This window comes from Lasioglossum baleicum, unplaced genomic scaffold (assembly GCF_051020765.1).
Source record: "Lasioglossum baleicum unplaced genomic scaffold, iyLasBale1 scaffold0027, whole genome shotgun sequence".
NCBI lineage: Eukaryota > Metazoa > Arthropoda > Insecta > Hymenoptera > Halictidae > Lasioglossum > Lasioglossum baleicum.
The window spans coordinates 317,638-461,816 of NW_027469087.1; the positions used below are offsets into that span (position 1 = coordinate 317,638).

The following is a 144,179-nucleotide window of genomic DNA, read 5'->3' on the forward strand; positions in this document are numbered from 1 at the left end:
GAGGCGAACTGGCAAGCATCTCGCAGCGGCCCACCGAACACGTGCTTGACTTTATCAGTCGCGTAAAAGACTTACGCACCGCGATCCTCGATTGCCACCGCGACGGGACCAACGTCGACGATATCGACACCCTCACTATAGACAGTTTCATTCGCGGCCTCATCCCCACATTACGCGCAGAGGTCCGGCCGTTCCGAAACGAGCCGTTACGAATCGTTTTCGACGAGGCCATTTCCGCCTATAAACAATACGAACTCGATAAACTCCGATACCAAGAACCCCTTCGCGACGATTATCGCCGCGCACATTTTTCAGAGGCACGTTCCTCTACGCCCAATCGCCGCGATTATTATTCCCCCGAGCCTCGACGTCGCACCCCCGAGAATCGCGACCAATATCATCCCCCTCCTCGCGAACTTCGCGAATCTCACAAACCTCGCAATCGTACGCCTGAACGTCGCGACTACTACGGCTACCCTCCCCGCGACGAATACGATTCGCGTAGTCCTACTTTTGAGCGACGAACGACGTCGGGTTTTGACCGACCCACGCCCGCGTACCGCGAACCCTGGCGTACCGCGGATCCTTCATATTCTGTAAACGCGTCTCGACCCCTCCCGCCACCGCGCAGATACGAACCCCCGCAGAACAGACAGCGAGCCGAAATCTCTCTCACAAATCAACCAGTCGTGCGCGATAACGTCTCTATTCCGTTCTCAAACCCGCGCGAGCACACGGTTGAGGCCCGTACCGTAGCGTGCGTCACCGTCGATGTAAATGGTCCAAGTGCCGGACACATTTCTCGCCTAGATATTAAGCCGAACGTAGTTTTAGGTGACTGCCGAGTCACAAACAATCGCGGAAAGGCCAGCCCACGGTGCAGCGTTGCACTGACCGAAGCGGCGACCTCCTCCCTACCGGTACTGAAGGTAGAAGAGATTGAAGCCCACCCTTTCTATTCCCACCCCAAACCCATTTCTGATTCCGGATCAGTTTCGGAACAGTTTACTAATTTCACATCTCGCACGAGCCGGTCGTGCGAGTCGATCGACATCGATCAGCTCGCGCCAAACCCAAAATCCGAATCCGCTTCGGATTGTTTTATTTCTATTTCAAATTCAAAATCCGAATCCGCTTCGGATTATTCTATTGCTAACTCAAACTCAAAATCCGAATCCGCTTCGGATCATTCTAATTCTAATTCAAATTCAAAATCCGAATCCGCTTCGGATTACTCTAATCCTAATTCAAACTCAATAGCCGAATCGGTTTCGGATCATTCTATTTCAAACTCAAATCCAAAGTCCGAATCGGCTCCGGATAATTCTATTTCTAATTCAAATCCACAGTCCGAAACTGTTTCGGACCATCTCGCTACATCTCGTACAACTCGACCGTACGAGTCGATCAAAAATGATCACCTCGCGCCAATTCCAGAACTCAAAACAAAGAGAGTTCATTTCTCCCCACAAGATGCTACTCCGAGTATGGCAGAACTCTGCGAAACAATCCCACTGACTCATCTCAATCCAGATGAGATTGAAAAGGTAAAATCTTTACCACGAGACAACCACGATCTCTCCTATCTCCAGAAAGATCGACGTGGAAACGCCCACGCATGCGAACGCGAAATCCTCGCCACTAGCGATACCGTTTCTCGTGTTCACCAATACCAAGCCCCGCCAACCCACGAGGAAATCATAAACGACAAAATCACAGAAATACCAAATGCTGCTTCGACACAAATTCCAGACTATGCGCATAGAATTTCCTCTTGGATTGCGCGGAGGAAGTCAAAGAAGCGTCGCGACAAATTAAACAGGCTATCCAAGGAAAATGTACAGCCTGGAAATATAAACGATCGACATTCGCGCGTCCCAGTAGTTCGCAACAGACGCCGAGGATACCTGTTGTCAACTACCAACGGAACCTGCTTCAGTCTACGCTCCGTGGGAACACCGTACATCACGCCGCCCGCCCAAATCGCCCAAACCCAACCAAGCTCAACGACCTCCCGTAGCCTCATACTGCCCGGCGAGATCCGAAACGATGGCCGTAGCATTGGAACCGCATACGGTGACTCCTCCAATTCACCTGCACTCCGGACAGACCTGTCCCTTCCAAAAAGGAAACTGCCTCGACACGCAGGATGGCCCTACGTTTTGGGACACAACACGCCAAATCTCTGCAGAGCATATCATGGCTGTGCTATTTCAGCCGAGAAGGCAGCCCAGTACACGAGCCGATTCGACGAGTTCCCTGGTTACAAGGGGACCATATTCTCCGATTCCAATGGAACGAAGATGTGCAGGGCGTGCAGCCTCCACCTTCGTGGAACCCTGTAAACTACAAAAAATGCCCATACCGGCTGGCAATAGCCATGACCAGGGTCGTATTCTGGGACAGCCAGCACCTACTCCTGAAGAGAAAGCCGTCAGGTTCAGCTCTCCCTTTGACTTGCACCAGTGCTACCGGGGAACTGTCTACTCCGACACCAAAGGCCGGGACGTCTGCCAGCGTTGCAGCCCACACATACAAGGGACCGGAGAGGCGTTCCACATCCACTCCATTCAGTGGATCAGGTGGATGAGAAACACTTGCGCGAATTGCAAGGGCCCGCTGTTTCGTACGCAACCCCCGTTGGACTGCGGCGAATGCGGGGAACGGCTGAGCATCGTTGTGGCCGAAACGATCTTCAGGAACAGTCCACACGTTGAGGAGCTCCGGCAATATCTGCTACCACCGAGAGCCAACAGTCCAGCGCCCTAATGCCACTTCGTCGTCTGGTAGGGCATCGCGCCCGAAGAGCCCCCCCCGGAAAGTCGCCATCCCGAGGAGGAAGGTGTGACGTCGTCCGACGTTGGATTTGGAGTTTCCCCAGCTGACCCCACCCCCCCCATACTCGACAATCGTCAGCAGCATCCGCGTTTCGCCACATTCCCGCCGGAAAACTTCGCGCCCCCAAGGGGTAAGGTGTAACGTCGTACCGACGTCTTGCGTCGGCTTCCTTCATACGAGCAAATTCTCGCCGTATATACATATATATACATATCCCCGTGAGCGTGAACATAGGGAATCGGAAAAGACGCAATAGCCACCGGTACAAGCGGACGCCAGCATGGCAACCGCGAGTACAGGTGTACGTACATCTAAACCGTCGCCTCGTTCAAACAGCGAAAAGTATACATCGACGACAACATATTCGTCCGTACCTCGTACGATTTAGACAAAGGACTTCACGGTTCACCGAATCCCTATGGTCCGCGCTCTCATTATAAATAAGACGAAATCGCGCGAATCGCACTCTTCTAGTTCAAATTCTCTTCTAGTTCAGACCCGCTTCCAGTTCAGACTCTCTTCTAGTTCACTCTCTTCCAGTTTCGGAATTCTACTAATTCAGTTCTCTCGCGTCTTCAATCGAATTCAGTTCGACTCAGTCTTTTCTCGCGTTTTCGGACTCTATTTCAGATCGTTCACGATATTCAGGTCGTATTGCTCCTTACCATTTACACTATTTCTTTATATATCATTTGGTTCTAAATTGTTATTCGAGTCTGCTCGTAGATTATTATTACGTATTTACAGATATTATTCTGGTTTATTGGTTGTACGAGGTTACTCGTAAACCGTCACCGTTATTTTGTTGTACGAGCTTACTCGCATTATCATTTCAAATTTGTAATTACTATTTTCGTGCTATCTTGTTTATGCGATCTTGCTCGCTTTATTATTCACATTTCAATTGTTAATTTTGTGTTATTTGGCTTATACGAGCTTGCTCGCATTACTATTCGTATTGCAATTGCTATTTTTTTTGTTAATTTGGCGCTATCTTTGTTTGAACGAGCTTGCTCGCATTACTATTCGTATTGCAACTGCTATTTTTGTTAATTTGGCGTTATTTTTGTTTGAACGAGCTTGCTCGCATTACTATTCGTATTGCAATTGCTATTTTTGTTAATTTGGCGCTATTTTTGTTTGAACGAGCTTGCTCGCATTACTATTCGTATTGCAATTGCTATTTTTGTTAATTTGGCGCTATTTTTGTTTGAACGAGCTTGCTCGCATTATAATTCATATTACAATTGCTATTTCTGCGCTATTTTGTTCATACGAGCTCGCTCGCTTTATAATTCTTATCACAACTGCTATTTCTGCGCTATTTTGTTGCACGAGCTTGCTCGCATTATAATTCAAAGCTACAATTATTATTTCGTGCTATTCTGTTGTACGAGCTTGCTCGCACTACAATTCAAGTTCGTAATTCTTATTTTTGTGCTCTTTTGTTTTGTACGAGCTCGCTCGCAAACTACTGAATTTTACCCTGTGCTATATATTTCGTTCGAGCTTGCTCGCAAGCCGTCATTATATTTTGTTTCACGAGTTCTGCTCGCAAATCGTCACTTTGTATCCATTTCGGTTCATTATACTTTATTTGTTTAAACCTATTACTTCGCAGCTTTATTCAGCAACATCCCGCTCCTCGATATCTTCCACTTCTAAAGTGTCGTTCCCAGTGACCGGTTAAAGTGATCGCGAAAGTGAGTGTGCGCGTGGTGTTTCATCGGGTTGTTCGACTCCGACCTGTTCCGCAAATTCCTTGTACTTCCTACGTCCGTTCTTCTAACCCTAAAATTGGTGTATCAATCGTGTACGTCTGAGCCCAGAGGGTGCTCGGTACCGAGAGAACACTAATTTCCCTTCGGTCGAAATCTCCTGTCACAAATCGAGCAAACCCACGCGTTCGGACGAGTTGCACACACCCGCATAGTGACACTTCGACCACTGGGAACCATCTCTACTACCGCGACGCGTGTTAGTTCTACGCGGTGTTCACGACGGACGACGCCCGTCTCGGTTCGCATTTTATTCCCCTCTTCGCCTTTTCAACAACGACGAACGCCGGTATCGGGTCCCTGATCAGACGTGGACGTTACGCGCCACGTGGATCTAAGATCGTCTTAAATAAATTGGTCGGTTACGTCCCCGCCCCGTCTGGGCGTCGTTTCGTCGGATCATATCCGACCCGGGACGTAACATATCATATTTTTAAGTTTTATGCGGGTCGACCAGGGGGGCGGGCGGTGGGAGGGGAAAGACGCGAGCCGGAACTCGCCTCTGTCCCCTCCTTGTCGCGTGCGGAAAAAAATACAATGCAGCGTGTACGAGTATTTGCACATGTATAAAAATCGGATGGCGCGGTAACAAAAATTCTAAATTATACAGCACAAGTTGCAGCAATGCATGCGCATAAGTTAAATTACCTTCATACCGCCGTTTCCGCAAACTGTATGTTCATAACTGGCACTGGGAGGATCGCAGTGCCACCACTGCGAGGAGGCCCAGGACTCTGCGCGACATACGCTGGAAGAATGTCCAGCGTGGTCGGCGCCGCGCAGAGACCTAAGGGGCGTTTTTGGGATGGACCTCTCGTTGCCGGTCGTGGTCGACCACATGATCGGCAGCGAGAGGTCAAGAGCAGCGTTTGCCTCCTTCTGCGAGATTGTGATAACGCAGAAGGAGGCTGCGGAGAGGGAGAGGGAAGCCGACCCCCTCTCCGCCAGGAGGCTAGCATCGACGGGGCAACCCCGACGAGGCCGACGGCCCCCTGTAAGCGGCCGCAGACGTAATGGCGGCGGTGGGACTACTTAGTACTTCCACCGCCGCCAAGGGGGGCTGGCCGTTAAGGCGCCCCCGAGGTGGGCAGGTCGCGGGGGGCGAGGTGGAGCAATAATCCCCACCCCCCTCTACAAAGATGCGACCTGCCGGTCGACCCCCCTCCTTTTATTTTATGATATTTCATTTTATTCTATATTATAAATCTTATCTTTATCTTTTATTCCCCTTTATTTTGCCCCCCCTTCTTATGTTTGTTGTTTTTTGTCCATTGTATTTATTTACTTATTATTATTTATTTATTTATTGACTTTTATTTTATCTATTTTATCTATACACGTTTTCATTTATTGATTTTATATTTTATTTCATCTTATTTTTAAGTTTTATGAGGGTCGACCAGGGGGGTGGGACGGGGGGAGGGGACAGACGCGAGCCGGAACTCGCCTCTGTCCCCTCCTTGTCGCGTGCGGAAAAAAATACAATGCAGCGTGTACGAGTATTTGCACATGTATAAAAATCGGATGGCGCGGTAACAAAAATTCTAAATTATACAGCACAAGTTGCAGCAATGCATGCGCATAAGTTAAATTACCTTCATACCGCCGTTTCCTCAAACTGTGTGTTCATAACTGGCACTGGGAGGATCGCAGTGCCACCACTGCGAGGAGGCCCACGACTCTGCGCGGCATACGCTGGAAGAATGTCCAGCGTGGTCGGCGCCGCGCAGAGACCTAAGGTGCGTTTTTGGGATGGACCTCCCGTTGCCGGTCGTGGTCGACCACATGATCGGCAGCGAGAGGTCAAGAGCAGCGTTTGCCACCTTCTGCGCGATTGTGATAACGCAGAAGGAGGCTGCGGAGAGGGAGAGGGAAGCCGACCCCCTCTCCGCCAGGAGGCTAGCATCGACGGGGCAACCCCGACGAGGCCGACGGCCCCCTGTAAGCGGCCGCAGACGTAATGGTGACGGTGGGACGACTTAGTACTTCCACCGCCGGCAAGGGGGGCTGGCCGTTAAGGCGCCCCCGGGGTGGGCATGTCGCGGGGGGCGAGGTGGAGCAATAATCCCCTCCCCCCACTACAAAGTTGCGACCTGCCGGTCGACCCCCCTCCTTTTATTTTATGATATTTCATTTTATTCTATATTATAAATTTTATCTTTATCTTTTATTCCCCTTTATTTTGCCCCCCCTTCTTATGTTTGTTGTTTTTTGTCCATTGTATTTATTTACTTATTATTATTTATTTATTTATTGGCTTTTATTTTATCTATTTTATCTATACACGTTTTCATTTATTGATTTTATATTTTATTTTATCATATTTTTAAGTTTTATGCGGGTCGACCAGGGGGGTGGGACGGGGGGAGGGGACAGACGCGAGCCGGAACACGCCTCTGTCCCCTCCTTGTCGCGTGCGGAAAAAAATACAATGCAGCGTGTACGAGTATTTGCACATGTATAAAAATCGGATGGCGCGGTAACAAAAATTCTAAATTATACAGCACAAGTTGCAGCAATGCATGCGCATAAGTTAAATTACCTTCATACCGCCGTTTCCTCAAACTGTGTGTTCATAACTGGCACTGGGAGGATCGCAGTGCCACCACTGCGAGGAGGCCCAGGACTCTGCGCGGCATACGCTGGAAGAATGTCCAGCTTGGTCGGCGCCGCGCAGAGACCTAAGGGGCGTTTTTGGGATGGACCTCTCGTTGCCGGTCATGGTCGACCACATGATCGGCAGCGAGAGGTCAAGAGCAGCGTTTGCCCCCTTCTGCGAAATTGTGATAACGCAGAAGGAGGCAGCGGAGAGGGAGAGGGAAGCCGACCCCCTCTCCGCCAGGAGGCTAGCATCGACGGGGCAACCCCGACGAGGCCGACGGCCCCCTGTATGCGGCCGCAGACGTAATGGCGGCGGTGGGACTACTTAGTACTTCCACCGCCGCCAAGGGGGGCTGGCCGTTAAGGCGCCCCCAAGGTGGGCAGGTCGCGGGGGGCGAGGTGGAGCAATAATCCCCTCCCCCCTCTACAAAGATGCGACCTGCCGGTCGACCCCCTCCTTTTATTTTATGATATTTCATTTTATTCTATATTATAAATTTTATCTTTATCTTTTATTCCCCTTTATTTTGCCCCCCCTTCTTATGTTTGTTGTTTTTTGTCCATTGTATTTATTTACTTATTATCATTTATTTATTTATTGACTTTTATTTTATCTATTTTATCTATACACGTTTTCATTTATTGATTTTATATTTTATTTTATCATATTTTTAAGTTTTATGCGGGTCGACCAGGGGGGCGGGACGGTGGGAGAGGACAGACGGGAGCCGGAACTCGCCTCTGTCCCCTCCTTGTCGCGTGCGGAAAAAAATACAATGCAGCGTGTACGAGTATTTGCACATGTATAAAAATCGGATGGCGCGGTAACAAAAATTCTAAATTATACAGCACAAGTTGCAGCAATGCATGCGCATAAGTTAAATTACCTTCATACCGCCGTTTCATCAAACTGTGTGTTCATAACTGGCACTGGGAGGATCGCAGTGCCACCACTGCGAGGAGGCCCAGGACTCTGCGCGGCATACGCTGGAAGAATGTCCAGCTTGGTCGGCGCCGCGCAGAGACCTAAGGGGCGTTTTTGGGATGGACCTCTCGTTGCCGGTCGTGGTCGACCACATGATCGGCAGCGAGAGGTGAAGAGCAGCGTTTGCCTCCTTCTGCGAAATTGTGATAACGCAGAAGGATGCAGCGGAGAGGGAGAGGGAAGCCGACCCCCTCTCCGCCAGGAGGCTAGCATCGACGGGGCAACCCCGACGAGGCCGACGGTCCCATGTAAGCGGCCGCAGACGTAATGGCGGCGGTGGGACTACTTAGTACTTCCACCGCCGCCAAGGGGGGCTGGCCGTTAAGGCGCCCCCGAGGTGGGCAGGTCGCGGGGGGCGAGGTGGAGCAATAATCCCCTCCCCCCTCTACAAAGATGCGACCTGCCGATCGACCCCCCTCCTTTTATTTTATGATATTTCATTTTATTCTATATTATAAATTTTATCTTTATCTTTTATTCCCCTTTATTTTGCCCCCCCTTCTTATGTTTGTTGTTTTTTGTCCATTGTATTTATTTACTTATTATTATTTATTTATTTATTGGCTTTTATTTTATCTATTTTATCTATACACGTTTTCATTTATTGATTTTATATTTTATTTTATCATATTTTTAAGTTTTATGCGGGTCGACCAGGGGGGTGGGACGGGGGGAGGGGACAGACGCGAGCCGGAACACGCCTCTGTCCCCTCCTTGTCGCGTGCGGAAAAAAATACAATGCAGCGTGTACGAGTATTTGCACATGTATAAAAATCGGATGGCGCGGTAACAAAAATTCTAAATTATACAGCACAAGTTGCAGCAATGCATGCGCATAAGTTAAATTACCTTCATACCGCCGTTTCCTCAAACTGTGTGTTCATAACTGGCACTGGGAGGATCGCAGTGCCACCACTGCGAGGAGGCCCAGGACTCTGCGCGGCATACGCTGGAAGAATGTCCAGCTTGGTCGGCGCCGCGCAGAGACCTAAGGGGCGTTTTTGGGATGGACCTCTCGTTGCCGGTCGTGGTCGACCACATGATCGGCAGCGAGAGGTCAAGAGCAGCGTTTGCCCCCTTCTGCGAAATTGTGATAACGCAGAAGGAGGCAGCGGAGAGGGAGAGGGAAGCCGACCCCCTCTCCGCCAGGAGGCTAGCATCGACGGGGCAACCCCGACGAGGCCGACGGCCCCCTGTATGCGGCCGCAGACGTAATGGCGGCGGTGGGACTACTTAGTACTTCCACCGCCGCCAAGGGGGGCTGGCCGTTAAGGCGCCCCCAAGGTGGGCAGGTCGCGGGGGGCGAGGTGGAGCAATAATCCCCTCCCCCCTCTACAAAGATGCGACCTGCCGGTCGACCCCCCTCCTTTTATTTTATGATATTTCATTTTATTCTATATTATAAATTTTATCTTTATCTTTTATTCCCCTTTATTTTGCCCCCCCTTCTTATGTTTGTTGTTTTTTGTCCATTGTATTTATTTACTTATTATTATTTATTTATTTATTGACTTTTATTTTATCTATTTTATCTATACACGTTTTCATTTATTGATTTTATATTTTATTTTATCATATTTTTAAGTTTTATGCGGGTCGACCAGGGGGGCGGGACGGTGGGAGGGGACAGACGGGAGCCGGAACTCGCCTCTGTCCCCTCCTTGTCGCGTGCGGAAAAAAATACAATGCAGCGTGTACGAGTATTTGCACATGTATAAAAATCGGATGGCGCGGTAACAAAAATTCTAAATTATACAGCACAAGTTGCAGCAATGCATGCGCATAAGTTAAATTACCTTCATACCGCCGTTTCATCAAACTGTGTGTTCATAACTGGCACTGGGAGGATCGCAGTGCCACCACTGCGAGGAGGCCCAGGACTCTGCGCGGCATACGCTGGAAGAATGTCCAGCGTTGTCGGCGCCGCGCAGAGACCTAAGGGGCGTTTTTGGGATGGACCTCTCGTTGCCGGTCGTGGTCGACCACATGATCGGCAGCGAGAGGTCAAGAGCAGCGTTTGCCTCCTTCTGCGAGATTGTGATAACGCAGAAGGAGGCTGCGGAGAGGGAGAGGGAAGCCGACCCCCTCTCCGCCAGGAGGCTAGCATCGACGGGGCAACCCCGACGAGGCCGACGGCCCCCTGTAAGCGGCCGCAGACGTAATGGCGGCGGTGGGACTACTAAGTACTTCCACCGCCGCCAAGGGGGGCTGGCCGTTAAGGCGCCCCCGAGGTGGGCAGGTCGCGGGGGGCGAGGTGGAGCAATAATCCCCTCCCCCCTCTACAAAGATGCGACCTGCCGGTCGACCCCCCTCCTTTTATTTTATGATATTTCATTTTATTCTATATTATAAATTTTATCTTTATCTTTTATTCCCCTTTATTTTGCCCCCCCTTCTCATGTTTGTTGTTTTTTGTCCATTGTATTTATTTACTTATTATTATTTATTTATTTATTGACTTTTATTTTATCTATTTTATCTATACACGTTTTCATTTATTGATTTTATATTTTATTTTATCATATTTTTAAGTTTTATGCGGGTCGACCAGGGGGGCGGGACGGTGGGAGGGGAAAGACGCGAGCCGGAACTCGCCTCTGTCCCCTCCTTGTCGCGTGCGGAAAAAAATACAATGCAGCGTGTACGAGTATTTGCACATGTATAAAAATCGGATGACGCGGTAACAAAAATTCTAAATTATACAGCACAAGTTGCAGCAATGCATGCGCATAAGTTAAATTACCTTCATACCGCCGTTTCCTCAAACTGTATGTTCATAACTGGCACTGGGAGGATCGCAGTGCCACCACTGCGAGGAGGCCCAGGACTCTGCGCGACATACGCTGGAAGAATGTCCAGCGTGGTCGGCGCCGCGCAGAGACCTAAGGGGCGTTTTTGGGATGGACCTCTCGTTGCCGGTCGTGGTCGACCACATGATCGGCAGCGAGAGGTCAAGAGCAGCGTTTGCCCCCTTCTGCGAAATTGTGATAACGCAGAAGGAGGCAGCGGAGAGGGAGAGGGAAGCCGACCCCCTCTCCGCCAGGAGGCTAGCATCGACGGGGCAACCCCGACGAGGCCGACGGCCCCCTGTATGCGGCCGCAGACGTAATGGCGGCGGTGGGACTACTTAGTACTTCCACCGCCGCCAAGGGGGGCTGGCCGTTAAGGCGCCCCCAAGGTGGGCAGGTCGCGGGGGGCGAGGTGGAGCAATAATCCCCTCCCCCCTCTACAAAGATGCGACCTGCCGGTCGACCCCCCTCCTTTTATTTTATGATATTTCATTTTATTCTATATTATAAATTTTATCTTTATCTTTTATTCCCCTTTATTTTGCCCCCCCTTCTTATGTTTGTTGTTTTTTGTCCATTGTATTTATTTACTTATTATTATTTATTTATTTATTGACTTTTATTTTATCTATTTTATCTATACACGTTTTCATTTATTGATTTTATATTTTATTTTATCATATTTTTAAGTTTTATGCGGGTCGACCAGGGGGGCGGGACGGTGGGAGGGGACAGACGCGAGCCGGAACTCGCCTCTGTCCCCTCCTTGTCGCGTGCGGAAAAAAATACAATGCAGCGTGTACGAGTATTTGCACATGTATAAAAATCGGATGGCGCGGTAACAAAAATTCTAAATTATACAGCACAAGTTGCAGCAATGCATGCGCATAAGTTAAATTACCTTCATACCGCCGTTTCATCAAACTGTGTGTTCATAACTGGCACTGGGAGGATCGCAGTGCCACCACTGCGAGGAGGCCCAGGACTCTGCGCGGCATACGCTGGAAGAATGTCCAGCGTTGTCGGCGCCGCGCAGAGACCTAAGGGGCGTTTTTGGGATGGACCTCTCGTTGCCGGTCGTGGTCGACCACATGATCGGCAGCGAGAGGTCAAGAGCAGCGTTTGCCTCCTTCTGCGAGATTGTGATAACGCAGAAGGAGGCTGCGGAGAGGGAGAGGGAAGCCGACCCCCTCTCCGCCAGGAGGCTAGCATCGACGGGGCAACCCCGACGAGGCCGACGGCCCCCTGTAAGCGGCCGCAGACGTAATGGCGGCGGTGGGACTACTAAGTACTTCCACCGCCGCCAAGGGGGGCTGGCCGTTAAGGCGCCCCCGAGGTGGGCAGGTCGCGGGGGGCGAGGTGGAGCAATAATCCCCTCCCCCCTCTACAAAGATGCGACCTGCCGGTCGACCCCCCTCCTTTTATTTTATGATATTTCATTTTATTCTATATTATAAATTTTATCTTTATCTTTTATTCCCCTTTATTTTGCCCCCCCTTCTCATGTTTGTTGTTTTTTGTCCATTGTATTTATTTACTTATTATTATTTATTTATTTATTGACTTTTATTTTATCTATTTTATCTATACACGTTTTCATTTATTGATTTTATATTTTACTTTATCATATTTTTAAGTTTTATGAGGGTCGACCAGGGGGGTGGGACGGGGGGAGGGGACAGACGTGAGCCGGAACTCGCCTCTGTCCCCTCCTTGTCGCGTGCGGAAAAAAATACAATGCAGCGTGTACGAGTATTTGCACATGTATAAAAATCGGATGGCGCGGTAACAAAAATTCTAAATTATACAGCACAAGTTGCAGCAATGCATGCGCATAAGTTAAATTACCTTCATACCGCCGTTTCATCAAACTGTGTGTTCATAACTGGCACTGGGAGGATCGCAGTGCCACCACTGCGAGGAGGCCCAGGACTCTGCGCGGCATACGCTGGAAGAATGTCCAGCGTTGTCGGCGCCGCGCAGAGACCTAAGGGGCGTTTTTGGGATGGACCTCTCGTTGCCGGTCGTGGTCGACCACATGATCGGCAGCGAGAGGTCAAGAGCAGCGTTTGCCTCCTTCTGCGAGATTGTGATAACGCAGAAGGAGGCTGCGGAGAGGGAGAGGGAAGCCGACCCCCTCTCCGCCAGGAGGCTAGCATCGACGGGGCAACCCCGACGAGGCCGACGGCCCCCTGTAAGCGGCCGCAGACGTAATGGCGGCGGTGGGACTACTAAGTACTTCCACCGCCGCCAAGGGGGGCTGGCCGTTAAGGCGCCCCCGAGGTGGGCAGGTCGCGGGGGGCGAGGTGGAGCAATAATCCCCTCCCCCCTCTACAAAGATGCGACCTGCCGGTCGACCCCCCTCCTTTTATTTTATGATATTTCATTTTATTCTATATTATAAATTTTATCTTTATCTTTTATTCCCCTTTATTTTGCCCCCCCTTCTCATGTTTGTTGTTTTTTGTCCATTGTATTTATTTACTTATTATTATTTATTTATTTATTGACTTTTATTTTATCTATTTTATCTATACACGTTTTCATTTATTGATTTTATATTTTATTTTATCATATTTTTAAGTTTTATGAGGGTCGACCAGGGGGGTGGGACGGGGGAAGGGGACAGACGCGAGCCGGAACTCGCCTCTGTCCCCTCCTTGTCGCGTGCGGAAAAAAATACAATGCAGCGTGTACGAGTATTTGCACATGTATAAAAATCGGATGGCGCGGTAACAAAAATTCTAAATTATACAGCACAAGTTGCAGCAATGCATGCGCATAAGTTAAATTACCTTCATACCGCCGTTTCCTCAAACTGTGTGTTCATAACTGGCACTGGGAGGATCGCAGTGCCACCACTGCGAGGAGGCCCAGGGCTCTGCGCGGCATACGCTGGAAGAATGTCCAGCGTGGTCGGCGCCGCGCAGAGACCTAAGGGGCGTTTTTGGGATGGACCTCCCGTTGCCGGTCGTGGTCGACCACATGATCGGCAGCGAGAGGTCAAGAGCAGCGTTTGCCACCTTCTGCGAGATTGTGATAACGCAGAAGGAGGCTGCGGAGAGGGAGAGGGAAGCCGACCCCCTCTCCGCCAGGAGGCTAGCATCGACGGGGCAACCCCGACGAGGCCGACGGCCCCCTGTAAGCGGCCGCAGACGTAATGGTGGCGGTGGGACGACTTAGTACTTCCACCGCCGGCAAGGGGGGCTGGCCGTTAAGGCGCCCCCGGGGTGGGCATGTCGCGGGGGGCGAGGTGGAGCAATAATCCCCTCCCCCCACTACAAAGTTGCGACCTGCCGGTCGACCCCCCTCCTTTTATTTTATGATATTTCATTTTATTCTATATTATAAATTTTATCTTTATCTTTTATTCCCCTTTATTTTGCCCCCCCCTTCTCATGTTTGTTGTTTTTTGTCCATTGTATTTATTTACTTATTATTATTTATTTATTTATTGACTTTTATTTTATCTATTTTATCTATACACGTTTTCATTTATTGATTTTATATTTTATTTTATCATATTTTTAAGTTTTATGAGGGTCGACCAGGGGGGTGGGACGGGGGAGGGGACAGACGCGAGCCGGAACTCGCCTCTGTCCCCTCCTTGTCGCGTGCGGAAAAAAATACAATGCAGCGTGTACGAGTATTTGCACATGTATAAAAATCGGATGGCGCGGTAACAAAAATTCTAAATTATACAGCACAAGTTGCAGCAATGCATGCGCATAAGTTAAATTACCTTCATACCGCCGTTTCCTCAAACTGTGTGTTCATAACTGGCACTGGGAGGATCGCAGTGCCACCACTGCGAGGAGGCCCAGGACTCTGCGCGGCATACGCTGGAAGAATGTCCAGCTTGGTCGGCGCCGCGCAGAGACCTAAGGGGCGTTTTTGGGATGGACCTCTCGTTGCCGGTCGTGGTCGACCACATGATCGGCAGCGAGAGGTCAAGAGCAGCGTTTGCCCCCTTCTGCGAAATTGTGATAACGCAGAAGGAGGCAGCGGAGAGGGAGAGGGAAGCCGACCCCCTCTCCGCCAGGAGGCTAGCATCGACGGGGCAACCCCGACGAGGCCGACGGCCCCCTGTATGCGGCCGCAGACGTAATGGCGGCGGTGGGACTACTTAGTACTTCCACCGCCGCCAAGGGGGGCTGGCCGTTAAGGCGCCCCCGGGGTGGGCATGTCGCGGGGGGCGAGGTGGAGCAATAATCCCCTCCCCCCACTACAAAGTTGCGACCTGCCGGTCGACCCCCCTCCTTTTATTTTATGATATTTCATTTTATTCTATATTATAAATTTTATCTTTATCTTTTATTCCCCTTTATTTTGCCCCCCCTTCTTATGTTTGTTGTTTTTTGTCCATTGTATTTATTTACTTATTATTAGTTATTTATTTATTGGCTTTTATTTTATCTATTTTATCTATACACGTTTTCATTTATTGATTTTATATTTTATTTTATCATATTTTTAAGTTTTATGCGGGACGACCAGGGGGGTGGGACGGGGGGAGGGGACAGACGCGAGCCGGAACACGCCTCTGTCCCCTCCTTGTCGCGTGCGGAAAAAAATACAATGCCGCGTGTACGAGTATTTGCACATGTATAAAAATCGGATGGCGCGGTAACAAAAATTCTAAATTATACAGCACAAGTTGCAGCAATGCATGCGCATAAGTTAAATTACCTTCATACCGCCGTTTCCTCAAACTGTGTGTTCATAACTGGCACTGGGAGGATCGCAGTGCCACCACTGCGAGGAGGCCCAGGACTCTGCGCGGCATACGCTGGAAGAATGTCCAGCTTGGTCGGCGCCGCGCAGAGACCTAAGGGGCGTTTTTGGGATGGACCTCTCGTTGCCGGTCGTGGTCGACCACATGATCGGCAGCGAGAGGTCAAGAGCAGCGTTTGCCCCCTTCTGCGAAATTGTGATAACGCAGAAGGAGGCTGCGGAGAGGGAGAGGGAAGCCGACCCCCTCTCCGCCAGGAGGCTAGCATCGACGGGGCAACCCCGACGAGGCCGACGGCCCCCTGTAAGCGGCCGCAGACGTAATGGCGGCGGTGGGACTACTAAGTACTTCCACCGCCGCCAAGGGGGGCTGGCCGTTAAGGCGCCCCCGAGGTGGGCAGGTCGCGGGGGGCGAGGTGGAGCAATAATCCCCTCCCCCCTCTACAAAGATGCGACCTGCCGGTCGACCCCCCTCCTTTTATTTTATGATATTTCATTTTATTCTATATTATAAATTTTATCTTTATCTTTTATTCCCCTTTATTTTGCCCCCCCTTCTCATGTTTGTTGTTTTTTGTCCATTGTATTTATTTACTTATTATTATTTATTTATTTATTGACTTTTATTTTATCTATTTTATCTATACACGTTTTCATTTATTGATTTTATATTTTATTTTATCATATTTTTAAGTTTTATGAGGGTCGACCAGGGGGGTGGGACGGGGGGAGGGGACAGACGCGAGCCGGAACTCGCCTCTGTCCCCTCCTTGTCGCGTGCGGAAAAAAATACAATGCAGCGTGTACGAGTATTTGCACATGTATAAAAATCGGATGGCGCGGTAACAAAAATTCTAAATTATACAGCACAAGTTGCAGCAATGCATGCGCATAAGTTAAATTACCTTCATACCGCCGTTTCCTCGAACTGTGTGTTCATAACTGGCACTGGGAGGATCGCAGTGCCACCACTGCGAGGAGGCCCAGGACTCTGCGCGGCATACGCTGGAAGAATGTCCAGCGTGGTCGGCGCCGCGCAGAGACCTAAGGGGCGTTATTGGGATGGACCTCTCGTTGCCGGTCGTGGTGGACCACATGATCGGCAGCGAGAGGTCAAGAGCAGCGTTTGCCTCCTTCTGCGAGATTGTGATAACGCAGAAGGAGGCTGCGGAGAGGGAGGGGGAAGCCGACCCCCTCTCCGCCAGGAGGCTAGCATCGACGGGGCAACCCCGACGAGGCCGACGGCCCCCTGTAAGAGGCCGCAGACGTAATGGCGACGGTGGGACTACTTAGTACTTCCACCGCCGCCAAGGGGGCTGGCCGTTAAGGCGCCCCCGAGGTGGGCAGGTCGCGGGGGGCGAGGTGGAGCAATAATCCCCTCCCCCCTCTACAAAGATGCGACCAGCCGGTCGACCCCCCTCCTTTTATTTTATGATATTTCATTTTATTCTATATTATAAATTTTATCTTTATCTTTTATTCCCCTTTATTTTGCCCCCCCTTCTCATGTTTGTTGTTTTTTGTCCATTGTATTTATTTACTTATTATTATTTATTTATTTATTGACTTTTATTTTATCTATTTTATCTATACACGTTTTCATTTATTGATTTTATATTTTATTTTATCATATTTTAAAGTTTTATGCTGGTCGACCAGGGTGGTGGGACGGGGGGAGGGGACAGACGCGAGCCGGAACTCGCCTCTGTCCCCTCCTTGTCGCGTGCGGAAAAAAATACAATGCAGCGTGTACGAGTATTTGCACATGTATAAAAATCGGATGGCGCGGTAACAAAAATTCTAAATTATACAGCACAAGTTGCAGCAATGCATGCGCATAAGTTAAATTACCTTCATACCGCCGTTTCCTCGAACTGTGTGTTCATAACTGGCACTGGGAGGATCGCAGTGCCACCACTGCGAGGAGGCCCAGGACTCTGCGCGGCATACGCTGGAAGAATGTCCAGCGTGGTCGGCGCCGCGCAGAGACCTAAGGGGCGCTTTTGGGATGGACCTCTCGTTGCCGGTCGTGGTCGACCACATGATCGGCAGCGAGAGGTCAAGAGCAGCGTTTGCCTCCTTCTGCGAGATTGTGATAACGCAGAAGGAGGCTGCGGAGAGGGAGAGAGAAGCCGACCCCCTCTCCGCCAGGAGGCTAGCATCGACGGGGCAACCCCGACGAGGCCGACGGCCCCCTGTAAGAGGCCGCAGACGTAATGGCGACGGTGGGACTACTTAGTACTTCCACCGCCGCCAAGGGGGGCTGGCCGTTAAGGCGCCCCCGAGGTGGGCAGGTCGCGGGGGGCGAGGTGGAGCAATAATCCCCTCCCCCCTCTACAAAGATGCGACCTGCCGGTCGACCCCCCTCCTTTTATTTTATGATATTTCATTTTATTCTATATTATAAATTTTATCTTTATCTTTTATTCCCCTTTATTTTGCCCCCCCTTCTTATGTTTGTTGTTTTTTGTCCATTGTATTTATTTACTTATTTATTGACTTTTATTTTATCTATTTTATCTATACACGTTTTCATGTATTGATTTTATATTTTATTTTATCATATTTTTAAGTTTTATGCGGGTCGACCAGGGTGGTGGGACGGGGGGAGGGGACAGACGCGAGCCGGACACTCCTCTGTCCCCTCCTTGTCGCGTGCGGAAAAAAATACAATGCAGCGTGTACGAGTATTTGCACATGTATAAAAATCGGATGGCGCGGTAACAAAAATTCTAAATTATACAGCACAAGTTGCAGCAATGCATGCGCATAAGTTAAATTACCTTCATACCGCCGTTTCCTCGAACTGTGTGTTCATAACTGGCACTGGGAGGATCGCAGTGCCACCACTGCGAGGAGGCCCAGGACTCTGCGCGGCATACGCTGGAAGAATGTCCAGCGTGGTCGGCGCCGCGCAGAGACCTAAGGGGCGCTTTTGGGATGGACCTCTCGTTGCCGGTCGTGGTCGACCACATGATCGGCAGCGAGAGGTCAAGAGCAGCGTTTGCCTCCTTCTGCGAGATTGTGAAAACGCAGAAGGAGGCTGCGGAGAGGGAGAGGGAAGCCGACCCCCTCTCCGCCAGGAGGCTCGCATCGACGGGGCAACCCCGACGAGGCCGACGGCCCCCTGTAAGCGGCCGCAGACGTAATGGCGGCGGTGGGACTACTTAGTACTTCCACCGCCGCCAAGGGGGGCTGGCCGTTAAGGCGCCCCCGAGGTGGGCAGGTCGCGGGGGGCGAGGTGGAGCAATAATCCCCTCCCCCCTCTACAAAGATGCGACCTGCCGGTGGACCCCCCTCCTTTTATTTTATGATATTTCATTTTAATCTATATTATAAATTTTATCTTTATCTTTTATTCCCCTTTATTTTGCCCCCCCTTCTTATGTTTGTTGTTTTTTGTCCATTGTATTTATTTACTTATTATTATTTATTTATTTATTTATTGACTTTTATTTTATCTATTTTATCTATACACGTTTTCATTTGTTGATTTTATATTTTATTTTATCATATTTTTAAGTTTTATGCGGGTTGACCAGGGGGGTGGGACGGGGGGAGGGGACAGACGCGAGCCGGAACTCGCTTCTGTCCCCTCCTTGTCGCGTGCGGAAAAAATACAATGCAGCGTGTACGAGTATTTGCACATGTATAAAAATCGGATGGCGCGGTAACAAAAATTCTAAATTATACAGCACAAGTTGCAGCAATGCATGCGCATAAGTTAAATTACCTTCATACCGCCGTTTCCTCAAACTGTGTGTTCATGACTGGCACTGGGAGGATCGCAGTGCCACCACTGCGAGGAGGCCCAGGACTCTGCGCGGCATTCGCTGGAAGAATGTCCAGCGTGGTCGGCGCCGCGCAGAGACCTAAGGGGCGCTTTTGGGATGGACCTCTCGTTGCCGGTCGTGGTCGACCACATGATCGGCAGCGAGAGGTCAAGAGCAGCGTTTGCCTCCTTCTGCGAGATTGTGATAACGCAGAAGGAGGCTGCGGAGAGGGAGAGAGAAGCCGACCCCCCCACCGCCAGGAGGCTAGCATCGACGGGGCAACCCCGACGAGGCCGACGGCCCCCTGTAAGAGGCCGCAGACGTAATGGCGACGGTGGGACTACTTAGTACTTCCACCGCCGCCAAGGGGGGCTGGCCGTTAAGGCGCCCCCGAGTTGGGCAGGTCGCGGGGGGCGAGGTGGAGCAATAATCCCCTCCCCCCTCTACAAAGATGCGACCTGCCGGTCGACCCCCCTCCTTTTATTTTATGATATTTCATTTTATTCTATATTATAAATTTTATCTTTATCTTTTATTCCCCTTTATTTTGCCCCCCTTCTTATGTTTGTTGTTTTTTGTCCATTGTATTTATTTACTTATTTATTGACTTTTATTTTATCTATTTTATCTATACACGTTTTCATTTATTGATTTTATATTTTATTTTATCATATTTTTAAGTTTTATGCGGGCCGACCAGGGTGGTGGGACGGGGGGAGGGGACAGACGCGAGCCGGAACTCGCCTCTGTCCCCTCCTTGTCGCGTGCGGAAAAAAATACAATGCAGCGTGTACGAGTATTTGCACATGTATAAAAATCGGATGGCACGATAACAAAAATTCTAAATCATACAGCACAAGTTGCAGCAATGCATGCGCATAAGTTAAATTACCTTCATACCGCCGTTTCCTCGAACTGTGTGTTCATAACTGGCACTGGGAGGATCGCAGTGCCACCACTGCGAGGAGGCCCAGGACTCTGCGCGGCATACGCTGGAAGAATGTCCAGCGTGGTCGGCGCCGCGCAGAGACCTAAGGGGCGTTATTGGGATGGACCTCTCGTTGCCGGTCGTGGTGGACCACATGATCGGCAGCGAGAGGTCAAGAGCAGCGTTTGCCTCCTTCTGCGAGATTGTGATAACGCAGAAGGAGGCTGCGGAGAGGGAGAGAGAAGCCGACCCCCTCTCCGCCAGGAGGCTAGCATCGACGGGGCAACCCCGACGAGGCCGACGGCCCCCTGTAAGAGGCCGCAGACGTAATGGCGACGGTGGGACTACTTAGTACTTCCACCGCCGCCAAGGGGGGCTGGCCGTTAAGGCGCCCCCGAGGTGGGCAGGTCGCGGGGGGCGAGGTGGAGCAATAATCCCCTCCCCCCTCTACAAAGATGCGACCTGCCGGTCGACCCCCCTCCTTATATTTTATGATATTTCATTTTATTCTATATTATAAATTTTATCTTTATCTTTTATTCCCCTTTATTTTGCCCCCCCTTCTTATGTTTGTTGTTTTTTGTCCATTGTATTTATTTACTTATTTATTGACTTTTATTTTATCTATTTTATCTATACACGTTTTCATTTATTGATATTATATTTTATTTTATCATATTTTTAAGTTTTATGCCGGTCGACCAGGGTGGTGGGACGGGGGGAGGGGACAGACGCGAGCCGGAACTCGCCTCTGTCCCCTCCTTGTCGCGTGCGGAAAAAAATACAATGCAGCGTGTACGAGTATTTGCACATGTATAAAAATCGGATGGCGCGGTAACAAAAATTCTAAATTATACAGCACAAGTTGCAGCAATGCATGCGCATAAGTTAAATTACCTTCATACCGCCGTTTCCTCGAACTGTGTGTTCATAACTGGCACTGGGAGGATCGCAGTGCCACCACTGCGAGGAGGCCCAGGACTCTGCGCGGCATACGCTGGAAGAATGTCCAGCGTGGTCGGCGCCGCGCAGAGACCTAAGGGGCGTTATTGGGGTGGACCTCTCGTTGCCGGTCGTGGTGGACCACATGATCGGCAGCGAGAGGTCAAGAGCAGCGTTTGCCTCCTTCTGCGAGATTGTGATAACGCAGAAGGAGGCTGCGGAGAGGGAGGGGGAAGCCGACCCCCTCTCCGCCAGGAGGCTAGCATCGACGGGGCAACCCCGACGAGGCCGACGGCCCCCTGTAAGAGGCCGCAGACGTAATGGCGACGGTGGGACTACTTAGTACTTCCACCGCCGCCAAGGGGGCTGGCCGTTAAGGCGCCCCCGAGGTGGGCAGGTCGCGGGGGGCGAGGTGGAGCAATAATCCCCTCCCCCCTCTACAAAGATGCGACCTGCCGGTCGACCCCCCTCCTTATATTTTATGATATTTCATTTTATTCTATATTATAAATTTTATCTTTATCTCTTATTCCCCTTTATTTTGCCCCCCCTTCTTATGTTTGTTGTTTTTTGTCCATTGTATTTATTTACTTATTTATTGACTTTTATTTTATCTATTTTATCTATACACGTTTTCATTTATTGATATTATATTTTATTTTATCATATTTTTAAGTTTTATGCGGGTCGACCAGGGTGGTGGGACGGGGGGAGGGGACAGACGCGAGCCGGAACTCGCCTCTGTCCCCTCCTTGTCGCGTGCGGAAAAAAATACAATGCAGCGTGTACGAGTATTTGCACATGTATAAAAATCGGATGGCGCGGTAACAAAAATTCTAAATTATACAGCACAAGTTGCAGCAATGCATGCGCATAAGTTAAATTACCTTCATACCGCCGTTTCCTCGAACTGTGTGTTCATAACTGGCACTGGGAGGATCGCAGTGCCACCACTGCGAGGAGGCCCAGGACTCTGCGCGGCATACGCTGGAAGAATGTCCAGCGTGGTCGGCGCCGCGCAGAGACCTAAGGGGCGTTATTGGGATGGACCTCTCGTTGCCGGTCGTGGTGGACCACATGATCGGCAGCGAGAGGTCAAGAGCAGCGTTTGCCTCCTTCTGCGAGATTGTGATAACGCAGAAGGAGGCTGCGGAGAGGGAGGGGGAAGCCGACCCCCTCTCCGCCAGGAGGCTAGCATCGACGGGGCAACCCCGACGAGGCCGACGGCCCCCTGTAAGAGGCCGCAGACGTAATGGCGACGGTGGGACTACTTAGTACTTCCACCGCCGCCAAGGGGGCTGGCCGTTAAGGCGCCCCCGAGGTGGGCAGGTCGCGGGGGGCGAGGTGGAGCAATAATCCCCTCCCCCCTCTACAAAGATGCGACCTGCCGGTCGACCCCTCTCCTTATATTTTATGATATTTCATTTTATTCTATATTATAAATTTTATCTTTATCTTTTATTCCCCTTTATTTTGCCCCCCCTTCTTATGTTTGTTGTTTTTTGTCCATTGTATTTATTTACTTATTATTATTTATTTATTTATTGACTTTTATTTTATCTATTTTATCTATACACGTTTTCATTTATTGATATTGTAACGTCGTACCGACGTCTTGCGTCGGCCTCCTTCATACGAGCAAATTCTCGCCGTATATACATATATATACATATCCCCGTGAGCGTGAACATAGGGAATCGGAAAAGACGCTATAGCCACCGGTACAAGCGGACGCCAGCATGGCAACCGCGAGTACAGGTGTACGTACATCTAAACCGTCGCCTCGTTCAAACAGCGAAAAGTATACATCGACGACAACATATTCGTCCGTACCTCGTACGATTTAGACAAAGGACTTCACGGTTCACCGAATCCCTATGGTCCGCGCTCTCATTATAAATAAGACGAAATCGCGCGAATCGCTCTCTTCTAGTTCAAACTCTCTTCTAGTTCAGACCCGCTTCCAGTTCAGACTCTCTTCTAGTTCACTCTCTTCCAGTTTCGGAATTCTACTAATTCAGTTCTCTCGCGTCTTCAATCGAATTCAGTTCGACTCAGTCTTTTCTCGCGTTTTCGGACTCTATTTCAGATCGTTCACGATATTCAGGTCGTATTGCTCCTTACCATTTACACTATTTCTTTATATATCATTTGGTTCTAAATTGTTATTCGAGTCTGCTCGTAGATTATTATTACGTATTTACAGATATTATTCTGGTTTATTGGTCGTACGAGGTTACTCGTAAACCGTCACCGTTATTTTGTTGTACGAGCTTACTCGCATTATCATTTCAAATTTATAATTACTATTTTCGTGCTATCTTGTTTATGCGATTTTGCTCGCTTTATTATTCACATTTCAATTGTTAATTTTGTGTTATTTGGCTTATACGAGCTTGCTCGCATTACTATTCGTATTGCAATTGCTATTTTTGTTAATTTGGCGCTATTTTGTTCACACGAGCTCGCTCGCTTTATAATTCTTATCACAATTGCTATTTCTGCGCTATTTTGTTCACACGAGCTCGCTCGCTTTATAATTCTTATCACAATTGCTATTTCTGCGCTACTTTGTTCACACGAGCTCGCTCGCTTTATAATTCTTATTACAATTGCTATTTCTGCGCTATTTTGTTGCACGAGTTCTGCTCGCAAATCATTACTTTGTATCTATTCTGGTTCATTATACTTTGTTTGTTTAGACCTATTACTTCGCAGCTTTATTCAGCAACATCCTGCTCCTCGATATCTTCCACTTCTAAAGTGTCGTTCCCAGTGACCGGTTAAAGTGATCGCGAGTGTGTGCGTGTGTGCGTGTGTGCGTGTGCGTCTCCGGGTTGTTCAATCCCGATCGGTCCGTCGATCGATTCCTCACATTCCTCACATTCGTTCCTATAACCCCTAAAATTGGTGTATCAATCGTGTACGTCTGAGCCCAGAGGGTGCTCGGTACCGAGAGAACACTAATTTCCCTTCGGTCGAGAATCCTGTCACGAATCGAACAACCCACGCGTTCGGACGAGTCACACACAACACGCCCACATAGTGACACTTTGATCGCAGGGAGCTGTCACCGTCATCGCGCAGTTCGTCGCTCCGTCGCGACATCCCCGCCGGACGACGTCCATTCATTTCCCTCTTCGCCCCTTTTCAACAACGACGAACGCCGGTATCGGGTCCCTGATCAGACGTGGACGTTACGCGCCACGTGGATCTAAGATCGTCTTAAATAAATTGGTCCGGTTACGTCCCCGCCCCGTCTGGGCGTCGTTTCGTCGGATCATATCCGACCCGGGACGTAACAGGAGGTTATTTTTGGCGCAGTCGGTAGGACACGACGATCGCCGAATAAAGCCGGTTGTTCGTTGCTGAAAATCTAATCGAAATTCCTTTTCTTTCCCGCTCTTTGGCGGCCCTGTATCGCCTAACCCTTTCTCTTCACGATGGATTCCGCTGCATCAAAATTGAGTTCGAACGTGCCCTCACCCCTCTCCTCCTCGGACCTGTTCGCGTTCCAATTGGAACTCGCCAGGAAAGAAGCCATCCTTCAAGAACGCGTCGCCGCCCTTGAAACCGCGGCGAGCCTACGCGAGTCAGAACAACGCGCGCGTGAAAATGAACTCCTAGCAATGCGTCGCGACCTTCATGAGATGCGTTTGAACCACCTTGACTCGAACGCTGCACGCTTCCGCCCCCGCTACGATTCAACCCCCTTTACCGAAGCTCCTCGCCCAGACCCTGTGAATTTCACTGTTAAGCAAGCAGTAGAATTCATACCCACCTTCGATGGCAGTAATATGACCGTCCTACAATTCATCCGAGCGTGCAAACGCGCACGCGAGGTCATACCCGCGTACGCAGAACACACGCTGACCAAACTCGTCTGCAACAAGCTCCGCAGTCGCGCCTACGCGGCCGTGGAGGACGAAGATTGCTCCACTATTTCAGACCTCTGCAGCCGTCTTAAAGACGTGCTGAGTCCCCATCGTTTCGTTGACCAGTACCGAGGCGAACTGGCAAGCATCTCGCAGCGGCCCACCGAACACGTGCTTGACTTTATCAGTCGCGTAAAAGACTTACGCACCGCGATCCTCGATTGCCACCGCGACGGGACCAACGTCGACGATATCGACACCCTCACTATAGACAGTTTCATTCGCGGCCTCATCCCCACATTACGCGCAGAGGTCCGGCCGTTCCGAAACGAGCCGTTACGAATCGTTTTCGACGAGGCCATTTCCGCCTATAAACAATACGAACTCGATAAACTCCGATACCAAGAACCCCTTCGCGACGATTATCGCCGCGCACATTTTTCAGAGGCACGTTCCTCTACGCCCAATCGCCGCGATTATTATTCCCCCGAGCCTCGACGTCGCACCCCCGAGAATCGCGACCAATATGATTCCCCTCCTCGCGAATTTCGCGAATCTCACAAACCCCGCAATCGTACGCCTTTACGTCGCGACTGCTACGGTTACCCTCCCCGCGACGGATACGATTCGCGTAGCCCTACTCTTGAGCGACGAACGACGTCGGGTTTTGACCGACCCACGCCCGCTTACCGCGAACCCTGGCGTACCGCGGATCCTTCATATTCTGTAAACGCGTCTCGACCCCTCCCGCCTCCGCGCCGATACGAACCCCCGCAGAACAGACAGCGAGCCGAAATCTCTCTCACAAATCAACCAGTCGTGCGCGATAACGTCTCTATTCCGTTCTCAAATCCGCGCGAGCACACGGTTGAGGCCCGTACCGTAGCGTGCGTCACCGTCGATGTAAATGGTCCAAGTGCCGGACACATTTCTCGCCTAGATATTAAGCCGAACGTAGTTTTAGGTGACTGCCGAGTCACAAACAATCGCGGAAAGGCCAGCCCACGGTGCAGCGTTGCACTGACCGAAGCGGCGACCTCCTCCCTACCGGTACTGAAGGTAGAAGAGATCGAAGCCCACCCTTTCAATTCCCACCCCAAACCCATTTCTGATTCCGGATCAGTTTCGGAACAGTTTACTAATTTCACATCTCGCACGAGCCGGTCGTGCGAGTCGATCGACATCGATCAGCTCGCGCCAAACCCAAAATCCGAATCCGCTTCGGATTGTTTTATTTCTATTTCAAATTCAAAATCCGAATCCGCTTCGGATTATTTTATTGCTAACTCAAACTCAAAATCCGAATCCGCTTCGGATCATTCTAATTCTAATTCAAATTCAAAATCCGAATCCGCTTCGGATTATTCTAATTCTAATTCAAACTCAACATCCGAATCGGTTTCGGATCATTCTATTTCAAACTCGAATCCAAAGTCCGAATCGGCTTCGGATAATTCTATTTCTAATTCAAATCCACAGTCCGAAACTGTTTCGGACCATCTCGCTACATCTCGTACGACTCGACCGTACGAGTCGATCAAAAATGATCACCTCGCGCCAATTCCAGACCTCGAAGCAAAGAGAGTTCATTTCTCCCCACAAGATGCTACTCCGAGTGTGACAGAACACTACGAAACGATCCCACTGACTCACCTCAATCCAGATGAGATTGAAAAGGTAAAATCTTTACCACGAGACAACCACGATCTCTCCTATCTCCAGAAAGATCGACGTGGAAGCGCCCACGCATGCGAACGCGAAATCCTCGCCATTAGCGATACCGTTACGCGTATTCATCAATACCACCCTCCGCCAACCCACGAGGAAATCATACACGACAAAATCAGACAAATTCCAGACTGCGCGCATATAATTTCCTCTTGGATTGCGCGGAGGAAGTCAAAGAAGCGTCGCGACAAATTAAACAGGCTGTCCAAAGAAAATGTACAGCCTGGAAATATAGACGATCGACATTCGCGCGTCCCAGTAGTTCGCAACAGACGCCGAGGATACCTGTTGTCAACTACCAACGGAACCTGCTTCAGTCTACGCTCCGTGGGAACACCGTACATCACGCCGCCCGCCCAAATCACCCAAACCCAACCAAGCTCAACGACCTCCCGTAGCCTCATACTGCCCGGCGAGATCCGAAACGATGGCCGTAGCATTGGAACCGCATACGGTGACTCCTCCAATTCACCTGCACTCCGGACAAGCCTGTCCCTTCCAAAAAGGAAACTGCCTCGACACGCAGGATGGCCCTACGTTTTGAGACACAACACGCCAAATCTCTGCAGAGCATATCATGGCTGTGCTATTTCAGCCGAGAAGGCAGCCCAGTACACGAGCCGATTCGACGAGTTCCCTGGTTACAAGGGGACCATATCCTCCGATTCCAATGGAACGAAGATGTGCAGGGCGTGCAGCCTCCACCTTCGTGGAACCCTGTAAACTACAAAAATGCCCATACCGGCTGGCAATAGCCATGACCAAGGTCGTATTCTGGGACAGCCAGCACCTACTCCTGAAGAGAAAGCCGTCAGGTTCAGCTCTCCCTTTGACTGGCACCAGTGCTACCGGGGAACTGTCTACTCCGACACCAAAGGCCGGGACGTCTGCCAGCGTTGCAGCCCACACATACAAGGGACCGGAGAGGCGTTCCACATCCACTCCATTCAGTGGATCAGGTGGATGAGAAACACTTGCGCGAATTGCAAGGGCCCGCTGTTTCGTACGCAACCCCCGTTGGACTGCGGCGAATGCGGGGAACGGCTGAGCATCGTTGTGGCCGAAACGATCTTCAGGAACAGTCCACACGTTGAGGAGCTCCGGCAATATCTGCTACCACCGAGAGCCAACAGTCCAGCGCCCTAATGCCACTTCGTCGTCTGGTAGGGCATCGCGCCCGAAGAGCCCCCCCCGGAAAGTCGCCATCCCGAGAAGGAAGGTGTGACGTCGTCCGACGTTGGATTTGGAGTTTCCCCAGCTGACCCCACCCCCCCCATACTCGACAATCGCCAGCAGCATCCGCGTTTCGCCACATTCCCGCCGGAAAAATTCGCGCCCCCAAGGGGTAAGGTGTAACGTCGTACCGACGTCTTGCGTCGGCCTCCTTCATACGAGCAAATTCTCGCCGTATATACATATATATACATATCCCCGTGAGCGTGAACATAGGGAATCGGAAAAGACGCAATAGCCACCGGTACAAGCGGACGCCAGCATGGCAACCGCGAGTACAGGTGTACGTACATCTAAACCGTCGCCTCGTTCAAACAGCGAAAAGTATACATCGACGACAACATATTCGTCCGTACCTCGTACGATTTAGACAAAGGACTTCACGGTTCACCGAATCCCTATGGTCCGCGCTCTCATTATAAATAAGACGAAATCGCGCGAATCGCTCTCTTCTAGTTCAAACTCTCTTCTAGTTCAGACCCGCTTCCAGTTCAGACTCTCTTCTAGTTCACTCTCTTCCAGTTTCGGAATTCTACTAATTCAGTTCTCTCGCGTCTTCAATCGAATTCAGTTCGACTCAGTCTTTTCTCGCGTTTTCGGACTCTATTTCAGATCGTTCACGATATTCAGGTCGTATTGCTCCTTACCATTTACACTATTTCTTTATATATCATTTGGTTCTAAATTGTTATTCGAGTCTGCTCGTAGATTATTATTACGTATTTACAGATATTATTCTGGTTTATTGGTCGTACGAGGTTACTCGTAAACCGTCACCGTTATTTTGTTGTACGAGCTTACTCGCATTATCATTTCAAATTTATAATTACTATTTTCGTGCTATCTTGTTTATGCGATTTTGCTCGCTTTATTATTCACATTTCAATTGTTAATTTTGTGTTATTTGGCTTATACGAGCTTGCTCGCATTACTATTCGTATTGCAATTGCTATTTTTGTTAATTTGGCGCTATTTTGTTCACACGAGCTCGCTCGCTTTATAATTCTTATCACAATTGCTATTTCTGCGCTATTTTGTTCACACGAGCTCGCTCGCTTTATAATTCTTATCACAATTGCTATTTCTGAGCTACTTTGTTCACACGAGCTCGCTCGCTTTATAATTCTTATTACAATTGCTATTTCTGCGCTATTTTGTTGCACGAGTTCTGCTCGCAAATCATTACTTTGTATCTATTCTGGTTCATTATACTTTGTTTGTTTAGACCTATTACTTCGCAGCTTTATTCAGCAACATCCTGCTCCTCGATATCTTCCACTTCTAAAGTGTCGTTCCCAGTGACCGGTTAAAGTGATCGCGAGTGTGTGCGTGTGTGCGTGTGCGTCTCCGGGTTGTTCAATCCCGATCGGTCCGTCGATCGATTCCTCACATTCCTCACATTCGTTCCTATAACCCCTAAAATTGGTGTATCAATCGTGTACGTCTGAGCCCAGAGGGTGCTCGGTACCGAGAGAACACTAATTTCCCTTCGGTCGAGAATCCTGTCACGAATCGAACAACCCACGCGTTCGGACGAGTCACACACAACACGCCCACATAGTGACACTCTGATCGCAGGGAGCTGTCACCGTCATCGCGCAGTTCGTCGCTCCGTCGCGACATCCTCGCCGGACGACGTCCATTCATTTCCCTCTTCGCCCCTTTTCAACAACGACGAACGCCGGTATCGGGTCCCTGATCAGACGTGGACGTTACGCGCCACGTGGATCTAAGATCGTCTTAAATAAATTGGTCCGGTTACGTCCCCGCCCCGTCTGGGCGTCGTTTCGTCGGATCATATCCGACCCGGGACGTAACAATATTATATTTTATTTTATCATATTTTAAAGTTTTATGCTGGTCGACCAGGGTGGTGGGACGGGGGGAGGGGACAGACGCGAGCCGGAACTCGCCTCTGTCCCCTCCTTGTCGCGTGCGGAAAAAAATACAATGCAGCGTGTACGAGTATTTGCACATGTATAAAAATCGGATGGCGCGGTAACAAAAATTCTAAATTATACAGCACAAGTTGCAGCAATGCATGCGCATAAGTTAAATTACCTTCATACCGCCGTTTCCTCGAACTGTGTGTTCATAACTGGCACTGGGAGGATCGCAGTGCCACCACTGCGAGGAGGCCCAGGACTCTGCGCGGCATACGCTGGAATAATGTCCAGCGTGGTCGGCGCCGCGCAGAGACCTAAGGGGCGCTTTTGGGATGGACCTCTCGTTGCCGGTCGTGGTCGACCACATGATCGGCAGCGAGAGGTCAAGAGCAGCGTTTGCCTCCTTCTGCGAGATTGTGATAACGCAGAAGGAGGCTGCGGAGAGGGAGGGGGAAGCCGACCCCCTCTCCGCCAGGAGGCTAGCATCGACGGGGCAACCCCGACGAGGCCGACGGCCCCCTGTAAGAGGCCGCAGACGTAATGGCGACGGTGGGACTACTTAGTACTTCCACCGCCGACAAGGGGGGCTGGCCGTTAAGGCGCCCCCGAGGTGGGCAGGTCGCGGGGGGCGAGGTGGAGCAATAATCCCCTCCCCCCTCTACAAAGATGCGACCTGCCGGTCGACCCCCCCCTTTTATTTTATGATATTTCATTTTATTCTATATTATAAATTTTATCTTTATCTTTTATTCCCCTTTATTTTGCCCCCCTTCTTATGTTTGTTGTTTTTTGTCCATTGTATTTATTTACTTATTATTATTTATTTATTTATTGACTTTTATTTTATCTATTTTATCTATACACGTTTTCATTTATTGATTTTATATTTTATTTTATCATATTTTTAAGTTTTCTGCGGGTCGACCAGGGTGGTGGGACTGGGGGAGGGGACAGACGCGAGCCGGAACTCGCCTCTGTCCCCTCCTTGTCGCGTGCGGAAAAAAATACAATGCAGCGTGTACGAGTATTTGCACATGTATAAAAATCGGATGGCGCGGTAACAAAAATTCTAAATTATACAGCACAAGTTGCAGCAATGCATGCGCATAAGTTAAATTACCTTCATACCGCCGTTTCCTCGAACTGTGTGTTCATAACTGGCACTGGGAGGATCGCAGTGCCACCACTGCGAGGAGGCCCAGGACTCTGCGCGGCATACGCTGGAAGAATGTCCAGCGTGGTCGGCGCCGCGCAGAGACCTAAGGGGCGTTATTGGGATGGACCTCTCGTTGCCGGTCGTGGTGGACCACATGATCAGCAGCGAGAGGTCAAGAGCAGCGTTTGCCTCCTTCTGCGAGATTGTGATAACGCAGAAGGAGGCTGTGGAGAGGGAGGGGGAAGCCGACCCCCTCTCCGCCAGGAGGCTAGCATCGATGGGGCAACCCCGACGAAGCCGACGGCCCCCTGTAAGAGGCCGCAGACGTAATGGCGACGGTGGGACTACTTAGTACTTCCACCGCCGACAAGGGGGGCTGGTCGTTAAGGCGCCCCCGAGGTGGGCAGGTCGCGGGGGGCGAGGTGGAGCAATAATCCCCTCCCCCCTCTACAAAGATGCGACCTGCCGGTCGACCCCCCCCCTTTTATTTTATGATATATCATTTTATTCTGTATTATAAATTTTATCTTTATCTTTTATTCCCCTTTATTTTGCCCCCCCTTCTTATGTTTGTTGTTTTTTGTCCATTGTATTTATTTACTTATTGTTATTTATTTATTTATTGACTTTTATTTTATCTATTTTATCTATACACGTTTTCATTTATTGATTTTATATTTTATTTTATCATATTTTTAAGTTTTATGCGGGTCGACCAGGGTGGTGGGACGGGGGGAGGGGACAGACGCGAGCCGGAACTCGCCTCTGTCCCCTCCTTGTCGCGTGCGGAAAAAAATACAATGCAGCGTGTACGAGTATTTGCACATGTACAAAAATCGGATGGCGCGGTAACAAAAATTCTAAATTATACAGCACAAGTTGCAGCAATGCATGCGCATAAGTTAAATTACCTTCATACCGCCGTTTCCTCAAACTGTGTGTTCATAACTGGCACTGGGAGGATCGCAGTGCCACCACTGCGAGGAGGCCCAGGACTCTGCGCGGCATACGCTGGAAGAATGTCCAGCGTGGTCGGCGCCGCGCAGAGACCTAAGGGGCGTTATTGGGATGGACCTCTCGTTGCCGGTCGTGGTGGACCACATGATCGGCAGCGAGAGGTCAAGAGCAGCGTTTGCCTCCTTCTGCGAGATTGTGATAACGCAGAAGGAGGCTGCGGAGAGGGAGGGGGAAGCCGACCCCCTCTCCGCCAGGAGGCTAGCATCGACGGGGCAACCCCGACGAGGCCGACGGCCCCCTGTAAGAGGCCGCAGACGTAATGGCGACGGTGGGACTACTTAGTACTTCCACCGCCGACAAGGGGGGCTGGCCGTTAAGGCGCCCCCGAGGTGGGCAGGTCGCGGGGGGCGAGGTGGAGCAATAATCCCCTCCCCCCTCTACAAAGATGCGACCTGCCGGTCGACCCCCCCCTTTTATTTTATGATATTTCATTTTATTCTATATTATAAATTTTATCTTTATCTTTTATTCCCCTTTATTTTGCCCCCCCTTCTTATGTTTGTTGTTTTTTGTCCATTGTATTTATTTACTTATTGTTATTTATTTATTTATTGACTTTTATTTTATCTATTTTATCTATACACGTTTTCATTTATTGATTTTATATTTTATTTTATCATATTTTTAAGTTTTATGCGGGTCGACCAGGGTGGTGGGACGTGGGGAGGGGACAGACGCGAGCCGGAACTCGCCTCTGTCCCCTCCTTGTCGCGTGCGGAAAAAAATACAATGCAGCGTGTACGAGTATTTGCACATGTATAAAAATCGGATGGCGCGGTAACAAAAATTCTAAATTATACAGCACAAGTTGCAGCAATGCATGCGCATAAGTTAAATTACCTTCATACCGCCGTTTCCTCGAACTGTGTGTTCATAACTGGCACTGGGAGGATCGCAGTGCCACCACTGCGAGGAGGCCCAGGACTCTGCGCGGCATACGCTGGAAGAATGTCCAGCGTGGTCGGCGCCGCGCAGAGACCTAAGGGGCGTTATTGGGATGGACCTCTCGTTGCCGGTCGTGGTGGACCACATGATCAGCAGCGAGAGGTCAAGAGCAGCGTTTGCCTCCTTCTGCGAGATTGTGATAACGCAGAAGGAGGCTGTGGAGAGGGAGGGGGAAGCCGACCCCCTCTCCGCCAGGAGGCTAGCATCGATGGGGCAACCCCGACGAAGCCGACGGCCCCCTGTAAGAGGCCGCAGACGTAATGGCGACGGTGGGACTACTTAGTACTTCCACCGCCGACAAGGGGGGCTGGCCGTTAAGGCGCCCCCGAGGTGGGCAGGTCGCGGGGGGCGAGGTGGAGCAATAATCCCCTCCCCCCTCTACAAAGATGCGACCTGCCGGTCGACCCCCCCCCTTTTATTTTATGATATATCATTTTATTCTGTATTATAAATTTTATCTTTATCTTTTATTCCCCTTTATTTTGCCCCCCCTTCTTATGTTTGTTGTTTTTTGTCCATTGTATTTATTTACTTATTGTTATTTATTTATTTATTGACTTTTATTTTATCTATTTTATCTATACACGTTTTCATTTATTGATTTTATATTTTATTTTATCATATTTTTAAGTTTTATGCGGGTCGACCAGGGTGGTGGGACGGGGGGAGGGGACAGACGCGAGCCGGAACTCGCCTCTGTCCCCTCCTTGTCGCGTGCGGAAAAAAATACAATGCAGCGTGTACGAGTATTTGCACATGTACAAAAATCGGATGGCGCGGTAACAAAAATTCTAAATTATACAGCACAAGTTGCAGCAATGCATGCGCATAAGTTAAATTACCTTCATACCGCCGTTTCCTCAAACTGTGTGTTCATAACTGGCACTGGGAGGATCGCAGTGCCACCACTGCGAGGAGGCCCAGGACTCTGCGCGGCATACGCTGGAAGAATGTCCAGCGTGGTCGGCGCCGCGCAGAGACCTAAGGGGCGTTATTGGGATGGACCTCTCGTTGCCGGTCGTGGTGGACCACATGATCGGCAGCGAGAGGTCAAGAGCAGCGTATGCCTCCTTCTGCGAGATTGTGATAACGCAGAAGGAGGCTGCGGAGAGGGAGGGGGAAGCCGACCCCCTCTCCGCCAGGAGGCTAGCATCGACGGGGCAACCCCGACGAGGCCGACGGCCCCCTGTAAGAGGCCGCAGACGTAATGGCGACGGTGGGACTACTTAGTACTTCCACCGCCGACAAGGGGGGCTGGCCGTTAAGGCGCCCCCGAGGTGGGCAGGTCGCGGGGGGCGAGGTGGAGCAATAATCCCCTCCCCCCTCTACAAAGATGCGACCTGCCGGTCGACCCCCCCCTTTTATTTTATGATATTTCATTTTATTCTATATTATAAATTTTATCTTTATCTTTTATTCCCCTTTATTTTGCCCCCCCTTCTTATATTTGTTGTTTTTTGTCCATTGTATTTATTTACTTATTGTTATTTATTTATTTATTGACTTTTATTTTATCTATTTTATCTATACACGTTTTCATTTATTGATTTTATATTTTATTTTATCATATTTTTAAGTTTTATGCGGGTCGACCAGGGTGGTGGGACGTGGGGAGGGGACAGACGCGAGCCGGAACTCGCCTCTGTCCCCTCCTTGTCGCGTGCGGAAAAAAATACAATGCAGCGTGTACGAGTATTTGCACATGTATAAAAATCGGATGGCGCGGTAACAAAAATTCTAAATTATACAGCACAAGTTGCAGCAATGCATGCGCATAAGTTAAATTACCTTCATACCGCCGTTTCCTCGAACTGTGTCTTCATAACTGGCACTGGGAGGATCGCAGTGCCACCACTGCGAGGAGGCCCAGGACTCTGCGCGGCATACGCTGGAAGAATGTCCAGCGTGGTCGGCGCCGCGCAGAGACCTAAGGGGCGCTTTTGGGATGGACCTCTCGTTGCCGGTCGTGGTCGACCACATGATCGGCAGCGAGAGGTCAAGAGCAGCGTTTGCCTCCTTCTGCGAGATTGTGATAACGCAGAAGGAGGCTGCGGAGAGGGAGAGAGAAGCCGACCCCCTCTCCGCCAGGAGGCTAGCATCGACGGGGCAACCCCGACGAGGCCGACGGCCCCCTGTAAGAGGCCGCAGACGTAATGGCGACGGTGGGACTACTTAGTACTTCCACCGCCGCCAAGGGGGCTGGCCGTTAAGGCGCCCCCGAGGTGGGCAGGTCGCGGGGGGCGAGGTGGAGCAATAATCCCTTCCCCCCTCTACAAAGATGCGACCTGCCGGTCGACCCCCCTCCTTATATTTTATGATATTTCATTTTATTCTATATTATAAATTTTATCTTTATCTTTTATTCCCCTTTATTTTGCCCCCCCTTCTTATGTTTGTTGTTTTTTGTCCATTGTATTTATTTACTTATTTATTGACTTTTATTTTATCTATTTTATCTATACACGTTTTCATTTATTGATATTATATTTTATTTTATCATATTTTTAAGTTTTATGCGGGTCGACCAGGGTGGTGGGACGGGGGGAGGGGACAGACGCGAGCCGGAACTCGCCTCTGTCCCCTCCTTGTCGCGTGCGGAAAAAAAATACAATGCAGCGTGTACGAGTATTTGCACATGTATAAAAATCGGATGGCGCGGTAACAAAAATTCTAAATTATACAGCACAAGTTGCAGCAATGCATGCGCATAAGTTAAATTACCTTCATACCGCCGTTTCCTCGAACTGTGTGTTCATAACTGGCACTGGGAGGATCGCAGTGCCACCACTGCGAGGAGGCCCAGGACTCTGCGCGGCATACGCTGGAAGAATGTCTAGCGTGGTCGGCGCCGCGCAGAGACCTAAGGGGCGTTATTGGGATGGACCTCTCGTTGCCGGTCGTGGTGGACCACATGATCGGCAGCGAGAGGTCAAGAGCAGCGTTTGCCTCCTTCTGCGAGATTGTGATAACGCAGAAGGAGGCTGCGGAGAGGGAGGGGGTAGCCGACCCCCACTCCGCCAGGAGGCTAGCATCGACGGGGCAACCCCGACGAGGCCGACGGCCCCCTGTAAGAGGCCGCAGACGTAATGGCGACGGTGGGACTACTTAGTACTTCCACCGCCGCCAAGGGGGCTGGCCGTTAAGGCGCCCCCGAGGTGGGCAGGTCGCGGGGGGCGAGGTGGAGCAATAATCCCCTCCCCCCTCTACAAAGATGCGACCTGCCGGTCGACCCCCCTCCTTATATTTTATGATATTTCATTTTATTCTATGTTATAAATTTTATCTTTATCTTTTATTCCCCTTTATTTTGCCCCCCTTCTTATGTTTGTTGTTTTTTGTCCATTGTATTTATTTACTTATTATTATTTATTTATTTATTGACTTTTATTTTATCTATTTTATCTATACACGTTTTCATTTATTGATTTTATATTTTATTTTATCATATTTTAAAGTTTTATGCTGGTCGACCAGGGTGGTGGGACGGGGGGAGGGGACAGACGCGAGCCGGAACTCGCCTCTGTCCCCTCCTTGTCGCGTGCGGAAAAAAATACAATGCAGCGTGTACGAGTATTTGCACATGTATAAAAATCGGATGGCGCAGTAACAAAAATTCTAAATTATACAGCACAAGTTGCAGCAATGCATGCACATAAGTTAAATTACCTTCATACCGCCGTTTCCTCGAACTGTGTGTTCATAACTGGCACTGGGAGGATCGCAGTGCCACCACTGCGAGGAGGCCCAGGACTCTGCGCGGCATACGCTGGAAGAATGTCCAGCGTGGTCGGCGCCGCGCAGAGACCTAAGGGGCGTTATTGGGATGGACCTCTCGTTGCCGGTCGTGGTGGACCACATGATCGGCAGCGAGAGGTCAAGAGCAGCGTTTGCCTCCTTCTGCGAGATTGTGATAACGCAGAAGGAGGCTGCGGAGAGGGAGGGGGAAGCCGACCCCCTCTCCGCCAGGAGGCTAGCATCGACGGGGCAACCCCGACGAGGCCGATGGCCCCCTGTAAGAGGCCGCAGACGTAATGGCGACGGTGGGACTACTTAGTACTTCCACCGCCGCCAAGGGGGCTGGCCGTTAAGGCGCCCCCGAGGTGGGCAGGTCGCGGGGGGCGAGGTGGAGCAATAATCCCCTCCCCCCTCTACAAAGATGCGACCTGCCGGTCGACCCCCCTCCTTATATTTTATGATATTTCATTTTATTCTATATTATAAATTTTATCTTTATCTTTTATTCCCCTTTATTTTGCCCCCCCTTCTTATGTTTGTTGTTTTTTGTCCATTGTATTTATTTACTTATTATTATTTATTTATTTATTGACTTTTATTTTATCTATTTTATCTATACACGTTTTCATTTATTGATATTATATTTTATTTTATCATATTTTAAAGTTTTATGCTGGTCGACCAGGGTGGTGGGACGGGGGGAGGGGACAGACGCGAGCCGGAACTCGCCTCTGTCCCCTCCTTGTCGCGTGCGGAAAAAAATACAATGCAGCGTGTACGAGTATTTGCACATGTATAAAAATCGGATGGCGCGGTAACAAAAATTCTAAATTATACAGCACAAGTTGCAGCAATGCATGCGCATAAGTTAAATTACCTTCATACCGCCGTTTCCTCGAACTGTGTGTTCATAACTGGCACTGGGAGGATCGCAGTGCCACCACTGCGAGGAGGCCCAGGACTCTGCGCGGCATACGCTGGAAGAATGTCCAGCGTGGTCGGCGCCGCGCAGAGACCTAAGGGGCGTTATTGGGATGGACCTCTCGTTGCCGGTCGTGGTGGACCACATGATCAGCAGCGAGAGGTCAAGAGCAGCGTTTGCCTCCTTCTGCGAGATTGTGATAACGCAGAAGGAGGCTGTGGAGAGGGAGGGGGAAGCCGACCCCCTCTCCGCCAGGAGGCTAGCATCGATGGGGCAACCCCGACGAGGCCGACGGCCCCCTGTAAGAGGCCGCAGACGTAATGGCGACGGTGGGACTACTTAGTACTTCCACCGCCGACAAGGGGGGCTGGCCGTTAAGGCGCCCCCGAGGTGGGCAGGTCGCGGGGGGCGAGGTGGAGCAATAATCCCCTCCCCCCTCTACAAAGATGCGACCTGCCGGTCGACCCCCCCCCTTTTATTTTATGATATATCATTTTATTCTGTATTATAAATTTTATCTTTATCTTTTATTCCCCTTTATTTTGCCCCCCCTTCTTATGTTTGTTGTTTTTTGTCCATTGTATTTATTTACTTATTGTTATTTATTTATTTATTGACTTTTATTTTATCTATTTTATCTATACACGTTTTCATTTATTGATTTTATATTTTATTTTATCATATTTTTAAGTTTTATGCGGGTCGACCAGGGTGGTGGGACGGGGGGAGGGGACAGACGCGAGCCGGAACTCGCCTCTGTCCCCTCCTTGTCGCGTGCGGAAAAAAATACAATGCAGCGTGTACGAGTATTTGCACATGTACAAAAATCGGATGGCGCGGTAACAAAAATTCTAAATTATACAGCACAAGTTGCAGCAATGCATGCGCATAAGTTAAATTACCTTCATACCGCCGTTTCCTCAAACTGTGTGTTCATAACTGGCACTGGGAGGATCGCAGTGCCACCACTGCGAGGAGGCCCAGGACTCTGCGCGGCATACGCTGGAAGAATGTCCAGCGTGGTCGGCGCCGCGCAGAGACCTAAGGGGCGTTATTGGGATGGACCTCTCGTTGCCGGTCGTGGTGGACCACATGATCGGCAGCGAGAGGTCAAGAGCAGCGTTTGCCTCCTTCTGCGAGATTGTGATAACGCAGAAGGAGGCTGCGGAGAGGGAGGGGGAAGCCGACCCCCTCTCCGCCAGGAGGCTAGCATCGACGGGGCAACCCCGACGAGGCCGACGGCCCCCTGTAAGAGGCCGCAGACGTAATGGCGACGGTGGGACTACTTAGTACTTCCACCGCCGACAAGGGGGGCTGGCCGTTAAGGCGCCCCCGAGGTGGGCAGGTCGCGGGGGGCGAGGTGGAGCAATAATCCCCTCCCCCCTCTACAAAGATGCGACCTGCCGGTCGACCCCCCCCTTTTATTTTATGATATTTCATTTTATTCTATATTATAAATTTTATCTTTATCTTTTATTCCCCTTTATTTTGCCCCCCCTTCTTATGTTTGTTGTTTTTTGTCCATTGTATTTATTTACTTATTGTTATTTATTTATTTATTGACTTTTATTTTATCTATTTTATCTATACACGTTTTCATTTATTGATTTTATATTTTATTTTATCATATTTTAAAGTTTTATGCGGGTCGACCAGGGTGGTGGGACGGGGGGAGGGGACAGACGCGAGCCGGAACTCGCCTCTGTCCCCTCCTTGTCGCGTGCGGAAAAAAATACAATGCAGCGTGTACGAGTATTTGCACATGTATAAAAATCGGATGGCGCAGTAACAAAAATTCTAAATTATACAGCACAAGTTGCAGCAATGCATGCGCATAAGTTAAATTACCTTCATACCGCCGTTTCCTCGAACTGTGTGTTCATAACTGGCACTGGGAGGATCGCAGTGCCACCACTGCGAGGAGGCCCAGGACTCTGCGCGGCATACGCTGGAAGAATGTCCAGCGTGGTCGGCGCCGCGCAGAGACCTAAGGGGCGTTATTGGGATGGACCTCTCGTTGCCGGTCGTGGTGGACCACATGATCGGCAGCGAGAGGTCAAGAGCAGCGTTTGCCTCCTTCTGCGAGATTGTGATAACGCAGAAGGAGGCTGCGGAGAGGGAGGGGGAAGCCGACCCCCTCTCCGCCAGGAGGCTAGCATCGACGGGGCAACCCCGACGAGGCCGATGGCCCCCTGTAAGAGGCCGCAGACGTAATGGCGACGGTGGGACTACTTAGTACTTCCACCGCCGCCAAGGGGGCTGGCCGTTAAGGCGCCCCCGAGGTGGGCAGGTCGCGGGGGGCGAGGTGGAGCAATAATCCCCTCCCCCCTCTACAAAGATGCGACCTGCCGGTCGACCCCCCTCCTTATATTTTATGATATTTCATTTTATTCTATATTATAAATTTTATCTTTATCTTTTATTCCCCTTTATTTTGCCCCCCCTTCTTATGTTTGTTGTTTTTTGTCCATTGTATTTATTTACTTATTATTATTTATTTATTTATTGACTTTTATTTTATCTATTTTATCTATACACGTTTTCATTTATTGATATTATATTTTATTTTATCATATTTTTAAGTTTTATGCTGGTCGACCAGGGTGGTGGGACGGGGGGAGGGGACAGACGCGAGCCGGAACTCGCCTCTGTCCCCTCCTTGTCGCGTGCGGAAAAAAATACAATGCAGCGTGTACGAGTATTTGCACATGTATAAAAATCGGATGGCGCGGTAACAAAAATTCTAAATTATACAGCACAAGTTGCAGCAATGCATGCGCATAAGTTAAATTACCTTCATACCGCCGTTTCCTCGAACTGTGTGTTCATAACTGGCACTGGGAGGATCGCAGTGCCACCACTGCGAGGAGGCCCAGGACTCTGCGCGGCATACGCTGGAAGAATGTCCAGCGTGGTCGGCGCCGCGCAGAGACCTAAGGGGCGTTATTGGGGTGGACCTCTCGTTGCCGGTCGTGGTGGACCACATGATCGGCAGCGAGAGGTCAAGAGCAGCGTTTGCCTCCTTCTGCGAGATTGTGATAACGCAGAAGGAGGCTGCGGAGAGGGAGGGGGAAGCCGACCCCCTCTCCGCCAGGAGGCTAGCATCGACGGGGCAACCCCGACGAGGCCGACGGCCCCCTGTAAGAGGCCGCAGACGTAATGGCGACGGTGGGACTACTTAGTACTTCCACCGCCGCCAAGGGGGCTGGCCGTTAAGGCACCCCCGAGGTGGGCAGGTCGCGGGGGGCGAGGTGGAGCAATAATCCCCTCCCCCCTCTACAAAGATGCGACCTGCCGGTCGACCCCCCTCCTTATATTTTATGATATTTCATTTTATTCTATATTATAAATTTTATCTTTATCTTTTATTCCCCTTTATTTTGCCCCCCCTTCTTATGTTTGTTGTTTTTTGTCCATTGTATTTATTTACTTATTTATTGACTTTTATTTTATCTATTTTATCTATACACGTTTTCATTTATTGATATTATATTTTATTTTATCATATTTTTAAGTTTTATGCGGGTCGACCAGGGTGGTGGGACGGGGGGAGGGGACAGACGCGAGCCGGAACTCGCCTCTGTCCCCTCCTTGTCGCGTGCGGAAAAAAATACAATGCAGCGTGTACGAGTATTTGCACATGTATAAAAATCGGATGGCGCAGTAACAAAAATTCTAAATTATACAGCACAAGTTGCAGCAATGCATGCGCATAAGTTAAATTACCTTCATACCGCCGTTTCCTCGAACTGTGTGTTCATAACTGGCACTGGGAGGATCGCAGTGCCACCACTGCGAGGAGGCCCAGGACTCTGCGCGGCATACGCTGGAAGAATGTCCAGCGTGGTCGGCGCCGCGCAGAGACCTAAGAGGCGTTATTGGGATGGACCTCTCGTTGCCGGTCGTGGTGGACCACATGATCGGCAGCGAGAGGTCAAGAGCAGCGTTTGCCTCCTTCTGCGAGATTGTGATAACGCCTCTCCGCCAGGAGGCTAGCATCGACGGGGCAACCCCGACGAGGCCGACGGCCCCCTGTAAGAGGCCGCAGACGTAATGGCGACGGTGGGACTACTTAGTACTTCCACCGCCGCCAAGGGGGCTGGCCGTTAAGGCGCCCCCGAGGTGGGCAGGTCGCGGGGGGCGAGGTGGAGCAATAATCCCCTCCCCCCTCTACAAAGATGCGACCTGCCGGTCGACCCCCCTCCTTATATTTTATGATATTTCATTTTATTCTATATTATAAATTTTATCTTTATCTTTTATTCCCCTTTATTTTGCCCCCCCTTCTTATGTTTGTTGTTTTTTGTCCATTGTATTTATTTACTTATTTATTGACTTTTATTTTATCTATTTTATCTATACATGTTTTCATTTATTGATTTTATATTTTATTTTATCATATTTTTAAGTTTTATGCGGGTCGACCAGGGTGGTGGGACGGGGGGAGGGGACAGACGCGAGCCGGAACTCGCCTCTGTCCCCTCCTTGTCGCGTGCGGAAAAAAATACAATGCAGCGTGTACGAGTATTTGCACATGTATAAAAATCGGATGGCGCGGTAACAAAAATTCTAAATTATACAGCACAAGTTGCAGCAATGCATGCGCATAAGTTAAATTACCTTCATACCGCCGTTTCCTCGAACTGTGTGTTCATAACTGGAACTGGGAGGATCGCAGTGCCACCACTGCGAGGAGGCCCAGGACTCTGCGCGGCATACGCTGGAAGAATGTCCAGCGTGGTCGGCGCCGCGCAGAGACCTAAGGGGCGCTTTTGGGATGGACCTCTCGTTGCCGGTCGTGGTCGACCACATGATCGGCAGCGAGAGGTCAAGAGCAGCGTTTGCCTCCTTCTGCGAGATTGTGATAACGCAGAAGGAGGCTGCGGAGAGGGAGAGGGAAGCCGACCCCCTCTCCGCCAGGAGGCTAGCATCGACGGGGCAACCCCGACGAGGCCGACGGCCCCCTGTAAGCGGCCGCAGACGTAATGGCGGCGGTGGGACTACTTAGTACTTCCACCGCCGCCAAGGGGGGCTGGCCGTTAAGGCGCCCCCGAGGTGGGCAGGTCGCGGGGGGCGAGGTGGAGCAATAATCCCCTCCCCCCTCTACAAAGATGCGACCTGCCGGTCGACCCCCCTCCTTTTATTTTATGATATTTCATTTTATTCTATATTATAAATTTTATCTTTATCTTTTATTCCCCTTTATTTTGCCCCCCCTTCTTATGTTTGTTGTTTTTTGTCCATTGTATTTATTTACTTATTATTATTTATTTATTTATTGACTTTTATTTTATCTATTTTATCTATACGCGTTTTCATTTATTGATTTTATATTTTGTTTTATCATATTTTTAAGTTTTAGGCGGGTCGACCAGGGGGGTGGGACGGGGGGAGGGGACAGATGCGAGCCGGAACTCGCCTCTGTCCCCTCCTTGTCGCGTGCGGAAAAAAATACAATGCAGCGTGTACGAGTATTTGCACATGTATAAAAATCGGATGGCGCGGTAACAAAAATTCTAAATTATACAGCACAAGTTGCAGCAATGCATGCGCATAAGTTAAATTACCTTCATACCGCCGTTTCCTCGAACTGTGTGTTCATAACTGGAACTGGGAGGATCGCAGTGCCACCACTGCGAGGAGGCCCAGGACTCTGCGCGGCATACGCTGGAAGAATGTCCAGCGTGGTCGGCGCCGCGCAGAGACCTAAGGGGCGCTTTTGGGATGGACCTCTCGTTGCCGGTCGTGGTCGACCACATGATCGGCAGCGAGAGGTCAAGAGCAGCGTTTGCCTCCTTCTGCGAGATTGTGATAACGCAGAAGGAGGCTGCGGAGAGGGAGGGGGAAGCCGACCCCCTCTCCGCCAGGAGGCTAGCATCGACGGGGCAACCCCGACGAGGCCGACGGCCCCCTGTAAGAGGCCGCAGACGTAATGGCGACGGTGGGACTACTTAGTACTTCCACCGCCGCCAAGGGGGGCTGGCCGTTAAGGCGCCCCCGAGGTGGGCAGGTCGCGGGGGGCGAGGTGGAGCAATAATCCCCTCCCCCCTCTACAAAGATGCGACCTGCCGGTCGACCCCCCTCCTTTTATTTTATGATATTTCATTTTATTCTATATTATAAATTTTATCTTTATCTTTTATTCCCCTTTATTTTGCCCCCCCTTCTTATGTTTGTTGTTTTTTGTCCATTGTATTTATTTACTTATTTATTGACTTTTATTTTATCTATTTTATCTATACACGTTTTCATTTATTGATTTTATATTTTATTTTATCATATTTTTAAGTTTTATGCGGGTCGACCAGGGTGGTGGGACGGGGGGAGGGGACAGACGCGAGCCGGAACTCGCCTCTGTCCCCTCCTTTTCGCGTGCGGAAAAAAATACAATGCAGCGTGTACGAGTATTTGCACATGTATAAAAATCGGATGGCGCGGTAACAAAAATTCTAAATTATACAGCACAAGTTGCAGCAATGCATGCGCATAAGTTAAATTACCTTCATACCGCCGTTTCCTCGAACTGTGTGTTCATAACTGGCACTGGGAGGATCGCAGTGCCACCACTGCGAGGAGGCCCAGGACTCTGCGCGGCATACGCTGGAAGAATGTCCAGCGTGGTCGGCGCCGCGCAGAGACCTAAGGGGCGTTATTGGGATGGACCTCTCGTTGCCGGTCGTGGTCGACCACATGATCGGCAGCGAGAGGTCAAGAGCAGCGTTTGCCTCCTTCTGCGAGATTGTGATAACGCAGAAGGAGGCTGCGGAGAGGGAGGGGGAAGCCGACCCCCTCTCCGCCAGGAGGCTAGCATCGACGGGGCAACCCCGACGAGGCCGACGGCCCCCTGTAAGAGGCCGCAGACGTAATGGCGACGGTGGGACTACTTAGTACTTCCACCGCCGCCAAGGGGGGCTGGCCGTTAAGGCGCCCCCGAGGTGGGCAGGTCGCGGGGGGCGAGGTGGAGCAATAATCCCCTCCCCCCTCTACAAAGATGCGACCTGCCGGTCGACCCCCCTCCTTTTATTTTATGATATTTCATTTTATTCTATATTATAAATTTTATCTTTATCTTTTATTCCCCTTTATCTTGCCCCCCCTTCTTATGTTTGTTGTTTTTTGTCCATTGTATTTATTTACTTATTTATTGACTTTTATTTTATCTATTTTATCTATACATGTTTTCATTTATTGATTTTATATTTTATTTTATCATATTTTTAAGTTTTATGCGGGTCGACCAGGGTGGTGGGACGGGGGGAGGGGACAGACGCGAGCCGGAACTCGCCTCTGTCCCCTCCTTGTCGCGTGCGGAAAAAAATACAATGCAGCGTGTACGAGTATTTGCACATGTATAAAAATCGGATGGCGCGGTAACAAAAATTCTAAATTATACAGCACAAGTTGCAGCAATGCATGCGCATAAGTTAAATTACCTTCATACCGCCGTTTCCTCGAACTGTGTGTTCATAACTGGAACTGGGAGGATCGCAGTGCCACCACTGCGAGGAGGCCCAGGACTCTGCGCGGCATACGCTGGAAGAATGTCCAGCGTGGTCGGCGCCGCGCAGAGACCTAAGGGGCGCTTTTGGGATGGACCTCTCGTTGCCGGTCGTGGTCGACCACATGATCGGCAGCGAGAGGTCAAGAGCAGCGTTTGCCTCCTTCTGCGAGATTGTGATAACGCAGAAGGAGGCTGCGGAGAGGGAGAGGGAAGCCGACCCCCTCTCCGCCAGGAGGCTAGCATCGACGGGGCAACCCCGACAAGGCCGACGGCCCCCTGTAAGCGGCCGCAGACGTAATGGCGACGGTGGGACTACTTAGTACTTCCACCGCCGCCAAGGGGGCTGGCCGTTAAGGCGCCCCCGAGGTGGGCAGGTCGCGGGGGGCGAGGTGGAGCAATAATCCCCACCCCCCTCTACAAAGATGCGACCTGCCGGTCGACCCCCCTCCTTATATTTTATGATATTTCATTTTATTCTATATTATAAATTTTATCTTTATCTTTTATTCCCCTTTATTTTGCCCCCCCTTCTTATGTTTGTTGTTTTTTGTCCATTGTATTTATTTACTTATTATTATTTATTTATTTATTGACTTTTATTTTATCTATTTTATCTATACACGTTTTCATTTATTGATATTATATTTTATTTTATCATATTTTAAAGTTTTATGCTGGTCGACCAGGGTGGTGGGACGGGGGGAGGGGACAGACGCGAGCCGGAACTCGCCTCTGTCCCCTCCTTGTCGCGTGCGGAAAAAAATACAATGCAGCGTGTACGAGTATTTGCACATGTATAAAAATCGGATGGCGCGGTAACAAAAATTCTAAATTATACAGCACAAGTTGCAGCAATGCATGCGCATAAGTTAAATTACCTTCATACCGCCGTTTCCTCGAACTGTGTGTTCATAACTGGCACTGGGAGGATCGCAGTGCCACCACTGCGAGGAGGCCCAGGACTCTGCGCGGCATACGCTGGAAGAATGTCCAGCGTGGTCGGCGCCGCGCAGAGACCTAAGGGGCGTTATTGGGGTGGACCTCTCGTTGCCGGTCGTGGTGGACCACATGATCGGCAGCGAGAGGTCAAGAGCAGCGTTTGCCTCCTTCTGCGAGATTGTGATAACGCAGAAGGAGGCTGCGGAGAGGGAGGGGGAAGCCGACCCCCTCTCCGCCAGGAGGCTAGCATCGACGGGGCAACCCCGACGAGGCCGACGGCCCCCTGTAAGAGGCCGCAGACGTAATGGCGACGGTGGGACTACTTAGTACTTCCACCGCCGCCAAGGGGGCTGGCCGTTAAGGCACCCCCGAGGTGGGCAGGTCGCGGGGGGCGAGGTGGAGCAATAATCCCCTCCCCCCTCTACAAAGATGCGACCTGCCGGTCGACCCCCCTCCTTATATTTTATGATATTTCATTTTATTCTATATTATAAATTTTATCTTTATCTTTTATTCCCCTTTATTTTGCCCCCCCTTCTTATGTTTGTTGTTTTTTGTCCATTGTATTTATTTACTTATTTATTGACTTTTATTTTATCTATTTTATCTATACACGTTTTCATTTATTGATATTATATTTTATTTTATCATATTTTTAAGTTTTATGCGGGTCGACCAGGGTGGTGGGACGGGGGGAGGGGACAGACGCGAGCCGGAACTCGCCTCTGTCCCCTCCTTGTCGCGTGCGGAAAAAAATACAATGCAGCGTGTACGAGTATTTGCACATGTATAAAAATCGGATGGCGCAGTAACAAAAATTCTAAATTATACAGCACAAGTTGCAGCAATGCATGCGCATAAGTTAAATTACCTTCATACCGCCGTTTCCTCGAACTGTGTGTTCATAACTGGCACTGGGAGGATCGCAGTGCCACCACTGCGAGGAGGCCCAGGACTCTGCGCGGCATACGCTGGAAGAATGTCCAGCGTGGTCGGCGCCGCGCAGAGACCTAAGGGGCGTTATTGGGATGGACCTCTCGTTGCCGGTCGTGGTGGACCACATGATCGGCAGCGAGAGGTCAAGAGCAGCGTTTGCCTCCTTCTGCGAGATTGTGATAACGCAGAAGGAGGCTGCGGAGAGGGAGGGGGAAGCCGACCCCCTCTCCGCCAGGAGGCTAGCATCGACGGGGCAACCCCGACGAGGCCGATGGCCCCCTGTAAGAGGCCGCAGACGTAATGGCGACGGTGGGACTACTTAGTACTTCCACCGCCGCCAAGGGGGCTGGCCGTTAAGGCGCCCCCGAGGTGGGCAGGTCGCGGGGGGCGAGGTGGAGCAATAATCCCCTCCCCCCTCTACAAAGATGCGACCTGCCGGTCGACCCCCCTCCTTATATTTTATGATATTTCATTTTATTCTATATTATAAATTTTATCTTTATCTTTTATTCCCCTTTATTTTGCCCCCCCTTCTTATGTTTGTTGTTTTTTGTCCATTGTATTTATTTACTTATTTATTGACTTTTATTTTATCTATTTTATCTATACACGTTTTCATTTATTGATATTATATTTTATTTTATCATATTTTTAAGTTTTATGCGGGTCGACCAGGGTGGTGGGACGGGGGGAGGGGACAGACGCGAGCCGGAACTCGCCTCTGTCCCCTCCTTGTCGCGTGCGGAAAAAAATACAATGCAGCGTGTACGAGTATTTGCACATGTATAAAAATCGGATGGCGCAGTAACAAAAATTCTAAATTATACAGCACAAGTTGCAGCAATGCATGCGCATAAGTTAAATTACCTTCATACCGCCGTTTCCTCGAACTGTGTGTTCATAACTGGCACTGGGAGGATCGCAGTGCCACCACTGCGAGGAGGCCCAGGACTCTGCGCGGCATACGCTGGAAGAATGTCCAGCGTGGTCGGCGCCGCGCAGAGACCTAAGGGGCGTTATTGGGATGGACCTCTCGTTGCCGGTCGTGGTGGACCACATGATCGGCAGCGAGAGGTCAAGAGCAGCGTTTGCCTCCTTCTGCGAGATTGTGATAACGCAGAAGGAGGCTGCGGAGAGGGAGGGGGAAGCCGACCCCCTCTCCGCCAGGAGGCTAGCATCGACGGGGCAACCCCGACGAGGCCGACGGCCCCCTGTAAGAGGCCGCAGACGTAATGGCGACGGTGGGACTACTTAGTACTTCCACCGCCGCCAAGGGGGCTGGCCGTTAAGGCGCCCCCGAGGTGGGCAGGTCGCGGGGGGCGAGGTGGAGCAATAATCCCCTCCCCCCTCTACAAAGATGCGACCTGCCGGTCGACCCCCCTCCTTATATTTTATGATATTTCATTTTATTCTATATTATAAATTTTATCTTTATCTTTTATTCCCCTTTATTTTGCCCCCCCTTCTTATGTTTGTTGTTTTTTGTCCATTGTATTTATTTACTTATTATTATTTATTTATTTATTGACTTTTATTTTATCTATTTTATCTATACACGTTTTCATTTATTGATATTATATTTTATTTTATCATATTTTAAAGTTTTATGCTGGTCGACCAGGGTGGTGGGACGGGGGGAGGGGACAGACGCGAGCCGGAACTCGCCTCTGTCCCCTCCTTGTCGCGTGCGGAAAAAAATACAATGCAGCGTGTACGAGTATTTGCACATGTATAAAAATCGGATGGCGCGGTAACAAAAATTCTAAATTATACAGCACAAGTTGCAGCAATGCATGCGCATAAGTTAAATTACCTTCATACCGCCGTTTCCTCGAACTGTGTGTTCATAACTGGCACTGGGAGGATCGCAGTGCCACCACTGCGAGGAGGCCCAGGACTCTGCGCGGCATACGCTGGAAGAATGTCCAGCGTGGTCGGCGCCGCGCAGAGACCTAAGGGGCGTTATTGGGGTGGACCTCTCGTTGCCGGTCGTGGTGGACCACATGATCGGCAGCGAGAGGTCAAGAGCAGCGTTTGCCTCCTTCTGCGAGATTGTGATAACGCAGAAGGAGGCTGCGGAGAGGGAGGGGGAAGCCGACCCCCTCTCCGCCAGGAGGCTAGCATCGACGGGGCAACCCCGACGAGGCCGACGGCCCCCTGTAAGAGGCCGCAGACGTAATGGCGACGGTGGGACTACTTAGTACTTCCACCGCCGCCAAGGGGGCTGGCCGTTAAGGCACCCCCGAGGTGGGCAGGTCGCTAGGGGCGAGGTGGAGCAATAATCCCCTCCCCCCTCTACAAAGATGCGACCTGCCGATCGACCCCCCTCCTTATATTTTATGATATTTCATTTTATTCTATATTATAAATTTTATCTTTATCTTTTATTCCCCTTTATTTTGCCCCCCCTTCTTATGTTTGTTGTTTTTTGTCCATTGTATTTATTTACTTATTTATTGACTTTTATTTTATCTATTTTATCTATACACGTTTTCATTTATTGATATTATATTTTATTTTATCATATTTTTAAGTTTTATGCGGGTCGACCAGGGTGGTGGGACGGGGGGAGGGGACAGACGCGAGCCGGAACTCGCCTCTGTCCCCTCCTTGTCGCGTGCGGAAAAAAATACAATGCAGCGTGTACGAGTATTTGCACATGTATAAAAATCGGATGGCGCAGTAACAAAAATTCTAAATTATACAGCACAAGTTGCAGCAATGCATGCGCATAAGTTAAATTACCTTCATACCGCCGTTTCCTCGAACTGTGTGTTCATAACTGGCACTGGGAGGATCGCAGTGCCACCACTGCGAGGAGGCCCAGGACTCTGCGCGGCATACGCTGGAAGAATGTCCAGCGTGGTCGGCGCCGCGCAGAGACCTAAGGGGCGTTATTGGGATGGACCTCTCGTTGCCGGTCGTGGTGGACCACATGATCGGCAGCGAGAGGTCAAGAGCAGCGTTTGCCTCCTTCTACGAGATTGTGATAACGCAGAAGGAGGCTGCGGAGAGGGAGGGGGAAGCCGACCCCCTCTCCGCCAGGAGGCTAGCATCGACGGGGCAACCCCGACGAGGCCGACGGCCCCCTGTAAGAGGCCGCAGACGTAATGGCGACGGTGGGACTACTTAGTACTTCCACCGCCGCCAAGGGGGCTGGCCGTTAAGGCGCCCCCGAGGTGGGCAGGTCGCGGGGGGCGAGGTGGAGCAATAATCCCCTCCCCCCTCTACAAAGATGCGACCTGCCGGTCGACCCCCCTCCTTATATTTTATGATATTTCATTTTATTCTATATTATAAATTTTATCTTTATCTTTTATTCCCCTTTATTTTGCCCCCCCTTCTTATGTTTGTTGTTTTTTGTCCATTGTATTTATTTACTTATTTATTGACTTTTATTTTATCTATTTTATCTATACATGTTTTCATTTATTGATTTTATATTTTATTTTATCATATTTTTAAGTTTTATGCGGGTCGACCAGGGTGGTGGGACGGGGGGAGGGGACAGACGCGAGCCGGAACTCGCCTCTGTCCCCTCCTTGTCGCGTGCGGAAAAAAATACAATGCAGCGTGTACGAGTATTTGCACATGTATAAAAATCGGATGGCGCGGTAACAAAAATTCTAAATTATACAGCACAAGTTGCAGCAATGCATGCGCATAAGTTAAATTACCTTCATACCGCCGTTTCCTCGAACTGTGTGTTCATAACTGGCACTGGGAGGATCGCAGTGCCACCACTGCGAGGAGGCCCAGGACTCTGCGCGGCATACGCTGGAAGAATGTCCAGCGTGGTCGGCGCCGCGCAGAGACCTAAGGGGCGTTATTGGGATGGACCTCTCGTTGCCGGTCGTGGTGGACCACATGATCGGCAGCGAGAGGTCAAGAGCAGCGTTTGCCTCCTTCTGCGAGATTGTGATAACGCAGAAGGAGGCTGCGGAGAGGGAGGGGGAAGCCGACCCCCTCTCCGCCAGGAGGCTAGCATCGACGGGGCAACCCCGACGAGGCCGATGGCCCCCTGTAAGAGGCCGCAGACGTAATGGCGACGGTGGGACTACTTAGTACTTCCACCGCCGCCAAGGGGGCTGGCCGTTAAGGCGCCCCCGAGGTGGGCAGGTCGCGGGGGGCGAGGTGGAGCAATAATCCCCTCCCCCCTCTACAAAGATGCGACCTGCCGGTCGACCCCCCTCCTTATATTTTATGATATTTCATTTTATTCTATATTATAAATTTTATCTTTATCTTTTATTCCCCTTTATTTTGCCCCCCCTTCTTATGTTTGTTGTTTTTTGTCCATTGTATTTATTTACTTATTTATTGACTTTTATTTTATCTATTTTATCTATACACGTTTTCATTTATTGATTTTATATTTTATTTTATCATATTTTTAAGTTTTATGCGGGTCGACCAGGGTGGTGGGACGGGGGGAGGGGACAGACGCGAGCCGGAACTCGCCTCTGTCCCCTCCTTGTCGCGTGCGGAAAAAAATACAATGCAGCGTGTACGAGTATTTGCACATGTATAAAAATCGGATGGCGCAGTAACAAAAATTCTAAATTATACAGCACAAGTTGCAGCAAAGCATGCGCATAAGTTAAATTACCTTCATACCGCCGTTTCCTCGAACTGTGTGTTCATAACTGGCACTGGGAGGATCGCAGTGCCACCACTGCGAGGAGGCCCAGGACTCTGCGCGGCATACGCTGGAAGAATGTCCAGCGTGGTCGGCGCCGCGCAGAGACCTAAGGGGCGTTATTGGGATGGACCTCTCGTTGCCGGTCGTGGTGGACCACATGATCGGCAGCGAGAGGTCAAGAGCAGCGTTTGCCTCCTTCTGCGAGATTGTGATAACGCAGAAGGAGGCTGCGGAGAGGGAGGGGGAAGCCGACCCCCTCTCCGCCAGGAGGCTAGCATCGACGGGGCAACCCCGACGAGGCCGACGGCCCCCTGTAAGAGGCCGCAGACGTAATGGCGACGGTGGGACTACTTAGTACTTCCACCGCCGCCAAGGGGGCTGGCCGTTAAGGCGCCCCCGAGGTGGGCAGGTCGCGGGGGGCGAGGTGGAGCAATAATCCCCTCCCCCCTCTACAAAGATGCGACCTGCCGGTCGACCCCCCTCCTTATATTTTATGATATTTCATTTTATTCTATATTATAAATTTTATCTTTATCTTTTATTCCCCTTTATTTTGCCCCCCCTTCTTATGTTTGTTGTTTTTTGTCCATTGTATTTATTTACTTATTTATTGACTTTTATTTTATCTATTTTATCTATACATGTTTTCATTTATTGATTTTATATTTTATTTTATCATATTTTTAAGTTTTATGCGGGTCGACCAGGGTGGTGGGACGGGGGGAGGGGACAGACGCGAGCCGGAACTCGCCTCTGTCCCCTCCTTGTCGCGTGCGGAAAAAAATACAATGCAGCGTGTACGAGTATTTGCACATGTATAAAAATCGGATGGCGCGGTAACAAAAATTCTAAATTATACAGCACAAGTTGCAGCAATGCATGCGCATAAGTTAAATTACCTTCATACCGCCGTTTCCTCGAACTGTGTGTTCATAACTGGCACTGGGAGGATCGCAGTGCCACCACTGCGAGGAGGCCCAGGACTCTGCGCGGCATACGCTGGAAGAATGTCCAGCGTGGTCGGCGCCGCGCAGAGACCTAAGGGGCGTTATTGGGGTGGACCTCTCGTTGCCGGTCGTGGTGGACCACATGATCGGCAGCGAGAGGTCAAGAGCAGCGTTTGCCTCCTTCTGCGAGATTGTGATAACGCAGAAGGAGGCTGCGGAGAGGGAGGGGGAAGCCGACCCCCTCTCCGCCAGGAGGCTAGCATCGACGGGGCAACCCCGACGAGGCCGACGGCCCCCTGTAAGAGGCCGCAGACGTAATGGCGACGGTGGGACTACTTAGTACTTCCACCGCCGCCAAGGGGGCTGGCCGTTAAGGCACCCCCGAGGTGGGCAGGTCGCGGGGGGCGAGGTGGAGCAATAATCCCCTCCCCCCTCTACAAAGATGCGACCTGCCGGTCGACCCCCCTCCTTATATTTTATGATATTTCATTTTATTCTATATTATAAATTTTATCTTTATCTTTTATTCCCCTTTATTTTGCCCCCCCTTCTTATGTTTGTTGTTTTTTGTCCATTGTATTTATTTACTTATTTATTGACTTTTATTTTATCTATTTTATCTATACACGTTTTCATTTATTGATTTTATATTTTATTTTATCATATTTTTAAGTTTTATGCGGGTCGACCAGGGTGGTGGGACGGGGGGAGGGGACAGACGCGAGCCGGAACTCGCCTCTGTCCCCTCCTTGTCGCGTGCGGAAAAAAATACAATGCAGCGTGTACGAGTATTTGCACATGTATAAAAATCGGATGGCGCAGTAACAAAAATTCTAAATTATACAGCACAAGTTGCAGCAATGCATGCGCATAAGTTAAATTACCTTCATACCGCCGTTTCCTCGAACTGTGTGTTCATAACTGGCACTGGGAGGATCGCAGTGCCACCACTGCGAGGAGGCCCAGGACTCTGCGCGGCATACGCTGGAAGAATGTCCAGCGTGGTCGGCGCCGCGCAGAGACCTAAGGGGCGTTATTGGGATGGACCTCTCGTTGCCGGTCGTGGTGGACCACATGATCTGCAGCGAGAGGTCAAGAGCAGCGTTTGCCTCCTTCTGCGAGATTGTGATAACGCAGAAGGAGGCTGCGGAGAGGGAGGGGGAAGCCGACCCCCTCTCCGCCAGGAGGCTAGCATCGACGGGGCAACCCCGACGAGGCCGACGGCCCCCTGTAAGAGGCCGCAGACGTAATGGCGACGGTGGGACTACTTAGTACTTCCACCGCCGCCAAGGGGGCTGGCCGTTAAGGCGCCCCCGAGGTGGGCAGGTCGCGGGGGGCGAGGTGGAGCAATAATCCCCTCCCCCCTCTACAAAGATGCGACCTGCCGGTCGACCCCCCTCCTTATATTTTATGATATTTCATTTTATTCTATATTATAAATTTTATCTTTATCTTTTATTCCCCTTTATTTTGCCCCCCCTTCTTATGTTTGTTGTTTTTTGTCCATTGTATTTATTTACTTATTTATTGACTTTTATTTTATCTATTTTATCTATACATGTTTTCATTTATTGATTTTATATTTTATTTTATCATATTTTTAAGTTTTATGCGGGTCGACCAGGGTGGTGGGACGGGGGGAGGGGACAGACGCGAGCCGGAACTCGCCTCTGTCCCCTCCTTGTCGCGTGCGGAAAAAAATACAATGCAGCGTGTACGAGTATTTGCACATGTATAAAAATCGGATGGCGCGGTAACAAAAATTCTAAATTATACAGCACAAGTTGCAGCAATGCATGCGCATAAGTTAAATTACCTTCATACCGCCGTTTCCTCGAACTGTGTGTTCATAACTGGAACTGGGAGGATCGCAGTGCCACCACTGCGAGGAGGCCCAGGACTCTGCGCGGCATACGCTGGAAGAATGTCCAGCGTGGTCGGCGCCGCGCAGAGACCTAAGGGGCGCTTTTGGGATGGACCTCTCGTTGCCGGTCGTGGTCGACCACATGATCGGCAGCGAGAGGTCAAGAGCAGCGTTTGCCTCCTTCTGCGAGATTGTGATAACGCAGAAGGAGGCTGCGGAGAGGGAGAGGGAAGCCGACCCCCTCTCCGCCAGGAGGCTAGCATCGACGGGGCAACCCCGACGAGGCCGACGGCCCCCTGTAAGCGGCCGCAGACGTAATGGCGGCGGTGGGACTACTTAGTACTTCCACCGCCGCCAAGGGGGGCTGGCCGTTAAGGCGCCCCCGAGGTGGGCAGGTCGCGGGGGGCGAGGTGGAGCAATAATCCCCTCCCCCCTCTACAAAGATGCGACCTGCCGGTCGACCCCCCTCCTTTTATTTTATGATATTTCATTTTATTCTATATTATAAATTTTATCTTTATCTTTTATTCCCCTTTATTTTGCCCCCCCTTCTTATGTTTGTTGTTTTTTGTCCATTGTATTTATTTACTTATTATTATTTATTTATTTATTGACTTTTATTTTATCTATTTTATCTATACGCGTTTTCATTTATTGATTTTATATTTTGTTTTATCATATTTTTAAGTTTTAGGCGGGTCGACCAGGGGGGTGGGACGGGGGGAGGGGACAGATGCGAGCCGGAACTCGCCTCTGTCCCCTCCTTGTCGCGTGCGGAAAAAAATACAATGCAGCGTGTACGAGTATTTGCACATGTATAAAAATCGGATGGCGCGGTAACAAAAATTCTAAATTATACAGCACAAGTTGCAGCAATGCATGCGCATAAGTTAAATTACCTTCATACCGCCGTTTCCTCGAACTGTGTGTTCATAACTGGAACTGGGAGGATCGCAGTGCCACCACTGCGAGGAGGCCCAGGACTCTGCGCGGCATACGCTGGAAGAATGTCCAGCGTGGTCGGCGCCGCGCAGAGACCTAAGGGGCGCTTTTGGGATGGACCTCTCGTTGCCGGTCGTGGTCGACCACATGATCGGCAGCGAGAGGTCAAGAGCAGCGTTTGCCTCCTTCTGCGAGATTGTGATAACGCAGAAGGAGGCTGCGGAGAGGGAGGGGGAAGCCGACCCCCTCTCCGCCAGGAGGCTAGCATCGACGGGGCAACCCCGACGAGGCCGACGGCCCCCTGTAAGAGGCCGCAGACGTAATGGCGACGGTGGGACTACTTAGTACTTCCACCGCCGCCAAGGGGGGCTGGCCGTTAAGGCGCCACCGAGGTGGGCAGGTCGCGGGGGGCGAGGTGGAGCAATAATCCCCTCCCCCCTCTACAAAGATGCGACCTGCCGGTCGACCCCCCTCCTTTTATTTTATGATATTTCATTTTATTCTATATTATAAATTTTATCTTTATCTTTTATTCCCCTTTATTTTGCCCCCCCTTCTTATGTTTGTTGTTTTTTGTCCATTGTATTTATTTACTTATTTATTGACTTTTATTTTATCTATTTTATCTATACACGTTTTCATTTATTGATTTTATATTTTATTTTATCATATTTTTAAGTTTTATGCGGGTCGACCAGGGTGGTGGGACGGGGGGAGGGGACAGACGCGAGCCGGAACTCGCCTCTGTCCCCTCCTTTTCGCGTGCGGAAAAAAATACAATGCAGCGTGTACGAGTATTTGCACATGTATAAAAATCGGATGGCGCGGTAACAAAAATTCTAAATTATACAGCACAAGTTGCAGCAATGCATGCGCATAAGTTAAATTACCTTCATACCGCCGTTTCCTCGAAATGTGTGTTCATAACTGGCACTGGGAGGATCGCAGTGCCACCACTGCGAGGAGGCCCAGGACTCTGCGCGGCATACGCTGGAAGAATGTCCAGCGTGGTCGGCGCCGCGCAGAGACCTAAAGGGCGTTATTGGGGTGGACCTCTCGTTGCCGGTCGTGGTGGACCACATGATCGGCAGCGAGAGGTCAAGAGCAGCGTTTGCCTCCTTCTGCGAGATTGTGATAACGCAGAAGGAGGCTGCGGAGAGGGAGGGGGAAGCCGACCCCCTCTCCGCCAGGAGGCTAGCATCGACGGGGCAACCCCGACGAGGCCGACGGCCCCCTGTAAGAGGCCGCAGACGTAATGGCGACGGTGGGACTACTTAGTACTTCCACCGCCGCCAAGGGGGCTGGCCGTTAAGGCACCCCCGAGGTGGGCAGGTCGCGGGGGGCGAGGTGGAGCAATAATCCCCTCCCCCCTCTACAAAGATGCGACCTGCCGGTCGACCCCCCTCCTTTTATTTTATGATATTTCATTTTATTCTATATTATAAATTTTATCTTTATCTTTTATTCCCCTTTATCTTGCCCCCCCTTCTTATGTTTGTTGTTTTTTGTCCATTGTATTTATTTACTTATTTATTGACTTTTATTTTATCTATTTTATCTATACATGTTTTCATTTATTGATTTTATATTTTATTTTATCATATTTTTAAGTTTTATGCGGGTCGACCAGGGTGGTGGGACGGGGGGAGGGGACAGACGCGAGCCGGAACTCGCCTCTGTCCCCTCCTTGTCGCGTGCGGAAAAAAATACAATGCAGCGTGTACGAGTATTTGCACATGTATAAAAATCGGATGGCGCGGTAACAAAAATTCTAAATTATACAGCACAAGTTGCAGCAATGCATGCGCATAAGTTAAATTACCTTCATACCGCCGTTTCCTCGAACTGTGTGTTCATAACTGGAACTGGGAGGATCGCAGTGCCACCACTGCGAGGAGGCCCAGGACTCTGCGCGGCATACGCTGGAAGAATGTCCAGCGTGGTCGGCGCCGCGCAGAGACCTAAGGGGCGCTTTTGGGATGGACCTCTCGTTGCCGGTCGTGGTCGACCACATGATCGGCAGCGAGAGGTCAAGAGCAGCGTTTGCCTCCTTCTGCGAGATTGTGATAACGCAGAAGGAGGCTGCGGAGAGGGAGAGGGAAGCCGACCCCCTCTCCGCCAGGAGGCTAGCATCGACGGGGCAACCCCGACGAGGCCGACGGCCCCCTGTAAGCGGCCGCAGACGTAATGGCGGCGGTGGGACTACTTAGTACTTCCACCGCCGCCAAGGGGGGCTGGCCGTTAAGGCGCCCCCGAGGTGGGCAGGTCGCGGGGGGCGAGGTGGAGCAATAATCCCCTCCCCCCTCTACAAAGATGCGACCTGCCGGTCGACCCCCCTCCTTTTATTTTATGATATTTCATTTTATTCTATATTATAAATTTTATCTTTATCTTTTATTCCCCTTTATTTTGCCCCCCTTCTTATGTTTGTTGTTTTTTGTCCATTATATTTATTTACTTATTATTATTTGTTTATTTATTGACTTTTATTTTATCTATTTTATCTATACGCGTCTTCATTTATTGATTTTATATTTTATTTTATCATATTTTTAAGTTTTATGCGGGTCGACCAGGGGGGTGGGACGGGGGGAGGGGACAGATGCGAGCCGGAACTCGCCTCTGTCCCCTCCTTGTCGCGTGCGGAAAAAAATACAATGCAGCGTGTACGAGTATTTGCACATGTATAAAAATCGGATGGCGCGGTAACAAAAATTCTAAATTATACAGCACAAGTTGCAGCAATGCATGCGCATAAGTTAAATTACCTTCATACCGCCGTTTCCTCAAACTGTGTGTTCATGACTGGCACTGGGAGGATCGCAGTGCCACCACTGCGAGGAGGCCCAGGACTCTGCGCGGCATACGCTGGAAGAATGTCCAACGTGGTCGGCGCCGCGCAGAGACCTAAGGGGCGCTTTTGGGATGGACCTCTCGTTGCCGGTCGTGGTCGACCACATGATCGGCAGCGAGAGGTCAAGAGCAGCGTTTGCCTCCTTCTGCGAGATTGTGATAACGCAGAAGGAGGCTGCGGAGAGGGAGGGGGAAGCCGACCCCCTCTCCGCCAGGAGGCTAGCATCGACGGGGCAACCCCGACGAGGCCGACGGCCCCCTGTAAGAGGCCGCAGACGTAATGGCGACGGTGGGACTACTTAGTACTTCCACCGCCGCCAAGGGGGGCTGGCCGTTAAGGCGCCCCCGAGGTGGGCAGGTCGCGGGGGGCGAGGTGGAGCAATAATCCCCTCGCCCCTCTACAAAGATGCGACCTGCCGGTCGACCCCCCTCCTTTTATTTTATGATATTTCATTTTATTCTATATTATAAATTTTATCTTTATCTTTTATTCCCCTTTATTTTGCCCCCCCCTTCTTATGTTTGTTGTTTTTTGTCCATTGTATTTATTTACTTATTATTATTTGTTTATTTATTGACTTTTATTTTATCTATTTTATCTATACGCGTTTTCATTTATTGATTTTATATTTTATTTTATCATATTATTAAGTTTTATGCGGGTCGACCAGGTGGGTGGGACGGGGGGAGGGGACAGATGCGAGCCGGAACTCGCCTCTGTCCCCTCCTTGTCGCGTGCGGAAAAGAATACAATGCAGCGTGTACGAGTATTTGCACATGTATAAAAATCGGATGGCGCGGTAACAAAAATTCTAAATTATACAGCACAAGTTGCAGCAATGCATGCGCATAAGTTAAATTACCTTCATACCGCCGTTTCCTCAAACTGTGTGTTCATGACTGGCACTGGGAGGATCGCAGTGCCACCACTGCGAGGAGGCCCAGGACTCTGCGCGGCATACGCTGGAAGAATGTCCAGCGTGGTCGGCGCCGCGCAGAGACCTAAGGGGCGCTTTTGGGATGGACCTCTCGTTGCCGGTCGTGGTCGACCACATGATCGGCAGCGAGAGGTCAAGAGGAGCGTTTGCCTCCTTCTGCGAGATTGTGATAACGCAGAAGGAGGCTGCGGAGAGGGAGAGAGAAGCCGACCCCCTCTCCGCCAGGAGGCTAGCATCGGCGGGGCAACCCCGACGAGGCCGACGGCCCCCTGTAAGAGGCCGCAGACGTAATGGCGACGGTGGGACTACTTAGTACTTCCACCGCCGCCAAGGGGGGCTGGCCGTTAAGGCGCCCCCGAGGTGGGCAGGTCGCGGGGGGCGAGGTGGAGCAATAATCCCCTCCCCCCTCTACAAAGATGCGACCTGCCGGTCGACCCCCCTCCTTTTATTTTATGATATTTCATTTTATTCTATATTATAAATTTTATCTTTATCTTTTATTCCCCTTTATTTTGCCCCCCCTTCTTATGTTTGTTGTTTTTTGTCCATTGTATTTATTTACTTATTTATTGACTTTTATTTTATCTATTTTATCTATACATGTTTTCATTTATTGATTTTATATTTTATTTTATCATATTTTTAAGTTTTATGCGGGTCGACCAGGGTGGTGGGACGGGGGGAGGGGACAGACGCGAGCCGGAACTCGCCTCTGTCCCCTCCTTGTCGCGTGCGGAAAAAATACAATGCAGCGTGTACGAGTATTTGCACATGTATAAAAATCGGATGTGCGCGGTAACAAAAATTCTAAATTATACAGCACAAGTTGCAGCAATGCATGCGCATAAGTTAAATTACCTTCATACCGCCGTTTCCTCGAACTGTGTGTTCATAACTGGCACTGGGAGGATCGCAGTGCCACCACTGCGAGGAGGCCCAGGACTCTGCGCGGCATACGCTGGAAGAATGTCCAGCGTGGTCGGCGCCGCGCAGAGACCTAAGGGGCGTTATTGGGATGGACCTCTCGTTGCCGGTCGTGGTCGACCACATGATCGGCAGCGAGAGGTCAAGAGCAGCGTTTGCCTCCTTCTGCGAGATTGTGATAACGCAGAAGGAGGCTGCGGAGAGGGAGGGGGAAGCCGACCCCCTCTCCGCCAGGAGGCTAGCATCGACGGGGCAACCCCGACGAGGCCGACGGCCCCCTGTAAGAGGCCGCAGACGTAATGGCGACGGTGGGACTACTTAGTACTTCCACCGCCGCCAAGGGGGGCTGGCCGTTAAGGCGCCCCCGAGGTGGGCAGGTCGCGGTGGGAGAGGTGGAGCAATAATCTCCTCCCCCCTCTACAAAGATGCGACCTGCCGGTCGACCCCCCTCCTTTTATTTTATGATATTTCATTTTATTCTATATTATAAATTTTATCTTTATCTTTTATTCCCCTTTATTTTGCCCCCCCTTCTTATGTTTGTTGTTTTTTGTCCATTGTATTTATTTACTTATTATTATTTGTTTATTTATTGACTTTTATTTTATCTATTTTATCTATACGCGTCTTCATTTATTGATTTTATATTTTATTTTATCATATTTTTAAGTTTTATGCGGGTCGACCAGGGGGGTGGGACGGGGGGAGGGGGCAGAAGCGAGCCGGAACTCGCCTCTGTCCCCTCCTTGTCGCGTGCGGAAAAAAATACAATGCAGCGTGTACGAGTATTTGCACATGTATAAAAATCGGATGGCGCGGTAACAAAAATTCTAAATTATACAGCACAAGTTGCAGCAATGCATGCGCATAAGTTAAATTACCTTCATACCGCCGTTTCCTCAAACTGTGTGTTCATGACTGGCACTGGGAGGATCGCAGTGCCACCACTGCGAGGAGGCCCAGGACTCTGCGCGGCATACGCTGGAAGAATGTCCAGCGTGGTCGGCGCCGCGCAGAGACCTAATGGGCGCTTTTGGGATGGACCTCTCGTTGCCGGTCGTGGTCGACCACATGATCGGCAGCGAGAGGTCAAGAGCAGCGTTTGCCTCCTTCTGCGAGATTGTGATAACGCAGAAGGAGGCTGCGGAGAGGGAGAGAGAAGCCGACCCCCTCTCCGCCAGGAGGCTAGCATCGACGGGGCAACCCCGACGAGGCCGACGGCCCCCTGTAAGAGGCCGCAGACGTAATGGCGACGGTGGGACTACTTAGTACTTCCACCGCCGCCAAGGGGGGCTGGCCGTTAAGGCGCCCCCGAGGTGGGCAGGTCGCGGTGGGAGAGGTGGAGCAATAATCTCCTCCCCCCTCTACAAAGATGCGACCTGCCGGTCGAACCCCCTCCTTTTATTTTATGATATTTCATTTTATTCTATATTATAAATTTTATCTTTATCTTTTATTCCCCTTTATTTTGCCCCCCCTTCTTATGTTTGTTGTTTTTTGTCCATTGTATTTATTTACTTATTTATTGACTTTTATTTTATCTATTTTATCTATACACGTTTTCATTTATTGATTTTATATTTTATTTTATCATATTTTTAAGTTTTATGCGGGTCGACCAGGGTGGTGGGACGGGGGGAGGGGACAGACGCGAGCCGGAACTCGCCTCTGTCCCCTCCTTGTCGCGTGCGGAAAAAAATACAATGCAGCGTGTACGAGTATTTGCACATGTATAAAAATCGGATGGCGCGGTAACAAAAATTCTAAATTATACAGCACAAGTTGCAGCAATGCATGCGCATAAGTTAAATTACCTTCATACCGCCGTTTCCTCAAACTGTGTGTTCATGACTGGCACTGGGAGGATCGCAGTGCCACCACTGCGAGGAGGCCCAGGACTCTGCGCGGCATACGCTGGAAGAATGTCCAGCGTGGTCGGCGCCGCGCAGAGACCTAAGGGGCGCTTTTGGGATGGACCTCTCGTTGCCGGTCGTGGTCGACCACATGATCGGCAGCGAGAGGTCAAGAGCAGCGTTTGCCTCCTTCTGCGAGATTGTGATAACGCAGAAGGAGGCTGCGGAGAGGGAGAGGGAAGCCGACCCCCTCTCCGCCAGGAGGCTAGCATCGACGGGGCAACCCCGACGAGGCCGACGGCCCCCTGTAAGCGGCCGCAGACGTAATGGCGGCGGTGGGACTACTTAGTACTTCCACCGCCGCCAAGGGGGGCTGGCCGTTAAGGCGCCCCCGAGGTGGGCAGGTCGCGGGGGGCGAGGTGGAGCAATAATCCCCTCCCCCCTCTACAAAGATGCGACCTGCCGGTCGACCCCCCTCCTTTTATTTTATGATATTTCATTTTAATCTATATTATAAATTTTATCTTTATCTTTTATTCCCCCTTATTTTGCCCCCCCTTCTTATGTTTGTTGTTTTTTGTCCATTGTATTTATTTACTTATTATTATTTGTTTATTTATTGACTTTTATTTTATCTATTTTATCTATACGCGTTTTCATTTATTGATTTTATATTTTATTTTATCATATTTTTAAGTTTTATGCGGGTCGACCAAGGGGGTGGGACGGGGGGAGGGGGCAGAAGCGAGCCGGAACTCGCCTCTGTCCCCTCCTTGTCGCGTGCGGAAAAAAATACAATGCAGCGTGTACGAGTATTTGCACATGTATAAAAATCGGATGGCGCGGTAACAAAAATTCTAAATTATACAGCACAAGTTGCAGCAATGCATGCGCATAAGTTAAATTACCTTCATACCGCCGTTTCCTCAAACTGTGTGTTCATGACTGGCACTGGGAGGATCGCAGTGCCACCACTGCGAGGAGGCCCAGGACTCTGCGCGGCATACGCTGGAAGAATGTCCAGCGTGGTCGGCGCCGCGCAGAGACCTAAGGGGCGCTTTTGGGATGGACCTATCGTTGCCGGTCGTGGTCGACCACATGATCGGCAGCGAGAGGTCAAGAGCAGCGTTTGCCTCCTTCTGCGAGATTGTGATAACGCAGAAGGAGGCTGCGGAGAGGGAGAGAGAAGCCGACCCCCTCTCCGCCAGGAGGCTAGCATCGACGGGGCAACCCCGACGAGGCCGACGGCCCCCTGTAAGAGGCCGCAGACGTAATGGCGACGGTGGGACTACTTAGTACTTCCACCGCCGCCAAGGGGGGCTGGCCGTTAAGGCGCCCCCGAGGTGGGCAGGTCGCGGTGGGCGAGGTGGAGCAATAATCTCCTCCCCCCTCTACAAAGATGCGACCTGCCGGTCGACCCCCCTCCTTTTATTTTATGATATTTCATTTTATTCTATATTATAAATTTTATCGTTATCTTTTATTCCCCTTTATTTTGCCCCCCCTTCTTATGTTTGTTGTTTTTTGTCCATTGTATTTATTTACTTATTTATTGACTTTTATTTTATCTATTTTATCTATACACGTTTTCATTTATTGATTTTATATTTTATTTTATCATATTTTTAAGTTTTATGCGGGTCGACCAAGGGGGTGGGACGGGGGGAGGGGGCAGAAGCGAGCCGGAACTCGCCTCTGTCCCCTCCTTGTCGCGTGCGGAAAAAAATACAATGCAGCGTGTACGAGTATTTGCACATGTATAAAAATCGGATGGCGCGGTAACAAAAATTCTGAATTATACAGCACAAGTTGCAGCAATGCATGCGCATAAGTTAAATTACCTTCATACCGCCGTTTCCTCAAACTGTGTGTTCATGACTGGCACTGGGAGGATCGCAGTGCCACCACTGCGAGGAGGCCCAGGACTCTGCGCGGCATACGCTGGAAGAATGTCCAGCGTGGTCGGCGCCGCGCAGAGACCTAAGGGGCGCTTTTGGGATGGACCTCTCGTTGCCGGTCGTGGTCGACCACATGATCGGCAGCGAGAGGTCAAGAGCAGCGTTTGCCTCCTTCTGCGAGATTGTGATAACGCAGAAGGAGGCTGCGGAGAGGGAGAGAGAAGCCGACCCCCTCTCCGCCAGGAGGCTAGCATCGACGGGGCAACCCCGACGAGGCCGACGGCCCCCTGTAAGAGGCCGCAGACGTAATGGCGACGGTGGGACTACTTAGTACTTCCACCGCCGCCAAGGGGGGCTGGCCGTTAAGGCGCCCCCGAGGTGGGCAGGTCGCGGTGGGCGAGGTGGAGCAATAATCTCCTCCCCCCTCTACAAAGATGCGACCTGCCGGTCGACCCCCCTCCTTTTATTTTATGATATTTCATTTTATTCTATATTATAAATTTTATCTTTATCTTTTATTCCCCTTTATTTTGCCCCCCTTCTTATGTTTGTTGTTTTTTGTCCATTGTATTTATTTACTTATTTATTGACTTTTATTTTATCTATTTTATCTATACACGTTTTCATTTATTGATTTTATATTTTATTTTATCATATTTTTAAGTTTTATGCGCGTCGACCACGGTGGTGGGACGGGGGGAGGGGGCAGAAGCGAGCCGGAACTCGCCTCTGTCCCCTCCTTGTCGCGTGCGGAAAAAAATACAATGCAGCGTGTACGAGTATTTGCACATGTATAAAAATCGGATGGCGCGGTAACAAAAATTCTAAATTATACAGAACAAGTTGCAGCAATGCATGCGCATAAGTTAAATTACCTTCATACCGCCGTTTCCTCGAACTGTGTGTTCATGACTGGCACTGGGAGGATCGCAGTGCCACCACTGCGAGGAGGCCCAGGACTCTGCGCGGCATACTCTGGAAGAATGTCCAGCGTGGTCGGCGCCGCGCAGAGACCTAAGGGGCGCTTTTGGGATGGACCTCTCGTTGCCGGTCGTGGTCGACCACATGATCGGCAGCGAGAGGTCAAGAGCAGCGTTTGCCTCCTTCTGCGAGATTGTGATAACGCAGAAGGAGGCTGCGGAGAGGGAGAGGGAAGCCGACCCCCTCTCCGCCAGGAGGCTAGCATCGACGGGGCAACCCCGACGAGGCCGACGGCCCCCTGTAAGCGGCCGCAGACGTAATGGCGGCGGTGGGACTACTTAGTACTTCCACCGCCGCCAAGGGGGGCTGGCCGTTAAGGCGCCCCCGAGGTGGGCAGGTCGCGGGGGGCGAGGTGGAGCAATAATCCCCTCCCCCCTCTACAAAGATGCGACCTGCCGGTCGACCCCCCTCCTTTTATTTTATGATATTTCATTTTAATCTATATTATAAATTTTATCTTTATCTTCTATTCCCCTTTATTTTGCCCCCCCTTCTTATGTTTGTTGTTTTTTGTCCATTGTATTTATTTACTTATTTATTGACTTTTATTTTATCTATTTTATCTATACACGTTTTCATTTATTGATTTTATATTTTATTTTATCATATTTTTAAGTTTTATGCGCGTCGACCACGGTGGTGGGACGGGGGGAGGGGGCAGAAGCGAGCCGGAACTCGCCTCTGTCCCCTCCTTGTCGCGTGCGGAAAAAAATACAATGCAGCGTGTACGAGTATTTGCACATGTATAAAAATCGGATGGCGCGGTAACAAAAATTCTAAATTATACAGAACAAGTTGCAGCAATGCATGCGCATAAGTTAAATTACCTTCATACCGCCGTTTCCTCGAACTGTGTGTTCATGACTGGCACTGGGAGGATCGCAGTGCCACCACTGCGAGGAGGCCCAGGACTCTGCGCGGCATACTCTGGAAGAATGTCCAGCGTGGTCGGCGCCGCGCAGAGACCTAAGGGGCGCTTTTGGGATGGACCTCTCGTTGCCGGTCGTGGTCGACCACATGATCGGCAGCGAGAGGTCAAGAGCAGCGTTTGCCTCCTTCTGCGAGATTGTGATAACGCAGAAGGAGGCTGCGGAGAGGGAGAGGGAAGCCGACCCCCTCTCCGCCAGGAGGCTAGCATCGACGGGGCAACCCCGACGAGGCCGACGGCCCCCTGTAAGCGGCCGCAGACGTAATGGCGGCGGTGGGACTACTTAGTACTTCCACCGCCGCCAAGGGGGGCTGGCCGTTAAGGCGCCCCCGAGGTGGGCAGGTCGCGGGGGGCGAGGTGGAGCAATAATCCCCTCCCCCCTCTACAAAGATGCGACCTGCCGGTCGACCCCCCTCCTTTTATTTTATGATATTTCATTTTAATCTATATTATAAATTTTATCTTTATCTTCTATTCCCCTTTATTTTGCCCCCCCTTCTTATGTTTGTTGTTTTTTGTCCATTGTATTTATTTACTTATTTATTGACTTTTATTTTATCTATTTTATCTATACACGTTTTCATTTATTGATTTTATATTTTATTTTATCATATTTTTAAGTTTTATGCGGGTCGACCAAGGGGGTGGGACGGGGGGAGGGGGCAGAAGCGAGCCGGAACTCGCCTCTGTCCCCTCCTTGTCGCGTGCGGAAAAAAATACAATGCAGCGTGTACGAGTATTTGCACATGTATAAAAATCGGATGGCGCGGTAACAAAAATTCTAAATTATACAGCACAAGTTGCAGCAATGCATGCGCATAAGTTAAATTACCTTCATACCGCCGTTTCCTCAAACTGTGTGTTCATGACTGGCACTGGGAGGATCGCAGTGCCACCACTGCGAGGAGGCCCAGGACTCTGCGCGGCATACGCTGGAAGAATGTCCAGCGTGGTCGGCGCCGCGCAGAGACCTAAGGGGCGCTTTTGGGATGGACCTCTCGTTGCCGGTCGTGGTCGACCACATGATCGGCAGCGAGAGGTCAAGAGCAGCGTTTGCCTCCTTCTGCGAGATTGTGATAACGCAGAAGGAGGCTGCGGAGAGGGAGAGAGAAGCCGACCCCCTCTCCGCCAGGAGGCTAGCATCGACGGGGCAACCCCGACGAGGCCGACGGCCCCCTGTAAGAGGCCGCAGACGTAATGGCGACGGTGGGACTACTTAGTACTTCCACCGCCGCCAAGGGGGGCTGGCCGTTAAGGCGCCCCCGAGGTGGGCAGGTCGCGGTGGGCGAGGTGGAGCAATAATCTCCTCCCCCCTCTACAACGATGCGACCTGCCGGTCGAACCCCCTCCTTTTATTTTATGATATTTCATTTTATTCTATATTATAAATTTTATCTTTATCTTTTATTCCCCTTTATTTTGCCCCCCCTTCTTATGTTTGTTGTTTTTTGTCCATTGTATTTATTTACTTATTTATTGACTTTTATTTTATCTATTTTATCTATACACGTTTTCATTTATTGATTTTATATTTTATTTTATCATATTTTTAAGTTTTATGCGGGTCGACCAGGGTGGTGGGACGGGGGGAGGGGACAGACGCGAGCCGGAACTCGCCTCTGTCCCCTCCTTGTCGCGTGCGGAAAAAAATACAATGCAGCGTGTACGAGTATTTGCACATGTATAAAAATCGGATGGCGCGGTAACAAAAATTCTAAATTATACAGCACAAGTTGCAGCAATGCATGCGCATAAGTTAAATTACCTTCATACCGCCGTTTCCTCGAACTGTGTGTTCATAACTGGCACTGGGAGGATCGCAGTGCCACCACTGCGAGGAGGCCCAGGACTCTGCGCGGCATACGCTGGAAGAATGTCCAGCGTGGTCGGCGCCGCGCAGAGACCTAAGGGGCGCTTTTGGGATGGACCTCTCGTTGCCGGTCGTGGTCGACCACATGATCGGCAGCGAGAGGTCAAGAGCAGCGTTTGCCTCCTTCTGCGAGATTGTGATAACGCAGAAGGAGGCTGCGGAGAGGGAGAGGGAAGCCGACCCCCTCTCCGCCAGGAGGCTAGCATCGACGGGGCAACCCCGACGAGGCCGACGGCCCCCTGTAAGCGGCCGCAGACGTAATGGCGGCGGTGGGACTACTTAGTACTTCCACCGCCGCCAAGGGGGGCTGGCCGTTAAGGCGCCCCCGAGGTGGGCAGGTCGCGGGGGGCGAGGTGGAGCAATAATCCCCTCCCCCCTCTACAAAGATGCGACCTGCCGGTCGACCCCCCTCCTTTTATTTTATGATATTTCATTTTAATCTATATTATAAATTTTATCTTTATCTTTTATTCCCCTTTATTTTGCCCCCCTTCTTATGTTTGTTGTTTTTTGTCCATTGTATTTATTTACTTATTTATTGACTTTTATTTTATCTATTTTATCTATACACGTTTTCATTTATTGATTTTATATTTTATTTTATCATATTTTTAAGTTTTATGCGGGTCGACCAGGGTGGTGGGACGGGGGGAGGGGACAGACGCGAGCCGGAACACTCCTCTGTCCCCTCCTTGTCGCGTGCGGAAAAAAATACAATGCAGCGTGTACGAGTATTTGCACATGTATAAAAATCGGATGGCGCGGTAACAAAAATTCTAAATTATACAGCACAAGTTGCAGCAATGCATGCGCATAAGTTAAATTACCTTCATACCGCCGTTTCCTCAAACTGTGTGTTCATGACTGGCACTGGGAGGATCGCAGTGCCACCACTGCGAGGAGGCCCAGGACTCTGCGCGGCATACGCTGGAAGAATGTCCAGCGTGGTCGGCGCCGCGCAGAGACCTAAGGGGCGCTTTTGGGATGGACCTCTCGTTGCCGGTCGTGGTCGACCACATGATCGGCAGCGAGAGGTCAAGAGCAGCGTTTGCCTCCTTCTGCGAGATTGTGATAACGCAGAAGGAGGCTACGGAGAGGGAGAGAGAAGCCGACCCCCTCTCCGCCAGGAGGCTAGCATCGACGGGGCAACCCCGACGAGGCCGACGGCCCCCTGTAAGAGGCCGCAGACGTAATGGCGACGGTGGGACTACTTAGTACTTCCACCGCCGCCAAGGGGGGCTGGCCGTTAAGGCGCCCCCGAGGTGGGCAGGTCGCGGGGGGCGAGGTGGAGCAATAATCCCCTCCCCCCTCTACAAAGATGCGACCTGCCGGTCGACCCCCCTCCTTTTATTTTATGATATTTCATTTTATTCTATATTATAAATTTTATCTTTATCTTTTATTCCCCTTTATTTTGCCCCCCCTTCTTATGTTTGTTGTTTTTTGTCCATTGTATTTATTTACTTATTTATTGACTTTTATTTTATCTATTTTATCTATACGCGTTTTCATTTATTGATTTTATATTTTATTTTATCATATTTTTAAGTTTTATGCGGGTCGACCAGGGTGGTGGGACGGGGGGAGGGGGCAGAAGCGAGCCGGAACTCGCCTCTGTCCCCTCCTTGTCGCGTGCGGAAAAAAATACAATGCAGCGTGTACGAGTATTTGCACATGTATAAAAATCGGATGGCGCGGTAACAAAAATTCTAAATTATACAGCACAAGTTGCAGCAATGCATGCGCATAAGTTAAATTACCTTCATACCGCCGTTTCCTCGAACTGTGTGTTCATGACTGGCACTGGGAGGATCGCAGTGCCACCACTGCGAGGAGGCCCAGGACTCTGCGCGGCATACTCTGGAAGAATGTCCAGCGTGGTCGGCGCCGCGCAGAGACCTAAGGGGCGCTTTTGGGATGGACCTCTCGTTGCCGGTCGTGGTCGACCACATGATCGGCAGCGAGAGGTCAAGAGCAGCGTTTGCCTCCTTCTGCGAGATTGTGATAACGCAGAAGGAGGCTGCGGAGAGGGAGAGGGAAGCCGACCCCCTCTCCGCCAGGAGGCTAGCATCGACGGGGCAACCCCGACGAGGCCGACGGCCCCCTGTAAGCGGCCGCAGACGTAATGGCGGCGGTGGGACTACTTAGTACTTCCACCGCCGCCAAGGGGGGCTGGCCGTTAAGGCGCCCCCGAGGTGGGCAGGTCGCGGGGGGCGAGGTGGAGCAATAATCCCCTCCCCCCTCTACAAAGATGCGACCTGCCGGTCGACCCCCCTCCTTTTATTTTATGATATTTCATTTTAATCTATATTATAAATTTTATCTTTATCTTTTATTCCCCTTTATTTTGCCCCCCCTTCTTATGTTTGTTGTTTTTTGTCCATTGTATTTATTTACTTATTTATTGACTTTTATTTTATCTATTTTATCTATACACGTTTTCATTTATTGATTTTATATTTTATTTTATCATATTTTTAAGTTTTATGCGGGTCGACCAAGGGGGTGGGACGGGGGGAGGGGGCAGAAGCGAGCCGGAACTCGCCTCTGTCACCTCCTTGTCGCGTGCGGAAAAAAATACAATGCAGCGTGTACGAGTATTTGCACATGTATAAAAATCGGATGGCGCGGTAACAAAAATTCTAAATTATACAGCACAAGTTGCAGCAATGCATGCGCATAAGTTAAGTTACCTTCATACCGCCGTTTCCTCAAACTGTGTGTTCATGACTGGCACTGGAAGGATCGCAGTGCCACCACTGCGAGGAGGCCCAGGACACTGCGCGGCATACGCTGGAAGAATGTCCAGCGTGGTCGGCGCCGCGCAGAGACCTAACGGGCGCTTTTGGGATGGACCTCTCGTTGCCGGTCGTGGTCGACCACATGATCGGCAGCGAGAGGTCAAGAGCAGCGTTTGCCTCCTTCTGCGAGATTGTGATAACGCAGAAGGAGGCTGCGGAGAGGGAGAGAGAAGCCGACCCCCTCTCCGCCAGGAGGCTAGCATCGACGGGGCAACCCCGACGAGGCCGACGGCCCCCTGTAAGAGGCCGCAGACGTAATGGCGACGGTGGGACTACTTAGTACTTCCACCGCCGCCAAGGGGGGCTGGCCGTTAAGGCGCCCCCGAGGTGGGCAGGTCGCGGGGGGCGAGGTGGAGCAATAATCCCCTCCCCCCTCTACAAAGATGCGACCTGCCGGTCGACCCCCCTCCTTTTATTTTATGATATTTCATTTTATTCTATATTATAAATTTTATCTTTATCTTTTATTCCCCTTTATTTTGCCCCCCCCTTCTTATGTTTGTTGTTTTTTGTCCATTGTATTTATTTACTTATTTATTGACTTTTATTTTATCTATTTTATCTATACGCGTTTTCATTTATTGATTTTATATTTTATTTTATCATATTTTTAAGTTTTATGCGGGTCGACCAGGGTGGTGGGACGGGGGGAGGGGGCAGAAGCGAGCCGGAACTCGCCTCTGTCCCCTCCTTGTCGCGTGCGGAAAAAAATACAATGCAGCGTGTACGAGTATTTGCACATGTATAAAAATCGGATGGCGCGGTAACAAAAATTCTAAATTATACAGCACAAGTTGCAGCAATGCATGCGCATAAGTTAAATTACCTTCATACCGCCGTTTCCTCGAACTGTGTGTTCATGACTGGCACTGGGAGGATCGCAGTGCCACCACTGCGAGGAGGCCCAGGACTCTGCGCGGCATACGCTGGAAGAATGTCCAGCGTGGTCGGCGCCGCGCAGAGACCTAACGGGCGCTTTTGGGATGGACCTCTCGTTGCCGGTCGTGGTCGACCACATGATCGGCAGCGAGAGGTCAAGAGCAGCGTTTGCCTCCTTCTGCGAGATTGTGATAACGCAGAAGGAGGCTGCGGAGAGGGAGGGGGAAGCCGACCCCCTCTCCGCCAGGAGGCTAGCATCGACGGGGCAACCCCGACGAGGCCGACGGCCCCCTGTAAGAGGCCGCAGACGTAATGGCGACGGTGGGACTACTTAGTACTTCCACCGCCGCCAAGAGGGGCTGGCCGTTAAGGCGCCCCCGAGGTGGGCAGGTCGCGGGGGGCGAGGTGGAGCAATAATCCCCTCCCCCCTCTACAAAGATGCGACCTGCCGGTCGACCCCCCTCCTTTTATTTTATGATATTTCATTTTATTCTATATTATAAATTTTATCTTTATCTTTTATTCCCCTTTATTTTGCCCCCCCTTCTTATGTTTGTTGTTTTTTGTCCATTGTATTTATTTACTTATTTATTGACTTTTATTTTATCTATTTTATCTATACACGTTTTCATTTATTGATTTTATATTTTATTTTATCATATTTTTAAGTTTTATGCGGGTCGACCAGGGTGGTGGGACGGGGGGAGGGGACAGACGCGAGCCGGAACTCGCCTCTGTCCCCTCCTTGTCGCGTGCGGAAAAAAATACAATGCAGCGTGTACGAGTATTTGCACATGTATAAAAATCGGATGGCGCGGTAACAAAAATTCTAAATTATACAGCACAAGTTGCAGCAATGCATGCGCATAAGTTAAATTACCTTCATACCGCCGTTTCCTCAAACTGTGTGTTCATGACTGGCACTGGGAGGATCGCAGTGCCACCACTGCGAGGAGGCCCAGGACTCTGCGCGGCATACGCTGGAAGAATGTCCAGCGTGGTCGGCGCCGCGCAGAGACCTAAGGGGCGCTTTTGGGATGGACCTCTCGTTGCCGGTCGTGGTCGACCACATGATCGGCAGCGAGAGGTCAAGAGCAGCGTTTGCCTCCTTCTGCGAGATTGTGATAACGCAGAAGGAGGCTACGGAGAGGGAGAGAGAAGCCGACCCCCTCTCCGCCAGGAGGCTAGCATCGACGGGGCAACCCCGACGAGGCCGACGGCCCCCTGTAAGAGGCCGCAGACGTAATGGCGACGGTGGGACTACTTAGTACTTCCACCGCCGCCAAGGGGGGCTGGCCGTTAAGGCGCCCCCGAGGTGGGCAGGTCGCGGTGGGCGAGGTGGAGCAATAATCTCCTCCCCCCTCTACAAAGATGCGACCTGCCGGTCGAACCCCCTCCTTTTATTTTATGATATTTCATTTTATTCTATATTATAAATTTTATCTTTATCTTTTATTCCCCTTTATTTTGCCCCCCCTTCTTATGTTTGTTGTTTTTTGTCCATTGTATTTATTTACTTATTTATTGACTTTTATTTTATCTATTTTATCTATACACGTTTTCATTTATTGATTTTATATTTTATTTTATCATATTTTTAAGTTTTATGCGGGTCGACCAGGGTGGTGGGACGGGGGGAGGGGACAGACGCGAGCCGGAACTCGCCTCTGTCCCCTCCTTGTCGCGTGCGGAAAAAAATACAATGCAGCGTGTACGAGTATTTGCACATGTATAAAAATCGGATGGCGCGGTAACAAAAATTCTAAATTATACAGCACAAGTTGCAGCAATGCATGCGCATAAGTTAAATTACCTTCATACCGCCGTTTCCTCGAACTGTGTGTTCATAACTGGCACTGGGAGGATCGCAGTGCCACCACTGCGAGGAGGCCCAGGACTCTGCGCGGCATACGCTGGAAGAATGTCCAGCGTGGTCGGCGCCGCGCAGAGACCTAAGGGGCGCTTTTGGGATGGACCTCTCGTTGCCGGTCGTGGTCGACCACATGATCGGCAGCGAGAGGTCAAGAGCAGCGTTTGCCTCCTTCTGCGAGATTGTGATAACGCAGAAGGAGGCTGCGGAGAGGGAGAGGGAAGCCGACCCCCTCTCCGCCAGGAGGCTAGCATCGACGGGGCAACCCCGACGAGGCCGACGGCCCCCTGTAAGCGGCCGCAGACGTAATGGCGGCGGTGGGACTACTTAGTACTTCCACCGCCGCCAAGGGGGGCTGGCCGTTAAGGCGCCCCCGAGGTGGGCAGGTCGCGGGGGGCGAGGTGGAGCAATAATCCCCTCCCCCCTCTACAAAGATGCGACCTGCCGGTCGACCCCCCTCCTTTTATTTTATGATATTTCATTTTAATCTATATTATAAATTTTATCTTTATCTTTTATTCCCCTTTATTTTGCCCCCCTTCTTATGTTTGTTGTTTTTTGTCCATTGTATTTATTTACTTATTTATTGACTTTTATTTTATCTATTTTATCTATACACGTTTTCATTTATTGATTTTATATTTTATTTTATCATATTTTTAAGTTTTATGCGGGTCGACCAGGGTGGTGGGACGGGGGGAGGGGACAGACGCGAGCCGGAACACTCCTCTGTCCCCTCCTTGTCGCGTGCGGAAAAAAATACAATGCAGCGTGTACGAGTATTTGCACATGTATAAAAATCGGATGGCGCGGTAACAAAAATTCTAAATTATACAGCACAAGTTGCAGCAATGCATGCGCATAAGTTAAATTACCTTCATACCGCCGTTTCCTCAAACTGTGTGTTCATGACTGGCACTGGGAGGATCGCAGTGCCACCACTGCGAGGAGGCCCAGGACTCTGCGCGGCATACGCTGGAAGAATGTCCAGCGTGGTCGGCGCCGCGCAGAGACCTAAGGGGCGCTTTTGGGATGGACCTCTCGTTGCCGGTCGTGGTCGACCACATGATCGGCAGCGAGAGGTCAAGAGCAGCGTTTGCCTCCTTCTGCGAGATTGTGATAACGCAGAAGGAGGCTACGGAGAGGGAGAGAGAAGCCGACCCCCTCTCCGCCAGGAGGCTAGCATCGACGGGGCAACCCCGACGAGGCCGACGGCCCCCTGTAAGAGGCCGCAGACGTAATGGCGACGGTGGGACTACTTAGTACTTCCACCGCCGCCAAGGGGGGCTGGCCGTTAAGGCGCCCCCGAGGTGGGCAGGTCGCGGGGGGCGAGGTGGAGCAATAATCCCCTCCCCCCTCTACAAAGATGCGACCTGCCGGTCGACCCCCCTCCTTTTATTTTATGATATTTCATTTTATTCTATATTATAAATTTTATCTTTATCTTTTATTCCCCTTTATTTTGCCCCCCCTTCTTATGTTTGTTGTTTTTTGTCCATTGTATTTATTTACTTATTATTATTTATTTATTTATTTATTGACTTTTATTTTATCTATTTTATCTATACACGTTTTCATTTATTGATTTTATATTTTATTTTATCATATTTTTAAGTTTTATGCGGGTCGACCAAGGGGGTGGGACGGGGGGAGGGGGCAGAAGCGAGCCGGAACTCGCCTCTGTCCCCTCCTTGTCGCGTGCGGAAAAAAATACAATGCAGCGTGTACGAGTATTTGCACATGTATAAAAATCGGATGGCGCGGTAACAAAAATTCCAAATTATACAGCACAAGTTGCAGCAATGCATGCGCATAAGTTAAATTACCTTCATACCGCCGTTTCCTCAAACTGTGTGTTCATGACTGGCACTGGGAGGATCGCAGTGCCACCACTGCGAGGAGGCCCAGGACTCTGCGCGGCATACGCTGGAAGAATGTCCAGCGTGGTCGGCGCCGCGCAGAGACCTAAGGGGCGTTATTGGGATGGACCTCTCGTTGCCGGTCGTGGTCGACCACATGATCGGCAGCGAGAGGTCAAGAGCAGCGTTTGCCTCCTTCTGCGAGATTGTGATAACGCAGAAGGAGGCTGCGGAGAGGGAGAGAGAAGCCGACCCCCTCTCCGCCAGGAGGCTAGCATCGACGGGGCAACCCCGACGAGGCCGACGGCCCCCTGTAAGAGGCCGCAGACGTAATGGCGACGGTGGGACTACTTAGTACTTCCACCGCCGCCAAGGGGGGCTGGCCGTTAAGGCGCCCCCGAGGTGGGCAGGTCGCGGTGGGCGAGGTGGAGCAATAATCTCCTCCCCCCTCTACAAAGATGCGCCCTGCCGGTCGAACCCCCTCCTTTTATTTTATGATATTTCATTTTATTCTATATTATAAATTTTATCTTTATCTTTTATTCCCCTTTATTTTGCCCCCCCTTCTTATGTTTGTTGTTTTTTGTCCATTGTATTTATTTACGTATTTATTGACTTTTATTTTATCTATTTTATCTATACACGTTTTCATTTATTGATTTTATATTTTATTTTATCATATTTTTAAGTTTTATGCGGGTCGACCAGGGTGGTGGGACGGGGGGAGGGGACAGACGCGAGCCGGAACTCGCCTCTGTCCCCTCCTTGTCGCGTGCGGAAAAAAATACAATGCAGCGTGTACGAGTATTTGCACATGTATAAAAATCGGATGGCGCGGTAACAAAAATTCTAAATTATACAGCACAAGTTGCAGCAATGCATGCGCATAAGTTAAATTACCTTCATACCGCCGTTTCCTCGAACTGTGTGTTCATAACTGGCACTGGGAGGATCGCAGTGCCACCACTGCGAGGAGGCCCAGGACTCTGCGCGGCATACGCTGGAAGAATGTCCAGCCTGGTCGGCGCCGCGCAGAGACCTAAGGGGCGCTTTTGGGATGGACCTCTCGTTGCCGGTCGTGGTCGACCACATGATCGGCAGCGAGAGGTCAAGAGCAGCGTTTGCCTCCTTCTGCGAGATTGTGATAACGCAGAAGGAGGCTGCGGAGAGGGAGAGGGAAGCCGACCCCCTCTCCGCCAGGAGGCTAGCATCGACGGGGCAACCCCGACGAGGCCGACGGCCCCCTGTAAGCGGCCGCAGACGTAATGGCGGCGGTGGGACTACTTAGTACTTCCACCGCCGCCAAGGGGGGCTGGCCGTTAAGGCGCCCCCGAGGTGGGCAGGTCGCGGGGGGCGAGGTGGAGCAATAATCCCCTCCCCCCTCTACAAAGATGCGACCTGCCGGTCGACCCCCCCTCCTTTTATTTTATGATATTTCATTTTAATCTATATTATAAATTTTATCTTTATCTTTTATTCCCCTTTATTTTGCCCCCCTTCTTATGTTTGTTGTTTTTTGTCCATTGTATTTATTTACTTATTATTATTTGTTTATTTATTGACTTTTATTTTATCTATTTTATCTATACGCGTTTTCATTTATTGATTTTATATTTTATTTTATCATATTTTTAAGTTTTATGCGGGTCGACCAAGGGGGTGGGACGGGGGGAGGGGGCAGAAGCGAGCCGGAACTCGCCTCTGTCCCCTCCTTGTCGCGTGCGGAAAAAAATACAATGCAGCGTGTACGAGTATTTGCACATGTATAAAAATCGGATGGCGCGGTAACAAAAATTCTTAATTATACAGCACAAGTTGCAGCAATGCATGCGCATAAGTTAAATTACCTTCATACCGCCGTTTCCTCAAACTGTGTGTTCATGACTGGCACTGGGAGGATCGCAGTGCCACCACTGCGAGGAGGCCCAGGACTCTGCGCGGCATACGCTGGAAGAATGTCCAGCGTGGTCGGCGCCGCGCAGAGACCTAAGGGGCGCTTTTGGGATGGACCTATCGTTGCCGGTCGTGGTCGACCACATGATCGGCAGCGAGAGGTCAAGAGCAGCGTTTGCCTCCTTCTGCGAGATTGTGATAACGCAGAAGGAGGCTGCGGAGATGGAGAGAGAAGCCGACCCCCTCTCCGCCAGGAGGCTAGCATCGACGGGGCAACCCCGACGAGGCCGACGGCCCCCTGTAAGAGGCCGCAGACGTAATGGCGACGGTGGGACTACTTAGTACTTCCACCGCCGCCAAGGGGGGCTGGCCGTTAAGGCGCCCCCGAGGTGGGCAGGTCGCGGTGGGCGAGGTGGAGCAATAATCTCCTCCCCCCTCTACAAAGATGCGACCTGCCGGTCGACCCCCCTCCTTTTATTTTATGATATTTCATTTTATTCTATATTATAAATTTTATCGTTATCTTTTATTCCCCTTTATTTTGCCCCCCCTTCTTATGTTTGTTGTTTTTTGTCCATTGTATTTATTTACTTATTTATTGACTTTTATTTTATCTATTTTATCTATACACGTTTTCATTTATTGATTTTATATTTTATTTTATCATATTTTTAAGTTTTATGCGGGTCGACCAAGGGGGTGGGACGGGGGGAGGGGGCAGAAGCGAGCCGGAACTCGCCTCTGTCCCCTCCTTGTCGCGTGCGGAAAAAAATACAATGCAGCGTGTACGAGTATTTGCACATGTATAAAAATCGGATGGCGCGGTAACAAAAATTCTGAATTATACAGCACAAGTTGCAGCAATGCATGCGCATAAGTTAAATTACCTTCATACCGCCGTTTCCTCGAACTGTGTGTTCATGACTGGCACTGGGAGGATCGCAGTGCCACCACTGCGAGGAGGCCCAGGACTCTGCGCGGCATACTCTGGAAGAATGTCCAGCGTGGTCGGCGCCGCGCAGAGACCTAAGGGGCGCTTTTGGGATGGACCTCTCGTTGCCGGTCGTGGTCGACCACATGATCGGCAGCGAGAGGTCAAGAGCAGCGTTTGCCTCCTTCTGCGAGATTGTGATAACGCAGAAGGAGGCTGCGGAGAGGGAGAGGGAAGCCGACCCCCTCTCCGCCAGGAGGCTAGCATCGACGGGGCAACCCCGACGAGGCCGACGGCCCCCTGTAAGAGGCCGCAGACGTAATGGCGACGGTGGGACTACTTAGTACTTCCACCGCCGCCAAGGGGGGCTGGCCGTTAAGGCGCCCCCGAGGTGGGCAGGTCGCGGTGGGCGAGGTGGAGCAATAATCTCCTCCCCCCTCTACAAAGATGCGACCTGCCGGTCGACCCCCCTCCTTTTATTTTATGATATTTCATTTTATTCTATATTATAAATTTTATCTTTATCTTTTATTCCCCTTTATTTTGCCCCCCCTTCTTATGTTTGTTGTTTTTTGTCCATTGTATTTATTTACTTATTTATTGACTTTTATTTTATCTATTTTATCTATACACGTTTTCATTTATTGATTTTATATTTTATTTTATCATATTTTTAAGTTTTATGCGGGTCGACCAAGGGGGTGGGACGGGGGGAGGGGGCAGAAGCGAGCCGGAACTCGCCTCTGTCACCTCCTTGTCGCGTGCGGAAAAAAATACAATGCAGCGTGTACGAGTATTTGCACATGTATAAAAATCGGATGGCGCGGTAACAAAAATTCTAAATTATACAGCACAAGTTGCAGCAATGCATGCGCATAAGTTAAGTTACCTTCATACCGCCGTTTCCTCAAACTGTGTGTTCATGACTGGCACTGGAAGGATCGCAGTGCCACCACTGCGAGGAGGCCCAGGACTCTGCGCGGCATACGCTGGAAGAATGTCCAGCGTGGTCGGCGCCGCGCAGAGACCTAACGGGCGCTTTTGGGATGGACCTCTCGTTGCCGGTCGTGGTCGACCACATGATCGGCAGCGAGAGGTCAAGAGCAGCGTTTGCCTCCTTCTGCGAGATTGTGATAACGCAGAAGGAGGCTGCGGAGAGGGAGAGAGAAGCCGACCCCCTCTCCGCCAGGAGGCTAGCATCGACGGGGCAACCCCGACGAGGCCGACGGCCCCCTGTAAGAGGCCGCAGACGTAATGGCGACGGTGGGACTACTTAGTACTTCCACCGCCGCCAAGGGGGGCTGGCCGTTAAGGCGCCCCCGAGGTGGGCAGGTCGCGGGGGGCGAGGTGGAGCAATAATCCCCTCCCCCCTCTACAAAGATGCGACCTGCCGGTCGACCCCCCTCCTTTTATTTTATGATATTTCATTTTATTCTATATTATAAATTTTATCTTTATCTTTTATTCCCCTTTATTTTGCCCCCCCCTTCTTATGTTTGTTGTTTTTTGTCCATTGTATTTATTTACTTATTTATTGACTTTTATTTTATCTATTTTATCTATACGCGTTTTCATTTATTGATTTTATATTTTATTTTATCATATTTTTAAGTTTTATGCGGGTCGACCAGGGTGGTGGGACGGGGGGAGGGGGCAGAAGCGAGCCGGAACTCGCCTCTGTCCCCTCCTTGTCGCGTGCGGAAAAAAATACAATGCAGCGTGTACGAGTATTTGCACATGTATAAAAATCGGATGGCGCGGTAACAAAAATTCTAAATTATACAGCACAAGTTGCAGCAATGCATGCGCATAAGTTAAATTACCTTCATACCGCCGTTTTCTCGAACTGTGTGTTCATGACTGGCACTGGGAGGATCGCAGTGCCACCACTGCGAGGAGGCCCAGGACTCTGCGCGGCATACTCTGGAAGAATGTCCAGCGTGGTCGGCGCCGCGCAGAGACCTAAGGGGCGCTTTTGGGATGGACCTCTCGTTGCCGGTCGTGGTCGACCACATGATCGGCAGCGAGAGGTCAAGAGCAGCGTTTGCCTCCTTCTGCGAGATTGTGATAACGCAGAAGGAGGCTGCGGAGAGGGAGAGGGAAGCCGACCCCCTCTCCGCCAGGAGGCTAGCATCGACGGGGCAACCCCGACGAGGCCGACGGCCCCCTGTAAGCGGCCGCAGACGTAATGGCGGCGGTGGGACTACTTAGTACTTCCACCGCCGCCAAGGGGGGCTGGCCGTTAAGGCGCCCCCGAGGTGGGCAGGTCGCGGGGGGCGAGGTGGAGCAATAATCCCCTCCCCCCTCTACAAAGATGCGACCTGCCGGTCGACCCCCCTCCTTTTATTTTATGATATTTCATTTTAATCTATATTATAAATTTTATCTTTATCTTTTATTCCCCTTTATTTTGCCCCCCCTTCTTATGTTTGTTGTTTTTTGTCCATTGTATTTATTTACTTATTTATTGACTTTTATTTTATCTATTTTATCTATACACGTTTTCATTTATTGATTTTATATTTTATTTTATCATATTTTTAAGTTTTATGCGGGTCGACCAAGGGGGTGGGACGGGGGGAGGGGGCAGAAGCGAGCCGGAACTCGCCTCTGTCCCCTCCTTGTCGCGTGCGGAAAAAAATACAATGCAGCGTGTACGAGTATTTGCACATGTATAAAAATCGGATGGCGCGGTAACAAAAATTCTGAATTATACAGCACAAGTTGCAGCAATGCATGCGCATAAGTTAAATTACCTTCATACCGCCGTTTCCTCAAACTGTGTGTTCATGACTGGCACTGGGAGGATCGCAGTGCCACCACTGCGAGGAGGCCCAGGACTCTGCGCGGCATACGCTGGAAGAATGTCCAGCGTGGTCGGCGCCGCGCAGAGACCTAACGGGCGCTTTTGGGATGGACCTCTCGTTGCCGGTCGTGGTCGACCACATGATCGGCAGCGAGAGGTCAAGAGCAGCGTTTGCCTCCTTCTGCGAGATTGTGATAACGCAGAAGGAGGCTGCGGAGAGGGAGAGAGAAGCCGACCCCCTCTCCGCCAGGAGGCTAGCATCGACGGGGCAACCCCGACGAGGCCGACGGCCCACTGTAAGAGGCCGCAGACGTAATGGCGACGGTGGGACTACTTAGTACTTCCACCGCCGCCAAGGGGGGCTGGCCGTTAAGGCGCCCCCGAGGTGGGCAGGTCGCGGGGGGCGAGGTGGAGCAATAATCCCCTCCCCCCTCTACAAAGATGCGACCTGCCGGTCGACCCCCCTCCTTTTATTTTATGATATTTCATTTTATTCTATATTATAAATTTTATCTTTATCTTTTATTCCCCTTTATTTTGCCCCCCCTTCTTATGTTTGTTGTTTTTTGTCCATTGTATTTATTTACTTATTTATTGACTTTTATTTTATCTATTTTATCTATACGCGTTTTCATTTATTGGTTTTATATTTTATTTTATCATATTTTTAAGTTTTATGCGGGTCGACCAGGAGGGTGGGACGGGGGGAGGGGACAGACGCGAGCCGGAACTCGCCTCTGTCCTCTCCTTGTCGCGTGCGGAAAAAAATACAATGCAGCGTGTACGAGTATTTGCACATGTATAAAAATCGGATGGCGCGGTAACAAAAATTCTAAATTATACAGCACAAGTTGCAGCAATGCATGCGCATAAGGTAAATTACCTTCATACCGCCGTTTCCTCGAACTGTGTGTTCATAACTGGCACTGGGAGGATCGCAGTGCCACCACTGCGAGGAGGCCCAGGACTCTGCGCGGCATACGCTGGAAGAATGTCCAGCGTGGTCGGCGCCGCGCAGAGACCTAAGGGGCGTTATTGGGATGGACCTCTCGTTGCCGGTCGTGGTTGACCACATGATCGGCAGCGAGAGGTCAAGAGCAGCGTTTGCCTCCTTCTGCGAGATTGTGATAACGCAGAAGGAGGCTGCGGAGAGGGAGGGGGAAGCCGACCCCCTCTCCGCCAGGAGGCTAGCATCGACGGGGCAACCCCGACGAGGCCGACGGCCCCCTGTAAGAGGCCGCAGACGTAATGGCGACGGTGGGACTACTTAGTACTTCCACCGCCGCCAAGGGGGGCTGGCCGTTAAGGCGCCCCCGAGGTGGGCAGGTCGCGGGGGGCGAGGTGGAGCAATAATCCCCTCCCCCCTCTACAAAGATGCGACCTGCCGGTCGACCCCCCTCCTTTTATTTTATGATATTTCATTTTATTCTATATTATAAATTTTATCTTTATCTTTTATTCCCCTTTATTTTGCCCCCCCTTCTTATGTTTGTTGTTTTTTGTCCATTGTATTTATTTACTTATTATTATTTGTTTATTTATTGACTTTTATTTTATCTATTTTATCTATACGCGTTTTCATTTATTGATTTTATATTTTATTTTATCATATTTTTAAGTTTTATGCGGGTCGACCAGGGGGGTGGGACGGGGGGAGGGGACAGATGCGAGCCGGAACTCGCCTCTGGTCTCTCCTTGTCGCGTGCGGAAAAAAATACAATGCAGCGTGTACGAGTATTTGCACATGTATAAAAATCGGATGGCGCGGTAACAAAAATTCTAAATTATACAGCACAAGTTGCAGCAATGCATGCGCATAAGTTAAATTACCTTCATACCGCCGTTTCCTCAAACTGTGTGTTCATGACTGGCACTGGGAGGATCGCAGTGCCACCACTGCGAGGAGGCCCAGGACTCTGCGCGGCATACGCTGGAAGAATGTCCAGCGTGGTCGGCGCCGCGCAGAGACCTAAGGGGCGCTTTTGGGATGGACCTCTCGTTGCCGGTCGTGGTCGACCACATGATCGGCAGCGAGAGGTCAAGAGCAGCGTTTGCCTCCTTCTGCGAGATTGTGATAACGCAGAAGGAGGCTGCGGAGAGGGAGAGAGAAGCCGACCCCCTCTCCGCCAGGAGGCTAGCATCGACGGGGCAACCCCGACGAGGCCGACGGCCCCCTGTAAGAGGCCGCAGACGTAATGGCGACGGTGGGACTACTTAGTACTTCCACCGCCGCCAAGGGGGGCTGGCCGTTAAGGCGCCCCCGAGGTGGGCAGGTCGCGGTGGGCGAGGTGGAGCAATAATCTCCTCCCCCCTCTACAAAGATGTGACCTGCCGGTCGAACCCCCTCCTTTTATTTTATGATATTTCATTTTATTCTATATTATAAATTTTATCTTTATCTTTTATTCCCCTTTATTTTGCCCCCCCTTCTTATGTTTGTTGTTTTTTGTCCATTGTATTTATTTACTTATTTATTGACTTTTATTTTATCTATTTTATCTATACACGTTTTCATTTATTGATTTTATATTTTATTTTATCATATTTTTAAGTTTTATGCGGGTCGACCAGGGTGGTGGGACGGGGGGAGGGGACAGACGCGAGCCGGAACTCGCCTCTGTCCCCTCCTTGTCGCGTGCGGAAAAAAATACAATGCAGCGTGTACGAGTATTTGCACATGTATAAAAATCGGATGGCGCGGTAACAAAAATTCTAAATTATACAGCACAAGTTGCAGCAATGCATGCGCATAAGTTAAATTACCTTCATACCGCCGTTTCCTCAAACTGTGTGTTCATGACTGGCACTGGGAGGATCGCAGTGCCACCACTGCGAGGAGGCCCAGGACTCTGCGCGGCATACGCTGGAAGAATGTCCAGCGTGGTCGGCGCCGCGCAGAGACCTAACGGGCGCTTTTGGGATGGACCTCTCGTTGCCGGTCGTGGTCGACCACATGATCGGCAGCGAGAGGTCAAGAGCAGCGTTTGCCTCCTTCTGCGAGATTGTGATAACGCAGAAGGAGGCTGCGGAGAGGGAGGGGGAAGCCGACCCCCTCTCCGCCAGGAGGCTAGCATCGACGGGGCAACCCCGACGAGGCCGACGGCCCCCTGTAAGAGGCCGCAGACGTAATGGCGACGGTGGGACTACTTAGTACTTCCACCGCCGCCAAGAGGGGCTGGCCGTTAAGGCGCCCCCGAGGTGGGCAGGTCGCGGGGGGCGAGGTGGAGCAATAATCCCCTCCCCCCTCTACAAAGATGCGACCTGCCGGTCGACCCCCCTCCTTTTATTTTATGATATTTCATTTTATTCTATATTATAAATTTTATCTTTATCTTTTATTCCCCTTTATTTTGCCCCCCCTTCTTATGTTTGTTGTTTTTTGTCCATTGTATTTATTTACTTATTTATTGACTTTTATTTTATCTATTTTATCTATACACGTTTTCATTTATTGATTTTATATTTTATTTTATCATATTTTTAAGTTTTATGCGGGTCGACCAGGGTGGTGGGACGGGGGGAGGGGACAGACGCGAGCCGGAACTCGCCTCTGTCCCCTCCTTGTCGCGTGCGGAAAAAAATACAATGCAGCGTGTACGAGTATTTGCACATGTATAAAAATCGGATGGCGCGGTAACAAAAATTCTAAATTATACAGCACAAGTTGCAGCAATGCATGCGCATAAGTTAAATTACCTTCATACCGCCGTTTCCTCAAACTGTGTGTTCATGACTGGCACTGGGAGGATCGCAGTGCCACCACTGCGAGGAGGCCCAGGACTCTGCGCGGCATACGCTGGAAGAATGTCCAGCGTGGTCGGCGCCGCGCAGAGACCTAAGGGGCGCTTTTGGGATGGACCTCTCGTTGCCGGTCGTGGTCGACCACATGATCGGCAGCGAGAGGTCAAGAGCAGCGTTTGCCTCCTTCTGCGAGATTGTGATAACGCAGAAGGAGGCTGCGGAGAGGGAGAGAGAAGCCGACCCCCTCTCCGCCAGGAGGCTAGCATCGACGGGGCAACCCCGACGAGGCCGACGGCCCCCTGTAAGAGGCCGCAGACGTAATGGCGACGGTGGGACTACTTAGTACTTCCACCGCCGCCAAGGGGGGCTGGCCGTTAAGGCGCCCCCGAGGTGGGCAGGTCGCGGTGGGCGAGGTGGAGCAATAATCTCCTCCCCCCTCTACAAAGATGCGACCTGCCGGTCGAACCCCCTCCTTTTATTTTATGATATTTCATTTTATTCTATATTATAAATTTTATCTTTATCTTTTATTCCCCTTTATTTTGCCCCCCCTTCTTATGTTTGTTGTTTTTTGTCCATTGTATTTATTTACTTATTTATTGACTTTTATTTTATCTATTTTATCTATACACGTTTTCATTTATTGATTTTATATTTTATTTTATCATATTTTTAAGTTTTATGCGGGTCGACCAGGGTGGTGGGACGGGGGGAGGGGACAGACGCGAGCCGGAACTCGCCTCTGTCCCCTCCTTGTCGCGTGCGGAAAAAAATACAATGCAGCGTGTACGAGTATTTGCACATGTATAAAAATCGGATGGCGCGGTAACAAAAATTCTAAATTATACAGCACAAGTTGCAGCAATGCATGCGCATAAGTTAAATTACCTTCATACCGCCGTTTCCTCGAACTGTGTGTTCATAACTGGCACTGGGAGGATCGCAGTGCCACCACTGCGAGGAGGCCCAGGACTCTGCGCGGCATACGCTGGAAGAATGTCCAGCGTGGTCGGCGCCGCGCAGAGACCTAACGGGCGCTTTTGGGATGGACCTCTCGTTGCCGGTCGTGGTCGACCACATGATCGGCAGCGAGAGGTCAAGAGCAGCGTTTGCCTCCTTCTGCGAGATTGTGATAACGCAGAAGGAGGCTGCGGAGAGGGAGGGGGAAGCCGACCCCCTCTCCGCCAGGAGGCTAGCATCGACGGGGCAACCCCGACGAGGCCGACGGCCCCCTGTAAGAGGCCGCAGACGTAATGGCGACGGTGGGACTACTTAGTACTTCCACCGCCGCCAAGAGGGGCTGGCCGTTAAGGCGCCCCCGAGGTGGGCAGGTCGCGGGGGGCGAGGTGGAGCAATAATCCCCTCCCCCCTCTACAAAGATGCGACCTGCCGGTCGACCCCCCTCCTTTTATTTTATGATATTTCATTTTATTCTATATTATAAATTTTATCTTTATCTTTTATTCCCCTTTATTTTGCCCCCCCTTCTTATGTTTGTTGTTTTTTGTCCATTGTATTTATTTACTTATTTATTGACTTTTATTTTATCTATTTTATCTATACACGTTTTCATTTATTGATTTTATATTTTATTTTATCATATTTTTAAGTTTTATGCGGGTCGACCAGGGTGGTGGGACGGGGGGAGGGGACAGACGCGAGCCGGAACTCGCCTCTGTCCCCTCCTTGTCGCGTGCGGAAAAAAATACAATGCAGCGTGTACGAGTATTTGCACATGTATAAAAATCGGATGGCGCGGTAACAAAAATTCTAAATTATACAGCACAAGTTGCAGCAATGCATGCGCATAAGTTAAATTACCTTCATACCGCCGTTTCCTCAAACTGTGTGTTCATGACTGGCACTGGGAGGATCGCAGTGCCACCACTGCGAGGAGGCCCAGGACTCTGCGCGGCATACGCTGGAAGAATGTCCAGCGTGGTCGGCGCCGCGCAGAGACCTAAGGGGCGCTTTTGGGATGGACCTCTCGTTGCCGGTCGTGGTCGACCACATGATCGGCAGCGAGAGGTCAAGAGCAGCGTTTGCCTCCTTCTGCGAGATTGTGATAACGCAGAAGGAGGCTGCGGAGAGGGAGAGAGAAGCCGACCCCCTCTCCGCCAGGAGGCTAGCATCGACGGGGCAACCCCGACGAGGCCGACGGCCCCCTGTAAGAGGCCGCAGACGTAATGGCGACGGTGGGACTACTTAGTACTTCCACCGCCGCCAAGGGGGGCTGGCCGTTAAGGCGCCCCCGAGGTGGGCAGGTCGCGGTGGGCGAGGTGGAGCAATAATCTCCTCCCCCCTCTACAAAGATGCGACCTGCCGGTCGAACCCCCTCCTTTTATTTTATGATATTTCATTTTATTCTATATTATAAATTTTATCTTTATCTTTTATTCCCCTTTATTTTGCCCCCCCTTCTTATGTTTGTTGTTTTTTGTCCATTGTATTTATTTACTTATTTATTGACTTTTATTTTATCTATTTTATCTATACACGTTTTCATTTATTGATTTTATATTTTATTTTATCATATTTTTAAGTTTTATGCGGGTCGACCAGGGTGGTGGGACGGGGGGAGGGGACAGACGCGAGCCGGAACTCGCCTCTGTCCCCTCCTTGTCGCGTGCGGAAAAAAATACAATGCAGCGTGTACGAGTATTTGCACATGTATAAAAATCGGATGGCGCGGTAACAAAAATTCTAAATTATACAGCACAAGTTGCAGCAATGCATGCGCATAAGTTAAATTACCTTCATACCGCCGTTTCCTCGAACTGTGTGTTCATAACTGGCACTGGGAGGATCGCAGTGCCACCACTGCGAGGAGGCCCAGGACTCTGCGCGGCATACGCTGGAAGAATGTCCAGCGTGGTCGGCGCCGCGCAGAGACCTAAGGGGCGCTTTTGGGATGGACCTCTCGTTGCCGGTCGTGGTCGACCACATGATCGGCAGCGAGAGGTCAAGAGCAGCGTTTGCCTCCTTCTGCGAGATTGTGATAACGCAGAAGGAGGCTGCGGAGAGGGAGAGGGAAGCCGACCCCCTCTCCGCCAGGAGGCTAGCATCGACGGGGCAACCCCGACGAGGCCGACGGCCCCCTGTAAGCGGCCGCAGACGTAATGGCGGCGGTGGGACTACTTAGTACTTCCACCGCCGCCAAGGGGGGCTGGCCGTTAAGGCGCCCCCGAGGTGGGCAGGTCGCGGGGGGCGAGGTGGAGCAATAATCCCCTCCCCCCTCTACAAAGATGCGACCTGCCGGTCGACCCCCCTCCTTTTATTTTATGATATTTCATTTTAATCTATATTATAAATTTTATCTTTATCTTTTATTCCCCTTTATTTTGCCCCCCTTCTTATGTTTGTTGTTTTTTGTCCATTGTATTTATTTACTTATTTATTGACTTTTATTTTATCTATTTTATCTATACACGTTTTCATTTATTGATTTTATATTTTATTTTATCATATTTTTAAGTTTTATGCGGGTCGACCAGGGTGGTGGGACGGGGGGAGGGGACAGACGCGAGCCGGAACACTCCTCTGTCCCCTCCTTGTCGCGTGCGGAAAAAAATACAATGCAGCGTGTACGAGTATTTGCACATGTATAAAAATCGGATGGCGCGGTAACAAAAATTCTAAATTATACAGCACAAGTTGCAGCAATGCATGCGCATAAGTTAAATTACCTTCATACCGCCGTTTCCTCAAACTGTGTGTTCATGACTGGCACTGGGAGGATCGCAGTGCCACCACTGCGAGGAGGCCCAGGACTCTGCGCGGCATACGCTGGAAGAATGTCCAGCGTGGTCGGCGCCGCGCAGAGACCTAAGGGGCGCTTTTGGGATGGACCTCTCGTTGCCGGTCGTGGTCGACCACATGATCGGCAGCGAGAGGTCAAGAGCAGCGTTTGCCTCCTTCTGCGAGATTGTGATAACGCAGAAGGAGGCTACGGAGAGGGAGAGAGAAGCCGACCCCCTCTCCGCCAGGAGGCTAGCATCGACGGGGCAACCCCGACGAGGCCGACGGCCCCCTGTAAGAGGCCGCAGACGTAATGGCGACGGTGGGACTACTTAGTACTTCCACCGCCGCCAAGGGGGGCTGGCCGTTAAGGCGCCCCCGAGGTGGGCAGGTCGCGGGGGGCGAGGTGGAGCAATAATCCCCTCCCCCCTCTACAAAGATGCGACCTGCCGGTCGACCCCCCTCCTTTTATTTTATGATATTTCATTTTATTCTATATTATAAATTTTATCTTTATCTTTTATTCCCCTTTATTTTGCCCCCCCTTCTTATGTTTGTTGTTTTTTGTCCATTGTATTTATTTACTTATTATTATTTATTTATTTATTTATTGACTTTTATTTTATCTATTTTATCTATACACGTTTTCATTTATTGATTTTATATTTTATTTTATCATATTTTTAAGTTTTATGCGGGTCGACCAAGGGGGTGGGACGGGGGGAGGGGGCAGAAGCGAGCCGGAACTCGCCTCTGTCCCCTCCTTGTCGCGTGCGGAAAAAAATACAATGCAGCGTGTACGAGTATTTGCACATGTATAAAAATCGGATGGCGCGGTAACAAAAATTCCAAATTATACAGCACAAGTTGCAGCAATGCATGCGCATAAGTTAAATTACCTTCATACCGCCGTTTCCTCAAACTGTGTGTTCATGACTGGCACTGGGAGGATCGCAGTGCCACCACTGCGAGGAGGCCCAGGACTCTGCGCGGCATACGCTGGAAGAATGTCCAGCGTGGTCGGCGCCGCGCAGAGACCTAAGGGGCGTTATTGGGATGGACCTCTCGTTGCCGGTCGTGGTCGACCACATGATCGGCAGCGAGAGGTCAAGAGCAGCGTTTGCCTCCTTCTGCGAGATTGTGATAACGCAGAAGGAGGCTGCGGAGAGGGAGAGAGAAGCCGACCCCCTCTCCGCCAGGAGGCTAGCATCGACGGGGCAACCCCGACGAGGCCGACGGCCCCCTGTAAGAGGCCGCAGACGTAATGGCGACGGTGGGACTACTTAGTACTTCCACCGCCGCCAAGGGGGGCTGGCCGTTAAGGCGCCCCCGAGGTGGGCAGGTCGCGGTGGGCGAGGTGGAGCAATAATCTCCTCCCCCCTCTACAAAGATGCGCCCTGCCGGTCGAACCCCCTCCTTTTATTTTATGATATTTCATTTTATTCTATATTATAAATTTTATCTTTATCTTTTATTCCCCTTTATTTTGCCCCCCCTTCTTATGTTTGTTGTTTTTTGTCCATTGTATTTATTTACTTATTTATTGACTTTTATTTTATCTATTTTATCTATACACGTTTTCATTTATTGATTTTATATTTTATTTTATCATATTTTTAAGTTTTATGCGGGTCGACCAGGGTGGTGGGACGGGGGGAGGGGACAGACGCGAGCCGGAACTCGCCTCTGTCCCCTCCTTGTCGCGTGCGGAAAAAAATACAATGCAGCGTGTACGAGTATTTGCACATGTATAAAAATCGGATGGCGCGGTAACAAAAATTCTAAATTATACAGCACAAGTTGCAGCAATGCATGCGCATAAGTTAAATTACCTTCATACCGCCGTTTCCTCGAACTGTGTGTTCATAACTGGCACTGGGAGGATCGCAGTGCCACCACTGCGAGGAGGCCCAGGACTCTGCGCGGCATACGCTGGAAGAATGTCCAGCCTGGTCGGCGCCGCGCAGAGACCTAAGGGGCGCTTTTGGGATGGACCTCTCGTTGCCGGTCGTGGTCGACCACATGATCGGCAGCGAGAGGTCAAGAGCAGCGTTTGCCTCCTTCTGCGAGATTGTGATAACGCAGAAGGAGGCTGCGGAGAGGGAGAGGGAAGCCGACCCCCTCTCCGCCAGGAGGCTAGCATCGACGGGGCAACCCCGACGAGGCCGACGGCCCCCTGTAAGCGGCCGCAGACGTAATGGCGGCGGTGGGACTACTTAGTACTTCCACCGCCGCCAAGGGGGGCTGGCCGTTAAGGCGCCCCCGAGGTGGGCAGGTCGCGGGGGGCGAGGTGGAGCAATAATCCCCTCCCCCCTCTACAAAGATGCGACCTGCCGGTCGACCCCCCTCCTTTTATTTTATGATATTTCATTTTAATCTATATTATAAATTTTATCTTTATCTTTTATTCCCCTTTATTTTGCCCCCCTTCTTATGTTTGTTGTTTTTTGTCCATTGTATTTATTTACTTATTATTATTTGTTTATTTATTGACTTTTATTTTATCTATTTTATCTATACGCGTTTTCATTTATTGATTTTATATTTTATTTTATCATATTTTTAAGTTTTATGCGGGTCGACCAAGGGGGTGGGACGGGGGGAGGGGGCAGAAGCGAGCCGGAACTCGCCTCTGTCCCCTCCTTGTCGCGTGCGGAAAAAAATACAATGCAGCGTGTACGAGTATTTGCACATGTATAAAAATCGGATGGCGCGGTAACAAAAATTCTAAATTATACAGCACAAGTTGCAGCAATGCATGCGCATAAGTTAAATTACCTTCATACCGCCGTTTCCTCAAACTGTGTGTTCATGACTGGCACTGGGAGGATCGCAGTGCCACCACTGCGAGGAGGCCCAGGACTCTGCGCGGCATACGCTGGAAGAATGTCCAGCGTGGTCGGCGCCGCGCAGAGACCTAAGGGGCGCTTTTGGGATGGACCTATCGTTGCCGGTCGTGGTCGACCACATGATCGGCAGCGAGAGGTCAAGAGCAGCGTTTGCCTCCTTCTGCGAGATTGTGATAACGCAGAAGGAGGCTGCGGAGAGGGAGAGAGAAGCCGACCCCCTCTCCGCCAGGAGGCTAGCATCGACGGGGCAACCCCGACGAGGCCGACGGCCCCCTGTAAGAGGCCGCAGACGTAATGGCGACGGTGGGACTACTTAGTACTTCCACCGCCGCCAAGGGGGGCTGGCCGTTAAGGCGCCCCCGAGGTGGGCAGGTCGCGGTGGGCGAGGTGGAGCAATAATCTCCTCCCCCCTCTACAAAGATGCGACCTGCCGGTCGACCCCCCTCCTTTTATTTTATGATATTTCATTTTATTCTATATTATAAATTTTATCGTTATCTTTTATTCCCCTTTATTTTGCCCCCCCTTCTTATGTTTGTTGTTTTTTGTCCATTGTATTTATTTACTTATTTATTGACTTTTATTTTATCTATTTTATCTATACACGTTTTCATTTATTGATTTTATATTTTATTTTATCATATTTTTAAGTTTTATGCGGGTCGACCAAGGGGGTGGGACGGGGGGAGGGGGCAGAAGCGAGCCGGAACTCGCCTCTGTCCCCTCCTTGTCGCGTGCGGAAAAAAATACAATGCAGCGTGTACGAGTATTTGCACATGTATAAAAATCGGATGGCGCGGTAACAAAAATTCTGAATTACACAGCACAAGTTGCAGCAATGCATGCGCATAAGTTAAATTACCTTCATACCGCCGTTTCCTCAAACTGTGTGTTCATGACTGGCACTGGGAGGATCGCAGTGCCACCACTGCGAGGAGGCCCAGGACTCTGCGCGGCATACGCTGGAAGAATGTCCAGCGTGGTCGGCGCCGCGCAGAGACCTAAGGGGCGCTTTTGGGATGGACCTCTCGTTGCCGGTCGTGGTCGACCACATGATCGGCAGCGAGAGGTCAAGAGCAGCGTTTGCCTCCTTCTGCGAGATTGTGATAACGCAGAAGGAGGCTGCGGAGAGGGAGAGAGAAGCCGACCCCCTCTCCGCCAGGAGGCTAGCATCGACGGGGCAACCCCGACGAGGCCGACGGCCCCCTGTAAGAGGCCGCAGACGTAATGGCGACGGTGGGACTACTTAGTACTTCCACCGCCGCCAAGGGGGGCTGGCCGTTAAGGCGCCCCCGAGGTGGGCAGGTCGCGGTGGGCGAGGTGGAGCAATAATCTCCTCCCCCCTCTACAAAGATGCGACCTGCCGGTCGACCCCCCTCCTTTTATTTTATGATATTTCATTTTATTCTATATTATAAATTTTATCTTTATCTTTTATTCCCCTTTATTTTGCCCCCCTTCTTATGTTTGTTGTTTTTTGTCCATTGTATTTATTTACTTATTTATTGACTTTTATTTTATCTATTTTATCTATACACGTTTTCATTTATTGATTTTATATTTTATTTTATCATATTTTTAAGTTTTATGCGGGTCGACCATGGTGGTGGGACGGGGGGAGGGGGCAGAAGCGAGCCGGAACTCGCCTCTGTCCCCTCCTTGTCGCGTGCGGAAAAAAATACAATGCAGCGTGTACGAGTATTTGCACATGTATAAAAATCGGATGGCGCGGTAACAAAAATTCTAAATTATACAGAACAAGTTGCAGCAATGCATGCGCATAAGTTAAATTACCTTCATACCGCCGTTTCCTCGAACTGTGTGTTCATGACTGGCACTGGGAGGATCGCAGTGCCACCACTGCGAGGAGGCCCAGGACTCTGCGCGGCATACTCTGGAAGAATGTCCAGCGTGGTCGGCGCCGCGCAGAGACCTAAGGGGCGCTTTTGGGATGGACCTCTCGTTGCCGGTCGTGGTCGACCACATGATCGGCAGCGAGAGGTCAAGAGCAGCGTTTGCCTCCTTCTGCGAGATTGTGATAACGCAGAAGGAGGCTGCGGAGAGGGAGAGGGAAGCCGACCCCCTCTCCGCCAGGAGGCTAGCATCGACGGGGCAACCCCGACGAGGCCGACGGCCCCCTGTAAGCGGCCGCAGACGTAATGGCGGCGGTGGGACTACTTAGTACTTCCACCGCCGCCAAGGGGGGCTGGCCGTTAAGGCGCCCCCGAGGTGGGCAGGTCGCGGGGGGCGAGGTGGAGCAATAATCCCCTCCCCCCTCTACAAAGATGCGACCTGCCGGTCGACCCCCCTCCTTTTATTTTATGATATTTCATTTTAATCTATATTATAAATTTTATCTTTATCTTCTATTCCCCTTTATTTTGCCCCCCCTTCTTATGTTTGTTGTTTTTTGTCCATTGTATTTATTTACTTATTTATTGACTTTTATTTTATCTATTTTATCTATACACGTTTTCATTTATTGATTTTATATTTTATTTTATCATATTTTTAAGTTTTATGCGGGTCGACCAAGGGGGTGGGACGGGGGGAGGGGGCAGAAGCGAGCCGGAACTCGCCTCTGTCCCCTCCTTGTCGCGTGCGGAAAAAAATACAATGCAGCGTGTACGAGTATTTGCACATGTATAAAAATCGGATGGCGCGGTAACAAAAATTCTAAATTATACAGCACAAGTTGCAGCAATGCATGCGCATAAGTTAAATTACCTTCATACCGCCGTTTCCTCAAACTGTGTGTTCATGACTGGCACTGGGAGGATCGCAGTGCCACCACTGCGAGGAGGCCCAGGACTCTGCGCGGCATACGCTGGAAGAATGTCCAGCGTGGTCGGCGCCGCGCAGAGACCTAAGGGGCGCTTTTGGGATGGACCTCTCGTTGCCGGTCGTGGTCGACCACATGATCGGCAGCGAGAGGTCAAGAGCAGCGTTTGCCTCCTTCTGCGAGATTGTGATAACGCAGAAGGAGGCTGCGGGGAGGGAGAGAGAAGCCGACCCCCTCTCCGCCAGGAGGCTAGCATCGACGGGGCAACCCCGACGAGGCCGACGGCCCCCTGTAAGAGGCCGCAGACGTAATGGCGACGGTGGGACTACTTAGTACTTCCACCGCCGCCAAGGGGGGCTGGCCGTTAAGGCGCCCCCGAGGTGGGCAGGTCGCGGTGGGCGAGGTGGAGCAATAATCTCCTCCCCCCTCTACAAAGATGCGACCTGCCGGTCGACCCCCCTCCTTTTATTTTATGATATTTCATTTTATTCTATATTATAAATTTTATCTTTATCTTTTATTCCCCTTTATTTTGCCCCCCCTTCTTATGTTTGTTGTTTTTTGTCCATTGTATTTATTTACTTATTTATTGACTTTTATTTTATCTATTTTATCTATACACGTTTTCATTTATTGATTTTATATTTTATTTTATCATATTTTTAAGTTTTATGCGGGTCGACCAAGGGGGTGGGACGGGGGGAGGGGGCAGAAGCGAGCCGGAACTCGCCTCTGTCACCTCCTTGTCGCGTGCGGAAAAAAATACAATGCAGCGTGTACGAGTATTTGCACATGTATAAAAATCGGATGGCGCGGTAACAAAAATTCTAAATTATACAGCACAAGTTGCAGCAATGCATGCGCATAAGTTAAGTTACCTTCATACCGCCGTTTCCTCAAACTGTGTGTTCATGACTGGCACTGGAAGGATCGCAGTGCCACCACTGCGAGGAGGCCCAGGACTCTGCGCGGCATACGCTGGAAGAATGTCCAGCGTGGTCGGCGCCGCGCAGAGACCTAACGGGCGCTTTTGGGATGGACCTCTCGTTGCCGGTCGTGGTCGACCACATGATCGGCAGCGAGAGGTCAAGAGCAGCGTTTGCCTCCTTCTGCGAGATTGTGATAACGCAGAAGGAGGCTGCGGAGAGGGAGAGAGAAGCCGACCCCCTCTCCGCCAGGAGGCTAGCATCGACGGGGCAACCCCGACGAGGCCGACGGCCCCCTGTAAGAGGCCGCAGACGTAATGGCGACGGTGGGACTACTTAGTACTTCCACCGCCGCCAAGGGGGGCTGGCCGTTAAGGCGCCCCCGAGGTGGGCAGGTCGCGGGGGGCGAGGTGGAGCAATAATCCCCTCCCCCCTCTACAAAGATGCGACCTGCCGGTCGACCCCCCTCCTTTTATTTTATGATATTTCATTTTATTCTATATTATAAATTTTATCTTTATCTTTTATTCCCCTTTATTTTGCCCCCCCTTCTTATGTTTGTTGTTTTTTGTCCATTGTATTTATTTACTTATTTATTGACTTTTATTTTATCTATTTTATCTATACGCGTTTTCATTTATTGATTTTATATTTTATTTTATCATATTTTTAAGTTTTATGCGGGTCGACCAGGGTGGTGGGACGGGGGGAGGGGGCAGAAGCGAGCCGGAACTCGCCTCTGTCCCCTCCTTGTCGCGTGCGGAAAAAAATACAATGCAGCGTGTACGAGTATTTGCACATGTATAAAAATCGGATGGCGCGGTAACAAAAATTCTAAATTATACAGCACAAGTTGCAGCAATGCATGCGCATAAGTTAAATTACCTTCATACCGCCGTTTCCTCGAACTGTGTGTTCATGACTGGCACTGGGAGGATCGCAGTGCCACCACTGCGAGGAGGCCCAGGACTCTGCGCGGCATACTCTGGAAGAATGTCCAGCGTGGTCGGCGCCGCGCAGAGACCTAAGGGGCGCTTTTGGGATGGACCTCTCGTTGCCGGTCGTGGTCGACCACATGATCGGCAGCGAGAGGTCAAGAGCAGCGTTTGCCTCCTTCTGCGAGATTGTGATAACGCAGAAGGAGGCTGCGGAGAGGGAGAGGGAAGCCGACCCCCTCTCCGCCAGGAGGCTAGCATCGACGGGGCAACCCCGACGAGGCCGACGGCCCCCTGTAAGCGGCCGCAGACGTAATGGCGGCGGTGGGACTACTTAGTACTTCCACCGCCGCCAAGGGGGGCTGGCCGTTAAGGCGCCCCCGAGGTGGGCAGGTCGCGGGGGGCGAGGTGGAGCAATAATCCCCTCCCCCCTCTACAAAGATGCGACCTGCCGGTCGACCCCCCTCCTTTTATTTTATGATATTTCATTTTAATCTATATTATAAATTTTATCTTTATCTTTTATTCCCCTTTATTTTGCCCCCCCTTCTTATGTTTGTTGTTTTTTGTCCATTGTATTTATTTACTTATTTATTGACTTTTATTTTATCTATTTTATCTATACACGTTTTCATTTATTGATTTTATATTTTATTTTATCATATTTTTAAGTTTTATGCGGGTCGACCAAGGGGGTGGGACGGGGGGAGGGGGCAGAAGCGAGCCGGAACTCGCCTCTGTCCCCTCCTTGTCGCGTGCGGAAAAAAATACAATGCAGCGTGTACGAGTATTTGCACATGTATAAAAATCGGATGGCGCGGTAACAAAAATTCTGAATTATACAGCACAAGTTGCAGCAATGCATGCGCATAAGTTAAATTACCTTCATACCGCCGTTTCCTCAAACTGTGTGTTCATGACTGGCACTGGGAGGATCGCAGTGCCACCACTGCGAGGAGGCCCAGGACTCTGCGCGGCATACGCTGGAAGAATGTCCAGCGTGGTCGGCGCCGCGCAGAGACCTAACGGGCGCTTTTGGGATGGACCTCTCGTTGCCGGTCGTGGTCGACCACATGATCGGCAGCGAGAGGTCAAGAGCAGCGTTTGCCTCCTTCTGCGAGATTGTGATAACGCAGAAGGAGGCTGCGGAGAGGGAGAGAGAAGCCGACCCCCTCTCCGCCAGGAGGCTAGCATCGACGGGGCAACCCCGACGAGGCCGACGGCCCACTGTAAGAGGCCGCAGACGTAATGGCGACGGTGGGACTACTTAGTACTTCCACCGCCGCCAAGGGGGGCTGGCCGTTAAGGCGCCCCCGAGGTGGGCAGGTCGCGGGGGGCGAGGTGGAGCAATAATCCCCTCCCCCCTCTACAAAGATGCGACCTACCGGTCGACCCCCCTCCTTTTATTTTATGATATTTCATTTTATTCTATATTATAAATTTTATCTTTATCTTTTATTCCCCCTTATTTTGCCCCCCCTTCTTATGTTTGTTGTTTTTTGTCCATTGTATTTATTTACTTATTTATTGACTTTTATTTTATCTATTTTATCTATACGCGTTTTCATTTATTGGTTTTATATTTTATTTTATCATATTTTTAAGTTTTATGCGGGTCGACCAGGAGGGTGGGACGGGGGGAGGGGACAGACGCGAGCCGGAACTCGCCTCTGTCCTCTCCTTGTCGCGTGCGGAAAAAAATACAATGCAGCGTGTACGAGTATTTGCACATGTATAAAAATCGGATGGCGCGGTAACAAAAATTCTAAATTATACAGCACAAGTTGCAGCAATGCATGCGCATAAGTTAAATTACCTTCATACCGCCGTTTCCTCGAACTGTGTGTTCATAACTGGCACTGGGAGGATCGCAGTGCCACCACTGCGAGGAGGCCCAGGACTCTGCGCGGCATACGCTGGAAGAATGTCCAGCGTGGTCGGCGCCGCGCAGAGACCTAAGGGGCGTTATTGGGATGGACCTCTCGTTGCCGGTCGTGGTTGACCACATGATCGGCAGCGAGAGGTCAAGAGCAGCGTTTGCCTCCTTCTGCGAGATTGTGATAACGCAGAAGGAGGCTGCGGAGAGGGAGGGGGAAGCCGACCCCCTCTCCGCCAGGAGGCTAGCATCGACGGGGCAACCCCGACGAGGCCGACGGCCCCCTGTAAGAGGCCGCAGACGTAATGGCGACGGTGGGACTACTTAGTACTTCCACCGCCGCCAAGGGGGGCTGGCCGTTAAGGCGCCCCCGAGGTGGGCAGGTCGCGGGGGGCGAGGTGGAGCAATAATCCCCTCCCCCCTCTACAAAGATGCGACCTGCCGGTCGACCCCCCTCCTTTTATTTTATGATATTTCATTTTATTCTATATTATAAATTTTATCTTTATCTTTTATTCCCCTTTATTTTGCCCCCCCTTCTTATGTTTGTTGTTTTTTGTCCATTGTATTTATTTACTTATTATTATTTGTTTATTTATTGACTTTTATTTTATCTATTTTATCTATACGCGTTTTCATTTATTGATTTTATATTTTATTTTATCATATTTTTAAGTTTTATGCGGGTCGACCAGGGTGGTGGGACGGGGGGAGGGGACAGACGCGAGCCGGAACTCGCCTCTGTCCCCTCCTTGTCGCGTGCGGAAAAAAATACAATGCAGCGTGTACGAGTATTTGCACATGTATAAAAATCGGATGGCGCGGTAACAAAAATTCTAAATTATACAGCACAAGTTGCAGCAATGCATGCGCATAAGTTAAATTACCTTCATACCGCCGTTTCCTCGAACTGTGTGTTCATGACTGGCACTGGGAGGATCGCAGTGCCACCACTGCGAGGAGGCCCAGGACTCTGCGCGGCATACTCTGGAAGAATGTCCAGCGTGGTCGGCGCCGCGCAGAGACCTAAGGGGCGCTTTTGGGATGGACCTCTCGTTGCCGGTCGTGGTCGACCACATGATCGGCAGCGAGAGGTCAAGAGCAGCGTTTGCCTCCTTCTGCGAGATTGTGATAACGCAGAAGGAGGCTGCGGAGAGGGAGAGGGAAGCCGACCCCCTCTCCGCCAGGAGGCTAGCATCGACGGGGCAACCCCGACGAGGCCGACGGCCCCCTGTAAGCGGCCGCAGACGTAATGGCGGCGGTGGGACTACTTAGTACTTCCACCGCCGCCAAGGGGGGCTGGCCGTTAAGGCGCCCCCGAGGTGGGCAGGTCGCGGGGGGCGAGGTGGAGCAATAATCCCCTCCCCCCTCTACAAAGATGCGACCTGCCGGTCGACCCCCCTCCTTTTATTTTATGATATTTCATTTTAATCTATATTATAAATTTTATCTTTATCTTTTATTCCCCTTTATTTTGCCCCCCCTTCTTATGTTTGTTGTTTTTTGTCCATTGTATTTATTTACTTATTTATTGACTTTTATTTTATCTATTTTATCTATACACGTTTTCATTTATTGATTTTATATTTTATTTTATCATATTTTTAAGTTTTATGCGGGTCGACCAAGGGGGTGGGACGGGGGGAGGGGGCAGAAGCGAGCCGGAACTCGCCTCTGTCCCCTCCTTGTCGCGTGCGGAAAAAAATACAATGCAGCGTGTACGAGTATTTGCACATGTATAAAAATCGGATGGCGCGGTAACAAAAATTCTGAATTATACAGCACAAGTTGCAGCAATGCATGCGCATAAGTTAAATTACCTTCATACCGCCGTTTCCTCAAACTGTGTGTTCATGACTGGCACTGGGAGGATCGCAGTGCCACCACTGCGAGGAGGCCCAGGACTCTGCGCGGCATACGCTGGAAGAATGTCCAGCGTGGTCGGCGCCGCGCAGAGACCTAACGGGCGCTTTTGGGATGGACCTCTCGTTGCCGGTCGTGGTCGACCACATGATCGGCAGCGAGAGGTCAAGAGCAGCGTTTGCCTCCTTCTGCGAGATTGTGATAACGCAGAAGGAGGCTGCGGAGAGGGAGAGAGAAGCCGACCCCCTCTCCGCCAGGAGGCTAGCATCGACGGGGCAACCCCGACGAGGCCGACGGCCCACTGTAAGAGGCCGCAGACGTAATGGCGACGGTGGGACTACTTAGTACTTCCACCGCCGCCAAGGGGGGCTGGCCGTTAAGGCGCCCCCGAGGTGGGCAGGTCGCGGGGGGCGAGGTGGAGCAATAATCCCCTCCCCCCTCTACAAAGATGCGACCTGCCGGTCGACCCCCCTCCTTTTATTTTATGATATTTCATTTTATTCTATATTATAAATTTTATCTTTATCTTTTATTCCCCCTTATTTTGCCCCCCCTTCTTATGTTTGTTGTTTTTTGTCCATTGTATTTATTTACTTATTTATTGACTTTTATTTTATCTATTTTATCTATACGCGTTTTCATTTATTGGTTTTATATTTTATTTTATCATATTTTTAAGTTTTATGCGGGTCGACCAGGAGGGTGGGACGGGGGGAGGGGACAGACGCGAGCCGGAACTCGCCTCTGTCCTCTCCTTGTCGCGTGCGGAAAAAAATACAATGCAGCGTGTACGAGTATTTGCACATGTATAAAAATCGGATGGCGCGGTAACAAAAATTCTAAATTATACAGCACAAGTTGCAGCAATGCATGCGCATAAGTTAAATTACCTTCATACCGCCGTTTCCTCGAACTGTGTGTTCATAACTGGCACTGGGAGGATCGCAGTGCCACCACTGCGAGGAGGCCCAGGACTCTGCGCGGCATACGCTGGAAGAATGTCCAGCGTGGTCGGCGCCGCGCAGAGACCTAAGGGGCGTTATTGGGATGGACCTCTCGTTGCCGGTCGTGGTTGACCACATGATCGGCAGCGAGAGGTCAAGAGCAGCGTTTGCCTCCTTCTGCGAGATTGTGATAACGCAGAAGGAGGCTGCGGAGAGGGAGGGGGAAGCCGACCCCCTCTCCGCCAGGAGGCTAGCATCGACGGGGCAACCCCGACGAGGCCGACGGCCCCCTGTAAGAGGCCGCAGACGTAATGGCGACGGTGGGACTACTTAGTACTTCCACCGCCGCCAAGGGGGGCTGGCCGTTAAGGCGCCCCCGAGGTGGGCAGGTCGCGGGGGGCGAGGTGGAGCAATAATCCCCTCCCCCCTCTACAAAGATGCGACCTGCCGGTCGACCCCCCTCCTTTTATTTTATGATATTTCATTTTATTCTATATTATAAATTTTATCTTTATCTTTTATTCCCCTTTATTTTGCCCCCCCTTCTTATGTTTGTTGTTTTTTGTCCATTGTATTTATTTACTTATTATTATTTGTTTATTTATTGACTTTTATTTTATCTATTTTATCTATACGCGTTTTCATTTATTGATTTTATATTTTATTTTATCATATTTTTAAGTTTTATGCGGGTCGACCAGGGTGGTGGGACGGGGGGAGGGGACAGACGCGAGCCGGAACTCGCCTCTGTCCCCTCCTTGTCGCGTGCGGAAAAAAATACAATGCAGCGTGTACGAGTATTTGCACATGTATAAAAATCGGATGGCGCGGTAACAAAAATTCTAAATTATACAGCACAAGTTGCAGCAATGCATGCGCATAAGTTAAATTACCTTCATACCGCCGTTTCCTCGAACTGTGTGTTCATAACTGGCACTGGCAGGATCGCAGTGCCACCACTGCGAGGAGGCCCAGGACTCTGCGCGGCATACGCTGGAAGAATGTCCAGCGTGGTCGGCGCCGCGCAGAGACCTAAGGGGCGCTTTTGGGATGGACCTCTCTTTGCCGGTCGTGGTCGACCACATGATCGGCAGCGAGAGGTCAAGAGCAGCGTTTGCCTCCTTCTGCGAGATTGTGATAACGCAGAAGGAGGCTGCGGAGAGGGAGAGGGAAGCCGACCCCCTCTCCGCCAGGAGGCTAGCATCGACGGGGCAACCCCGACGAGGCCGACGGCCCCCTGTAAGCGGCCGCAGACGTAATGGCGGCGGTGGGACTACTTAGTACTTCCACCGCCGCCAAGGGGGGCTGGCCGTTAAGGCGCCCCCGAGGTGGGCAGGTCGCGGGGGGCGAGGTGGAGCAATAATCCCCTCCCCCCTCTACAAAGATGCGACCTGCCGGTCGACCCCCCTCCTTTTATTTTATGATATTTCATTTTAATCTATATTATAAATTTTATCTTTATCTTTTATTCCCCTTTATTTTGCCCCCCTTCTTATGTTTGTTGTTTTTTGTCCATTGTATTTATTTACTTATTATCATTTGTTTATTTATTGACTTTTATTTTATCTATTTTATCTATACGCGTTTTCATTTATTGATTTTATATTTTATTGTATCATATTTTTAAGTTTTATGCGGGTCGACCAAGGGGGTGGGACGGGGGGAGGGGGCAGAAGCGAGCCGGAACTCGCCTCTGTCCCCTCCTTGTCGCGTGCGGAAAAAAATACAATGCAGCGTGTACGAGTATTTGCACATGTATAAAAATCGGATGGCGCGGTAACAAAAATTCTAAATTATACAGCACAAGTTGCAGCAATGCATGCGCATAAGTTAAATTACCTTCATACCGCCGTTTCCTCAAACTGTGTGTTCATGACTGGCACTGGGAGGATCGCAGTGCCACCACTGCGAGGAGGCCCAGGACTCTGCGCGGCATACGCTGGAAGAATGTCCAGCGTGGTCGGCGCCGCGCAGAGACCTAAGGGGCGCTTTTGGGATGGACCTATCGTTGCCGGTCGTGGTCGACCACATGATCGGCAGCGAGAGGTCAAGAGCAGCGTTTGCCTCCTTCTGCGAGATTGTGATAACGCAGAAGGAGGCTGCGGAGAGGGAGAGAGAAGCCGACCCCCTCTCCGCCAGGAGGCTAGCATCGACGGGGCAACCCCGACGAGGCCGACGGCCCCCTGTAAGAGGCCGCAGACGTAATGGCGACGGTGGGACTACTTAGTACTTCCACCGCCGCCAAGGGGGGCTGGCCGTTAAGGCGCCCCCGAGGTGGGCAGGTCGCGGTGGGCGAGGTGGAGCAATAATCTCCTCCCCCCTCTACAAAGATGCGACCTGCCGGTCGACCCCCCTCCTTTTATTTTATGATATTTCATTTTATTCTATATTATAAATTTTATCTTTATCTTTTATTCCCCTTTATTTTGCCCCCCCTTCTTATGTTTGTTGTTTTTTGTCCATTGTATTTATTTACTTATTTATTGACTTTTATTTTATCTATTTTATCTATACACGTTTTCATTTATTGATTTTATATTTTATTTTATCATATTTTTAAGTTTTATGCGGGTCGACCAAGGGGGTGGGACGGGGGGAGGGGGCAGAAGCGAGCCGGAACTCGCCTCTGTCCCCTCCTTGTCGCGTGCGGAAAAAAATACAATGCAGCGTGTTCGAGTATTTGCACATGTATAAAAATCGGATGGCGCGGTAACAAAAATTCTAAATTATACAGCACAAGTTGCAGCAATGCATGCGCATAAGTTAAATTACCTTCATACCGCCGTTTCCTCAAACTGTGTGTTCATGACTGGCACTGGGAGGATCGCAGTGCCACCACTGCGAGGAGGCCCAGGACTCTGCGCGGCATACGCTGGAAGAATGTCCAGCGTGGTCGGCGCCGCGCAGAGACCTAACGGGCGCTTTTGGGATGGACCTCTCGTTGCCGGTCGTGGTCGACCACATGATCGGCAGCGAGAGGTCAAGAGCAGCGTTTGCCTCCTTCTGCGAGATTGTGATAACGCAGAAGGAGGCTGCGGAGAGGGAGGGGGAAGCCGACCCCCTCTCCGCCAGGAGGCTAGCATCGACGGGGCAACCCCGACGAGGCCGACGGCCCCCTGTAAGAGGCCGCAGACGTAATGGCGACGGTGGGACTACTTAGTACTTCCACCGCCGCCAAGGGGGGCTGGCCGTTAAGGCGCCCCCGAGGTGGGCAGGTCGCGGGGGGCGAGGTGGAGCAATAATCCCCTCCCCCCTCTACAAAGATGCGACCTGCCGGTCGACCCCCCTCCTTTTATTTTATGATATTTCATTTTATTCTATATTATAAATTTTATCTTTATCTTTTATTCCCCTTTATTTTGCCCCCCCTTCTTATGTTTGTTGTTTTTTGTCCATTGTATTTATTTACTTATTATTATTTGTTTATTTATTGACTTTTATTTTATCTATTTTATCTATACGCGTTTTCATTTATTGATTTTATATTTTATTTTATCATATTTTTAAGTTTTATGCGGGTCGACCAGGGGGGTGGGACGGGGGGAGGGGACAGATGCGAGCCGGAACTCGCCTCTGTCCCCTCCTTGTCGCGTGCGGAAAAAAATACAATGCAGCGTGTACGAGTATTTGCACATGTATAAAAATCGGATGGCGCGGTAACAAAAATTCTAAATTATACAGCACAAGTTGCAGCAATGCATGCGCATAAGTTAAATTACCTTCATACCGCCGTTTCCTCAAACTGTGTGTTCATGACTGGCACTGGGAGGATCGCAGTGCCACCACTGCGAGGAGGCCCAGGACTCTGCGCGGCATACGCTGGAAGAATGTCCAGCGTGGTCGGCGCCGCGCAGAGACCTAAGGGGCGCTTTTGGGATGGACCTCTCGTTGCCGGTCGTGGTCGACCACATGATCGGCAGCGAGAGGTCAAGAGCAGCGTTTGCCTCCTTCTGCGAGATTGTGATAACGCAGAAGGAGGCTGCGGAGAGGGAGAGAGAAGCCGACCCCCTCTCCGCCAGGAGGCTAGCATCGACGGGGCAACCCCGACGAGGCCGACGGCCCCCTGTAAGAGGCCGCAGACGTAATGGCGACGGTGGGACTACTTAGTACTTCCACCGCCGCCAAGGGGGGCTGGCCGTTAAGGCGCCCCCGAGGTGGGCAGGTCGCGGTGGGCGAGGTGGAGCAATAATCTCCTCCCCCCTCTACAAAGATGCGACCTGCCGGTCGAACCCCCTCCTTTTATTTTATGATATTTCATTTTATTCTATATTATAAATTTTATCTTTATCTTTTATTCCCCTTTATTTTGCCCCCCCTTCTTATGTTTGTTGTTTTTTGTCCATTGTATTTATTTACTTATTTATTGACTTTTATTTTATCTATTTTATCTATACACGTTTTCATTTATTGATTTTATATTTTATTTTATCATATTTTTAAGTTTTATGCGGGTCGACCAGGGTGGTGGGACGGGGGGAGGGGACAGACGCGAGCCGGAACTCGCCTCTGTCCCCTCCTTGTCGCGTGCGGAAAAAAATACAATGCAGCGTGTACGAGTATTTGCACATGTATAAAAATCGGATGGCGCGGTAACAAAAATTCTAAATTATACAGCACAAGTTGCAGCAATGCATGCGCATAAGTTAAATTACCTTCATACCGCCGTTTCCTCAAACTGTGTGTTCATGACTGGCACTGGGAGGATCGCAGTGCCACCACTGCGAGGAGGCCCAGGACTCTGCGCGGCATACGCTGGAAGAATGTCCAGCGTGGTCGGCGCCGCGCAGAGACCTAAGGGGCGCTTTTGGGATGGACCTCTCGTTGCCGGTCGTGGTCGACCACATGATCGGCAGCGAGAGGTCAAGAGCAGCGTTTGCCTCCTTCTGCGAGATTGTGATAACGCAGAAGGAGGCTACGGAGAGGGAGAGAGAAGCCGACCCCCTCTCCGCCAGGAGGCTAGCATCGACGGGGCAACCCCGACGAGGCCGACGGCCCCCTGTAAGAGGCCGCAGACGTAATGGCGACGGTGGGACTACTTAGTACTTCCACCGCCGCCAAGGGGGGCTGGCCGTTAAGGCGCCCCCGAGGTGGGCAGGTCGCGGGGGGCGAGGTGGAGCAATAATCCCCTCCCCCCTCTACAAAGATGCGACCTGCCGGTCGACCCCCCTCCTTTTATTTTATGATATTTCATTTTATTCTATATTATAAATTTTATCTTTATCTTTTATTCCCCTTTATTTTGCCCCCCCTTCTTATGTTTGTTGTTTTTTGTCCATTGTATTTATTTACTTATTATTATTTATTTATTTATTTATTGACTTTTATTTTATCTATTTTATCTATACACGTTTTCATTTATTGATTTTATATTTTATTTTATCATATTTTTAAGTTTTATGCGGGTCGACCAAGGGGGTGGGACGGGGGGAGGGGGCAGAAGCGAGCCGGAACTCGCCTCTGTCCCCTCCTTGTCGCGTGCGGAAAAAAATACAATGCAGCGTGTACGAGTATTTGCACATGTATAAAAATCGGATGGCGCGGTAACAAAAATTCCAAATTATACAGCACAAGTTGCAGCAATGCATGCGCATAAGTTAAATTACCTTCATACCGCCGTTTCCTCAAACTGTGTGTTCATGACTGGCACTGGGAGGATCGCAGTGCCACCACTGCGAGGAGGCCCAGGACTCTGCGCGGCATACGCTGGAAGAATGTCCAGCGTGGTCGGCGCCGCGCAGAGACCTAAGGGGCGCTTTTGGGATGGACCTCTCGTTGCCGGTCGTGGTCGACCACATGATCGGCAGCGAGAGGTCAAGAGCAGCGTTTGCCTCCTTCTGCGAGATTGTGATAACGCAGAAGGAGGCTGCGGAGAGGGAGAGAGAAGCCGACCCCCTCTCCGCCAGGAGGCTAGCATCGACGGGGCAACCCCGACGAGGCCGACGGCCCCCTGTAAGAGGCCGCAGACGTAATGGCGACGGTGGGACTACTTAGTACTTCCACCGCCGCCAAGGGGGGCTGGCCGTTAAGGCGCCCCCGAGGTGGGCAGGTCGCGGTGGGCGAGGTGGAGCAATAATCTCCTCCCCCCTCTACAAAGATGCGACCTGCCGGTCGACCCCCCTCCTTTTATTTTATGATATTTCATTTTATTCTATATTATAAATTTTATCTTTATCTTTTATTCCCCTTTATTTTGCCCCCCTTCTTATGTTTGTTGTTTTTTGTCCATTGTATTTATTTACTTATTTATTGACTTTTATTTTATCTATTTTATCTATACACGTTTTCATTTATTAAAATTATAAGGAGGCTCGACACGGAATTCAGGCTCGATACGGAATTCATAAAGATTCGACACGACGTGTTATTTCGTTGATCGCTCGCAGGGGACTGTCTCTTTTTATTTTTAAACAAAATCACAACGTAAACATTAACAAAACATTAACGCAATCAATAAAAACATATATAACACTTGCAATCAATAAAAACATATATAACACTTGCAATCAATAAAAACATATATAACATGCACACTTACATCATTCTTACAATTCGGCCGTCCTGACGACAAATCGTCCCGATTTACCGAAATATAAACAACAAATATATACCGATGACAAATATATGTAGATTCACAGCTTACAACTCTCGGCCGTCCTGACGACAAATCGTCTCGATTTAATATCTAAATATAAAATTAAACACCTAAATCTACGGTGACGGTTGCCACGGTCGCATGTTGGCGGCTTCCCATGTTCCACGGTAGGGTATTTGCGACAACTGGAACCCCTCTACATCTTTGATTACGTATCGATCGTTTCGCAATACACGATCGATCTCGTACGGTCCTTTAAACCGCGGAATCATTTTTGTTGACACTCCTGGGGTGCAATCGTAATTCTTGATGAACACCTTATCTCCAACCCTATATTTATTCGGAACCTTATGTCTTTTATCGAAAGTGCGTTTTTGTGACTCCTGATTCTTCCGAATCTGTTCACTAGCTTCTTTTCGGAGGCTGTTTAAATCACGGGAAACACTAATCTTACCACTGATTTCCAACATATCACGCAACCCATCTATGACCTCACCACGCTGTTGCATCCCAAACAGTAACATACTCGGACTCTTGTTGGTAGACTTACAAAAAGTATTATTGCACGCAAATTCAACCTCTCGCAACACATTGTGCCATACCACACCACGCTCACTCATCAATTTAGCGATCATCGGCAAAATTGTGCGATTATATCTTTCTACCTGCCCGTTCGCCTGAGGGGAAGCGGTCGCTATCATAACGTGTTGTATATTATACTCTTGTGTAAACTCATCAAATTCACGAGACGTAAAACAACTTCCTCGGTCCGAAACGATACGCAGTGGCCGACTATAATGCTCGAAATACGATTTTAAACACTTTATAAGATCGGCGGTGTTCGTTGTTTTAGTTGGATACATTTTAATATACTTAGTGAACGCGTCGACTACAACAAATATATAATTGTAACGCGATTTGTGCGATCTCGAAACAGGAGCCAAATGATCAATGTGTAGCGTATCAAAAGGTGCATCCCCTTTCGGTATACAGTGTAAGGTACCTTCCAACTTTCCGTAGTTTGGCGTGTACGCAATACATTTCAAACAGCCACGAATGTGTTTCTCGATCTTGGATCTCATATCCGGAAACCAATAAGTATCTGCAATGTTCCGCGCGGTTTTCTCAATTCCGACGTGTCCCATCTCATTGTGGTATTTATACATAACGCTCGATTCCAAATTGCTCGGCACGTAAAACAAAATTTTACCCTGATACTTCCGATATACTAGACCGTTCCTCATTTCGTACAATTTACTTTCCGTGGTTTCTAACTCTGTACGGATTTTCTCGATATCTTTATCATTATGTTGGCATAGCGCTAAATTTCTATCGAACGAATTGTCTTCGATCACGAGAACCTGACGACTTAACGAGTCTACGTGGAGCATACGCGAACCAGCCCTATGCTCTAGCACATAGTCGTAATTTTGCATTTCAAGTACCCAACGTGCAATTCGAGGATTGGTCTCTTTTTTATTTAGTGTCAAACTAAGAGCTTGACAATCCGTAAGTATCTTAAATTTTATTCCTAGTAAATATGTTCGGAAACGGCGGAGGGCAGAAACGATTGCTAGTGTTTCTAACTCGAAACTATGATAGCGCGATTCAATCTCGGTTGTTCGTTTAGAAAAGTAAAATACTGGATGCAGCTTCTTGTCGGCTTTCCTTTGCAACAGGATAGCACCAAACCCCGACGCGCTCGCGTCACAATGCAACTCAGTCTCGTCTCGCGGAGAATAAATACTTAATATCGGCGCGTTTAACAATCGATTCTTAAGCATCTCGAACGCTTGTTTTTCTTTTTCGCCTAACTGAAACTTCGCATCCTTTCTCGTCAAATCGTACAAAGGCTTCGCGAGGATAGAAAAACCCTCAATAAATTTCCGAAAATATGAACAGAGGCCTAAAAATCCCTGCACCTCTCGAACATTTCGCGGGAGAGGAAATTTCTTTACCGCCTCGAGTCCTTGTTCCGTCGGCCTAATTCCTTCGTTCGTTACAGTATAACCCAAATAATCGAGTTTTGTTTGGAGAAATCTGCATTTATCTAACCGTAAATTCAAAAGATTCGCTGTAAGTAATTTAAATACTTTTCCGAGGACTTCCATATGATGTTCTATCGTCTCAGTCGCGATAAGAAAATCATCCAAATAAACAGATATTTCGCCCTCATTGATTAGTTCTTTAAAGATTTCCGTGACGTAGCGTTGGAATTTAAGAGGCGCACCTTTTAACCCGAATGGCATCCTCGTGTATTCGTATTGCCCGAAAGGCGTTACGAACGATGTAAATTTAACCGACGCTTCGTCCATCTTAACATGGAAAAATCCATCTTTTAAATCGAGTGTCGTGAAATATTTTTTTCCCTCCAGTAGATCTAATTGATCTTCGATCAATGGCAGAGGAAAGTTATCGCGAACCGTGATTTTATTCAATGTGCGGAAATCTACGCACATTCTAATTTCTCCGTTCTTTTTCTTCGTCAGAACGATAGGAGATGCGTACTCGGATGTGCTCTCCCTAATTATACCTCTTTCTAATAATCCGTCGAGGATACAACGTAATTTATTTTTCTCATCATACGATAATCTACGAGGTGAAAATGAAAAAGGTTTGTCGTTCGTAAGCGTTAATTTCATCGTATTTTCTACGCTTGGCTCTGCAGGTCTCTGTGCGTTAATGTACGTCTTATTAAACAACTCGCGTGCTCGTGTCTTAATCTCAGCCGAAAGGCTCTCGTCGAAATGCATGTCGTCGGCACTAATGCACGCGTTAACCTGATCTACCTCAATGTTCATAATGTCGGCTATATCGTTGCATTCTACCGTTTCTTCTCTATTCAACGATAACTTGGCAATTTTCATGAAGTCGCGTCCTAAAACTAATGGGTTTTTCATCGTTTCATCCGGTACAATTCTCAACGTAACATAATATTTTACTGCGTCATAAATAATCGTAGCTCGCATCTTTCCTAAAACGTTCAAGTCACTACCATTAATTCCATGAAACCTATCTGAATCGCGATCGGTCATAAAACACATTCTCGGAATGTAACCCTCTTTAACAAAACTAATCGGGCTCCCTGAATCAATTAGTGCGTTTACTTTTGTACTGAAACTACCGCTCTCGCTACTTATCTGTAATTCTACCGCACGCCGAAAGTCATCGTCTTCTTTCCGCCCACGGGTAATGTAGTTGACTTCGCCCCTCGTTGTCTGTGTGCTGCATTGATTTGCTCGATGACCCATCTGTCCGCACGTGAAACAGGAACCCCTTTCTCTTGCTGGCTTCGTACAATCAGCTGAGAAGTGACCCGGCTCGTTGCAATTAAAACATCTCCGCCCGGTGCTCGCTGATCCTTGTCCTTCCCTCGGCGATGGCCTTCCCGATCCTTGTCCTTCCCTCGGCAATGGCCTTCCTGATCCGACAGCTGAAGGGCCTGTTGTTTGGTGGCGTATGGGTGGTCTACCGGATCCATCCAACGGTGTGACTTTACCCGACAGCAAAACTCCTTCCGATAATCGCGGTCTTCCCGCCGGCAACTTGACGTTTGTGAAAGCCGTCAGTATTTCATCCACGGACTTATAACACTGCACCTTAGCTTGTATTTGCAATTCCCTATTCGGTATACCGTCAACGACGTAGCTAAGTAATTCTGTTTCCGAAACAGGCACTCGGTTTGCAAGGATTGTCTTATCATGCACGTAATCGGCGAAAGATTCTTCCACGGCCCATTTCCTCGTTTCAAGCTCGCGTCTCAAACATAAAGGATCTAGTCGTTGCCCGTACAGCCTCTTCAACTCTTTCAAAAGCTCATCGGTGCCTAATTCCACACAGTCCATTCTAGAATGATACCACTTCAATGCGCGACCCGTCAATCTGCTACACACTAGAGCTTTCGCTTGGTGGTTGTCCAACTCGTACGTCGACAGGAGTCCTCTCACCTGTTTCTCCCACCAGTCAAAGTCCTTACTATTCCCACTAAATTCACCCACTATTTCTTTCAACTCTTGCCACTTCTTCACTCTCGTCCGTCCAGATGCGCTTGCTTCTGATCTTGGCGTCTCCCGTAACAACGCCAATTCTCTTCTAAACAGTTCGTTCTCTCGTACAACAACGTCTCGTTCTCTCCTTAGAACGTCTAATTCGCGTAAAGTTATCTCGTCCACCAGCCCTCTCGTATCGGGTCGGTGGCGAGTCTCGTCGCTCGTCCCCGCAACCGGTTCTTCCGTACACCCATCATCTGTCATAGCTAATTCTTCCACTGTGACACCAGCACCCAATAAACGTTTTATCAGTTCGGCCTTCGTACCAGTCGACTGCAAATTCTTGGCTTTCAGCTTCTCTTTCAGTTCCGGTACCGTAAGAGAACAACTCATTTTAAAGCGACACGGTATGAAATTTCACACAAATGTCCGTCACGTAACTTCACGTAAAACCGACTTGAAATTGAAATTGCAAAACGACTGTCTCAATCCCACTTCTGAAAATTATAAGGAGGCTCGACACGGAATTCAGGCTCGATACGGAATTCATAAAGATTCGACACGACGTGTTATTTCGTTGATCGCTCGCAGGGGACTGTCTCTTTTTATTTTTAAACAAAATCACAACGTAAACATTAACAAAACATTAACGCAATCAATAAAAACATATATAACACTTGCAATCAATAAAAACATATATAACACTTGCAATCAATAAAAACATATATAACATGCACACTTACATCATTCTTACATTTTATATTTTATTTTATCATATTTTTAAGTTTTATGCGGGTCGACCATGGTGGTGGGACGGGGGGAGGGGGCAGAAGCGAGCCGGAACTCGCCTCTGTCCCCTCCTTGTCGCGTGCGGAAAAAAATACAATGCAGCGTGTACGAGTATTTGCACATGTATAAAAATCGGATGGCGCGGTAACAAAAATTCTAAATTATACAGAACAAGTTGCAGCAATGCATGCGCATAAGTTAAATTACCTTCATACCGCCGTTTCCTCGAACTGTGTGTTCATGACTGGCACTGGGAGGATCGCAGTGCCACCACTGCGAGGAGGCCCAGGACTCTGCGCGGCATACTCTGGAAGAATGTCCAGCGTGGTCGGCGCCGCGCAGAGACCTAAGGGGCGCTTTTGGGATGGACCTCTCGTTGCCGGTCGTGGTCGACCACATGATCGGCAGCGAGAGGTCAAGAGCAGCGTTTGCCTCCTTCTGCGAGATTGTGATAACGCAGAAGGAGGCTGCGGAGAGGGAGAGGGAAGCCGACCCCCTCTCCGCCAGGAGGCTAGCATCGACGGGGCAACCCCGACGAGGCCGACGGCCCCCTGTAAGCGGCCGCAGACGTAATGGCGGCGGTGGGACTACTTAGTACTTCCACCGCCGCCAAGGGGGGCTGGCCGTTAAGGCGCCCCCGAGGTGGGCAGGTCGCGGGGGGCGAGGTGGAGCAATAATCCCCTCCCCCCTCTACAAAGATGCGACCTGCCGGTCGACCCCCCTCCTTTTATTTTATGATATTTCATTTTAATCTATATTATAAATTTTATCTTTATCTTTTATTCCCCTTTATTTTGCCCCCCCTTCTTATGTTTGTTGTTTTTTGTCCATTGTATTTATTTACTTATTTATTGACTTTTATTTTATCTATTTTATCTATACACGTTTTCATTTATTGATTTTATATTTTATTTTATCATATTTTTAAGTTTTATGCGGGTCGACCAAGGGGGTGGGACGGGGGGAGGGGGCAGAAGCGAGCCGGAACTCGCCTCTGTCCCCTCCTTGTCGCGTGCGGAAAAAAATACAATGCAGCGTGTACGAGTATTTGCACATGTATAAAAATCGGATGGCGCGGTAACAAAAATTCTGAATTATACAGCACAAGTTGCAGCAATGCATGCGCATAAGTTAAATTACCTTCATACCGCCGTTTCCTCAAACTGTGTGTTCATGACTGGCACTGGGAGGATCGCAGTGCCACCACTGCGAGGAGGCCCAGGACTCTGCGCGGCATACGCTGGAAGAATGTCCAGCGTGGTCGGCGCCGCGCAGAGACCTAACGGGCGCTTTTGGGATGGACCTCTCGTTGCCGGTCGTGGTCGACCACATGATCGGCAGCGAGAGGTCAAGAGCAGCGTTTGCCTCCTTCTGCGAGATTGTGATAACGCAGAAGGAGGCTGCGGAGAGGGAGAGAGAAGCCGACCCCCTCTCCGCCAGGAGGCTAGCATCGACGGGGCAACCCCGACGAGGCCGACGGCCCACTGTAAGAGGCCGCAGACGTAATGGCGACGGTGGGACTACTTAGTACTTCCACCGCCGCCAAGGGGGGCTGGCCGTTAAGGCGCCCCCGAGGTGGGCAGGTCGCGGGGGGCGAGGTGGAGCAATAATCCCCTCCCCCCTCTACAAAGATGCGACCTGCCGGTCGACCCCCCTCCTTTTATTTTATGATATTTCATTTTATTCTATATTATAAATTTTATCTTTATCTTTTATTCCCCCTTATTTTGCCCCCCCTTCTTATGTTTGTTGTTTTTTGTCCATTGTATTTATTTACTTATTTATTGACTTTTATTTTATCTATTTTATCTATACGCGTTTTCATTTATTGGTTTTATATTTTATTTTATCATATTTTTAAGTTTTATGCGGGTCGACCAGGAGGGTGGGACGGGGGGAGGGGACAGACGCGAGCCGGAACTCGCCTCTGTCCTCTCCTTGTCGCGTGCGGAAAAAAATACAATGCAGCGTGTACGAGTATTTGCACATGTATAAAAATCGGATGGCGCGGTAACAAAAATTCTAAATTATACAGCACAAGTTGCAGCAATGCATGCGCATAAGTTAAATTACCTTCATACCGCCGTTTCCTCGAACTGTGTGTTCATAACTGGCACTGGGAGGATCGCAGTGCCACCACTGCGAGGAGGCCCAGGACTCTGCGCGGCATACGCTGGAAGAATGTCCAGCGTGGTCGGCGCCGCGCAGAGACCTAAGGGGCGTTATTGGGATGGACCTCTCGTTGCCGGTCGTGGTTGACCACATGATCGGCAGCGAGAGGTCAAGAGCAGCGTTTGCCTCCTTCTGCGAGATTGTGATAACGCAGAAGGAGGCTGCGGAGAGGGAGGGGGACGCCGACCCCCTCTCCGCCAGGAGGCTAGCATCGACGGGGCAACCCCGACGATGCCGACGGCCCCCTGTAAGAGGCCGCAGACGTAATGGCGACGGTGGGACTACTTAGTACTTCCACCGCCGCCAAGGGGGGCTGGCCGTTAAGGCGCCCCCGAGGTGGGCAGGTCGCGGGGGGCGAGGTGGAGCAATAATCCCCTCCCCCCTCTACAAAGATGCGACCTGCCGGTCGACCCCCCTCCTTTTATTTTATGATATTTCATTTTATTCTATATTATAAATTTTATCTTTATCTTTTATTCCCCTTTATTTTGCCCCCCCTTCTTATGTTTGTTGTTTTTTGTCCATTGTATTTATTTACTTATTATTATTTGTTTATTTATTGACTTTTATTTTATCTATTTTATCTATACGCGTTTTCATTTATTGATTTTATATTTTATTTTATCATATTTTTAAGTTTTATGCGGGTCGACCAGGGTGGTGGGACGGGGGGAGGGGACAGACGCGAGCCGGAACTCGCCTCTGTCCCCTCCTTGTCGCGTGCGGAAAAAAATACAATGCAGCGTGTACGAGTATTTGCACATGTATAAAAATCGGATGGCGCGGTAACAAAAATTCTAAATTATACAGCACAAGTTGCAGCAATGCATGCGCATAAGTTAAATTACCTTCATACCGCCGTTTCCTCGAACTGTGTGTTCATAACTGGCACTGGCAGGATCGCAGTGCCACCACTGCGAGGAGGCCCAGGACTCTGCGCGGCATACGCTGGAAGAATGTCCAGCGTGGTCGGCGCCGCGCAGAGACCTAAGGGGCGCTTTTGGGATGGACCTCTCGTTGCCGGTCGTGGTCGACCATATGATCGGCAGCGAGAGGTCAAGAGCAGCGTTTGCCTCCTTCTGCGAGATTGTGATAACGCAGAAGGAGGCTGCGGAGAGGGAGAGGGAAGCCGACCCCCTCTCCGCCAGGAGGCTAGCATCGACGGGGCAACCCCGACGAGGCCGACGGCCCCCTGTAAGCGGCCGCAGACGTAATGGCGGCGGTGGGACTACTTAGTACTTCCACCGCCGCCAAGGGGGGCTGGCCGTTAAGGCGCCCCCGAGGTGGGCAGGTCGCGGGGGGCGAGGTGGAGCAATAATCCCCTCCCCCCTCTACAAAGATGCGACCTGCCGGTCGACCCCCCTCCTTTTATTTTATGATATTTCATTTTAATCTATATTATAAATTTTATCTTTATCTTTTATTCCCCTTTATTTTGCCCCCCTTCTTATGTTTGTTGTTTTTTGTCCATTGTATTTATTTACTTATTATCATTTGTTTATTTATTGACTTTTATTTTATCTATTTTATCTATACGCGTTTTCATTTATTGATTTTATATTTTATTGTATCATATTTTTAAGTTTTATGCGGGTCGACCAAGGGGGTGGGACGGGGGGAGGGGGCAGAAGCGAGCCGGAACTCGCCTCTGTCCCCTCCTTGTCGCGTGCGGAAAAAAATACAATGCAGCGTGTACGAGTATTTGCACATGTATAAAAATCGGATGGCGCGGTAACAAAAATTCTAAATTATACAGCACAAGTTGCAGCAATGCATGCGCATAAGTTAAATTACCTTCATACCGCCGTTTCCTCAAACTGTGTGTTCATGACTGGCACTGGGAGGATCGCAGTGCCACCACTGCGAGGAGGCCCAGGACTCTGCGCGGCATACGCTGGAAGAATGTCCAGCGTGGTCGGCGCCGCGCAGAGACCTAAGGGGCGCTTTTGGGATGGACCTATCGTTGCCGGTCGTGGTCGACCACATGATCGGCAGCGAGAGGTCAAGAGCAGCGTTTGCCTCCTTCTGCGAGATTGTGATAACGCAGAAGGAGGCTGCGGAGAGGGAGAGAGAAGCCGACCCCCTCTCCGCCAGGAGGCTAGCATCGACGGGGCAACCCCGACGAGGCCGACGGCCCCCTGTAAGAGGCCGCAGACGTAATGGCGACGGTGGGACTACTTAGTACTTCCACCGCCGCCAAGGGGGGCTGGCCGTTAAGGCGCCCCCGAGGTGGGCAGGTCGCGGTGGGCGAGGTGGAGCAATAATCTCCTCCCCCCTCTACAAAGATGGGACCTGCCGGTCGACCCCCCTCCTTTTATTTTATGATATTTCATTTTATTCTATATTATAAATTTTATCTTTATCTTTTATTCCCCTTTATTTTGCCCCCCCTTCTTATGTTTGTTGTTTTTTGTCCATTGTATTTATTTACTTATTTATTGACTTTTATTTTATCTATTTTATCTATACACGTTTTCATTTATTGATTTTATATTTTATTTTATCATATTTTTAAGTTTTATGCGGGTCGACCAAGGGGGTGGGACGGGGGGAGGGGACAGACGCGAGCCGGAACTCGCCTCTGTCCCCTCCTTGTCGCGTGCGGAAAAAAATACAATGCAGCGTGTACGAGTATTTGCACATGTATAAAAATCGGATGGCGCGGTAACAAAAATTCTAAATTATACAGCACAAGTTGCAGCAATGCATGCGCATAAGTTAAATTACCTTCATACCGCCGTTTCCTCGAACTGTGTGTTCATAACTGGCACTGGGAGGATCGCAGTGCCACCACTGCGAGGAGGCCCAGGACTCTGCGCGGCATACGCTGGAAGAATGTCCAGCGTGGTCGGCGCCGCGCAGAGACCTAAGGGGCGTTATTGGGATGGACCTCTCGTTGCCGGTCGTGGTCGACCACATGATCGGCAGCGAGAGGTCAAGAGCAGCGTTTGCCTCCTTCTGCGAGATTGTGATAACGCAGAAGGAGGCTGCGGAGAGGGAGAGGGAAGCCGACCCCCTCTCCGCCAGGAGGCTAGCATCGACGGGGCAACCCCGACGAGGCCGACGGCCCCCTGTAAGCGGCCGCAGACGTAATGGCGGCGGTGGGACTACTTAGTACTTCCACCGCCGCCAAGGGGGGCTGGCCGTTAAGGCGCCCCCGAGGTGGGCAGGTCGCGGGGGGCGAGGTGGAGCAATAATCCCCTCCCCCCTCTACAAAGATGCGACCTGCCGGTCGACCCCCCTCCTTTTATTTTATGATATTTCATTTTAATCTATATTATAAATTTTATCTTTATCTTTTATTCCCCTTTATTTTGCCCCCCTTCTTATGTTTGTTGTTTTTTGTCCATTGTATTTATTTACTTATTATTATTTGTTTATTTATTGACTTTTATTTTATCTATTTTATCTATACGCGTTTTCATTTATTGATTTTATATTTTATTTTATCATATTTTTAAGTTTTATGCGGGTCGACCAAGGGGGTGGGACGGGGGGAGGGGGCAGAAGCGAGCCGGAACTCGCCTCTGTCCCCTCCTTGTCGCGTGCGGAAAAAAATACAATGCAGCGTGTACGAGTATTTGCACATGTATAAAAATCGGATGGCGCGGTAACAAAAATTCTAAATTATACAGCACAAGTTGCAGCAATGCATGCGCATAAGTTAAATTACCTTCATACCGCCGTTTCCTCAAACTGTGTGTTCATGACTGGCACTGGGAGGATCGCAGTGCCACCACTGCGAGGAGGCCCAGGACTCTGCGCGGCATACGCTGGAAGAATGTCCAGCGTGGTCGGCGCGCGCAGAGACCTAAGGGGCGTTATTGGGATGGACCTATCGTTGCCGGTCGTGGTGGACCACATGATCGGCAGCGAGAGGTCAAGAGCAGCGTTTGCTCCTTTGCGAGATTGTGATAACGCAGAAGGAGGCTGCGGAGAGGGAGGGGGAAGACGACCCCCTCTCCGCCAGGAGGCTAGCATCGACGGGGCAACCCCGACGAGGCCGACGGCCCCCTGTAAGAGGCCGCAGACGTAATGGCGACGGTGGGACTACTTAGTACTTCCACCGCCGCCAAGGGGGGCTGGCCGTTAAGGCGCCCCCGAGGTGGGCAGGTCGCGGGGGGCCAGGTGGAGCAATAATCTCCTCCCCCCTCTACAAAGATGCGACCTGCCGGTCGACCCCCCTCCTTTTATTTTATGATATTTCATTTTATTCTATATTATAAATTTTATCTTTATCTTTTATTCCCCTTTATTTTGCCCCCCCTTCTTATGTTTGTTGTTTTTTGTCCATTGTATTTGTTTACTTATTATTATTTATTTATTTATTGACTTTTATTTTATCTATTTTATCTATACGCGTTTTCATTTATTGATTTTATATTTTATTTTATCATATTTTTAAGTTTTATGCGGGTCTACCAGGGGGGTGGGACGGGGGGAGGGGACAGATGCGAGCCTGAACTCGCCTCTGTCCCCTCCTTGTCGCGTGCGGAAAAAAATACAATGCAGCGTGTACGAGTATTTGCACATGTATAAAAATCGGATGGCGCGGTAACAAAAATTCTAAATTATACAGCACAAGTTGCAGCAATGCATGCGCATAAGTTAAATTACCTTCATACCGCCGTTTCCTCGAACTGTGTGTTCATAACTGGCACTGGGAGGATCGCAGTGCCACCACTGCGAGGAGGCCCAGGACTCTGCGCGGCATACGCTGGAAGAATGTCCAGCGTGGTCGGCGCCGCGCAGAGACCTAAGGGGCGTTATTGGGATGGACCTCTCGTTGCCGGTCGTGGTGGACCACATGATCAGCAGCGAGAGGTCAAGAGCAGCGTTTGCCTCCTTCTGCGAGATTGTGATAACACAGAAGGAGGCAGCGGAGAGGGAGAGGGAAGCCGACCCCCTCACCCCCAGGAGGCTAGCATCGACGGGGCAACCCCGACGAGGCCGACGGCCCCCTGTAAGAGGCCGCAGACGTAATGGCGACGGTGGGACTACTTAGTACTTCCACCGCCGCCAAGGGGGGCTGGCCGTTAAGGCGCCCCCGAGGTGGGCAGGTCGCGGGGGGCGAGGTGGAGCAATAATCCCCTCCCCCCTCTACAAAGATGCGACCTGCCGGTCGACCCCCCTCCTTTTATTTTATGATATTTCATTTTATTCTATATTATAAATTTTATCTTTATCTTTTATTCCCCTTTATTTTGCCCCCCCTTCTTATGTTTGTTGTTTTTTGTCCATTGTATTTATTTACTTATTATTATTTATTTATTTATTGACTTTTATTTTATCTATTTTATCTATACGCGTTTTCATTTATTGATTTTATATTTTATTTTATCATATTTTTAAGTTTTATGCGGGTCGACCAGGGGGTTGGGACGGGGGGAGGGGACAGACGCGAGCCGGAACTCGCATGTGTCCCCTCCTTGTCGCGTGCGGAAAAAAATACAATGCAGCGTGTACGAGTATTTGCACATGTATAAAAATCGGATGGCGCGGTAACAAAAATTCTAAATTATACAGCACAAGTTGCAGCAATGCATGCGCATAAGTTAAATTACCTTCATACCGCCGTTTCCTCAAACTGTGTGTTCATGACTGGCACTGGGAGGATCGCAGTGCCACCACTGCGAGGAGGCCCAGGACTCTGCGCGGCATACGCTGGAAGAATGTCCAGCGTGGTCGGCGCCGCGCAGAGACCTAAGGGGCGTTATTGGGATGGACCTCTCGTTGCCGGTCGTGGTGGACCACATGATCAGCAGCGAGAGGTCAAGAGCAGCGTTTGCCTCCTTCTGCGAGATTGTGATAACACAGAAGGAGGCAGCGGAGAGGGAGAGGGAAGCCGACCCCCTCGCCCCCAGGAGGCTAGCATCGACGGGGCAAGCCCGACGAGGCCGACGGCCCCCTGTAAGAGGCCGCAGACGTAATGGCGACGGTGGGACTACTTAGTACTTCCACCGCCGCCAAGGGGGGCTGGCCGTTAAGGCGCCCCCGAGGTGGGCAGGTCGCGGGGGGCGAGGTGGAGCAATAATCCCCTCCCCCCTCTACAAAGATGCGACCTGCCGGTCGACCCCCCCCCTTATATTTTATGATATTTCATTTTATTCTATATTATAAATTTTATCTTTATCTTTTATTCCCCTTTATTTTGCCCCCCCTTCTTATGTTTGTTGTTTTTTGTCCATTGTATTTATTTACTTATTATTATTTATTTATTTATTGACTTTTATTTTATCTATTTTATCTATACGCGTTTTCATTTATTGATTTTATATTTTATTTTATCATATTTTTAAGTTTTATGCGGGTCTACCAGGGGGGTGGGACGGGGGGAGGGGACAGATGCGAGCCGGAACTCGCCTCTGTCCCCTCCTTGTCGCGTGCGGAAAAAAATACAATGCAGCGTGTACGAGTATTTGCACATGTATAAAAATCGGATGGCGCGGTAACAAAAATTCTAAATTATACAGCACAAGTTGCAGCAATGCATGCGCATAAGTTAAATTACCTTCATACCGCCGTGTCCTCGAACTGTGTGTTCATAACTGGCACTGGGAGGATCGCAGTGCCACCACTGCGAGGAGGCCCAGGACTCTGCGCGGCATACGCTGGAAGAATGTCCAGCGTGGTCGGCGCCGCGCAGAGACCTAAGGGGCGTTATTGGGATGGAGCTCTCGTTGCCGGTCGTGGTGGACCACATGATCAGCAGCGAGAGGTCAAGAGCAGCGTTTGCCTCCTTCTGCGAGATTGTGATAACACAGAAGGAGGCAGCGGAGAGGGAGAGGGAAGCCGACCCCCTCACCCCCAGGAGGCTAGCATCGACGGGGCAACCCCGACGAGGCCGACGGCCCCCTGTAAGAGGCCGCAGACGTAATGGCGACGGTGGGACTACTTAGTACTTCCACCGCCGCCAAGGGGGGCTGGCCGTTAAGGCGCCCCCGAGGTGGGCAGGTCGCGGGGGGCGAGGTGGAGCAATAATCCCCTCCCCCCTCTACAAAGATGCGACCTGCCGGTCGACCCCCCTCCTTTTATTTTATGATATTTCATTTTAATCTATATTATAAATTTTATCTTTATCTTTTATTCCCCTTTATTTTGCCCTCCCTTCTTATGTTTGTTGTTTTTTGTCCATTGTATTTTTTTACTTATTATTATTTATTTATTTATTGACTTTTATTTTATCTATTTTATCTATACGCGTTTTCATTTATTGATTTTATATTTTATTTTATCATATTTTTAAGTTTTATGCGGGTCGACCAGGGGGTTGGGGAGGGGACAGACGCGAGCCGGAACTCGCATGTGTCCCCTCCTTGTCGCGTGCGGAAAAAAATACAATGCAGCGTGTACGAGTATTTGCACATGTATAAAAATCGGATGGCGCGATAACAAAAATTCTAAATCATACAGCACAAGTTGCAGCAATGCATGCGCATAAGTTAAATTACCTGCATACCGCCGTTTCCTCAAACTGTGTGTTCATAACTGGCACTGGGGGGATCGCAGTGCCACCACTGCGAGGAGGCCCAGGACACTGCGCGGCATACGCTGGAAGAATGTCCAGCGTGGTCGGCGCCGCGCAGAGACCTAAGGGGCGTTTTTGGGATGGACCTCTCGTTGCCGGTCGTGGTCGACCACATGATCGGCAGCGAGAGGTCAAGAGCAGCGTTTGCCTCCTTCTGCGAGATTGTGATAACGCAGAAGGAGGCAGCGGAGAGGGAGAGGGAAGCCGACCCCCTCACCCCCAGGAGGCTAGCATCGGCGGGGCAACCCCGACGAGGCCGACGGCCCCCTGTAAGAGGCCGCAGACGTAATGGCGACGGTGGGACTACTTAGTACTTCCACCGCCGCCAAGGGGGGCTGGCCGTTAAGGCGCCCCCGAGGTGGGCAGGTCGCGGGGGGCGAGGTGGAGCAATAATCCCCTCCCCCCTCTACAAAGATGCGACCAACCGGTCGACCCCCCTCCTTTTATTTTATGATATTTCATTTTATTCTATATTATAAATTTTATCTTTATCTTTTATTCCCCTTTATTTTGCCCCCCCTTCTTATGTTTGTTGTTTTTTGTCCATTGTATTTATTTACTTATTATTATTTATTTATTTATTGACTTTTATTTTATCTATTTTATCTATACGCGTTTTCATTTATTGATTTTATATTTTATTTTATCATATTTTTAAGTTTTATGCGGGTCGACCAGGGGGTTGGGACGGGGGGAGGGGACAGACGCGAGCCGGAACTCGCATGTGTCCCCTCCTTGTCGCGTGCGGAAAAAAATACAATGCAGCGTGTACGAGTATTTGCACATGTATAAAAATCGGATGGCGCGGTAACAAAAATTCTAAATTATACAGCACAAGTTGCAGCAATGCATGCGCATAAGTTAAATTACCTTCATACCGCCGTTTCCTCAAACTGTGTGTTCATGACTGGCACTGGGAGGATCGCAGTGCCACCACTGCGAGGAGGCCCAGGACTCTGCGCGGCATACGCTGGAAGAATGTCCAGCGTGGTCGGCGCCGCGCAGAGACCTAAGGGGCGTTATTGGGATGGACCTCTCGTTGCCGGTGGTGGTGGACCACATGATCAGCAGCGAGAGGTCAAGAGCAGCGTTTGCCTCCTTCTGCGAGATTGTGATAACACAGAAGGAGGCAGCGGAGAGGGAGAGGGAAGCCGACCCCCTCACCCCCAGGAGGCTAGCATCGACGGGGCAAGCCCGACGAGGCCGACGGCCCCCTGTAAGAGGCCGCAGACGTAATGGCGACGGTGGGACTACTTAGTACTTCCACCGCCGCCAAGGGGGGCTGGCCGTTAAGGCGCCCCCGAGGTGGGCAGGTCGCGGGGGGCGAGGTGGAGCAATAATCCCCTCCCCCCTCTACAAAGATGCGACCTGCCGGTCGACCCCCCTCCTTTTATTTTATGATATTTCATTTTAATCTATATTATAAATTTTATCTTTATCTTTTATTCCCCTTTATTTTGCCCTCCCTTCTTATGTTTGTTGTTTTTTGTCCATTGTATTTATTTACTTATTATTATTTATTTATTTATTGACTTTTATTTTATCTATTTTATCTATACGCGTTTTCATTTATTGATTTTATATTTTATTTTATCATATTTTTAAGTTTTATGCGGGTCGACCAGGGGGTTGGGGAGGGGACAGACGCGAGCCGGAACTCGCATGTGTCCCCTCCTTGTCGCGTGCGGAAAAAAATACAATGCAGCGTGTACGAGTATTTGCACATGTATAAAAATCGGATGGCGCGATAACAAAAATTCTAAATCATACAGCACAAGTTGCAGCAATGCATGCGCATAAGTTAAATTACCTGCATACCGCCGTTTCCTCAAACTGTGTGTTCATAACTGGCACTGGGGGGATCGCAGTGCCACCACTGCGAGGAGGCCCAGGACACTGCGCGGCATACGCTGGAAGAATGTCCAGCGTGGTCGGCGCCGCGCAGAGACCTAAGGGGCGTTTTTGGGATGGACCTCTCGTTGCCGGTCGTGGTCGACCACAAGATCGGCAGCGAGAGGTCAAGAGCAGCGTTTGCCTCCTTCTGCGAGATTGTGATAACGCAGAAGGAGGCAGCGGAGAGGGAGAGGGAAGCCGACCCCCTCACCCCCAGGAGGCTAGCATCGGCGGGGCAACCCCGACGAGGCCGACGGCCCCCTGTAAGAGGCCGCAGACGTAATGGCGACGGTGGGACTACTTAGTACTTCCACCGCCGCCAAGGGGGCTGGCCGTTAAGGCGCCCCCGAGGTGGGCAGGTCGCGGGGGGCGAGGTGGAGCAATAATCCCCTCCCCCCTCTACAAAGATGCGACCTGCCGGTCGACCCCCCTCCTTATATTTTATGATATTTCATTTTATTCTATATTATAAATTTTATCTTTATCTTTTATTCCCCTTTATTTTGCCCCCCCTTCTTATGTTTGTTGTTTTTTGTCCATTGTATTTATTTACTTATTATTATTTATTTATTTATTGACTTTTATTTTATCTATTTTATCTATACACGTTTTCATTTATTGATTTTATATTTTATTTTATCATATTTTTAAGTTTTATGCGGGTCGACCAAGGGGGTGGGACGGGGGGAGGGGACAGAAGCGAGCCGGAACTGGCCTCTGTCCCCTCCTTGTCGCGTGCGGAAAAAAATACAATGCAGCGTGTACGAGTATTTGCACATGTATAAAAATCGGATGGCGCGGTAACAAAAATTCTAAATTATACAGCACAAGTTGCAGCAATGCATGCGCATAAGTTAAATTACCTGCATACCGCCGTTTCCTCAAACTGTGTGTTCATAACTGGCACTGGGAGAATCGCAGTGCCACCACTGCGAGGAGGCCCAGGACTCTGCGCGGCATACGCTGGAAGAATGTCCAGCGTGGTCGGCGCCGCGCAGAGACCTAAGGGGCGCTTTTGGGATGGACCTCTCGTTGCCGGTCGTGGTCGACCACATGATCGGCAGCGAGAGGTCAAGAGCAGCGTTTGCCTCCTTCTGCGAGATTGTGATAACGCAGAAGGAGGCTGCGGAGAGGGAGAGGGAAGCCGACCCCCTCTCCGCCAGGAGGCTAGCATCGACGGGGCAACCCCGACGAGGCCGACGGCCCCCTGTAAGCGGCCGCAGACGTAATGGCGGCGGTGGGACTACTTAGTACTTCCACCGCCGCCAAGGGGGGCTGGCCGTTAAGGCGCCCCCGAGGTGGGCAGGTCGCGGGGGGCGAGGTGGAGCAATAATCCCCTCCCCCCTCTACAAAGATGCGACCTGCCGGTCGACCCCCCTCCTTTTATTTTATGATATTTCATTGTATTCTATATTATAAATTTTATGTTTATCTTTTATTTCCCTTTATTTTGCCCCCCCTTCTTATGTTTGTTGTTTTTTGTCCATTGTATTTATTTACTTATTTATTGACTTTTATTTTATCTATTTTATCTATACACGTTTTCATTTATTGATATTATATTTTATTTTATCATATTTTTAAGTTTTATGCGGGTCGACCAGGGGGGTGGGACGGGGGGAGGGGACAGACGCGAGCCGGAACTCGCCTCTGTCCCCTCCTTGTCGCGTGCGGAAAAAAATACAATGCAGCGTGTACGAGTATTTGCACATTTATAAAAATCGGATGGCGCGGTAACAAAAATTCTAAATTATACAGCACAAGTTGCAGCAATGCATGCGCATAAGTTAAATTACCTTCATACCGCCGTTTCCTCGAACTGTGTGTTCATAACTGGCACTGGGAGGATCGCAGTGCCACCACTGCGAGGAGGCCCAGGACTCTGCGCGGCATACGCTGGAAGAATGTCCAGCGTGGTCGGCGCCGCGCAGTGACCTAAGTGGCGTTATTGGGATGGACCTCTCGTTGCCGGTCGTGGTGGACCACATGATCGGCAGCGAGAGGTCAAGAGCAGCGTTTGCCTCCTTCTGCGAGATTGTGATAACGCAGAAGGAGGCTGCGGAGAGGGAGAGGGAAGCCGACCCCCTCACCGCCAGGAGGTTAGCATCGGCGGGGCAACCCCGACGAGGCCGACGGCCCCCTGTAAGAGGCCGCAGACGTAATGGCGACGGTGGGACTACTTAGTACTTCCACCGCCGCCAAGGGGGGCTGGCCGTTAAGGCGCCACCGAGGTGGGCAGGTCGCGGGGGGCGAGGTGGAGCAATAATCCCCTCCCCCCTCTACAAAGATGCGACCTGCCGGTCGACCCCCCTCCTTTTATTTTATGATATTTCATTTTATTCTATATTATAAATTTTATCTTTTTCTTTTATTCCTCTTTATTTTGCCCCCCCTTCTTATGTTTGTTGTTTTTTGTCCATTGTATTTATTTACTTATTATTATTTATTTATTTATTGACTTTTATTTTATCTATTTTATCTATACGCGTTTTCATTTATTGATTTTATATTTTATTTTATCATATTTTTAAGTTTTATGCGGGTCGACCAGGGGGTTGGGACGGGGGGAGGGGACAGACGCGAGCCGGAACTCGCATGTGTCCCCTCCTTGTCGCGTGCGGAAAAAAATACAATGCAGCGTGTACGAGTATTTGCACATGTATAAAAATCGGATGGCGCGGTAACAAAAATTCTAAATTATACAGCACAAGCTGCAGCAATGCATGCGCATAAGTTAAATTACCTTCATACCGCCGTTTCCTCAAACTGTGTGTTCATGACTGGCACTGGGAGGATCGCAGTGCCACCACTGCGAGGAGGCCCAGGACTCTGCGCGGCATACGGTGGAAGAATGTCCAGCGTGGTCGGCGCCGCGCAGAGACCTAAGGGGCGCTTTTGGGATGGACCTCTCGTTGCCGGTCGTGGTCGACCACATGATCGGCAGCGAGAGGTCAAGAGCAGCGTTTGCCTCCTTCTGCGAGATTGTGATAACGCAGAAGGAGGCAGCGGAGAGGGAGAGGGAAGCCGACCCCCTCACCCCCAGGAGGCTAGCATCGGCGGGGCAACCCCGACGAGGCCGACGGCCCCCTGTAAGAGGCCGCAGACGTAATGGCGACGGTGGGACTACTTAGTACTTCCACCGCCGCCAAGGGGGGCTGGCCGTTAAGGCGCCCCCGAGGTGGGCAGGTCGCGGGGGGCGAGGTGGAGCAATAATCCCCTCCCCCCTCTACAAAGATGCGACCAACCGGTCGACCCCCCTCCTTTTATTTTATGATATTTCATTTTATTCTATATTATAAATTTTATCTTTATCTTTTATTCCCCTTTATTTTGCCCCCCCTTCTTATGTTTGTTGTTTTTTGTCCATTGTATTTATTTACTTATTATTATTTATTTATTTATTGACTTTTATTTTATCTATTTTATCTATACGCGTTTTCATTTATTGATTTTATATTTTATTTTATCATATTTTTAAGTTTTATGCGGGTCGACCAGGGGGTTGGGACGGGGGGAGGGGACAGACGCGAGCCGGAACTCGCATGTGTCCCCTCCTTGTCGCGTGCGGAAAAAAATACAATGCAGCGTGTACGAGTATTTGCACATGTATAAAAATCGGATGGCGCGGTAACAAAAATTCTAAATTATACAGCACAAGTTGCAGCAATGCATGCGCATAAGTTAAATTACCTTCATACCGCCGTTTCCTCAAACTGTGTGTTCATGACTGGCACTGGGAGGATCGCAGTGCCACCACTGCGAGGAGGCCCAGGACTCTGCGCGGCATACGCTGGAAGAATGTCCAGCGTGGTCGGCGCCGCGCAGAGACCTAAGGGGCGTTATTGGGATGGACCTCTCGTTGCCGGTGGTGGTGGACCACATGATCAGCAGCGAGAGGTCAAGAGCAGCGTTTGCCTCCTTCTGCGAGATTGTGATAACACAGAAGGAGGCAGCGGAGAGGGAGAGGGAAGCCGACCCCCTCACCCCCAGGAGGCTAGCATCGACGGGGCAAGCCCGACGAGGCCGACGGCCCCCTGTAAGAGGCCGCAGACGTAATGGCGACGGTGGGACTACTTAGTACTTCCACCGCCGCCAAGGGGGGCTGGCCGTTAAGGCGCCCCCGAGGTGGGCAGGTCGCGGGGGGCGAGGTGGAGCAATAATCCCCTCCCCCCTCTACAAAGATGCGACCTGCCGGTCGACCCCCCTCCTTTTATTTTATGATATTTCATTTTAATCTATATTATAAATTTTATCTTTATCTTTTATTCCCCTTTATTTTGCCCTCCCTTCTTATGTTTGTTGTTTTTTGTCCATTGTATTTATTTACTTATTATTATTTATTTATTTATTGACTTTTATTTTATCTATTTTATCTATACGCGTTTTCATTTATTGATTTTATATTTTATTTTATCATATTTTTAAGTTTTATGCGGGTCGACCAAGGGGGTGGGACGGGGGGAGGGGACAGAAGCGAGCCGGAACTCGCCTCTGTCCCCTCCTTGTCGCGTGCGGAAAAAAATACAATGCAGCGTGTACGAGTATTTGCACATGTATAAAAATCGGATGGCGCGGTAACAAAAATTCTAAATTATACAGCACAAGTTGCAGCAATGCATGCGCATAAGTTAAATTACCTGCATACCGCCGTTTCCTCAAACTGTGTGTTCATAACTGGCACTGGGAGAATCGCAGTGCCACCACTGCGAGGAGGCCCAGGACTCTGCGCGGCATACGCTGGAAGAATGTCCAGCGTGGTCGGCGCCGCGCAGAGACCTAAGGGGCGCTTTTGGGATGGACCTCTCGTTGCCGGTCGTGGTCGACCACATGATCGGCAGCGAGAGGTCAAGAGCAGCGTTTGCCTCCTTCTGCGAGATTGTGATAACGCAGAAGGAGGCTGCGGAGAGGGAGAGGGAAGCCGACCCCCTCTCCGCCAGGAGGCTAGCATCGACGGGGCAACCCCGACGAGGCCGACGGCCCCCTGTAAGCGGCCGCAGACGTAATGGCGGCGGTGGGACTACTTAGTACTTCCACCGCCGCCAAGGGGGGCTGGCCGTTAAGGCGCCCCCGAGGTGGGCAGGTCGCGGGGGGCGAGGTGGAGCAATAATCCCCTCCCCCCTCTACAAAGATGCGACCTGCCGGTCGACCCCCCTCCTTTTATTTTATGATATTTCATTGTATTCTATATTATAAATTTTATGTTTATCTTTTATTTCCCTTTATTTTGCCCCCCCTTCTTATGTTTGTTGTTTTTTGTCCATTGTATTTATTTACTTATTTATTGACTTTTATTTTATCTATTTTATCTATACACGTTTTCATTTATTGATATTATATTTTATTTTATCATATTTTTAAGTTTTATGCGGGTCGACCAGGGGGGTGGGACGGGGGGAGGGGACAGACGCGAGCCGGAACTCGCCTCTGTCCCCTCCTTGTCGCGTGCGGAAAAAAATACAATGCAGCGTGTACGAGTATTTGCACATTTATAAAAATCGGATGGCGCGGTAACAAAAATTCTAAATTATACAGCACAAGTTGCAGCAATGCATGCGCATAAGTTAAATTACCTTCATACCGCCGTTTCCTCGAACTGTGTGTTCATAACTGGCACTGGGAGGATCGCAGTGCCACCACTGCGAGGAGGCCCAGGACTCTGCGCGGCATACGCTGGAAGAATGTCCAGCGTGGTCGGCGCCGCGCAGTGACCTAAGTGGCGTTATTGGGATGGACCTCTCGTTGCCGGTCGTGGTGGACCACATGATCGGCAGCGAGAGGTCAAGAGCAGCGTTTGCCTCCTTCTGCGAGATTGTGATAACGCAGAAGGAGGCTGCGGAGAGGGAGAGGGAAGCCGACCCCCTCACCGCCAGGAGGTTAGCATCGGCGGGGCAACCCCGACGAGGCCGACGGCCCCCTGTAAGAGGCCGCAGACGTAATGGCGACGGTGGGACTACTTAGTACTTCCACCGCCGCCAAGGGGGGCTGGCCGTTAAGGCGCCACCGAGGTGGGCAGGTCGCGGGGGGCGAGGTGGAGCAATAATCCCCTCCCCCCTCTACAAAGATGCGACCTGCCGGTCGACCCCCCTCCTTTTATTTTATGATATTTCATTTTATTCTATATTATAAATTTTATCTTTTTCTTTTATTCCCCTTTATTTTGCCCCCCCTTCTTATGTTTGTTGTTTTTTGTCCATTGTATTTATTTACTTATTATTATTTATTTATTTATTGACTTTTATTTTATCTATTTTATCTATACGCGTTTTCATTTATTGATTTTATATTTTATTTTATCATATTTTTAAGTTTTATGCGGGTCGACCAGGGGGTTGGGACGGGGGGAGGGGACAGACGCGAGCCGGAACTCGCATGTGTCCCCTCCTTGTCGCGTGCGGAAAAAAATACAATGCAGCGTGTACGAGTATTTGCACATGTATAAAAATCGGATGGCGCGGTAACAAAAATTCTAAATTATACAGCACAAGCTGCAGCAATGCATGCGCATAAGTTAAATTACCTTCATACCGCCGTTTCCTCAAACTGTGTGTTCATGACTGGCACTGGGAGGATCGCAGTGCCACCACTGCGAGGAGGCCCAGGACTCTGCGCGGCATACGGTGGAAGAATGTCCAGCGTGGTCGGCGCCGCGCAGAGACCTAAGGGGCGCTTTTGGGATGGACCTCTCGTTGCCGGTCGTGGTCGACCACATGATCGGCAGCGAGAGGTCAAGAGCAGCGTTTGCCTCCTTCTGCGAGATTGTGATAACGCAGAAGGAGGCTGCGGAGAGGGAGAGAGAAGCCGACCCCCTCTCCGCCAGGAGGCTAGCATCGACGGGGCAACCCCGACGAGGCCGACGGACCCCTGTAAGAGGCCGCAGACGTAATGGCGACGGTGGGACTACTTAGTACTTCCACCGCCGCCAAGGGGGGCTGGCCGTTAAGGCGCCCCCGAGGTGGGCAGGTCGCGGTGGGCGAGGTGGAGCAATAATCTCCTCCCCCCTCTACAAAGATGCGACCTGCCGGTCGACCCCCCTCCTTTTATTTTATGATATTTCATTTTATTCTATATTATAAATTTTATCTTTATCTTTTATTCCCCTTTATTTTGCCCCCCCCTTCTTATGTTTGTTGTTTTTTGTCCATTGTATTTATTTACTTATTTATTGACTTTTATTTTATCTATTTTATCTATACACGTTTTCATTTATTGATTTTATATTTTATTTTATCATATTTTTAAGTTTTATGCGGGTCGACCAGGGTGGTGGGACGGGGGGAGGGGACAGACGCGAGCCGGAACACTCCTCTGTCCCCTCCTTGTCGCGTGCGGAAAAAAATACAATGCAGCGTGTACGAGTATTTGCACATGTATAAAAATCGGATGGCGCGGTAACATAAATTCTAAATTATACAGCACAAGTTGCAGCAATGCATGCGCATAAGTTAAATTACCTTCATACCGCCGTTTCCTCAAACTGTGTGTTCATGACTGGCACTGGGAGGATCGCAGTGCCACCACTGCGAGGAGGCCCAGGACTCTGCGCGGCATACGCTGGAAGAATGTCCAGCGTGGTCGGCGCCGCGCAGAGACCTAAGGGGCGCTTTTGGGATGGACCTCTCGTTGCCGGTCGTGGTCGACCACATGATCGGCAGCGAGAGGTCAAGAGCAGCGTTTGCCTCCTTCTGCGAGATTGTGATAACGCAGAAGGAGGCTGCGGAGAGGGAGAGAGAAGCCGACCCCCTCTCCGCCAGGAGGCTAGCATCGACAGGGCAACCCCGACGAGGCCGACGGCCCCCTGTAAGAGGCCGCAGACGTAATGGCGACGGTGGGACTACTTAGTACTTCCACCGCCGCCAAGGGGGGCTGGCCGTTAAGGCGCCCCCGAGGTGGGCAGGTCGCGGGGGGCGAGGTGGAGCAATAATCCCCTCCCCCCACTACAAAGATGCGACCTGCCGGTCGACCCCCCTCCTTTTATTTTATGATATTTCATTGTATTCTATATTATAAATTTTATGTTTATCTTTTATTCCCCTTTATTTTGCCCCCCCTTCTTATGTTTGTTGTTTTTTGTCCATTGTATTTATTTACTTATTTATTGACTTTTATTTTATCTATTTTATCTATACACGTTTTCATTTATTGATATTATATTTTATTTTATCATATTTTTAAGTTTTATGCGGGTCGACCAGGGGGGTGGGACGGGGGGAGGGGACAGACGCGAGCCGGAACTCGCCTCTGTCCCCTCCTTGTCGCGTGCGGAAAAAAATACAATGCAGCGTGTACGAGTATTTGCACATTTATAAAAATCGGATGGCGCGGTAACAAAAATTCTAAATTATACAGCACAAGTTGCAGCAATGCATGCGCATAAGTTAAATTACCTTCATACCGCCGTTTCCTCGAACTGTGTGTTCATAACTGGCACTGGGAGGATCGCAGTGCCACCACTGCGAGGAGGCCCAGGACTCTGCGCGGCATACGCTGGAAGAATGTCCAGCGTGGTCGGCGCCGCGCAGTGACCTAAGTGGCGTTATTGGGATGGACCTCTCGTTGCCGGTCGTGGTGGACCACATGATCGGCAGCGAGAGGTCAAGAGCAGCGTTTGCCTCCTTCTGCGAGATTGTGATAACGCAGAAGGAGGCTGCGGAGAGGGAGAGGGAAGCCGACCCCCTCACCGCCAGGAGGTTAGCATCGGCGGGGCAACCCCGACGAGGCCGACGGCCCCCTGTAAGAGGCCGCAGACGTAATGGCGACGGTGGGACTACTTAGTACTTCCACCGCCGCCAAGGGGGGCTGGCCGTTAAGGCGCCACCGAGGTGGGCAGGTCGCGGGGGGCGAGGTGGAGCAATAATCCCCTCCCCCCTCTACAAAGATGCGACCTGCCGGTCGACCCCCCTCCTTTTATTTTATGATATTTCATTTTATTCTATATTATAAATTTTATCTTTTTCTTTTATTCCCCTTTATTTTGCCCCCCCTTCTTATGTTTGTTGTTTTTTGTCCATTGTATTTATTTACTTATTATTATTTATTTATTTATTGACTTTTATTTTATCTATTTTATCTATACGCGTTTTCATTTATTGATTTTATATTTTATTTTATCATATTTTTAAGTTTTATGCGGGTCGACCAGGGGGTTGGGACGGGGGGAGGGGACAGACGCGAGCCGGAACTCGCATGTGTCCCCTCCTTGTCGCGTGCGGAAAAAAATACAATGCAGCGTGTACGAGTATTTGCACATGTATAAAAATCGGATGGCGCGGTAACAAAAATTCTAAATTATACAGCACAAGCTGCAGCAATGCATGCGCATAAGTTAAATTACCTTCATACCGCCGTTTCCTCAAACTGTGTGTTCATGACTGGCACTGGGAGGATCGCAGTGCCACCACTGCGAGGAGGCCCAGGACTCTGCGCGGCATACGGTGGAAGAATGTCCAGCGTGGTCGGCGCCGCGCAGAGACCTAAGGGGCGCTTTTGGGATGGACCTCTCGTTGCCGGTCGTGGTCGACCACATGATCGGCAGCGAGAGGTCAAGAGCAGCGTTTGCCTCCTTCTGCGAGATTGTGATAACGCAGAAGGAGGCTGCGGAGAGGGAGAGAGAAGCCGACCCCCTCTCCGCCAGGAGGCTAGCATCGACGGGGCAACCCCGACGAGGCCGACGGACCCCTGTAAGAGGCCGCAGACGTAATGGCGACGGTGGGACTACTTAGTACTTCCACCGCCGCCAAGGGGGGCTGGCCGTTAAGGCGCCCCCGAGGTGGGCAGGTCGCGGTGGGCGAGGTGGAGCAATAATCTCCTCCCCCCTCTACAAAGATGCGACCTGCCGGTCGACCCCCCTCCTTTTATTTTATGATATTTCATTTTATTCTATATTATAAATTTTATCTTTATCTTTTATTCCCCTTTATTTTGCCCCCCCCTTCTTATGTTTGTTGTTTTTTGTCCATTGTATTTATTTACTTATTTATTGACTTTTATTTTATCTATTTTATCTATACGCGTTTTCATTTATTGATTTTATATTTTATTTTATCATATTTTTAAGTTTTATGCGGGTCGACCAGGGTGGTGGGACGGGGGGAGGGGACAGACGCGAGCCGGAACACTCCTCTGTCCCCTCCTTGTCGCGTGCGGAAAAAAATACAATGCAGCGTGTACGAGTATTTGCACATGTATAAAAATCGGATGGCGCGGTAACAAAAATTCTAAATTATACAGCACAAGTTGCAGCAATGCATGCGCATAAGTTAAATTACCTTCATACCGCCGTTTCCTCAAACTGTGTGTTCATGACTGGCACTGGGAGGATCGCAGTGCCACCACTGCGAGGAGGCCCAGGACTCTGCGCGGCATACGCTGGAAGAATGTCCAGCGTGGTCGGCGCCGCGCAGAGACCTAAGGGGCGCTTTTGGGATGGACCTCTCGTTGCCGGTCGTGGTCGACCACATGATCGGCAGCGAGAGGTCAAGAGCAGCGTTTGCCTCCTTCTGCGAGATTGTGATAACGCAGAAGGAGGCTGCGGAGAGGGAGAGAGAAGCCGACCCCCTCTCCGCCAGGAGGCTAGCATCGACAGGGCAACCCCGACGAGGCCGACGGCCCCCTGTAAGAGGCCGCAGACGTAATGGCGACGGTGGGACTACTTAGTACTTCCACCGTCGCCAAGGGGGGCTGGCCGTTAAGGCGCCCCCGAGGTGGGCAGGTCGCGGGGGGCGAGGTGGAGCAATAATCCCCTCCCCCCACTACAAAGATGCGACCTGCCGGTCGACCCCCCTCCTTTTATTTTATGATATTTCATTTTATTCTATATTATAAATTTTATCTTTATCTTTTATTCCCCTTTATTTTGCCCCCCCTTCTTATGTTTGTTGTTTTTTGTCCATTGTATTTATTTACTTATTTATTGACTTTTATTTTATCTATTTTATCTATACACGTTTTCATTTATTGATTTTATATTTTATTTTATCATATTTTTAAGTTTTATGCGGGTCGACCCAGGGGGTGGGACGGGGGGAGGGGGCAGAAGCGAGCCGGAACTCGCCTCTGTCCCCTCCTTGTCGCGTGCGGAAAAAAATACAATGCAGCGTGTACGAGTATTTGCACATGTATAAAAATCGGATGGCGCGGTAACAAAAATTCCAAATTATACAGCACAAGTTGCAGCAATGCATGCGCATAAGTTAAATTACCTTCATACCGCCGTTTCCTCAAACTGTGTGTTCATGACTGGCACTGGGAGGATCGCAGTGCCACCACTGCGAGGAGGCCCAGGACTCTGTGCGGCATACGCTGGAAGAATGTCCAGCGTGGTCGGCGCCGCGCAGAGACCTAAGGGGCGCTTTTGGGATGGACCTCTCGTTGCCGGTCGTGGTCGACCACATGATCGGCAGCGAGAGGTCAAGAGCAGCGTTTGCCTCCTTCTGCGAGATTGTAATAACGCAGAAGGAGGCTGCGGAGAGGGAGAGAGAAGCCGACCCCCTCTCCGCCAGGAGGCTAGCATCGACGGGGCAACCCCGACGAGGCCGACGGCCCCCTGTAAGAGGCTGCAGACGTAATGGCGACGGTGGGACTACTTAGTACTTCCACCGCCGCCAAGGGGGGCTGGCCGTTAAGGCGCCCCCGAGGTGGGCAGGTCGCGGTGGGCGAGGTGGAGCAATAATCTCCTCCCCCCTCTACAAAGATGCGACCTGCCGGTCGACCCCCCTCCTTTTATTTTATGATATTTCATTTTATTCTATATTATAAATTTTATCTTTATCTTTTATTCCCCTTTATTTTGCCCCCCCTTCTTATGTTTGTTGTTTTTTGTCCATTGTATTTATTTACTTATTTATTGACTTTTATTTTATCTATTTTATCTATACACGTTTTCATTTATTGATTTTATATTTTATTTTATCATATCTTTAAGTTTTATGCGGGTCGACCAGGGTGGTGGGACGGGGGGAGGGGACAGACGCGAGCCGGAACTCGCCTCTGTCCCCTCCTTGTCGCGTGCGGAAAAAAATACAATGCAGCGTGTACGAGTATTTGCACATGTATAAAAATCGGATGGCGCGGTAACAAAAATTCTAAATTATACAGCACAAGTTGCAGCAATGCATGCGCATAAGTTAAATTACCTTCATACCGCCGTTTCCTCAAACTGTGTGTTCATGACTGGCACTGGGAGGATCGCAGTGCCACCACTGCGAGGAGGCCCAGGACTCTGCGCGGCATACGCTGGAAGAATGTCCAGCGTGGTCGGCGCCGCGCAGAGACCTAAGGGGCGTTATTGGGATGGACCTCTCGTTGCCGGTCGTGGTGGACCACATGATCAGCAGCGAGAGGTCAAGAGCAGCGTTTGCCTCCTTCTGCGAGATTGTGATAACACAGAAGGAGGCAGCGGAGAGGGAGAGAGAAGCCGACCCCCTCTCCGCCAGGAGGCTAGCATCGACAGGGCAACCCCGACGAGGCCGACGGCCCCCTGTAAGAGGCCGCAGACGTAATGGCGACGGTGGGACTACTTAGTACTTCCACCGCCGCCAAGGGGGGCTGGCCGTTAAGGCGCCCCCGAGGTGGGCAGGTCGCGGGGGGCGAGGTGGAGCAATAATCCCCTCCCCCCACTACAAAGATGCGACCTGCCGGTCGACCCCCCTCCTTTTATTTTATGATATTTCATTGTATTCTATATTATAAATTTTATGTTTATCTTTTATTCCCCTTTATTTTGCCCCCCCTTCTTATGTTTGTTGTTTTTTGTCCATTGTATTTATTTACTTATTTATTGACTTTTATTTTATCTATTTTATCTATACACGTTTTCATTTATTGATATTATATTTTATTTTATCATATTTTTAAGTTTTATGCGGGTCGACCAGGGGGGTGGGACGGGGGGAGGGGACAGACGCGAGCCGGAACTCGCCTCTGTCCCCTCCTTGTCGCGTGCGGAAAAAAATACAATGCAGCGTGTACGAGTATTTGCACATTTATAAAAATCGGATGGCGCGGTAACAAAAATTCTAAATTATACAGCACAAGTTGCAGCAATGCATGCGCATAAGTTAAATTACCTTCATACCGCCGTTTCCTCGAACTGTGTGTTCATAACTGGCACTGGGAGGATCGCAGTGCCACCACTGCGAGGAGGCCCAGGACTCTGCGCGGCATACGCTGGAAGAATGTCCAGCGTGGTCGGCGCCGCGCAGTGACCTAAGTGGCGTTATTGGGATGGACCTCTCGTTGCCGGTCGTGGTGGACCACATGATCGGCAGCGAGAGGTCAAGAGCAGCGTTTGCCTCCTTCTGCGAGATTGTGATAACGCAGAAGGAGGCTGCGGAGAGGGAGAGGGAAGCCGACCCCCTCACCGCCAGGAGGTTAGCATCGGCGGGGCAACCCCGACGAGGCCGACGGCCCCCTGTAAGAGGCCGCAGACGTAATGGCGACGGTGGGACTACTTAGTACTTCCACCGCCGCCAAGGGGGGCTGGCCGTTAAGGCGCCACCGAGGTGGGCAGGTCGCGGGGGGCGAGGTGGAGCAATAATCCCCTCCCCCCTCTACAAAGATGCGACCTGCCGGTCGACCCCCCTCCTTTTATTTTATGATATTTCATTTTATTCTATATTATAAATTTTATCTTTTTCTTTTATTCCCCTTTATTTTGCCCCCCCTTCTTATGTTTGTTGTTTTTTGTCCATTGTATTTATTTACTTATTATTATTTATTTATTTATTGACTTTTATTTTATCTATTTTATCTATACGCGTTTTCATTTATTGATTTTATATTTTATTTTATCATATTTTTAAGTTTTATGCGGGTCGACCAGGGGGTTGGGACGGGGGGAGGGGACAGACGCGAGCCGGAACTCGCATGTGTCCCCTCCTTGTCGCGTGCGGAAAAAAATACAATGCAGCGTGTACGAGTATTTGCACATGTATAAAAATCGGATGGCGCGGTAACAAAAATTCTAAATTATACAGCACAAGCTGCAGCAATGCATGCGCATAAGTTAAATTACCTTCATACCGCCGTTTCCTCAAACTGTGTGTTCATGACTGGCACTGGGAGGATCGCAGTGCCACCACTGCGAGGAGGCCCAGGACTCTGCGCGGCATACGGTGGAAGAATGTCCAGCGTGGTCGGCGCCGCGCAGAGACCTAAGGGGCGCTTTTGGGATGGACCTCTCGTTGCCGGTCGTGGTCGACCACATGATCGGCAGCGAGAGGTCAAGAGCAGCGTTTGCCTCCTTCTGCGAGATTGTGATAACGCAGAAGGAGGCTGCGGAGAGGGAGAGAGAAGCCGACCCCCTCTCCGCCAGGAGGCTAGCATCGACGGGGCAACCCCGACGAGGCCGACGGACCCCTGTAAGAGGCCGCAGACGTAATGGCGACGGTGGGACTACTTAGTACTTCCACCGCCGCCAAGGGGGGCTGGCCGTTAAGGCGCCCCCGAGGTGGGCAGGTCGCGGTGGGCGAGGTGGAGCAATAATCTCCTCCCCCCTCTACAAAGATGCGACCTGCCGGTCGACCCCCCTCCTTTTATTTTATGATATTTCATTTTATTCTATATTATAAATTTTATCTTTATCTTTTATTCCCCTTTATTTTGCCCCCCCCTTCTTATGTTTGTTGTTTTTTGTCCATTGTATTTATTTACTTATTTATTGACTTTTATTTTATCTATTTTATCTATACGCGTTTTCATTTATTGATTTTATATTTTATTTTATCATATTTTTAAGTTTTATGCGGGTCGACCAGGGTGGTGGGACGGGGGGAGGGGACAGACGCGAGCCGGAACACTCCTCTGTCCCCTCCTTGTCGCGTGCGGAAAAAAATACAATGCAGCGTGTACGAGTATTTGCACATGTATAAAAATCGGATGGCGCGGTAACAAAAATTCTAAATTATACAGCACAAGTTGCAGCAATGCATGCGCATAAGTTAAATTACCTTCATACCGCCGTTTCCTCAAACTGTGTGTTCATGACTGGCACTGGGAGGATCGCAGTGCCACCACTGCGAGGAGGCCCAGGACTCTGCGCGGCATACGCTGGAAGAATGTCCAGCGTGGTCGGCGCCGCGCAGAGACCTAAGGGGCGCTTTTGGGATGGACCTCTCGTTGCCGGTCGTGGTCGACCACATGATCGGCAGCGAGAGGTCAAGAGCAGCGTTTGCCTCCTTCTGCGAGATTGTGATAACGCAGAAGGAGGCTGCGGAGAGGGAGAGAGAAGCCGACCCCCTCTCCGCCAGGAGGCTAGCATCGACAGGGCAACCCCGACGAGGCCGACGGCCCCCTGTAAGAGGCCGCAGACGTAATGGCGACGGTGGGACTACTTAGTACTTCCACCGTCGCCAAGGGGGGCTGGCCGTTAAGGCGCCCCCGAGGTGGGCAGGTCGCGGGGGGCGAGGTGGAGCAATAATCCCCTCCCCCCACTACAAAGATGCGACCTGCCGGTCGACCCCCCTCCTTTTATTTTATGATATTTCATTTTATTCTATATTATAAATTTTATCTTTATCTTTTATTCCCCTTTATTTTGCCCCCCCTTCTTATGTTTGTTGTTTTTTGTCCATTGTATTTATTTACTTATTTATTGACTTTTATTTTATCTATTTTATCTATACACGTTTTCATTTATTGATTTTATATTTTATTTTATCATATTTTTAAGTTTTATGCGGGTCGACCCAGGGGGTGGGACGGGGGGAGGGGGCAGAAGCGAGCCGGAACTCGCCTCTGTCCCCTCCTTGTCGCGTGCGGAAAAAAATACAATGCAGCGTGTACGAGTATTTGCACATGTATAAAAATCGGATGGCGCGGTAACAAAAATTCCAAATTATACAGCACAAGTTGCAGCAATGCATGCGCATAAGTTAAATTACCTTCATACCGCCGTTTCCTCAAACTGTGTGTTCATGACTGGCACTGGGAGGATCGCAGTGCCACCACTGCGAGGAGGCCCAGGACTCTGTGCGGCATACGCTGGAAGAATGTCCAGCGTGGTCGGCGCCGCGCAGAGACCTAAGGGGCGCTTTTGGGATGGACCTCTCGTTGCCGGTCGTGGTCGACCACATGATCGGCAGCGAGAGGTCAAGAGCAGCGTTTGCCTCCTTCTGCGAGATTGTAATAACGCAGAAGGAGGCTGCGGAGAGGGAGAGAGAAGCCGACCCCCTCTCCGCCAGGAGGCTAGCATCGACGGGGCAACCCCGACGAGGCCGACGGCCCCCTGTAAGAGGCTGCAGACGTAATGGCGACGGTGGGACTACTTAGTACTTCCACCGCCGCCAAGGGGGGCTGGCCGTTAAGGCGCCCCCGAGGTGGGCAGGTCGCGGTGGGCGAGGTGGAGCAATAATCTCCTCCCCCCTCTACAAAGATGCGACCTGCCGGTCGACCCCCCTCCTTTTATTTTATGATATTTCATTTTATTCTATATTATAAATTTTATCTTTATCTTTTATTCCCCTTTATTTTGCCCCCCCTTCTTATGTTTGTTGTTTTTTGTCCATTGTATTTATTTACTTATTTATTGACTTTTATTTTATCTATTTTATCTATACACGTTTTCATTTATTGATTTTATATTTTATTTTATCATATCTTTAAGTTTTATGCGGGTCGACCAGGGTGGTGGGACGGGGGGAGGGGACAGACGCGAGCCGGAACTCGCCTCTGTCCCCTCCTTGTCGCGTGCGGAAAAAAATACAATGCAGCGTGTACGAGTATTTGCACATGTATAAAAATCGGATGGCGCGGTAACAAAAATTCTAAATTATACAGCACAAGTTGCAGCAATGCATGCGCATAAGTTAAATTACCTTCATACCGCCGTTTCCTCAAACTGTGTGTTCATGACTGGCACTGGGAGGATCGCAGTGCCACCACTGCGAGGAGGCCCAGGACTCTGCGCGGCATACGCTGGAAGAATGTCCAGCGTGGTCGGCGCCGCGCAGAGACCTAAGGGGCGTTATTGGGATGGACCTCTCGTTGCCGGTCGTGGTGGACCACATGATCAGCAGCGAGAGGTCAAGAGCAGCGTTTGCCTCCTTCTGCGAGATTGTGATAACACAGAAGGAGGCAGCGGAGAGGGAGAGGGAAGCCGACCCCCTCACCCCCAGGAGGCTAGCATCGACGGGGCAAGCCCGACGAGGCCGACGGCCCCCTGTAAGAGGCCGCAGACGTAATGGCGACGGTGGGACTACTTAGTACTTCCACCGCCGCCAAGGGGGGCTGGCCGTTAAGGCGCCCCCGAGGTGGGCAGGTCGCGGGGGGCGAGGTGGAGCAATAATCCCCTCCCCCCTCTACAAAGATGCGACCTGCCGGTCGACCCCCCTCCTTTTATTTTATGATATTTCATTTTAATCTATATTATAAATTTTATCTTTATCTTTTATTCCCCTTTATTTTGCCCTCCCTTCTTATGTTTGTTGTTTTTTGTCCATTGTATTTATTTACTTATTATTATTTATTTATTTATTGACTTTTATTTTATCTATTTTATCTATACGCGTTTTCATTTATTGATTTTATATTTTATTTTATCATATTTTTAAGTTTTATGCGGGTCGACCAGGGGGTTGGGGAGGGGACAGACGCGAGCCGGAACTCGCATGTGTCCCCTCCTTGTCGCGTGCGGAAAAAAATACAATGCAGCGTGTACGAGTATTTGCACATGTATAAAAATCGGATGGCGCGATAACAAAAATTCTAAATCATACAGCACAAGTTGCAGCAATGCATGCGCATAAGTTAAATTACCTGCATACCGCCGTTTCCTCAAACTGTGTGTTCATAACTGGCACTGGGGGGATCGCAGTGCCACCACTGCGAGGAGGCCCAGGACACTGCGCGGCATACGCTGGAAGAATGTCCAGCGTGGTCGGCGCCGCGCAGAGACCTAAGGGGCGTTTTTGGGATGGACCTCTCGTTGCCGGTCGTGGTCGACCACATGATCGGCAGCGAGAGGTCAAGAGCAGCGTTTGCCTCCTTCTGCGAGATTGTGATAACGCAGAAGGAGGCAGCGGAGAGGGAGAGGGAAGCCGACCCCCTCACCCCCAGGAGGCTAGCATCGGCGGGGCAACCCCGACGAGGCCGACGGCCCCCTGTAAGAGGCCGCAGACGTAATGGCGACGGTGGGACTACTTAGTACTTCCACCGCCGCCAAGGGGGGCTGGCCGTTAAGGCGCCCCCGAGGTGGGCAGGTCGCGGGGGGCGAGGTGGAGCAATAATCCCCTCCCCCCTCTACAAAGATGCGACCAACCGGTCGACCCCCCTCCTTTTATTTTATGATATTTCATTTTATTCTATATTATAAATTTTATCTTTATCTTTTATTCCCCTTTATTTTGCCCCCCCTTCTTATGTTTGTTGTTTTTTGTCCATTGTATTTATTTACTTATTATTATTTATTTATTTATTGACTTTTATTTTATCTATTTTATCTATACGCGTTTTCATTTATTGATTTTATATTTTATTTTATCATATTTTTAAGTTTTATGCGGGTCGACCAGGGGGTTGGGACGGGGGGAGGGGACAGACGCGAGCCGGAACTCGCATGTGTCCCCTCCTTGTCGCGTGCGGAAAAAAATACAATGCAGCGTGTACGAGTATTTGCACATGTATAAAAATCGGATGGCGCGGTAACAAAAATTCTAAATTATACAGCACAAGTTGCAGCAATGCATGCGCATAAGTTAAATTACCTTCATACCGCCGTTTCCTCGAACTGTGTGTTCATAACTGGCACTGGGAGGATCGCAGTGCCACCACTGCGAGGAGGCCCAGGACTCTGCGCGGCATACGCTGGAAGAATGTCCAGCGTGGTCGGCGCCGCGCAGAGACCTAAGGGGCGTTATTGGGATGGACCTCTCGTTGCCGGTCGTGGTGGACCACATGATCGACAGCGAGAGGTCAAGAGCAGCGTTTGCCTCCTTCTGCGAGATTGTGATAACGCAGAAGGAGGCTGCGGAGAGGGAGAGGGAAGCCGACCCCCTCACCGCCAGGAGGTTAGCATCGGCGGGGCAACCCCGACGAGGCCGACGGCCCCCTGTAAGAGGCCGCAGACGTAATGGCGACGGTGGGACTACTTAGTACTTCCACCGCCGCCAAGGGGGGCTGGCCGTTAAGGCGCCCCCGAGGTGGGCAGGTCGCGGGGGGCGAGGTGGAGCAATAATCCCCTCCCCCCTCTACAAAGATGCGACCTGCCGGTCGACCCCCCTCCTTTTATTTTATGATATTTCATTTTATTCTATATTATAAATTTTATCTTTTTCTTTTATTCCCCTTTATTTTGCCCCCCCTTCTTATGTTTGTTGTTTTTTGTCCATTGTATTTATTTACTTATTATTATTTATTTATTTATTGACTTTTATTTTATCTATTTTATCTATACGCGTTTTCATTTATTGATTTTATATTTTATTTTATCATATTTTTAAGTTTTATGCGGGTCGACCAGGGGGTTGGGACGGGGGGAGGGGACAGACGCGAGCCGGAACTCGCATGTGTCCCCTCCTTGTCGCGTGCGGAAAAAAATACAATGCAGCGTGTACGAGTATTTGCACATGTATAAAAATCGGATGGCGCGGTAACAAAAATTCTAAATTATACAGCACAAGCTGCAGCAATGCATGCGCATAAGTTAAATTACCTTCATACCGCCGTTTCCTCAAACTGTGTGTTCATGACTGGCACTGGGAGGATCGCAGTGCCACCACTGCGAGGAGGCCCAGGACTCTGCGCGGCATACGGTGGAAGAATGTCCAGCGTGGTCGGCGCCGCGCAGAGACCTAAGGGGCGCTTTTGGGATGGACCTCTCGTTGCCGGTCGTGGTCGACCACATGATCGGCAGCGAGAGGTCAAGAGCAGCGTTTGCCTCCTTCTGCGAGATTGTGATAACGCAGAAGGAGGCTGCGGAGAGGGAGAGAGAAGCCGACTCCCTCACCCCCAGGAGGCTAGCATCGACGGGGCAAGCCCGACGAGGCCGACGGCCCCCTGTAAGAGGCCGCAGACGTAATGGCGACGGTGGGACTACTTAGTACTTCCACCGCCGCCAAGGGGGGCTGGCCGTTAAGGCGCCCCCGAGGTGGGCAGGTCGCGGTGGGCGAGGTGGAGCAATAATCTCCTCCCCCCTCTACAAAGATGCGACCTGCCGGTCGACCCCCCTCCTTTTATTTTATGATATTTCATTTTATTCTATATTATAAATTTTATCTTTATCTTTTATTCCCCTTTATTTTGCCCCCCCCTTCTTATGTTTGTTGTTTTTTGTCCATTGTATTTATTTACTTATTTATTGACTTTTATTTTATCTATTTTATCTATACACGTTTTCATTTATTGATTTTATATTTTATTTTATCATATTTTTAAGTTTTATGCGGGTCGACCAGGGTGGTGGGACGGGGGGAGGGGACAGACGCGAGCCGGAACACTCCTCTGTCCCCTCCTTGTCGCGTGCGGAAAAAAATACAATGCAGCGTGTACGAGTATTTGCACATGTATAAAAATCGGATGGCGCGGTAACAAAAATTCTAAATTATACAGCACAAGTTGCAGCAATGCATGCGCATAAGTTAAATTACCTTCATACCGCCGTTTCCTCAAACTGTGTGTTCATGACTGGCACTGGGAGGATCGCAGTGCCACCA

General features: G+C 50.0%; 1 protein-coding gene across 1 annotated transcript; it reads right to left on the minus strand.

The window, feature by feature from the left end:
• Nucleotides 1–1,823: 1,823 nt before the first annotated feature.
• On the minus strand, nt 1,824–111,545 carry LOC143219375 (uncharacterized). Its single transcript, XM_076445390.1, has 7 exons — nt 108,374–111,545; nt 108,167–108,265; nt 107,829–108,052; nt 27,254–27,501; nt 26,122–26,176; nt 1,908–2,155; nt 1,824–1,845 (listed from the first exon to the last, which is right to left on the minus strand). Exons 1-7 carry the CDS (start codon nt 111,543–111,545, stop codon nt 1,824–1,826), a joined length of 4,068 nt encoding a protein of 1,355 aa, XP_076301505.1.
• Nucleotides 111,546–144,179: the final 32,634 nt, after the last annotated feature.

Coding starts and splice junctions, on each gene's coding strand:
- LOC143219375 (XM_076445390.1), bottom strand. CDS start 111,545: ATGAGTTGTTCTCTTACGGTACCGGAACTGAAAGAGAAGCTGAAAGCC. Junction 108,053..108,166: donor AAACTACGGAAAGTTGGAAG/GTACCTTACACT, acceptor TATTTGTTGTAG/TCGACGCGTTCACTAAGTAT. Junction 26,177..27,253: donor CCGTTGGTAGTTGACAACAG/GTATCCTCGGCG, acceptor CTTAATATCTAG/GCGAGAAATGTGTCCGGCAC.